Source organism: Schistocerca americana, chromosome 6 (genome assembly GCF_021461395.2).
Source record: "Schistocerca americana isolate TAMUIC-IGC-003095 chromosome 6, iqSchAmer2.1, whole genome shotgun sequence".
In the NCBI taxonomy this organism is placed as follows: domain Eukaryota; kingdom Metazoa; phylum Arthropoda; class Insecta; order Orthoptera; family Acrididae; genus Schistocerca; species Schistocerca americana.
Genome location: NC_060124.1, coordinates 545,101,336 through 545,245,514, shown reverse-complemented (window position 1 = coordinate 545,245,514; position 144,179 = coordinate 545,101,336).

The following is a 144,179-nucleotide window of genomic DNA, read 5'->3' as shown; positions in this document are numbered from 1 at the left end:
CAAATCATAGAAAGTTAGAGTGTCAGTCCTCTTGTACTTAAGTCGGCATTGTTCCTTTTGTATTAAATTCGGAAGCAATATCTGTGTTTCATCGTCAATAAGAAGGTCCAAGGGATACAGTAAACCTGAAGTGAAGCGTCGGAATCTAAAACTGGACTCACAGGGGAGGTTCAAATCATAGAGAGTTAGAGTGTCAGTTATCTTGTACTTCAGCCGGCATTGTGTCTTTTGTATTAAAATCGGATGCAATTTCTGTGTTTCATCGTCAATAAGAAGGTCCAAGGGATACAGTAAACCTGAAGTGAAGAATCGAAATCTAAAACTGGACTCACAGGAGAGGTTCAAATCATTAAGAGTTAGAGTGTCAGTCCTCTTGTACTTATGTCGGTATTGTGCTTTTTGTATTGAATTCGGATGCAATTGCTGTGTTCCATCATCAATGAGAAGGTCCAAGGGATACAGTAAACCTGATGTGGAGCATCGGAATCTAAAACTGGACTCACAGGAGAGGTTTAAATCATAGTAAATTAGGGTGTCAGTCCTCTTGTACTTAAGTCGGCATTGTTCCTTTTTTATTAAATTCGGATGCAATTTCTGTGTTTCATCGTCAATAAGAAGGTCCAAGGGATACAGTAAACCTGAAGTGAAGCATCGGAATCTAAAACTGGAATCACAGGAGAGGTTCAAATCATAGAGAGTTAGAGTGCCAGACCTCTTGTACTTATGTCGGCATTGTGCCTTTTGTATTAAATTTGGATGCAATTTCTGTGTTTCATCTTCAAAAAGAAGGTCCAAGGGATACAGTAAACCTGAAGTGAAGCATCGGAATCTAAAACTGGACCCACAGGAGAAGTTCAAATCATATAAAGTTGGAGTTTGAGTCCTCTTGTTTTGAAGTCGGCATTGTTCCTTTTGTATTAAATTCGGAAGCAATTTCTGTGTTTCATCGTCAATAAGAAGGTCCAAGGGATACAGTAAACCTGAAGTGAAGCGTCGGAATCTAAAACTGGACTCACAGGAGAGGTTAAAATCATAGAAAATTAGAGTGTCAGTCCTCTTGTACTTCAGTCGGCATTGTGCCTTTTGTATTAATTTCGGATGCAATTTCTGTGTTTCATCGTCAATAAGAAGGTCCAAGGGATACAGTAAACCTGAAGTGACGCATCGGAATCTAAAACTGAACCCACAGGATAGGTTCAAATCATCTAAAGTTAGAGTGTCAGTCCACTTATACTTAAGTCGGCATTCTGCCTTTTGTATTAAATTCGGGTGCAATTTCTGTGTTTCATCGTCAATAAGAAGGTCAAGGGATACAGTAAACCTGAAGTGAAGCATCTGAATCTAAAGCTGGACTCACAGGAGAGGTTCAATTCATAGAAAGTTAGAGTGTCAGTCCTCTTGTACATAAGTCGGCATTGTGCCTTTTGTATTAAATTTGGATGCAATTTCTGTGTTAATCGTGAATAAGAAGGTCTAAGTGATACAGTAAACCTGAAGTGAAGCTTCGGAATCTAAAGCTGGACTCACCGGAGAGGTTCAAATCATAGAGAGTTAGAGTGTCCGTCCGCTTATACTTAAGTCGGCATTGTGCCTTTTGTATTAAATTCGGATGCAATTTCTGTGTTTCATCGTCAATTAGAAGGTCCAAGCGATACTGTAAACCTGAAGTGAAGCATCGGAATCTAAAACTGGATCACAGGAGAGGTTCAAATCATAGAAAGTTAGAGTGTCAGTCCTCTTGTACTTAAGTCGGCATTGTGCCTTTTGTATTAAATTCGGATGCAATTTCTGTTTTTTATCGTCAATAAGAAGGCCAAGGTATACAGTAAACCTGAAGTGAAGCATCGGAAACTAAAACTGGACTCACAGGAGAGTTTCAAATCATAGAAAGTTGGAGTTTGAGTCCTCTTGTACTTAAGTCGGCATTGTTCCTTTTGTATTGAATTCGGATGCAATATCTGTGTTTCATCGTCAATAAGAAGGTCCAAGGGATAAAGTAAACCTGATGTGAAGCATCGAAATCTAAAACTGGACTCACACTAGAGGTTTAAATCATAGAAAATTAGAGTGTCAGTCCTCTTGTACGTAAGTCGGCATTGTGCCTTCTGTATTAAATTTGGATGCAATTTCTGTGTTTCATCTTCAAAAAGAAGGTCCAAGGGATATAGTAAACCTGAAGTTACGCATCGGAATCTAAAACTGGACTCACAGGAGAGGTCCAAGTCATAGAAATTTAGAGTGTCAGTCGTCTTGTACTTAAGTCGGCATTGTGCCTTTTGTATTAAATTTGGATGCAATTTCTGTGTTTCATCGTCAATAAGAAGGTCTAAGGGATACAGTAAATCTGAAGTGAAGCATCGGAATCTAAAGCTGGACTCACAGGAGAGGTTCAAATCATAGAGAGTTGAAGTGTCAGTCTTCTTGTAGTTAAGTAGGCATTGTGCATTTGTATTAAATTCGGATGCAATTTCTGTGTTTCATCACCAATAAGAAGGTCCAAGGGATGCAGTAAACCTGAAGTGAATCATCGGAATTTAAAACTGGACTAACAGGAGAGGTTCAAATCATAGAAAGTTAGAGTTTGAGTCCTCTTGTACTTAAGTCGTCATTGTTCCTTTTGTATTATATTCGAATGCAATTTCTGTGTTTCATCGTAAATAAGAAGGTCCAAGGGATACAGTAAACCTGAAGTGAAGCGTCGGAATCTAAAACTGGACTCACAGGAGAGGTTCAAACCGTAGAGATTTAGAGTGTCAGTCCGCTTGTACTTAAGTCTGTATTGTGCCTTTTGTATCAAATTCGGATGCAATTTCTGTGTTTCATCGTCAATAAGAAGGTCCAAGGGATACAGTAAACCTGAAGTGAAGCATCGGAATCTAAAACTGGACTCACAGGAGAGGTTAAAATCATCGAAATTTACAGTGTCAGTCCACTTGTATTTAAGTCGGCATTGTGCCTTTTGTATTAAATTCGGATGCAATTTCTGTGTTTCATCGTCTACAAGAAGGTCCAAGGGAGACAGTATACCTGATGTGAAGCATCGGAATCTAAGACTGGACTCACAGGAGAGGTTAAAATCATCGAAACTTACAGTGTCAGTCCACTTGTATTTAAGTCGGCATTGTGCCTTTTGTATTAAATTCGGATGCAATTTCTGTGTTTCATCGTCTATAAGAAGGTCCAAGGGAGACAGTATACCTGAAGTGAAGCATCGGAATCTAAAAATGGGCTCACAGGAGAGTTTCAAATCATAGAAAGTTAGAGTGTCAGTCCACTTATACTTAGGTCGGCATTGTGCCTTTTGTATTATATTCGGATGCAATTTCTGTGTTTCATCGTCAATAAGAAGGTCCAAGGGATACTGTAAATCTGAAGTGAAGCGTCGGAATCTAAAACTGGACTCACAGGAGAGGTTCAAATCGTAGAGACTTAGAGTGTCAGTCCTCTTGTACTTAAGTCGGTATTGTGCCTTTTGTATTTAATGCGGATGTAATATCTGTGTTTCATCGTCAATAAGAAGGTCTAAGGGATACAGTAAACCTGAAGTGAAGCATCGGAATCTAAAGCTGGACTCACAGGAGAGTTTCAAATCATAGAAAGTTAGAGTTTGAGTCCTCTTGTTTTCAAGTCGGCATTGTTCCTTTTGTATTAAATTGGGAAGCAATTTCTGTGTTTCATCGTCAATAAGAAGGTCCAATGGATACAGTAAACCTAAAGTGAAGCGTCGGAATCTAAAACTGGACTCACAGGAGAGGTTAAAATCATAGAAAGTTAGAGTGTCAGTCCACTTGTACTTAAGTAGACATTGTGCGTTTTGTATTAAATTCGGATGCAATTTCTGTGTTTCATCGTCAATAAGAAGGTCCAAGGGAGACAGTAAACCTGAAGTGAAGCATCGGAATCTAAAACTGGACTCACAGGAGAAGTTCAAATCATAGAAAGTTAGAGTGTCTGTCCTCTTGTACTTAAGTCGGCATTGTGCCTTTTGTATTAAATTCGGATGCAATTTCTGTGTTTCATCGTCAATAAGAAGGTCCAAGGGATACAGTAAACCTGAAGTGAAGCATCAGAATCTAAAACTGGACTCACAGGTGAGGTTCAAATCATAGAAAGTTAGAGTTTGAGTCCTCTTGTACTTAAGTCGTCATTGTTCCTTTTGTATTAAATTCGGATGCAATTTCTGTGTTTCATCGTCAATAAGAAGGTCCAAGGGATACAGTAAACCTGAAGTTACGCATCGGAATCTAAAACTGGACTCACAGGAGAGGTCCAAATCATAGAAATTTAGAGTGTCAGTCGTCTTGTACTTAAGTCGGCATTGTGCCTTTTGTATTAAATTTGGATGCAATTTCTGTGTTTCATCTTCAAAAAGAAGGTCCAAGGGATGTAGTAAACCTGAAGTTACGCATCGGAATCTAAAACTGGACTCACAGCAGAGGTCCAAATCATAGAAATTTAGAGTGTCAGTCGTCTTGTACTTAAGTCGGCATTGTGCCTTTTGTATTAAAATTGGATGCAATTTCTGTGTTTCATCGTCAATAAGAAGAACTAAGGGATACAGTAAATCTGAAGTGAAGCATCGGAATCTAAAGCTGGACTCACAGGAGAGGTTCAAATCATAGAGAGTTGAAGTGTCAGTCTTCTTGTAGTTAAGTCGGCATTGTGCATTTGTATTAAATTCGGATGCAATTTCTGTGTTTCATCACCAATAAGAAGGTCCAAGGGATGCATTAAACCTGAAGTAAACCATCGGAATTTAAAACTGGACTAACAGGAGAGGTTCAAATCATAGAAAGTTAGAGTTTGAGTCCTCTTGTACTTAAGTCGTCATTGTTCCTTTTGTATTAAATTCGGATGCAATTTCTGTGTTTCATCGTCGATAAGAAGGTCCAAGGGATACAGTAAACCTGAAGTGAAGCGTCGGAATCTAAAACTGGACTCACAGGGGAGGTTCAAACCGTAGAGATTTAGAGTGTCAGTCCGCTTGTACTTAAGTCTGTATTGTGCCTTTTGTATTAAATTCGGATGCAATTTCTGTGTTTCATCGTCAATAAGAAGGTCCAAGGGATACAGTAAACCTGAAGTGAAGCATCGGAATCTAAAACTGGACTCACAGGAGAGGTTAAAATCATCGAAACTTACAGTGTCAGTCCACTTGTATTTAAGTCGGCATTGTGCCTTTTGTATTAAATTCGGATGCAATTTCTGTGTTTCATCGTCTACAAGAAGGTCCAAGGGAGACAGTATACCTGATGTGAAGAATCGGAATCTAAGACTGGACTCACAGGAGAGCTTAAAATCATCGAAACTTACAGTGTCAGTCCACTTGTATTTAAGTCGGCATTGTGCCTTTAGTATTAAATTTGGATGCAATTTCTGTGTTTCATCGTCTACAAGAAGGTCCAAGGGATACTGTAAACCTGAAGTGAAGCGTCGGAATCTAAAACTGACTCACAGGAGAGGTTCAAATCGTAGAGACTTAGAGTGTCAGTCCTCTTGCACTTCAGTCGGCTTTGTGCCTTTTGTATTAAATTCGGATGCAGTTTCTGTGTTTCATCGTCAATAAGAAGGTCCAAGGGATACAGTAAACCTGAAGTGAAGCATCGGAATCTAAAACTGGACTCACAGGAGAGGTTCAAATCATAAAGAGTTAGAGAGTCAGTCCTCTTCTACTTATGTCGGTATTGTGCTTTTTGTATTGAATTTGGATGTAATTGCTGTGTTGCATCATCAATGAGAAGGTCCAAGGGATACAGTAAACCTGATGTGAAGCATTGGAATCTAAAACTGGACTCACAGGAGAGGTTTAAATCATAGGAAGTTAGAGTGTCAGTCCTCTTGTACTTCAGTCGGCATTGTGCCTTTTGTTTTAAATTCGGATGCAATTTCTGTGTTCCATCGTCAATAAGAAGGTCCGAGGGATTCAGTAAACCTGAAGTGAAGCATCGGAATCTAAAACTGGACTCACAGGAGAGGATCAAATCATAGAGAGTTAGAGTGCCAGACCTCTTGTACTTAAGTCGGCATTGTGCCTTATGTATTAAATTTGGATGCAATTTCTGTGTTTCATCTTCCAAAAAGAAGGTCCAAGGGATACAGTAAACCTGAAGTGAAGCATCGGAATCTAAAACTGGACTCACAGGAGAAGTACAAATCATAGAAAGTTAGAGTGTCAGTCCTCTTGTACTTAAGTCGGCATTGTGACTCCTGTATAACATTTGGATGCAATTTCTGTGTTTCATCGTCAATAAGAAAGTCTAAGGGATACAGTAAACCTGAGGTGAAGCATTGGAATCTAAAGCTGGACTCACAGGAGAGGTTCATATCATTGAGAGTTAGAGTGCCAGACCTCTTGTACTTAAGTCGGCATTGTGCCTTTTGTATTAAATTTGGATGCAATTTCTGTGTTTCATCTTCAAAAAAAGGGTCCAAGGGATACAGTAAACCTGAAGTGAAGCGTCGGAATCTAAAACTGGACTCACAGGAGTGGTTCAAATCATAGAGAGTTGGAGTGTCAGTCCTCTTGTACTTAAGTCGGCATTGTTCCTTTAGTATTAAATTCCGATGCAATTTCTGTGTTTCGTCGTCAATAAGAAGGTCCAAAGGATAGAGTAAACCTGAAGTGAAGCATCGGAATCTAAAACTGGACTCACAGGAGAGGTTCAAATCATAGAAAGTTAGAGTGTCAGTCCTCTTGTACTTAAGTCGGCATTGTGCCTTTTGTATTAAATTTGGATGCAATTTCTGTGTTTCATCGTCAATAAGAAGGTCTAAGGGATACAGTAAACCTGAAGTGAAGCATCGAAATCTAAAACTGGACTCACAGGAGAGGTTCGAATCATAGAGAGTTAGAGTGTCAGTCTTCTTGTAGTTAAGTCGGCAATGTGCTTATTGTATTAAATTCGGATGCAATATCTGTGTTTCATCGTCAATAGGAAGGTCCAAGGGATACAGTAAACCTGAAGTGAAGCATCGGAATCTAAAACTGGACACACAGGAGAGGTTCAAATCGTAGAGAGTCAGAGTGTCAGTCTACTTGTACTTAAGTCGGCATTGTGACTTTTGTACTAAATTCGGAAGCAATTTCTGTGATTAATCGTCAATAAGAAGGTCCAAGGGATACAGTAAACCTGAAGTGAAGCATCGGAATCTAAAACTGGACTCACAGGAGAGGTTCAAATCATCAAAAGTCAGAGTGTCAGTCCACTTATACTTAAGTCGGCATTGTGCCTTTTGTATTAAATTCGGATGCAATTTCTGTGTTTCATCGTCAATAAGAAGGTTCAAGGGATACAGTAAACCTGAAGTGAAGCATCGGAATCAAAAACTGGACTCACAGGAGAGGTTCAAATCATCAAAAGTCAGAGTGTCAGTCCACTTATACTTAAGTCGGCATTGTTCCTTTTGTACTAAATTCGGATGCAATATCTGTGTTTCATCGTCAATAAGAAGGTCCAAGGGATACTGTAAACCTGAAGTGAAGCGTCGGAATCTAAAACTGGACTCACAGGGGAGGTTCAAATCGTAGAGACTTAGAGTGTCAGTCCTTTTGTACTTATGTCGGTATTGTGCCTTTTGTATTGAATTCGGATGTAATTTCTGTGTTTCATCATCAATAAGAAGGTCCAAGAGATACAGTAAGCCTGAAGTGAAGCATCGGAAACTATAACTGGACTCACAGAACTGGTTAAAATCACAAAAATTTAGAGTGTCAGTCCTCTTGTACTTCAGTCGGCATTGTGCCTTTTGTATTAAATTCGGATGCAATGTCTGTGTTTCATCGTCAATAAGAAGGTCCAAGGGATACAGTAAACCTGAAGTGAAGCATCGGAATCTAAAACTGGACTCACGGGAGAGGTTCAAATCATAAAGAATTAGAGTGTCAGTCCTCTTCTACTTATGTCGGTATTGTGCTTTTTGTATTGAATTCGGATGTAATTGCTGTGTTGCATCATCAATGAGAAGGTCCAAGGGATACAGTAAACCTGATATGAAGCATCGGAATCAAAAACTAGACTCACAGGAGAGGTTTAAATCATAGAAAGTTAGAGTGTCAGTCCTCTTGTACTTAAGTCGGCATTGTGCCTTTTGTATTAAATTCGGATGCAATTTCTGTGTTTCATCGTCAATAAGAAGGTACGAGGGATACAGTAAACCTGAAGTGAAGCATCGGAATCTAAAACTGGACTCACAGGAGAGGATAAAATCATAGAGAGTTAGAGTGCCAGACCTCTTGTACTTAAGTTGGCATTGTGCCTTTTGTATTAAATTTGGATGCAATTTCAGTGTTTCATCGCCAATAAGAATGTCCAAGGGATACAGTAAACCTGAAGTTAAGCATCGGAATCTAAAACTGGACTCACAGGAGAGGTTCAAATCATAGAAATTTAGAGTTTGAGTCCTCTTGTACTTAAGTCGGCATTGTTCTTTTTGTATTAAATTCGGATGCAATTTCTGTGTTTTATCGTCAATAAGAATGTCCAAGGGATACAGTAAACCTGACGTGAAGCGTCGGAATCTAAAACTGGACTCACAGGAGAGGTTAAAATCGTAGAGACTTAAAGTGTCAGTCCTCTTGTACTTAAGTCGGTACTGTGCCTTTTGTATTGAATTCGAATGTAATTTCTGTGTTTCATCATCAATAAGAGGGTCCAAGAGATACAGGAAGCCTGAAGTGAAGCATCGGAATCTAAAACTGGACTCACAGGAGCGGTTAAAATCATAGAAAGTTAAAGTGTCAGTCCTCTTGTACTTCAGCCGGCATTGTGCCTTTTGTATTAAATTCGGATGAAATTTCTATGTTTCATCGTCAATAAGAAGGCCCAAGGGATACAGTAAACCTGAAGTGAAGAATCGGATTCTATAACTGGACTCACAGGAGAGGTTCAAATCATATAGAGTTAGAGTGTCAGTCCTCTTGTACTTATGTCGGTATTGTCCTTTTTGTATTGAATTCGGATGCAATTGCTGTGTTGCATCATCAATGAGAAGGTCCAAGGGATACAGTAAACCTGATGTGGAGCATTGGAATCTAAAACTGGACTCACAGGAGAGGTTTAAATCATAGAAAATTAGATAGTCAGTCCTCTTGTACTTAAGTCGGCATTGTTCCTTTTGCATTAAAATCGGATGCAATTTCTGTGTTTCATCGTCAATAAGAAGGTCCAAGGGATACAGTAAACCTGAAGAGAAGCGTGGAATCTAAAACTGGACTCACAGGAGAGGTTAAAATCATAGAAAGTTAAAGTGTCAGTCCTCTTGTACTTCAGTCGGCATTGTGCCTTTTGTATTAAATTCGGATGCAATTTCTGTGTTTCATCGTCAAAAAGAAGGTCCAAGGGATACAGTAAACCTGAAGTTAAGCATCGGAATCTAAAACTGGACTCACAGGAGAGGTTCAAATCATAGAAAGCTAGAGTTTGAGTCCTCTTGTTTTTAAGTCCGCATTGTTCCTTTCGTATTAAATTCGGAAGCAATTTCTGTGTTTCATCGTCAATAAGATGGTCCAAGGGATACAGTAAACCTGAAGACAAGCGTCGGAATCTAAAACTGGACTCACAGGAGAGGTTAAAATCATAGAAAGTTAGAGTGTCAGTCCTCTTGTACTTCAGTCGGCATTGTGCCTTTTGTATTAAATTCGGAAGCAATTTCTGTGTTTCATCGTCAAAAAGAAGGTCCAAGGGATACACTAAACCTGCAGTGAAGCATCGGAATCTAAAACTGAACTCACAGGAGAGGTTCAAATCATAAAGAGTTAGAGTGTCAACCCACTCGTACTTATGTCGGTATTGTGCTTTTTGTATTGAATTCGGATGTAGTTGCTGTGTTGCATCATCAATGAGAAGGTCCTAGGGATACAGTAAACCTGATGTGAAGTATCGGAATCTAAAACTGGACTCACAGGAGAGGTTCAAATCATTGAAAGTTAGAGTGTCAGTCCTCTTGTACTTCAGTCGGCATTGTGCCATTTGTATTAAATTCGGATGCAATTTCTGTGTTTCATCGTCAAAAAGAAGGTCCAAGGGATACAGTAAACCTGAAGTGACGCATCGGAATCTAAAACTGGACTCACAGGAGAGGTTCAAATCATCGAAAGTTAGAGTGTTAGTCCACTTATACTTAAGTCGGCATTCTGCCTTTTGTATCAAATTCGGGTGCAAATTCTGTGTTTCATCGTCAATAAGAAGGTCCAAGGGAGACAGTAAACGTGAAGTGAAGCATTGGAATCTAAAACTGGATCACAGGAGAGGTTCAAATCATAGAAAGTTAGAGTGTCAGTCCTCTTGTACTTAAGTCGGCATTGTGCCTTTTGTATTAAATTTGGATGCAATTTCTGTGTTTCATCGTCAATAAGAAGGTCCAAGGGATACCGTTAACCTGAAGTGAAGCATCGGAATCTAAAACTGGACTCACAGGAGAGTTTCAAATCATAGAAAGTTAGAGTTTGAGTCCTGTTGTACTTAAGTCGGCATTGTTCCTTTTGTATTAAATTCTGATGCAATATCTGTGTTCCATCGTCAATAAGAAGGTCCAAGGGATACTGTAAACCTGAAGTGAAGCGTCGGAATCTAAAACTGGACTCACAGGAGAGGTTAAAATCGTAGAGACTTAGAGTGTCAGTCCTCTTGTACTTCAGTCGGCTTTGTGCCTTTTGTATTAAATTCGGATGCAAATTCTGTGTTTCATCGTCAATAAGAAGGTCCAAGGGATACAGTAAACCTGAAGTGAAGCATCGGAATCTAAAACTGGACTCACAGGAGAGGTTCAAATTATAAAGAGTTAGAGTGTCAGTCCTCTTCTACTTATGTCGGTATTGTGGTTTTTGTATTGAACTCGGATGTAATTGCTGTGTTGCATTATCAATGAGAAGGTCCAAGGGATACAGTAAACCTGATGTGAAGCATCGGAATCTAAAACTGGACTCACAGGAGAGGTTTAAACCATAGAAAGTTAGAGTGTCAGTCCTCTTATACTTAAGTTGGCATTGTGCCTTTTGTATTAAATTCGGATGCAATTTCTGTGTTTCATCGTCAATAAGAGGGTCCGAGGGATACAGTAAACCTGAAGTGAAGCATCGGAATCTAAAACTGGACTCACAGGAGAGGATCAAATCATAGAGAGTTAGAGTGCCAGACCTCTTGTACTTAAGTCGGCAGTGTGCCTTTTGTATTAAATTTGGATGCAATTTCTGTGTTTCATCTTCCAAAAAGAAGGTCCAAGGGATAGAGTAAACCTGAAGTAAAGCATCGGAATCTAAAACTGGACTCACAGGAGAGGGTCAAATCATAGAAAGTTAGATTGTCAGTCCTCTTGTACTTAAGTCGGCATTGTGCCTTTTGTATTAAATTTGGATGCAATTTCTGTGTTTCATCGTCAATACGAAAGTCTAAGGGATACAGTAAACCTGAAGTGAAGCATCGGAATCTGAAGCTGGACTCACAGTAGAGGTTCAAATCATAGAGAGTTAGAGTGCAAGACCTCTTGTACTTAAGTCGGCATTGTGCTTTTTGTATTGAATTTGGATACAATTTCTGTGTTTCATCTTCAAAAAAAAGGTCCAAGGGATACAGTAAACCTGAAGTGAAGCGTCGGAATCTAAAACTGGACTCACAGGAGAGTTTCGAATCATAGAGAGTTAGAGTGTCAGTCCTCTTGTACTTAAGTCAGCATTGTTCCTTTTGTATTAAATTCCGATGCAATTTCTGTGTTTCATCGTCAATAAGAAGCTCCAAAGGATAGAGTAAACCTGAAGTGAAGCATCGGAATCGAAAACTGGACTCACAGGAGAGGTTCAAATCATAGAGAGTTAGAGTGTCAGTCTTCTTGTAGTTATGTCGGCAATGTGCTTGTTGTATTAAATTCGGATGCAATATCTGTGTTTCATCGTCAATAAGAAGGTCCAAGGGATACAGTAAACCTGAAGTGAAGCATCGGAATCTAAAACTGGACTCACAGGAGAGGTTCAAATCGTAGAGAGTCAGAGTGTCAGTCTTCTTGTTCTTAAGACGGCATTGTGACTTTTGTATTAAATTCGGAAGCAATTTCTGTGATTCATCGTCAATAAGAAGGTCCAAGGGATACAGTAAACCTGAAGTGAAGCAACGAAATCTATAACTTGACTCACAGGAGAGGTTCAAATCATCAAAAGTTAGAGTGTCAGTCCACTTATACTTAAGTCGGCGTTGTGCCTTTAGTATTAAATTCGGATGCAATTTCTGTGTTTCATCGTCAATAAGAAGGACCAAGGGAGACAGTAAACCTGAAGTGAAGCATCGGAATCTAAAACTGGATCACAGGAGGGGTTCAAATCATAGAGAGTTAGAGTGTCAGTCCTCTGGTACTTTAGTCGGCATTGTGCCTTTTGTATTAAATTCGGATCCAATTTCTGTGTTTCATCGTCAATAAGAAGGTCCAAGGGATACAGTAAACCTGAAGTAAAGCATCGGAATCTAAAACTGGAATCACAGGAGAGTTTCACATCATAGAAAGTTTGAGTTTGAGTCCTCTTGTACTTAAGTCGGCATAGTTCCTTTTGTATTAAATGCGGATGCTATATCTGTGTTTCATCGTCAATAAGAAGGTCCAAGGGATACTGTGAACCTGAAGTGAAGCGTCGGAATCTAAAACTGGACTCACAGGGGAGGTTCAAATCGTAGAGACTTAGAGTGTCAGTCCTCATGCACTTAAGTCGGTAATGTACCTTTTGTATTGAATTCGGATGTAATTTCTGTGTTTCATCATCAATAGGAAGGTTCAGGAGATTCAGTAAGCCTGAAGTGAAGCATCGGAACCTAAAATAGGACTCACAGGACAGGTTAAAATCACAAAAAGTTGGAGTGTCAGTCCTCTTGTACTTCAGTCGGCATTGTGCCTTTTGTATTAAATTCGGATGCAATTTCTGTGTTTCATCGTCAATAAGAAGATCCAAGCGATACAGTAAACCTGAAGTGAAGCATCGGAATCTAAAACTGGACTCACAGGAGAGGATCAGATCATAAAGAGTTAGAGTGTCAGTCCTCTTCTACTTATGTCGGTATTGTGCTTTTTGTATTGAATTCGGATGTAATTGCTGTGTTGCATCATCAATGAGAAGGTCCAAGGGATACAGTAAACCTGATGTGAAGCATCGGAATCTAAAACTGGACTCACAGGAGAGGTTTAAATCATAGAAAGTTAGAGTGTCAGTCCTCTTGTACTTAAGTCGGCATTGTGCCTATTGTATTTAATTCGGATGCAATTTCTGTGTTTCATCGTCAATAAGAAGGTACGAGGGATACAGTAAACCGGAAGTGAAGCATCGGAATCTAAAACTGGACTCACAGGAGAGGATAAAATCATAGAGAGTTAGAGTGCCAGACCTCTTGTACTTAAGTCGGCATTGTGCCTTTTGTATTAAATTTGGATGCAATTTCTGTGTTTCATCTTCAAAAAGAAGGTCCAAGGGATACAGTAAACCTGAAGTGAAGCATCGGAATCTAAAACTGGACTCACAGGAGAGGGGCAAATCATAGAAAGTTAGAGTGTTAGTCCTCTTGTACTTAAGTCGGCATTGTGCATATTTTATAAAATTTGGACGCAATTTCTGTGTTTCATCGTCAATAAGAAGATCTAAGGGATACAGTAAACCTGAAGTGAAGCATCGGAATCTAAAGCTGGACTCACAGGAGAGGTTCAAATCATTGAGAGTTAGAGTGGCAGTCTTCTTGTAGTTAAGTCGGCATTTGTATTAAATTCGGATGCAATTTCAGTATTTCATCGCCAATAAGAAGGTCCCAGGGATACAGTAAACCTGAAGTGAAGCATCGGAATCTAAAACTGGACTCACAGGGAGGTTCAAATCATAGAAATTTAGAGTTTGAGTCCTCTTGTACTTAAGTCGGCATTGTTCCTTTTGTATTAAATTCGGATGCAATTTCTGTGTTTCATCGTCATTAAGAAAGTCCAAGGGAAACAGTAAACCTGACGTGAAGCGTCGGAATCTAAAACTGGACTCACAGGAGAGGTTAAAATCGTAGAGACTTAGAGTGTCAGTCCTCTTGTACTTAAGTCGGTATTGTGCTTTTTGTATTGAGTTCGGATGCAATTGCTGTGTTGCATCATCAATGAGAAGGTCCAAGGGATACAGTAAACCTGATGTGGAGCATCGAAATCTAAAACTGGACTCACAGGAGAGGTTTAAATCATAGAAAATTAGAGTGTCAGTCCTCTTGTACTTAAGTCGGCATTGTTCCTTTAGTATTAAATTCGGATGCAATTTCTGTGTTTCATCGTCAATAAGAAGGTCCAAGGGATACAGTAAACCTGAAGTGAAGCATCGGAATCTAAAACTGGACTCACAGGAGAGGTTCAAATCATAGAGAGTTAGAGTTCCAGTAATCTTGTACTTAAGTCGGCATTGTTCCTTTTGTATTAAATTCGGATGCAATTTCTGTGTTTCATCGTCAATAAGAAGTTTCAAGGGATAAAGTAAACCTGAAGTGAAGCTTCAGAATCTAAAACTGGACTCACAGGAGAGGTTCAAATCATAGAGAGTTAGAGAGTCAGTCCCCTTGTACTTGAGTCGGCATTGAACCTTTTGTATTAAATTTGGATGCAATTTCTGTGTTTCATCTTCAAGAAGAAGGTCCAAGGGATACAGTAAACCTGAAGTGAAGCATCGGAATCTAAAACTGGAATCACAGGAGAGGTTAAAATCATAGAGAGTTAGAGTGTCAGTCCTCTTGTACTGAAGTCGGCATTGTTCCTTTTGTATTACATTCGGATGCAATTTCTGTGTTTCATCGTCAATAAGAAGGTCCAGGGGATACAGTAAACCTGAAGTGAAGCATCGGAATCTAAAGCTGGACTCACAGGAAAGGTTCAAATCATAGAGAGTTACAGTGTCAGTCCTCTTGTACTTAAGTCGGCATTGTGCCTTTTGTATTAAATTCGGATGCAATATCTGTGTTTCATCGTCAATAAGAAGGTCCAAGGGATAGAGTAAACCTGAAGTGAAGCATCGGAATCTAAAACTGGACTCACATGAGAGGTTCAAATCATAGAAAGTTAGAGTGACAGTCCTCTTGTACTTAAGTCGGCATTGTGCCTTTTGTATTAAATTCGGATGCAATTTCTGTGTTTCATCGTCAATACGAAGGTCCAAGGGATACAGTAAACCTGAAGTGAATCATCGGAATCTAAAACTGGACTCATAGGAGAGGATCAAATCATAGAAAGTTAGAGTGTCAGTCCTCTTGTACTTAAGTCGGCATTGTGCCTTTTGTATTAAATTCGGATGCAATTTCTGTGTTTCATCGTCAATAAGAAGGTATAAGGGATACAGGAAACCTGAAGTGAAGCATCAGAATCGAAAACTGGACTTACAGGAGAGGTTCAAATCATAGAGAGTTAGAGTGTCAGTCTTTTTGTAGTTAAGTCGGCATTGTGCTTTTTGTATTAAATTCGGATGCAATATCTGTATTTCATCGTCAATAAGAAGGTCCAAGGTATACAGTAAACCTGAAGTGAAGCATCGGAATCTAAAACTGGACCCACAGGAGAGATTCAAATCGTAGAGAGTGAAAGTGTCAGTCTTCTTGTACTTAAGTCGGCATTGTGCCTTTTGTATTAAATCCGGACGCAATTTCTGTGATTCATCGTCAATAAGAAGGTCCAACGGATACAGTAAACCTGAAGTGAAGCATCGGAATCTAAAACTGGACTCACAGGAGAGGTTCAAATCATCGAAAGTTAGAGTGTCAGTCCACTTGTACTTAAGTCGGCATTGTGCCTTTTGTATTATATTCGGATGCAATTTCTGTGTTTCATCGTCAATAAGAAGGCCTAAGGGATACAGTAAACCTGAAGTGAAGCATCGGTTTCTAAAACTGGACTCACAGGAGCGGTTCAAATCATAGAAAATTAGAGTTTGAGTCCTCTTGTACTTAAGTCGGCATTGTTCCTTTTGTATTAAATTCAGATGCAATATCTGAGTTTCATCGTCAATAAGAAGGTACAAGGGATACAGTAAACCTGAAGTGAAGCATCGGAATCTAAAACTGGACTATCAGGAGAGGTTCAAATCGTAGAGACTTAGAGTGTCAGTCCTCTTGTACTTAAGTCGGTATTGTGCCTTTTGTATTGAATTAGGATGTAATTTCTGTGTTTCATCATCGATAAGAATGTCCAAGAGATACAGTAAGCCTGAAGTGAAGCATCGGAATCTAAAACTGGACTCACAGGAGAGGTTAAAATCTTAGAAAGTTAGAGTGTCAGTCCTCTTGTACTTAAGTCGGCATTGTGCCTTTTGTATTAAATCCGGATGCAATTTCTGTGTTTCATCGTCAATAAGAAGGCGCAAGGGATACAGTAAACCTGAAGTGAAGCATCGGAATCTATAACTGGACTCACAGGAGAGATTCAAATCATAGAAAGTTAGAGTGTCAGACCTCATGTACTTAAGTCGGTATCGTGCCTTTTGTATTGAATTAGGATGTGATTTCTGTGTGTCTTTGTCAATTAGAAGGTACAAGAGATACAGTGAACCTGAAGTGAAGCATCGGAATCTAAAACTGGACTCACAGGAGAGGTTAAAATCATAGGGAGTTAGAGTGTCAGTCCTCTTGTACTTATGTCGGCATTGTTCCTTTTGTATTACATTCGGATGCAATTTCTGTGTTTCATCGTCAATAAGAAGGTCCAAGGGATAGAGTAAACCTGAAGTGAAGCATCGGAATCTAAAACTGGACTCACAGGAGAGATTCAAATCGTAGAGAGTCAAAGTGTCAGTCTTCTTGTAGTTAAGTCGGCATTGTGCTTTTGTATTAAATTCGGACGCAATTTCTGTGATTCATCGTCAATAAGAAGGTCCAACGGATACAGTAAACCTGAAGTCAAGCATCGGAATCTAAAACTGGACTCACAGGAGAGGTTAAAATCATCGAAACTTACAGTGTCAGTCCACTTGTATTTAAGTCGGCATTGTGCCTTTTGTATTATATTCGGATGCAATTTCTGAGTTTCATCGTCAATAAGAAGGTCCAAGGGATACAGTAAACCTGAAGTGAAGCATCGGTTTCTAAAACTGGACTCACAGGAGCGGTTCAAATCATAGAAAATTAGAGTTTGAGTCCTCTTGTACTTAAGTCGGCATTGTGCCTTTTGTATTAAATTCAGATGCAATATCTGAGTTTCATCGTCAATAAGAAGGTCCAAGGGATAAAGTAAACCTGAAGTGAAGCATCGGAATCTAAAACTGGACTATCAGGAGAGGTTCAAATCGTAGAGACTTAGAGTGTCAGTCCTCTTGTACTTAAGTCGGCATTGTGCCTTTTGTATTAAATTCGGATGCAATTTCTGTGTTTCATCGTCAATAAGAAGGTCCAAGGGATACAGAAAACCTGAAGTGAAGCATCGAAATCTAAAACTGGACTCACAGGAGAGGTTCAAATCATAGAGAGTTAGAGTTCCAGACCTCTTGTACTTAAGTCGGCATTGTGCCTTTTGTATTAAATTTGGATGCAATTTCTGTGTTTCATCTTCAAAAAGAAGGTCCAAGGGATACAGTAAACCTGAAGTGAAGCATCGGAATCTAAAACTGGACTCACAGGAGAGGTTCAAATCATATAGAGTTAGAGTGTCAGTCCTCTTGTACTTAAGTCGGCATTGTTCCTTTTGTATTAAATTCGGATGCAATTTCTGTGTTTCATCGTAAATAAGAAGGTCAAAGGGATACAGTAAACCTGAAGTGAAGCATCGTAATCTAAAACTGGACTCACAGGAGAGGTTCAAATCATAGAAAGTTAGAGTGTCACACCTCTTGTACTTAAGTCGGCATTGTGCCTTTAGTATTAAATTCGGTTTCAATTTCTGTGTTTCATCGTCAAAAAGAAGGTATAAGGGATACAGGAAACCTGAAGTGAAGCATCAGAATCGAAAACTGGACTTACAAGAGAGGTTCAAATCATAGAGAGTTAGAGTGTCAGTCATCTTGTAGTTAAGTCGGCATTGTACCTTTTGTATTAAATTTGGATGCAATTTCTGTGTTTCATCTTCAAGAAGAAGGTCCAAGGGATACAGGAAACCTGAAGTGAAGCATCGGAATCCATAACTGGACTCACAGGAGAGGTTCAAATCATAGAAAGTTAGAGTGTCAGTCCTCTTGTACTTAAGTCGGTATTGTGCCTTTTGTATTGAATTCGGATGTAATTTCTGTGTTTCATCATCAATAAGAAGTCCAAGAGATACAGTAAACCTGAAGTGAAGCATCGGAATCTAAAACTGGACTCAAAGCAGTGGTTTAAATCATAGAAAATTAGAGTGTCAGAGCTCTTGTACTTCAGTCGGCGTTGTGCCTTTTGTATTAAATTCGGATGCAATTTCTGTGTTTCATCGTCAATAAGAAGGTCCAACGGATACAGTAAACCTGAAGTGAAGCATCGGAATCTAAAACTGGACTCAAAGCAGAGGTTTAAATCATAGAAAATTAGTGTGTCAGAGCTCTTGTACTTAAGTCGGCATTGTGCCTTTTGTATTAAATTCGGATGCAATATCTGTGTTTCATCCCCAATAAGAAGGTCCAAGGGATACAGTGAACCTGAAGTGAAGCATCGGAATCTAAAACTGGACTCACAGGAGAGGTTAAAATCATAGAGAGTTAGAGTGTCAGTCCTCTTGTACTTAAGTCGGCATTGTTCCTTTTGTATCACATTCGGATGCAATTTCTGTGTTTCATCGTCAATAAGAAGGTCCAGGGGATAGAGTAAACCTGAAGTGAAGCATCGGAATCTAAAACTGGACACACAGGAGAGGTTCAAATCATAGAAACTTAGAGTGTCAGTCCTCTTGTACGTAAGTCGGCATTGTGCCTTTTGTATTAAATTCGGATGCAATTTCTGTGTTTCATCGTCAATACGAAGGTCCAAGGGATACAGTAAACCTGAAGTGAAGCATCGGAATCTAAAACTGGACTCATAGAAGAGGTTCAAATCATAGAAAGTTAGAGTGTCAGTCCTCTTGTACTTAAGTCGGCATTGTGCCTTTTGTATTAAATTCGGATGCAATTTCTGTGTTTCATCGTCAATAAGAAGGTCCAAGGGATAGAGTAAACCTGAAGTGAAGCATCGGAATCTAAAACTGAACTCACAGGACAGGTTCAAATCATAGAAAGTTAGAGTGTAAGTCCTCTTGTACTTAAGTCGGCATTGTGCCTTTGTATTAAATTCGGATGCAATTTCTGTGTTTCATCGTCAATACGAAGGTCCAAGGGATACAGTAAACCTGAAGTGAAGCATCGGAATCTAAAACTGGACTCATAGGAGAGGTTAAAATCATAGAAAGTTAGAGTGTCAGTCCTCTTGTACTTAAGTCGGCATTGTGCCTTTTGTATTAAATTCGAATGCAATTTCTGTGTTTCATCGTCAATAAGAAGGTATAAGGGATACAGGAAACCTGAAGTGAAGCATCAGAATCGAAAACTGGACTTACAAGAGAGGTTCAAATCATAGAGAGTTAGAGTGTCAGTCTTCTTGTAGTTAAGTCGGCATTGTGCTTTTTGTATTAAATTCGGATGCAATATCTGTGTTTCATCGTCAATAGGAAGGTCCAAGGGATACAGTAAACCTGAAGTGAAGCATCGGAATCTAAAACTGGACCCACAGGAGAGATTCAAATCGTAGAGAGTCAAAGTGTCAGTCTTCTTGTACTTAAGTCGGCATTGTGCCTTTTGTATTAAATTCGGACGCAATTTCTGTGTTTCATCGTCAATAAGAAGGTCCAACGGATACAGTAAACCTGAAGTGAAGCATCGGAATCTAAAACTGGACTCACAGGAGAGGTCAAATCATCGAAAGTTAGAGTGTCAGTCCACTTGTACTTAAGTCGGCATTGTGCCTTTTGTATTATATTCGGATGCAATTTCTGTGTTTCATCGTCAATAAGAAGGTCCAAGGGATACAGTAAACCTGAAGTGAAGCATCGGTTTCTAAAACTGGACTCACAGGAGCGGTTCAAATCATAGAAAATTAGAGTTTGAGTCCTCTTGTACTTAAGTCGGCATTGTTCCTTTTGTATTAAATTCGGATGCAATATCTGAGTTTCATCGTCAATAAGAAGGTCCAAGGGATACAGTAAACCTGAAGTGAAGCATCGGAATCTATAACTGAACTATCAGCAGAGGTTCAAATCGTAGAGACTTAGAGTGTCAGTCCTCTTGTACTTAAATCGGTATTGTGCCTTTTGTATTGAATTCGGATGTAATTTCTGTGTTTCATCATCAATAAGAAGGTCCAAGAGATACAGTAAGACTGAAGTGAAGCATCTGAATCTAAAACTGGACTGACAGGAGAAGTTAAAATCTTAGAAAGCTAGGGTGTCAGTCCTCTTGTACTTAAGTCGGCATTGTGCCTTTTGTATTAAATTCGGACGCAATTTCTGTGTTTCATCGTCAATAAGAAGGTCCAACGGATACAGTAAACCTGAAGTGAAGCATCGGAATCTAAAACTGGACTCACAGGAGAGGTTCAAATCATCGAAAGTTAGAGTGTCAGTCCACTTGTACTTAAGTCGGCATTGTGCCTTTTGTATTATATTCGGATGCAATTTCAGTGTTTCATCGTCAATAAGAAGGTCCAAGGGATACAGTAAACCTGAAGTGAAGCATCGGTTTCTAAAACTGGACTCACAGGAGCGGTTCAAATCATAGAAAATTAGAGTTTGAGTCCTCTTGTACTTAAGTCGGCATTGTTCCTTTTGTATTAAATTCGGATGCAATATCTGAGTTTCATCGTCAATAAGAAGGTCCAAGGGATACAGTAAACCTGAAGTGAAGCATCGGAATCTATAACTGAACTATCAGCAGAGGTTCAAATCGTAGAGACTTAGAGTGTCAGTCCTCTTGTACTTAAATCGGTATTGTGCCTTTTCTATTGAATTCGGATGTAATTGCTGTGTTGGATCATCAGTGAGAAGGTCCAAGGGATACAGTACACCTGTTGTGAAGCATCAGAATCTAAAACTGGACTCACAGGAGAGGTTTAAATCATAGAAAGTTGAGTGTCAGTCCTCTTGTACTTAAGTCGGCATTGTGCCTTTTGTATTAAATCCGGATGCAATTTCTGTGTTTCATCGTCAATAAGAAGGCCCAAGGGATACAGTAAACCTGAAGTGAAGCATCGGAATCTATAACTGGACTCTCAGGAGAGATTCAAATCATAGAAAGTTAGAGTGTCAGTCCTCTTGTACTTAAGTCGGTATTGTACCTTTTGTATTGAATTCGGATTTGATTTCTGTGTTTCTTTGTCAATAAGAAGGTCCAAGGGATACAGTGAACCTGAAGTGAAGCATCGGAATCTAAAACTGGACTCACAGGAGAGGTTAAAATCATAGGGAGTTACAGTGTCAGTCCTCTTGTACTTAAGTCGGCATTGTGTCTTTTGTATTAAATTCGGATGCAATTTCTGTGTTTCATCGTCAATACGAAGGTCCAAGGGATACAGTAAACCTGAAGTGATGCACCGGAATCTAAAACTGGACTCATAGGAGAGGTTCAAACCATAGAAAGTTAGAGTGTCAGTCCTCTTGTACTTAAGTCGGCATTGTGCCTCTTGTATTAAATTCGGATGCAATTTCTGTGTTTCATCGTCAATAAGAAGGTATAAGGGATACAGGAAACCTGAAGTGAAGCATCAGAATCGAAAACTGGAGTTACAGGAGAGGTTCAAATCATAGAGAGTTAGAGTGTCAGTCTTCGTGTAGTTAAGTCGGCATTGTGCTTTTTGTATTAAATTCGGATGCAATATCTGTGTTTCATCGTCAATAAGAAGGTCCAAGGGATACAGTAAACCTGAAGTGAAGCATCGGAATCTAAAACTGGACCCACAGGAGAGATTCAAATCGTAGAGAGTCAAAGTGTCAGTCTTCTTGTACTTAAGTCGGCATTGTGCCTTTTGTATTAAATTCGGACGCAATTTCTGTGATTCATCGTCAATAAGAAGGTCCAACGGATACAGTAAACCTGAAGTGAAGCATCGGAATCTAAAACTGGACTCACAGGAGAGGTTCAAATGATCGAAAGTTTGAGTGTCAGTCCACTTGTACTTATGTCGGCATTGTGCCTTTTGTATTATATTCGGATGCAATTTCTGTGTTTCATCGTCAATAAGAAGGTCCAAGGGATACAGTAAACCTGAAGTGAAGCATCGGTTTCTAAAACTGGACTCACAGGAGCGGTTCAAATCATAGAAAATTAGAGTTTGAGTCCTCTTGTACTTAAGTCGGCATTGTTCCTTTTGTATTAAATTCAGATGCAATATCCGAGTTTCATCGTCAATAAGAAGGTCCAAGGGATACAGTAAACCTGAAGTGAAGCATCGGAACCTAAAACTGGACTATCAGGAGAGGTTCAAATCGTAGGGACTTAGAGTGTCAGTCCTCTTGTACTTAAGTCGGTATTGTGCCTTTTGTAATGAATTCGGATGTAATTTCTGTGTTTCATCATCAATAAGAAGGTCCAAGAGATACAGTAAGCCTGAAGTGAAGCATCGGATTCTAAAACTGGACTGACAGGAGAAGTTAAAATCTTAGAAAGCTAGGGTGTCAGTCCTCTTGTACTTCAGTCGGCATTGTGCCTTTTGTAGTAAATTCGGATGCAATTTCAGTGTTTCATCGTCAATAAGAAGGTCCAAGGGATACAGTAAACCTGAAGTGAAGCATCGGAATCTAAAACTAGACTCACAGGAGAGGTTCAAATCATTGAGAGTTAGAGTGTCAGTCTTCTTGTGGTTAAGTCGGCATTGTGCCTTTTGTATTAAATTCGGATGCAAAATCTGTGTTTCAACGTCAATAAGAAGGTCCAAGGGATACAGTAAAACTGAAGTGAAGCTTCGGCATCTAAAACTCGACTCACAGTAGAGGTTCAATTCATAGAGAGTTAGATGTCAGTCCTCTTGTACTTAAGTCGGCATTGTTCCTTTTGTATTAAATACGGATGCAATTTCTGTGTTTCATCGTCAATAAGAAGGTCCAATGGATAGAGTTATCCTGAAGTGAAGCATCGGAATCTAAAACTGGACTCACAGGAGATATTCAAATCATAGAAAGTTAGAGTGTCAGTCCTCTTGTACTTAAGTCGGCATTGTGCCTTTTGTATTAAATTCGGATGGAATTTCTGTGTTTCATCGGTAATAAGAAGGTCCAAGGGTTACAGTAAACCTGAAGTGAAGCATCGGAATCTAAAACTGGACTCATAGGAGAGGTTCAAATCATAGAAAGTTAGAGTGTCAGTCCTCTTGTACTTAAGTCGGCATTGTGCCTTTTGTATTAAATTCGGATTCAATTTCTGTGTTTCATCGACAATAAGAAGGTCCAAGAGATACGGTAAACCTGAAGTGAAGCATCGGAATTTAAAACTGGACTCACAGGAGAGGTTCAAATCATAGAAAGTTAGAGTCTCAGTCCTCTTGTACTTAAGTCGCGATTGTGCTTTTGTATTAAATTCGGATGCAATTTCTGTGTTTCATCGACAATAAGAAGGTCCAAGGGATACAGTAAACCTGAAGTGAAGCATCGGAAACTAAAACTGGACTCACAGGAGAGGTTCAAATCGTTATGAGTCAGAGTGTCAGTCTTCTTGTACTTAAGTCGGCATTGTGCCTTTTGTATTAAATTCGGAAGCAATTTCTGTGATTCATCGTCAATAAGAAGGGCCAACGGATACAGTAAACCTGAAGTGAAGCATCGGAATCTAAAACTAAACTCACAGGAGAGGTTCAAATCATCGAAAGTTAGAGTGTCGGTCCACTTCTACTTAAGTCGGCATTGTAACTTTTGTATTAAATTCGGATGCAATTTCTGTGTTTCATCGTCAATAGGAATATCCAAGGGAGACAGTACATCTGAAGTGAAGCATCGGAATCTAAAACTGGATCACAGGTGAGGTTCAAATCATAGAAAGTTAGAGTGTCAGTCCTCTTGTACTTAAGTCGGCATTGTGCCTTCGGTATTAAATTCAGATGCAATTTCTGTGTTTCATCGTCAATATGAAGGTCCAAGGGATACAGTAAACCTGAAGTGAAGCATCGGAATCTAAAACTGGATCACAGGAGGGGTTCAAATCATAGAAAGTTAGAGTGTCAGTCCTCTTGTACTTAAGTCGGCATTGTGCCTTTTGTATTAAATTCGGATTCAATTTCTGTGTTTCATCGACAATAAGAAGGTCCAAGGGATACGGTAAACCTGAAGTGAAGCATCGGAATTTAAAACTGGACTCACAGGAGAGGTTCAAATCATAGAAAGTTAGAGTCTCAGTCCTCTTGTACTTAAGTCGCGATTGTGCTTTTGTATTAAATTCGGATGCAATTTCTGTGTTTCATCGACAATAAGAAGGTCCAAGGGATACAGTAAACCTGAAGTGAAGCATCGGAAACTAAAACTGGACTCACAGGAGAGGTTCAAATCGTTATGAGTCAGAGTGTCAGTCTTCTTGTACTTAAGTCGGCATTGTGCCTTTTGTATTAAATTCGGAAGCAATTTCTGTGATTCATCGTCAATAAGAAGGGCCAACGGATACAGTAAACCTGAAGTGAAGCATCGGAACCTAAAACTGGACTATCAGGAGAGGTTCAAATCGTAGGGACTTAGAGTGTCAGTCCTCTTGTACTTAAGTCGGTATTGTGCCTTTTGTAATGAATTCGGATGTAATTTCTGTGTTTCATCATCAATAAGAAGGTCCAAGAGATACAGTAAGCCTGAAGTGAAGCATCGGATTCTAAAACTGGACTGACAGGAGAAGTTAAAATCTTAGAAAGCTAGGGTGTCATTCCTCTTGTACTTCAGTCGGCATTGGGCCTTTTGTATTAAATTCGGATGCAATTTCTGTGTTTCATCGTCAATAAGAAGGTATAAGGGATACAGTAAACCTGATGTGAAGCATCGTAATCTAAAACTGGACTCACAGGAGAGGTTTAAATCATAGAAAGTTATAGTGTCAGTCCTCTTGTACTTAAGACGGCATTGTGCCTTTTGTATTAAATTCGGATGAAATTTCTATGTTTCATCGTCAATAAGAAGGTCCAAGGGATACAGTAAACCTGAAGTGAAGCATCGGAATCTAAAACTGGACCCACAGGAGAGGTTCAAATCGTAGAGAGTCAGAGTGTCAGTCTTTTTGTACTTAAGTCGGCATTGTGCCTTTTGTATTAAATTCGGACGCCATTTCTGTGATTCATCGTCAATAAGAAGGCCCAACGGATACAGTAAACCTGAAGTGAAGCACCGGAATCTAAAACTGGACTCACAGGAGAGGTTCAAATCATCGAAAAGTAGAGTTACAGTCCACTTGTACTAATGTCGGCATTGTGCCTTTTGTATTATATTCGGATGCAATTTCAGTGTTTCTTCGTCAATAAGAAGGTCCAAGGGATACAGTAAACCTGAAGTGAAGCATCGGAATCTAAAACTGGACTCACAGGAGAGGTTTATATCATAAAGAGTTAGAGTGTCAGTTCTCTTTTACTTATGTCGATGTTGTGCTTTTTGTATTGAATTCGGATGTAAATGCTGTGTTGCATCATCAATGAGAAGGTCCAAGGGATACAGTAAACCTGATGTGAAGCATCGGAATCTAAAACTGGACTCACAGGAGAGGTTTAAATCATAGAAAGTTAGAGTGTCAGTCCTCTTGTACTTAAGTCGGCATTGTGCCATTTGTATAAAATTCGGATGCAATTTCTGTGTTTCATCGTCAATAAGAAGGTCCATGGTACAGTAAACTTCAAGTGAAGCATCGGAATCTAAAACTGAACTCCCAGGAGAGGTTCAAATCATAGAAGGTTAGAGTGTCAGTTCTCTTGTACTTAAGTCGGCATTGTGCCTTTTGTATTAAATTTGGATGCAATTTCTGTGTTTCATCGTCAATAAGAAGGTCTAATGGATACATTAAACCTGAAGTGAAGCATCGGAATCTAAAATTGGACTCACAGGAGAGGTTCAAATCATTGAGAGTTAGAGTGTCAGTCTTCTTGTAGTTAAGTCGGCATTGTGCCTTTTGTATTAAATTCGGATGCAATATCTGCGGTTCATCGTCAATAAGAAGGTCCAAGGGATACAGTAAAACTGAAGTGAAGCATCGGAAACTAAAACTGGACTCACAGTAGAGGTTCAAATCATAGAGAGTTAGATGTCAGGCCTCTTGTACTTAAGTCGGCATTGTTCCTTTTGTATTAAATTCGGATGCAATTTCTGTGTTTCATCGTCAATAAGAAGGTCCAATAGATATAGTTAACCTGAAGTGAAGCATCGGAATCTAAAACTGGACTCACAGGAGAGGTTCAAATCATAGAAAGTTAGAGTGTCAGTCCTCTTGTACTTAAGTCGGCATTGTGCCTTTTGTATTAAATTTGGATGCAAGTTCTGTGTTACATCGGTAATAAGAAAGTGCAAGGGATACAGTAAACCTGAAGTGAAGCATCGGAATCTAAAACTGGACTCATAGGAGAGGTTCAAATCAATGAAAGTTAGAGTGTCAGTCCTCTTGTACTTAAGTCGGCATTGAGCCTTTTGTATTAAATTCGGATAGAATTTCTGTGTTTCATCGACAATAAGAAGGTCCAAGGGATACGGTAAACCTGAAGTGAATCATCGGAATCTAAAACTGGACTCACAGGAGAGGTTCAAATCATAGAAAGTTAGAGTCTCAGTCCTCATGTACTTAAGTCGGCATTGTGCTGTTGTATTAAATTAGGATGCAATTTCTGTGTTTCATCGACAATAAGAAGGTCCAAGGGATACAGTAAACCTGAAGTGAAGCATCGGAATCTAAAACTGGACTCACAGGAGAGGTTCAAATCGTAATGAGTCAGAGTGTCAGTCTTCTTGTACTTAAGTCGGCATTGTGCCTTTTGTATTAAATTCGGAAGCAATTTCCGTGATTCATCGTCAATAAGAAGGTCCAACGGATACAGTAAACCTGAAGTGAAGCATCGGAATCTAAAACTGGACTCACAGGAGAGGTTCAAATCATCGAAAGTTAGAGTGTCGGTCCACTTCTACTTAAATCGGCATTGTGGCTTTTGTATTAAATTCGGATGCAATTTCTGTGTTTCATCGTCAAAAAGAATATCCAAGGGAGACAGTACATCTGAAGTGAAGCATCGGAATCTAAAACTGGATCACAGGAGAGGTTCAAATCATAGAAAGTTAGAGTCTCAGTCCTCTTGTACTTAAGTCGGCATTGTGCTTTTGTATTAAATTAGGATGCAATTTCTGTGTTTCATCGACAATAGGAAGGTCCAAGGGATACAGTAAACCTGAAGTGAAGCATCGGAATCTAAAACTGGACTCACAGGAGAGGTTCAAATCGTAATGAGTCAGGGTGTCAGTCCTCTTGTACTTAAGTCGGCATTGTGCCTTTTGTATTAAATTCGGATGAAATTTCTGTGTTTCATCGTCAATAAGAAGGTCCAAGGGATACAGTAAACCTGAAGTGAAGCATCGGAATCTAAAACTGGACCCACAGGAGAGGTTCAAATCGTAGAGAGTCAGAGTGTCAGTGTTCTTGTACTTATGTCGGCATTGTGCCTTTTGTATTAAATTCGGACGCAATTTCTGTGATTCATCGTCAATAAGAAGGTCCAACGGATACAGTAAACCAAAAGTGAAGCATCGGAATCTAAAACTGGACTCACAGGAAAGGTTCAAATCATCGAAAAATTAGAGTTACAGTCCACTTGTACTTAAGTCGGCATTGTGCCTTTTGTATTATATTCGGAAGCAATTTCTGTGTTTCATCGTCAATAAGAAGGTCCAAGGGATACAGTAAACCTGAAGTGACGCATCGGAATCTAAAACTAGACTCACAGGAGAGGTTAAAATCATAGAAAGTTAGAGTGTCAGTCCTCTTGTACTTCAGTCGGCATTGTGCTTTTTGTGTTACATTCGGATGCAAATTCAGTGTTTCATCGTCAATAAGAAGGTCCAAGGGATACAGTAAACCTGAAGTGAAGCATCGTAATATAAAACTAGACTCACAGGAGAGGTTCAAATTATAGAAGGTAAGAGTGTCAGTCCTCTTGTACTTAAGTCGGCATTGTGCCTTATGTATTAAATTTGGATGCAATTTCTGTGTTTCATCGTCAATAAGAAGGTCTAAGGGATACATTAAACCTGAAGTGAAGCATCGGAATCTAAAACTGGACTCACAGGAGAGGTTCAAATCATTGAGAGTTAGAGTGTCAGTCTTCTTGTAGTTAAGTCGGCATTGTGCCTTTTGGATTAAATTCGGATGCATTATCTGTGTTTCATCGTCAATAAGAAGGTCCAAGGGATACAGTAAAACTGAAGTGAAGCATCGGAATCTAAAACTGGACTCGCAGGAGAGGTTCAAATCATAGAGAGTTAGATGTCAGTCCTCCTGTACTTAAGTCGGCATTGTTCCTTTTGTATTAAATTCGGATGCAATTTCTGTGTTTCATCGTCAATTACATGGTCCAATGGATAGGGTTAACCTGAAGTGAAGCATCGGAATCTAAAACTGGACTCACAGGAGAGGTTCAAATCATAGAAAGTTAGAGTGTCAGTCCTCTTGTACTTAAGTCGGCATTGTGCCTTTTGTATTAAATTCGGATACTATTTCTGTGTTTCATCGTCAATACGAAGGTCCAAGGGATACAGTAAACCCGAAGTGAAGCATCGGAATCTAAAACTGGACTCATAGGAGAGGTTCAAATCATAGAAAGTTAGAGTGTCAGTCCTCTTGTACTTAAGTCGGCATTGTGCCTTTTGTATTAAATTCGGATGCAATTTCTGTGTTTCATCGACAGTAAGAAGGTCCAAGGGATACGTTAAACCTGAAGTGAAGCATCGGAATCTAAAACTGGACTCACAGGAGAGGTTCAAATCATAGATAGTTAGAGTGTCAGTCCTCTTGTACTTAAGTCGGCATTGTGCTTTTGTATTAAATTCGGATGCAATTTCTGTGTTTAATCGACAATAAGAAGGTCCAAGGGATACAGTAAACCAGAAGTGAAGCATCGGAATCTAAAACTGGACTCACAGGAGAGGTTCAAGTCGTAGAGAGTCAGAGTGTCAGTCTTCTTGTACTTAAGTCGGCATTGTGCTTTTTGTATTAAATTCGGAAGCAATTTCTGTGATTCATCGTCAATAAGAAGGTCCAACGGATACAGTAAACCTGAAGTGAAGCATCGGAATCTAAAACTGGACTCACAGGAGAGGTTCAAATCATCGAAAGTTAGAGCGTCGGTCCACTTGTACTTATGTCGGCATTGTGACTTTGGTATTAAATTCGGATGCAATTTCTGTGTTTCATCGTCAATAAGAATATCCAAGGGAGACGGTACATCTGAAGTGAAGCATCGGAATCTAAAACTGGATCACAGGAGAGGTTCAAATCATCGAAAGTTAGAGTGTCAGTCCACTTGTACATAAGTCGTCATTGTGCCTTTTGTATTATATTCGGATGCAATTTCTGTGTTTCATCGTCAATAAGAAGGTCCAAGGGATACAGTAAACCTGAATTGAAGCATCGGAATCTAAAACTGGACTCACAGGAGAGGTTCAAATCATAGAGAGTTACAGTGTCAGTCTTCTTGTAGTTAAGTCGGCATTGTTCTTTTTGTATCAAATTCGGATGCAATATCTGTGTTTCATCGTCAATAAGAAGGTCCAAGGGATACAGTAAACCTGAAGTGAGGCATCGGAATCTGAAACTGCACTCACAGGAGAGGTTCAAATCATAGAAGGTTAGAGTGTCAGTCCTCTTGTACTTAAGTCGGCATTGTGCCTTTTGTATTAAATTTGGATGCAATTTCTGTGTTTCATCGTCAATAAGAAGGTCTAAGGGATACATTAAACCTGAAGTGAAGCATCAGAACCTAAAACTGGACTCACAGGGGAGGTTCAAATCATTGAGAGTTAGAGTGTCAGTCTTCTTGTAGTTAAGTCGGCATTGTGCCTTTTGTATTAAATTCGGATGCATAATCTGTGTTTCATCGTCAATAAGAAGGTCCAAGGGATACAGTAAAACTTAAGTGAAGCATCGGAATCTAAAACTGGACTCACAGGAGAGATTCAAATCATAGGGAGTTAGATGTCAGTCCTCTTGTACTTAAGTCGGCATTGTTCCTTTCGTATTAAATTCGGATGCAATTTCTGTGTTTCATCGTCAATAAGAAGGTCCAATGGATAGAGTTAACCTGAAGTGAAGCATCGGAATCTAAAACTGGACTCACAGGAGAGGTTCAATTCATAGAAAGTTAGAGTGTCAGTTATCTTGTACTTAAGTCGGCATTGTGCCTTTTATATTAAATTCGGATGCAATTTCTGTGTTTCATCGTCAATAAGAAGGTCCTAGGGATACAGTAAACCTGAAGTGAAGCATCGGAATCAAAAACTGGACTCATAGGAGTGGTTCAAATCATAGAAAGTTAGTGTGTCAGTCCTCTTGTACTTAAGTCGGCATTGTGCCTTTGGTAGTAAATTCGGATGCAATTTCTGTGTTTCATCGTCAATAAGAAGGTCCAAGGGATACAGTAAACCTGAAGTGAAGCATCGGAATCTAAAACTGGACTCACAGGAGAGGTTCAAATCATAGAGAGTTAGAGTTTGAGTCCTCTTGTACTTAAGTCGGCATTGTGACTTTTGTATTAAATTTGGATGCAATTTCTGTGTTTCATCGTCAATAAGAAGGTCCAAGGGATACAGTAAACCTGAAGTGAAGCATCGGAATCTAAAACTTGACTCACAGGAGAGGTTCAAATCGTTTAGAGTTAGAGTGTCATTCCTGTTGTACTTAAGTCGGCATAGTGCATTTGGATTAAATTCGGATGCAATTTCTGTGTTTCATCGTCAATAAGAAGGTCCAAGAGATACAGTAAACCTAAAGTGAAGCATCGGAATCTAAAACCGGCCTCACAGGAGAGGTTCAAATCATAGAGAGTTAGAGTGTCAGTCCTCTTGTACTTAAGTCGGCGTTGTGTCTTTTGTATTGAATTCGGATGTAATATCTGTGTTTCATCATCAATGAGAAGGTCCCAGGGATACAGTAAACCTTATGTGAAGCATTGGAATTCCTAAACTGGAATCACAGGAGAGGTTCAAATCATAGAAACTTAGAGTGTCAGACCTCTTGTACTTAAGTCGGCATTGTGCCTTTGGTATTAAATTCGGATGCAACTTCTGTGTTTCATCGTCAATAAGAAGGCCCAAGGGATACAGTAAACCTGAAGTGAAGCATCGGAATCTAAAACTGGACTCACAGGAGAGGTTCAAATCATAGAGAGTTAGAGTTTGAGTCCTCTTGTACTTAAGTCGGCATTCTGCCTTTTGTATTAAATTTGGATGCAATTTCTGTGTTTCATCGTCAATAAAAAGGTCCAAGGGATACAGTAAACCTGAAGTGAAGCATCGGAATGTAAAACTGGACTCACAGGAGAGGTTCAAATCATCGAAAGTTAGAGTGTCAGACCTCTTGTACTTAAGTCGGCATTGTGCCTTGTGTATTGAATTCGGATGTAATTACTGTGTTTCATCGTCAATAAGAAGGTCCAAGGGCTACAGTTAACCTGAAGTAAAGCATCGGAATCTAAAACAGGACTCACAGGGGAGGTTCAAATCGTTTAGAGTTAGAGTGTCATTCCTGTTGTACTTAAGTCGGCATTGTGCATTTGGATTAAACTCGGATGCAATTTCTGTGTTTCATCGTCAATAAGAAGGTCCAAGAGATACAGTAAACCTGAAGTGAAGCATCGGAATCTAAAACCGGCCTCACAGGAGAGGTTCAAATCATAGAGAGTTAGAGTGTCAGTCCTCTTGTACTTAAGTCGGTATTGTGCCTTTTGTATTGAATTCGGATGTAATATCTGTGTTTCATCATCAATGAGAAGGTCCAAGGGATACCGTAAACCTTATGTGAAGCATCGGAATTCCTAAACTGGAATCAATGGAGAGGTTCAAATCATAGAAACTTAGAGTGTCAGACCTCTTGTACTTAAGTCGGAATTGGGACTTTTGTATTAAATTCGGATGCAATTTCTGTGTTTTATCGTCAATAAGAACCTCCAAGGGATACAGTAAACCTGAAGTGAAGCATCGGTATCTAAAACTGGACTCACAGGAGAGGTTCAAATCATAGAGAGTTAGAGTGTCAGTCCCCTTGTACTTCAGTCGGCATTGTGCTTTTTGTATTAAATTTGGATGCAATATCTGTGTTTCATCTTCAAAAAGAAGGTCCAAGGGATACAGTAAACCTATAGTGAAGCATCGGAATCTAAAACTGGACTCACAGGAGAGGTTCAAATCATAGAAAGTTAGAGTGTCAGTCCTCTTGTACTTAAGTCGGCATTGTGCCTTTTGTATTAAATTCGGATGCAACTTCTGTGATTCATCGTCAATACGAAGGTCTAGCGGATACAGTAAACCTGAAGTGAAGCATCGGAATCTAAAACTGGACTCACAGGAGAGGTTCAAGTTATAGAAAATTAGAGTTTCAGTCCTCTTGTACTTAAGTCGACATTGTGACTTTTGTATTAAATTTGAATGCAATTTCTGTGTTTCATCGTCAATAAGAAGGTCCAAGGAATCCAGTAAACCTGAAGTAAAGCATCGGAATCTAAAACTGGACTCACAGGAGAGGTTCAAATCGTAGAGAGTTAGAGTGTCAGTCCTCTTGTACTTAAGTCGGTATTGTGCCTTTTGTATTGAATTCGGATGTAATTATTGTGTTTCATCATCAATAAGGAGGTCCAAGAGATACAGTAAACCTGAAGTGAAGCATCGGAATCTAAAACTGGACTCACAGGAGAGGTTCAAATCATAGAAAGTTAGAGTGTCAGCCCTCTTGTACTTCAGTCGGCATTATGCCTTTGGTAGTAAATTCGGATGCAATTTCTGTGTTTCATCGTCAATAAGAAGGTCCAAGGGATACAGTAAACCTGAAGTGAAGCATCGGAATCTAAAACTGGACTCACAGGAGAGGTTCAAATCATAGAGAGTTAGAGTTTGAGTCCTCTTGTACTTAAGTCGGTATTGTGCCTTTTGTATTAAATTTGGATGCAATTTCTGTGTTTCATCGTCAATAAGAAGGTCCAAGGGATACAGTAAACCTGAAGTGAAGCATCGGAATCTAAAACTGGACTCACAGGAGAGGTTCAAATCATCGAAATTTAGAGTGTCAGACCTCTTGTACTTAAGTCGGCATTGTGCCTTGTGTATTGAATTCGGATGTAATTACTGTGTTTCATCGTCAATAAGAAGGTCCAAGGGCTACAGTAAACCTGATGTAAAGCATCGGAATCTAAAACAGGACTCACAGGGGAGGTTCAAATCGTTTAGAGTTAGAGTGTCATTCCTGTTGTACTTAAGTCGGCATTGTGCATTTGGATTAAATTCGGATGCAATTTCTGTGTTTCATCGTCAATATGAAGGTCCAAGAGATACAGTAAACCTAAAGTGAAGCATCGGCATGTAAAACCGGCCACACAGGAGAGGTTCAAATCATAGAGAGTTAGAGTTTTAGTCCTCTTGTACTTAAGTCGGTATTGTGCCTTTTGTATTGAATTCGGATTTAATATCTGTGTTTCATCATCAATGAGAAGGTCCCAGGGATACAGTAAACCTTATGTGAAGCATTGGAATTCCTAAACTGGAATCACAGGAGAGGTTCAAATCATAGAAACTTAGAGTGTCAGACCTCTTGTACTTAAGTCGGCATTGGGCCTTTTGTATTAAATTCGGATGCAATTTCTGTGTTTCATCGTCAATAAGAATTAACAAGGGAGACGATACATCTGAAGTGAAGCAACGGAATCTAAAAGTGGATCACAGGAGAGGTTAAAATCATAGAAAGTTAGAGTGTCAGTCCTCTTGTACTTAAGTCGGCATTGTGCCTTCGGTATTAAATTCAGATGCAATTTCTGTGTTTCATCGTCAATATGAAGGTCCAAGGGATACAGTAAACCTGAAGTGAAGCATCGGAATCTAAAACTGGATCACAGGAGAGGTTCAAATCATAGAAAGCTAGAGTGTCAGTCCTCTTGTACTTAAGTCGGCATTGTGCCTTCGGTATTAAATTCGGATGCAATTTCTGTGTTTCATCGTCAATAAGAAGGTCCAAGGGATACAGCAAACCTGATGTGAAGCATCGGAATCTAAAACTGGACTCACAGGAGAGGTTTAAATCATAGAAAGTTATAGTGTCAGTCCTCTTGTACTTAAGTCGGCATTGTGCCTTTTGTATTAAATTCGGATAAAATTTCTATGTTTCATCGTCAATAAGAAGGTCCAAGGGATACAGTAAACCTGAAGTGAAGCATCGGAATCTAAAACTGGACCCACAGGAGAGGTTCAAATCGTAGAGAGTCAGAGTGTCAGTCTTCTTGTACTTAAGTCGGCATTGTGCCTTTTGTATTAAATTCGGACGCCATTTCTGTGATTCATCGTCAATAAGAAGGTCCAACGCATACAGTAAACCTGAAGTGAAGCATCGGAATCTAAAACTGGACTCACAGGAGAGGTTCAAATCATCGAAAAATTAGAGTTACAGTCCACTTGTACTTAAGTCGGCATTGTGCCTTTTGTATTATATTCGAATGCAATTTCTGTGCTTCATCGTCAATAAGAAGATCCAAGGAATACAGTAAACCTGAAGTGAAACATCGGAATCTAAAACTGGACTCACAGGAGCGGTTCAAATCATAGAAAAATAGAGCTTTAGTCCTCTTGTACTTAAGTCGGCATTGTTCCTTTTGAATTAAATTCAGATGCAATTTCTATGTTTCATAGTCAATAAGAAGGTCCAAGGGATACAGTGAACCTGAAGTGAAGCATCGGAATCTAAAACTGGACCCACAGGAGAGGTTCAAATCGTAGAGTCTTAGAGTGTCAGTCCTCTTGTACTTCAGTCGGCATTGTGCCTTTTGTATTAAATTCGGATGCAATTTCAGTGTTTCTTCGTCAATAAGAAGGTCCCAGGGATACAGTAAACCTGAAGTGAAGCATCGGAATCTAAAACTGGACTCACAGGAGAGGTTTAAATCATAAAGAGTTAGAGTGTCAGTTCTCTTGTACTTATGTCGGTGTTGTGCTTTTTGTATTGAATTCGGATGTAATTTCTGTGTTGCATCATCAATGAGAAGGTCCAAGGGATACAGTAAACCTGATGTGAAGCATCGGAATGTAAAACTGGACTCACAGGAGAGGTTTAAATCACAGAAAGTCAGAGTGTCAGTCCTCTTGTACTTAAGTCGGCATTGTGCCATTTGTATTAAATTCGGATGCATTTTCTGTGTTTCATCGTCAATAAGAAGGTCCATGGAATACAGTAAACTTCAAGTGAAGCATCGGAATCTAAAACTGGACTCACAGGAGAGGTTCAAATCATAGAAGGTTAGAGTGTCAGTTCTCTTGTACTTAAGTCGGCATTGTGCCTTTTGTATTAAATTCGGATGCAATTTCTGTGTTACATCGGTAATAAGAAAGTGCAAGGGATACAGTAAACCTGAAGTGAAGCATCGGAATCTAAAACTGGACTCACAGGAGAGGTTCAAATCATAGAAAGTTAGAGTGTCAGTCCTCTTGTACTTAAGTCGGCATTGTGCCTTTTGTATTAAATTCGGATGCAACTTCTGTGATTCATCGTCAATACGAAGGTCTAGCGGATACAGTAAACCTGAAGTGAAGCATCGGAATCTAAAACTGGACTCACAGGAGAGGTTCAAGTTATAGAAAATTAGAGTTTCAGTCCTCTTGTACTTAAGTCGACATTGTGACTTTTGTATTAAATTTGAATGCAATTTCTGTGTTTCATCGTCAATAAGAAGGTCCAAGGAATCCAGTAAACCTGAAGTAAAGCATCGGAATCTAAAACTGGACTCACAGGAGAGGTTCAAATCGTAGAGAGTTAGAGTGTCAGTCCTCTTGTACTTAAGTCGGTATTGTGCCTTTTGTATTGAATTCGGATGTAATTATTGTGTTTCATCATCAATAAGGAGGTCCAAGAGATACAGTAAACCTGAAGTGAAGCATCGGAATCTAAAACTGGACTCACAGGAGAGGTTCAAATCATAGAAAGTTAGAGTGTCAGCCCTCTTGTACTTCAGTCGGCATTGTGCCTTTGGTAGTAAATTCGGATGCAATTTCTGTGTTTCATCGTCAATAAGAAGGTCCAAGGGATACAGTAAACCTGAAGTGAAGCATCGGAATCTAAAACTGGACTCACAGGAGAGGTTCAAATCATAGAGAGTTAGAGTTTGAGTCCTCTTGTACTTAAGTCGGTATTGTGCCTTTTGTATTAAATTTGGATGCAATTTCTGTGTTTCATCGTCAATAAGAAGGTCCAAGGGATACAGTAAACCTGAAGTGAAGCATCGGAATCTAAAACTGGACTCACAGGAGAGGTTCAAATCATCGAAATTTAGAGTGTCAGACCTCTTGTACTTAAGTCGGCATTGTGCCTTGTGTATTGAATTCGGATGTAGTTACTGTGTTTCATCGTCAATAAGAAGGTCCAAGGGCTACAGTAAACCTGATGTAAAGCATCGGAATCTAAAACAGGACTCACAGGGGAGGTTCAAATCGTTTAGAGTTAGAGTGTCATTCCTGTTGTACTTAAGTCGGCATTGTGCATTTGGATTAAATTCGGATGCAATTTCTGTGTTTCATCGTCAATATGAAGGTCCAAGAGATACAGTAAACCTAAAGTGAAGCATCGGCATGTAAAACCGGCCACACAGGAGAGGTTCAAATCATAGAGAGTTAGAGTTTTAGTCCTCTTGTACTTAAGTCGGTATTGTGCCTTTTGTATTGAATTCGGATTTAATATCTGTGTTTCATCATCAATGAGAAGGTCCCAGGGATACAGTAAACCTTATGTGAAGCATTGGAATTCCTAAACTGGAATCACAGGAGAGGTTCAAATCATAGAAACTTAGAGTGTCAGACCTCTTGTACTTAAGTCGGCATTGGGCCTTTTGTATTAAATTCGGATGCAATTTCTGTGTTTCATCGTCAATAAGAATTAACAAGGGAGACGATACATCTGAAGTGAAGCAACGGAATCTAAAAGTGGATCACAGGAGAGGTTAAAATCATAGAAAGTTAGAGTGTCAGTCCTCTTGTACTTAAGTCGGCATTGTGCCTTCGGTATTAAATTCAGATGCAATTTCTGTGTTTCATCGTCAATATGAAGGTCCAAGGGATACAGTAAACCTGAAGTGAAGCATCGGAATCTAAAACTGGATCACAGGAGAGGTTCAAATCATAGAAAGCTAGAGTGTCAGTCCTCTTGTACTTAAGTCGGCATTGTGCCTTCGGTATTAAATTCGGATGCAATTTCTGTGTTTCATCGTCAATAAGAAGGTCCAAGGGATACAGTAAACCTGATGTGAAGCATCGGAATCTAAAACTGGACTCACAGGAGAGGTTTAAATCATAGAAAGTTATAGTGTCAGTCCTCTTGTACTTAAGTCGGCATTGTGCCTTTTGTATTAAATTCGGATAAAATTTCTATGTTTCATCGTCAATAAGAAGGTCCAAGGGATACAGTAAACCTGAAGTGAAGCATCGGAATCTAAAACTGGACCCACAGGAGAGGTTCAAATCGTAGAGAGTCAGAGTGTCAGTCTTCTTGTACTTAAGTCGGCATTGTGCCTTTTGTATTAAATTCGGACGCCATTTCTGTGATTCATCGTCAATAAGAAGGTCCAACGCATACAGTAAACCTGAAGTGAAGCATCGGAATCTAAAACTGGACTCACAGGAGAGGTTCAAATCATCGAAAAATTAGAGTTACAGTCCACTTGTACTTAAGTCGGCATTGTGCCTTTTGTATTATATTCGAATGCAATTTCTGTGCTTCATCGTCAATAAGAAGATCCAAGGAATACAGTAAACCTGAAGTGAAACATCGGAATCTAAAACTGGACTCACAGGAGCGGTTCAAATCATAGAAAAATAGAGCTTTAGTCCTCTTGTACTTAAGTCGGCATTGTTCCTTTTGAATTAAATTCAGATGCAATTTCTATGTTTCATAGTCAATAAGAAGGTCCAAGGGATACAGTGAACCTGAAGTGAAGCATCGGAATCTAAAACTGGACCCACAGGAGAGGTTCAAATCGTAGAGTCTTAGAGTGTCAGTCCTCTTGTACTTCAGTCGGCATTGTGCCTTTTGTATTAAATTCGGATGCAATTTCAGTGTTTCTTCGTCAATAAGAAGGTCCCAGGGATACAGTAAACCTGAAGTGAAGCATCGGAATCTAAAACTGGACTCACAGGAGAGGTTTAAATCATAAAGAGTTAGAGTGTCAGTTCTCTTGTACTTATGTCGGTGTTGTGCTTTTTGTATTGAATTCGGATGTAATTTCTGTGTTGCATCATCAATGAGAAGGTCCAAGGGATACAGTAAACCTGATGTGAAGCATCGGAATGTAAAACTGGACTCACAGGAGAGGTTTAAATCACAGAAAGTCAGAGTGTCAGTCCTCTTGTACTTAAGTCGGCATTGTGCCATTTGTATTAAATTCGGATGCATTTTCTGTGTTTCATCGTCAATAAGAAGGTCCATGGAATACAGTAAACTTCAAGTGAAGCATCGGAATCTAAAACTGGACTCACAGGAGAGGTTCAAATCATAGAAGGTTAGAGTGTCAGTTCTCTTGTACTTAAGTCGGCATTGTGCCTTTTGTATTAAATTCGGATGCAATTTCTGTGTTACATCGGTAATAAGAAAGTGCAAGGGATACAGTAAACCTGAAGTGAAGCATCGGAATCTAAAACTGGACTCATAGGAGAGGTTCAAATCAATGAAAGTTAGAGTGTCAGTCCTCTTGTACTTAAGTTGGCATTGTGCCTTTTGCATTAAATTCGGATAGAATTTCTGTGTTTCATCGACAATAAGAAGGTCCAAGGGATACGGTAACCCTGAAGTGAATCATCGGAATCTAAAACTGGACTCACAGGAGAGGTTCAAATCATAGAAAGTTAGAGTCTCAGTCCTCATGTACTTAAGTCGGCATTGTGCTGTTGTATTAAATTAGGATGCAATTTCTGTGTTTCATCGACAATAAGAAGGTCCAAGGGATACAGTAAACCTGAAGTGAAGCATCGGAATCTAAAACTGGACTCACAGGAGAGGTTCAAATCGTAATGAGTCAGAGTGTCAGTCTTCTTGTACTTAAGTCGGCATTGTGCCTTTTGTATTAAATTCGGAAGCAATTTCCGTGATTCATCGTCAATAAGAAGGTCCAACGGATACAGTAAACCTGAAGTGAAGCATCGGAATCTAAAACTGGACTCACAGGAGAGGTTCAAATCATCGAAAGTTAGAGTGTCGGTCCACTTCTACTTAAGTCGGCATTGTGACTTTTGTATTAAATTCGGATGCAATTTCTGTGTTTCATCGTCAATAAGAATATCCAAGGGGGACGGTACATCTGAAGTGAAGCATCGGAATCTAAAACTGGATCACAGGAGAGGTTCGAATCATAGAAAGTTAGAGTCTCAGTCCTCTTGTACCTAAGTCGGCATTGTGCTTTTGTATTAAATTAGGATGCAATTTCTGTGTTTCATCGACAGTAAGAAGGTCCAAGGGATACAGTAAACCTGAAGTGAAGCATCGGAATCTAAAACTGGACTCACAGGAGAGGTTCAAATCGTAATGAGTCAGAGTGTCAGTCCTCTTGTACTTAAGTCGGCATTGTGCCTTTTGTATTAAATTCGGATGAAATTTCTGTGTTTCATCGACAATAAGAAGGTCCAAGGGATACAGTAAACCTTAAGTGAAGCATCGGAATCTAAAACTGGACCCACAGGAGAGGTTCAAATCGTAGAGAGTCAGAGTGTCAGTCTTCTTGTACTTATGTCGGCATTGTGCCTTTTGTATTAAATTCGGACGCAATTTCTGTGATTCATCGTCAATAAGAAGGTCCAACGGATACAGTAAACCTGAAGTGAAGCATCGGAATCTAAAACTGGACTCACAGGAAAGGTTCAAATCATCGAAAAATTAGAGTTACAGTCCACTTGTACTTAAGTCGGCATTGTCCCTTTTGTATTATATTCGGAAGCAATTTCTGTGTTTCATCGTCAATAAGAAGGTCCAAGGGATACAGTAAACCTGAAGTGAAGCATCGGAATATAAAACTAGACTCACAGGAGAGGTTCAAATTATAGAGGGTAAGAGTCTCAGTCCTCTTGTACTTAAGACGGCATTGTGCCTTTGTATTAAATTAGGATGCAATTTCTGTGTTTCATCGACAATAAGAAGGTCCAAGGGATACAGTAAACCTGAAGTGAAGCATCGGAATCTAAATCTGGACTCACAGGAGAGGTTCAAATCGTAATGAGTCAGAGTATCAGTCCTCTTGTACTTAAGTCGGCATTGTGCCTTTTGTATTAAATTCGGATGAAATTTCTGTGTTTCATCGTCAATAAGAAGGTCCAACGGATACAGTAAACCTGAAGTGACGCATCGGAATCTAAAACTGGACTCACAGGAGAGGTTCAAATCATCGAAAGTTAGAGTGTCGGTCCACTTCTACTTAAGTCGGCATTGTGACTTTTGTATTAAATTCGGATGCAATTTCTGTGTTTCATCGTCAATAAGAATATCCAAGGGAGACAGTACATCTGAAGTGAAGCATCGGAATCTAAAACTGGATCACAGGAGAGGTTCAAATCATAGAAAGTTAGAGTGTCAGTCCTCTTGTACTTAAGTCGGCATTGTGCATTCGGTATTAAATTCAGATGCAATTTCTGTGTTTCATCGTCAATATGAAGGTCCAAGGGATACAGTAAACCTGAAGTGAAGCATCGGAATCTAAAACTGGATCACAGGAGAGGCTCAAATCATAGAAAGTTAGAGTGTCAGTCCTCTTGTACTTAAGTCGGCATTGTGGCTTCGGCATTAGATTCGGATGCAATTTCTGTGTTTCATCGTCAATAAGAACGTCTAAGGGATACAGTAAACCTGATGTGAAGCATCGGAATCTAAAACTGGACTCACAGGAGAGGTTTAAATCATAGAAAGTTATAGTGTCAGTCCTCTTGTACTTAAGTCGGCATTGTGCCTTTTGTATTAAATTCGGATGAAATTTCTATGTTTCATCGTCAATAAGAAGGTCCAAGGGATACAGTAAACCTGAAGTGAAGCATCGGAATCTAAAACTGGACCCACAGGAGAGGTTCAATTCGTAGAGAGTCAGAGTGTCAGTCTTCTTGTACTTAAGTCGGCATTGTGCCTTTTGTATTAAATTCGGACGCCATTTCTGTGATTCATCGTCAATAAGAAGGTCCAACGGATACAGTAAACCTGAAGTGAAGCATCGGAATCTAAAACTGGACTCACAGGAGAGGTTCAAATCATCGAAAAATTAGAGTTACAGTCCACTTGTACTTAAGTCGGCATTGTGCCTTTTGTATTATATTCGGATGCAATTTCTGTGTTTCATCGTCAATAAGAAGATCCAAGGGATACAGTAAACCTGAAGTGAAGCATCGGTATCTAAAACTGGACTCACAGGAGCGGTTCAAATCATAGAAAATTAGAGTTTGAGCCCTCTTGTACTTAAGTCGGCATTGTTCCTTTTGAATTAAATTCAGATGCAATTTCTGTGTTTCATCGTCAATAAGAAGGTCCAAGGGATACAGTGAACCTGAAGTGAAGCATCGGAATCTAAAACTGGACTCACAGGAGAGGTTCAAATCATAGAAGGTTAGAGTGTCAGTTCTCTTGTACTTTAGTCGGCATTGTGCCTTTTGTATTAAATTTGGATGCAATTTCTGTGTAACATCGTCAATAAGAAGGTCTAATGGATACATTAAACCTGAAGTGAAGCATCGGAATCTAAAACTGGACTCACAGGAGAGGTTCAAATCATTGAGAGTTAGAGTGTCAGTCTTCTTGTAGTTAAGTCGGCATTGTGCCTTTGGTATTAAATTCGGATGCAATATCTGTGTTTCATCGTCAATAAGAAGGTCCAAGGGATACGGTAAACCTGAAGTGAATCATCGGAATCTAAAACTGGACTCACAGGAGAGGTTCAAATCATAGAGAGTTAGATGTCAGGCCTCTTGTACTTGAGTCGGCATTGTTCCTTTTGAATTAAATTCGGATGCAATTTCTGTGTTTCATCGTCAATAAGAAGGTCCAATGGATATAGTTAACCTGAAGTGAAGCATCGGAATCTAAAACTGGACTCACAGGAGAGGTTCAAATCATAGAAAGTTAGAGTGTCAGTCCTCTTGTACTTAAGTCGGCATTGTGCCTTTTGTAGTAAATTCGGATGCAATTTCTGTGTTACATCGGTAATAAGAAAGTGCAAGGGATACAGTAAACCTGAAGTGAAGCATCGGAATCTAAAACTGGACTCATAGGAGAGGTTCAAATCAATGAAAGTTAGAGTGTCAGTCCTCTTGTACTTAAGTCGGCATTGTGCCTTTTGTATTAAATTCGGATAGAATTTCTGTGTTTCATCGACAATAAGAAGGTCCAAGGGATACGGTAAACCTGAAGTGAATCATCGGAATCTAAAACTGGACTCACAGGAGAGGTTCAAATCATAGAAAGTTAGAGTCTCAGTCCTCATGTACTTAAGTCGGCATTGTGCTGTTGTATTAAATTAGGATGCAATTTCTGTGTTTCATCGACAATAGGAAGGTCCAAGGGATACAGTAAACCTGAAGTGAAGCATCGGAATCTAAAACTGGACTCACAGGAGAGGTTCAAATCGTAATGAGTCAGAGTGTCAGTCTTCTTGTACTTAAGTCGGCATTGTGCCTTTTGTATTAAATTCGGAAGCAATTTCTGTGATTCATCGTCAATAAGAAGGTCCAACGGATACAGTAAACCTGAAGTGAAGCATCGGAATCTAAAACTGGACTCACAGGAGAGGTTCAAATCATCGAATGTTAGAGTGTCGGTCCACTTCTACTTAAGTCGGCAATGTGACTTTTGTATTAAATTCGGATGCAATTTCTGTGTTTCATCGTCAATAAGAATATCCAAGGGAGACGGTACATCTGAAGTGAAGCATCGGAATCTAAAACTGGATCACAGGAGAGGTTCAAATCATAGAAAGTTAGAGTGTCAGTCCTCTTGTACTTAAGTCGGCATTGTGCTTTTGTATTAAATTAGGATGCAATTTCTGTGTTTCATCGACAATCAGAAGGTCCAAGGGATACAGTAAACCTGAAGTGAAGCATCGGAATCTAAAACTGGACTCACAGGAAAGGTTCAAATCATCGAAACATTAGAGTTACAGTCCACTTGTACTTAAGTCGGCATTGTGCCTTTTGTATTATATTCGGAAGCAATTTCTGTGTTTCATCGTCAATAAGAAGGTCCAAGGGATACAGTAAACCTGAAGTGAAGCATCGGAATCTAAAACTGGACTCACAGGAGCGCTTCAAATCATAGAAAATTAGGGTTTGAGTCCTCTTGTACTTAAGTCGGCATTGTTCCTTTTGTATTAAATTCAGATGCAATTTCTGTGTTTCATCGTCAATAAGAAGGTCCAAGGGATACAGTAAACCTGAAGTGACGCATCGGAATCTAAAACTGGACTCACAGGAGAGGTTAAAATCATAGAAAGTTAGAGTGTCAGTCCTCTTGTACTTCAGTCGGCATTGTGCCTTTTGTATTAAATTCGGATGCAATTTCTGTGTTTCATCGTCAATTACATGGTCTAATGGATAGGGTTAACCTGAAGTGAAGCATCGGAATCTAAAACTGGACTCACAGGAGAGGTTCAAATCATAGAAAGTTAGAATGTCAGTCCTCTTGTACTTAAGTCGGCATTGTGTCTTTTGTATTAAATTCGGATACAATTTCTGTGTTTCATCGTCAATAAGAGGGTCGAAGGGATACAGTAAACCTGAAGTGAAGCATCGGAATCTAAAACTGGACTCATAGGAGAGGTTCAAATCATAGAAAGTTAGAGTGTCAGTCCTCTTGTACTTAAGTCGGCATTGTGCCTTTTGTATTAAATTCGGATGCAATTTCTGTGTTTCATCGACAGTAAGAGGGTCCAAGGGATACGTTAAACCTGAAGTGATGCATCGGAATCTAAAACTGGACTCACAGGAGAGGTTCAAATCATTGAGAGTTAGAGTGTCAGTCTTCTTGTAGTTAAGTCGGCATTGTGCCTTTTGTATTAAATTCGGATGCAATATCTGTGTTTCATCGTCAATAAGAAGGTCCAAGGGATACGGTAAACCTGAAGTGAATCATCGGAATCTAAAACTGGACTCACAGGAGAGGTTCAAATCATAGAGAGTTAGATGTCAGGCCTCTTGTACTTAAGTCGGCATTGTTCCTTTTGTATTAAATTCGGATGCAATTTCTGTGTTTCATCGTCAATAAGAAGGTCCAATGGATATAGTTAACCTGAAGTGAAGCATCGGAATCTAAAACTGGACTCACAGGAGAGGTTCAAATCATAGAAAGTTAGAGTGTCAGTCCTCTTGTACTTAAGTCGGCACTGTGCCTTTTGTAATAAATTCGGATGCAATTTCTGTGTTACATCGGTAATAAGAAAGTGCAAGGGATACAATAAACCTGAAGTGAAGCATCGGAATCTAAAACTGGACTCATAGGAGAGGTTCAAATCAATGAAAGTTAGAGTGTCAGTCCTCTTGTACTTAAGTCGGCATTGTGCCTTTTGTATTAAATTCGGATAGAATTTCTGTGTTTCATCGACAATAAGAAGGTCCAAGGGACACGGTAAACCTGAAGTGAATCATCGGAATCAAAAACTGGACTCACAGGAGAGGTTCAAATCATAGGAAGTTAGAGTCTCAGTCCTCATGTACTTAAGTCGGCATTGTGCTGTTGTATTAAATTAGGATGCAATTTCTGTGTTTCATCGACAATAAGAAGGTCCAAGGGATACAGTAAACCTGAAGTGAAGCATCGGAATCTAAAACTGGACTCACAGGAGAGGTTCAAATCGTAATGAGTCAGAGTGTCAGTCTTCTTGTACTTAAGTCGGCATTGTGCCTTTTGTATTAAATTCGGAAGCAGTTTCCGTGATTCATCGTCAATAAGAAGGTCCAACGGATACAGTAAACCTGAAGTGAAGCATCGGAATCTAAAACTGGACTCACAGGAGAGGTTTAAATCATCGAATGTTAGAGTGTCGGTCCACTTCTACTTAAGTCGGCATTGTGACTTTTGTATTAAATTAGGATGCAATTTCTGTGTTTCATCGTCAATAAGAATATCCAAGGGACACGGTACATCTGAAGTGTAGCATCGGAATCTAAAACTGGATCACAGGAGAGGTTCAAATCATAGAAAGTTAGAGTCTCAGTCCTCTTGTACTTAAGTCGGCATTGTGCTTTTGTATTAAATTAGGATGCAATTTCTGTGTTTCATCGACAATCAGAAGGTCCAAGGGATACAGTAAACCTGAAGTGAAGCATCGGAATCTAAAACTGGACTCACAGAAAGGTTCAAATCATCGAAACATTAGAGTTACAGTCCACTTGTACTTAAGTCGGCATTGCGCCTTTTGTATTATATCCGGAAGCAATTTCCGTGATTCATCGTCAATAAGAAGGTCCAAGGGATACAGTAAACCTGAAGTGAAGCATCGGAATCTAAAACTGGACTCACAGGAGCGGTTCAAATCATAGAAAATTAGGGTTTGAGTCCTCTTGTACTTAAGTCGGCATTGTTCCTTTTGTATTAAATTTGGATGCTATTTCTGTGTTTCATCGTCAATAAGAAGGTCTAAGGGATACATTAAACCTGAAGTGAAACATCGGAATCTAAAACTGGACTCACAGGAGAGGTTCAAATCATTGAGAGTTAGAGTGTCAGTCTTCTTGTAGTTAAGTCGGCATTGTGCCTTTTGGAATAAATTCGGATGCAATATCTGTGTTTCATCGTCAATAAGAAGGTCCAAGGGATACAGTAAAACTGAAGTGAAGCATCGGAATCTAAAACTGGACTCGCAGGAGAGGTTCAAATCATAGAGAGTTAGATGTCAGTCCTCTTGTACTTAAGTCGGCATTGTTCCTTTTGTATTAAATTCGGATGCAATTGCTGTGTTTCATCGTCAATTACATGGTCCAATGGATAGGGTTAACCTGAAGTGAAGCATCGGAATCTAAAACTGGACTCACAGGAGAGGTTCAAATCATAGAAAGTTAGAGTGTCAGTCCTCTTGTACTTAAGTCGGCATTGTGTCTTTTGTATTAAATTCGGATACAACTTCTGTGTTTCATCGTCAATAAGAAGGTCCAAGGGATACAGTAAACCTGAAGTGAAGCATCGGAATCTAAAACTGGACTCATAGGAGAGGTTCAAATCATAGAAAGTTAGAGTGTCAGTCCTCTTGTACTTAAGTAGGCATTGTGCCTTTTGTATTAAATTCGGATGCAATTTCTGTGTTTCATCGACAGTAAGAGGGTCCAAGGGATACGTTAAACCTGAAGTGAAGCATCGGAATCTAAAACTGGACTCACAGGAGAGGATCAAATCATAGATAGTTAGAGTGTCAGTCCTCTTGTACTTAAGTCGGCATTGTGCTTTTGTATTAAATTCTGATGCAATTTCTGTGTTTAATCGACAATAAGAAGGTCCAAGGGATACAGTAAACCAGAAGTGAAGCATCGGAATGTAAAACTGGACTTACAGGTGAGGTTCAAATCGTAGAGAGTCAGAGTGTCAGTCTTCTTGTACTTAAGTCGGCATTGTGCCTTTTGTATTAAATTCGGAAGCAATTTCTGTGATTCATCGTCAATAAGAAGGTCCAACGGATACAGTAAACCTCAAGTGAAGCATCGAAATCTAAAACTGGACTCACAGGAGAGGTTCAAATCATCGAAAGTTAGAGTGTCGGTCCACTTGTACTAATGTCGGCATTGTGACTTTGGTATTAAATTCGGATGCAATTTCTGTGTTTCATCGTCAATAAGAATATCCAAGGGAGACGGTACATCTGAAGTGAAGCATCGGAATCTGAAACTGGACTCCCAGGAGAGGTTCAAATCATAGAGAGTTACAGTGTCAGTCTTCTTGTAGATAAGTCAGCATTGTTCTTTTTGTATTAAATTCGGATGCAATATCTGTGTTTCATCGTCAATAAGAAGGTCCAAGGAATACAGTAAACGTGAAGTGAAGCATCGGAATCTAAAACTGGACTCACAGGAGCGGTTCAAATCATAGAAAATTAGAGTTTGAGTCCTCTTGTACTTAAGTCGGCATTGTTCCTTTTGTATTAAATTCAGATGCAATTTCTGTGTTTCATCGTCAATAAGAAGGTCCAAGGGATACAGTAAACTTGATGTGAAGCATCGGAATATAAAACTGGACTCACAGGAGAGGTTTAAATCATAGAAAGTTAGAGTGTCAGTCCTCTTGTACTTAAGTCGGCATTGTGCCTTTTGTATTAAATTCGGATGCAATTTCTGTGTTTCATCGTCAATAAGAAGGTCCAAGGGATACAGTAAACCTGAAGTGAAGCATCGGAATCTGAAACTGCATTCACAGGAGAGGTTCAAATCATAGAAGGTTAGAGTGTCAGTCCTCTTGTACTTAAGTCGGCATTGTGCCTTTTGTATTAAATTTGGATGCAATTTCTGTGTTTCATCGTCAATAAGAAGGTCTAAGGGATACATTAAACCTGAAGTGAAACATCAGAACCTAAAACTGGACTCACAGGAGCGGTTCAAATCATTGAGAGTTAGAGTGTCAGTCTTCTTGTAGTTAAGTCGGCATTGTGCCTTTTGTATTAAATTCGGATGCAATATCTGTGTTTCATCGTCAATAAGAAGGTCCAACGGATACAGTAAAACTGAAGTGAAGCATCGGAATCTAAAACTGGACTCACAGGAGAGATTCAAATCATAGGGAGTTAGATGTCAGTCCTCTTGTACTTAAGTCGGCATTGTTCCTTTTGTATTAAATTCGGATGCAATTTCTGTGTTTCATCGTCAATAAGAAGGTCCAATGGATAGAGTTAACCTGAAGTGAAGCATTGGAATCTAAAACTGGACCTACAGGAGAGGTTCAATTCATAGAAAGTTAGAGTGTCAGTTATCTTGTACTTAAGTCGGCATTGTGCCTTTGGTAGTAAATTCGGATGCAATTTCTGTGTTTCATCGTCAATAAGAAGGTCCAAGGGATACAGTAAACCTGAAGTGCAGCATCGGAATCTAAAACTGGACTCACAGGAGAGGTTCAAATCATAGAGAGTTAGAGTTTGAGTCCTCTTGTACTTAAGTCGGCATTGTGCCTTTTGTATTAAATTTGGATGCAATTTCTGTGTTTCATCGTCAATAAGAAGGTCCAAGGGAAACAGTAAACCTGAAGTGAAGCATCGGAATCGAAAACCGGCCTCACAGGAGAGGTTCAAATCATAGAGAGTTAGAGTGTCAGTCCTCTTGTACTTAAGTCGGTATTGTGTCTTTTGTATTGAATTCGGATGTAATATCTGTGTTTCATCATCAATGAGAAGGTCCCAGGGATACAGTAAACCTTATGTGAAGCATTGGAATTCCTAAACTGGAATCACAGGAGAGGTTCAATTCATAGATACTTAGAGTGTCAGACCTCTTGTACTTAAGTCGGCATTGGGACTTTTGTATTAAATTCGGATGCAATTTCTGTGTTTCATCGTCAATAAGAATATCCAAGGGAGACGGTACATCTGAAGTGAAGCAACGGAATCTAAAAGTGGATCACAGGAGAGGTTCAAATCATAGAAAGTTAGAGTGTCAGTCCTCTTGTACTTAAGTCGGCATTGTGCCTTTGGTATTAAATTCGGATGCAACATTTGTGTTTCATCGTCAATAAGAAGGCCCAAGGGATACAGTAAACCTGAAGTGAAGCATCGGAATCTAAAACTGGACTCACAGGAGAGGTTCAAATCATAGAGAGTTAGAGTTTGAGTCCTCTTGTACTTAAGTCGGCATTGTGCCTTTTGTATTAAATTTGGATGCAATTTCTGTGTTTCATCGTCAATAAAAAGGTCCAAGGAATACAGTAAACCGGAACTGAAGCATCAGAATCTAAAACTGGACTCACAGGAGAGGTTCAAATCATCGAAAGTTAGAGCGTCAGACCTCTTGTACTTAAGTCGGCATTGTGCCTTGTGTATTGAATTCGGATGTAATTACTGTGTTTCATCGTCAATAAGAAGGTCCAAGGGCTACAGTAAACCTGAAGTAAAGCATCGGAATCTAAAACAGGTCTCAAAGGGGAGCTACAAATCGTTTAGAGTTAGAGTGTCATTCCTGTTGTACTTAAGTCGGCATTGTGCATTTGGATTAAATTCGGATGCAATTTCTGTGTTTCATCGTCAATAAGAAGGTCCAAGAGATACAGTAAACCTGAAGTGAAGCATCGGAATGAAAACCGGCCCCACAGGAGAGGTTCAAATCATAGAGAGTTAGAGTTTTAGTCCTCTTCGACTTAAGTCGGTATTGTGCCTTTTGTATTGAATTCGGATGTAATATCTGTGTTTCATCATCAATGAGAAGGTCCCAGGGATACAGTAAACCTTATGTGAAGCATTGGAATTCCTAAACTGGAATCACAGGAGAGGTTCAAATCATAGAAACTTAGAGTGTCAGACCTCTTGTACTTAAGTCGGCATTGTGCCTTGTGTATTGAATTTGGATGTAATTACTGTGTTTCATCGTCAATAAGAAGGTCCAAGGCTTACAGTAAACCTGAAGTAAAGCATCGGAATCTAAAACAGGACTCAAAGGGGAGCTACAAATGGTTTAGAGTTAGAGTGTCATTCCTGTTGTACTTAAGTCGGCATTGTGCATTTGGATTAAATTCGGATGCAATTTCTGTGTTTCATCGTCAATAAGAAGGCCAAGAGATACAGTAAACCTGAAGTGAAGCATCGGAATCTAAAACCGGCCTCACAGGAGAGGTTCAAATCATAGAGAGTAAGAGTGTCAGTCCTCTTGTACTTAAGTCGGTATTGTGCCTTTTGTATTGAATTCGGATGTAATATCTGTGTTTCATCATCAATGAGAAGGTCCAAGGGATACCGTAAACCTTATGTGAAGCATCGGAATTCCTAAACTGGAATCAATGGAGAGGTTCAAATCATAGAAACTTAGAGTGTCAGACCTCTTGTACTTAAGTCGGCATTGGGACTTTTGTATTAAATTCGGATGCAATTTCTGTGTTTTATCGTCAATAAGAACCTCCAAGGGATACAGTAAACCTGAAGTGAAGCATCGGAATCTAAAACTAGACTCACAGGAGAGGTTCAAATCATAGAGAGTTAGAGTGTCAGTCCCCTTGTAATTCAGTCGGCATTGTGCTTTTGGTATTAAATTTGGATGCAATTTCTGTGTTTCATCTTCAAAAAGAAGGTCCAAGGGATACAGTAAACCTATAGTGAAGCATCGGAATATAAAACTGGACTCACAGGAGAGGTTCAAATCATAGAAAGTTAGAGTGTCAGTCCTCTTGTACTTAAGTCGGCATTGTGCCTTTTGTATTAAATTCGGATGCAACTTCTGTGATTCATCGTCAATACGAAGGTCTAGCGGATACAGTAAACCTGAAGTGAAGCATCGGAATCTAAAACTGGACTCACAGGAGAGGTTCAAATCATAGAGAGTTAGAGTTTGAGTCCTCCTGTACTTATGTCGGCATTGTGCCTTTTGTATTAAATTTGGATGCAATTTCTGTGTTTCATCGTCAATAAGAAGGTCCAAGAGATACAGTAAACCTAAAGTGAAGCATCGGAATGTAAAACCGGCCTCACAGGAGAGGTTCAAATCATAGAGAGTTAGAGTTTTAGTCCTCTTCGACCTAAGTCGGTATTGTGCCTTTTGTATTGAATTCGGATGTAATATCTGTGTTTCATCATCAATGAGAAGGTCCCAGGGATACAGTAAACCTTATGTGAAGCATTGGAATTCCTAAACTGGAATCACAGGAGAGGTTCAAATCATAGAAACTTAGAGTGTCAGACCTCTTGTACTTAAGTCGGCATTGGGCCTTTTGTATTAAATTCGGATGCAATTTCTGTGTTTCATCGTCAATAAGAATATACAAGGGAGACGATACATCTGAAGTGAAGCAACGGAATCTAAAAGTGGATCACAGGAGAGGTTAAAATCATAGAAAGTTAGAGTGTCAGTCCTCTTGTACTTAAGTCGGCATTGTGCCTTTGGTATTAAATTCGGATGCAACTTCTGTGTTTCATCGTCAATAAGAAGGTCCAAGGGATACAGTAAACCTGAAGTGAAACATCGGAATCTAAAACTGGACTCACAGGAGAGGTTCAAATCATAGAGAGTTAGAGTTTGAGTCCTCTTGTACTTAAGTCGGCATTGTGCCTTTTGTATTAAGTTTGGATGCAATTTCTGGGTTTCATCGTCAATAAAAAGGTCCAAGAGATACAGTAAACCGGAAGTGAAGAATCGGAATCTAAAACTGGACTCACAGGAGAGGTTCAAATCATCGAAAGTTAGAGTGTCAGACCTCTTGTACTTAAGTCGGCATTGTGCCTTGTGTATTGAATTCGGATGTAATTACTGTGTTTCATCGTCAATAAGAAGGTCCAAGGCTTACAGTAAACCTGAAGTAAAGCATCGGAATCTAAAACCGGCCTCACAGGAGAGGTTCAAATCATAGAGAGTTAGAGTGTCAGTCCTCTTGTACTTAAGTCGGTATTGTGCCTTTTGTATTGAATTCGGATGTAATATCTGCGTTTCATCATCAATGAGAAGGTCCAAGGGATACCGTAAACCTTATGTGAAGCATCGGAATTCCTAAACTGGAATCAATGGAGAGGTTCAAGTCATAGAAACTTAGAGTGTCAGACCTCTTGTACTTAAGTCGGCATAGGGCGTTTTGTATTAAATTCGGATGCAATTTCTATGTTTTATCGTCAACAAGAACCTCCAAGGGATACAGTATACCTGAAGTGAAGCATCGGAATCTAAAACTGGACTCACAGGAGAGGTTCAAATCATAGAGAGTTAGAATGTCAGTCCCTTGTACTTCAGTCGGCATTGTGCTTTTTGTATTAAATTTGGATGCAATTTCTGTGTTTCATCTTCAAAAAGAAGGTCCAGCGGATACAGTAAAACTGAAGTGAAGCATCGGAATCTAAAACTGGACTCACAGGAGAGATTCAAATCATAGGGAGTTAGATGTCAGTCCTCTTGTACTGAAGTCGGCATTGTTCCTTTTGTATTAAATTCGGATGCAATTTCTGTGTTTCATCGTCAATAAGAAGGTCCAATGGATAGAGTTAACCAGAAGTGAAGCATCGGAATCAAAAACTGGACTCACAGTAGAGGTTCAAAAAATAGAGAGTTAGAGTGTCAGTCCCTTGTACTTCATTCGGCATTGTGCTTTTTGTATTAAATTTGGATGCAATTTCTGTGTTTCATCTTCAAAAAGAAGGTCCAAGGGATACAGTAAAACTGAAGTGAAGCATCGGAATCTAAAACTGGACTCACAGGAGAGATTCAAATCATAGGGAGTTAGATGTCAGTCCTCTTGTACTTAAGTCGGCATTGTTCCTTTTGTATTAAATTCGGATGCAATTTCTGTGTTTCATCATCAATAAGAAGGTCCAATGGATAGAGTTAACCTGAAGTGAAGCATCGGAATCTAAAACTGGACTCACAGGAGAGGTTCAATTCATAGAAAGTTAGTGTGTCAGTTATCTTGTACTTAAGTCGGCATTGTGCCTTTTGTATTAAATTCGGATGCAATTTCTGTGTTTCATCGTCAATAAGAAGGTCCTAGGGATACAGTAAACCTGAAGTGAAGCATCGGAATCTAAAACTGGACTCATAGGAGTGGCTCAAATCATAGAAAGTTAGTGTGTCAGTCCTCTTGTACTTAAGTCGGCATTGTGCCTTTGGTAGTAAATTCGGATGCAATTTCTGTCATTCATCGTCAATAAAAAGGTCCAAGGGATACAGTAAACCTGAAGTGAAGCATCGGAATCTAAAACTGGACTCACAGGAGAGGTTCAAATCATAGAGAGTTAGAGTTTGAGTCCTCTTGTACTTAAGTCGGCATTTTGCCTTTTGTATTAAATTTGGATGCAATTTCTGTGTTTCATCGTCAATTAGAAGGTCCAAGGGATAGAGTAAAAATGAAGTGAAGCATCGGAATCTAAAACTGGACTCACAGGAGAGGTTCAAATCATCGAAAGTTACAGTGTCAGACCTCTTGTAGTTAAGTCGGCATTGTGCCTTGTGTATTGAATTCGGATGTAATTACTGTGTTTCATCGTCAATAAGAAGGTCCAAGGAATACTGTAAACCTGAAGTGAAGCATCGGAATCTAAAACTGGACTCACAGGAGAGATTCAAATCATAGGGAGTTAGATGTCAATCCTCTTGTACTGAAGTTGGCATTGTTCCTTTTGTATTAAATTCGGATGCAATTTCTGAGTTACATCGTCAATAAGAAGGTCCAAGGGATACAGTAAACCTGAAGTGAAGCATCGGAATCTAAAACTGGACTCACAGGAGAGGTTTAAATCATCGAAAGTTAGAGTGTCACCCCTCTTGTACTTAAGTCGGCATTGTGCCTTGTGTATTGAATTCGGATGTAATTACTGTGTTTCATCGTCAATAAGAAGGTCCAAGGGCTACAGTAAACCTGAAGTAAAGCATCGGAATCTAAAACCGGCCTCACAGGAGAGGTTCAAATCATAGAGAGTTAGAGTTTTAGTCCTCTTGTACTTAAGTCGGTATTGTGCCTTTTGTATTGAATTCGGATGTAATATCTGTGTTTTATTATCAATGAGAAAGTCCCAGGGATACAGTAAACCTTATGTGAAGCACTGGAATTCCTAAACTGGAATCACAGGAGAGGTTCAAATCATAGAAACTTAGAGTGTCAGACCTCTTGTACTTAAGTCGGCATTGGGCCTTTTGTATTAAATTCAGATGCAATTTCTGTGTTTCATCGTCAATAAGAATATCCAAGGGAGACGGTACATCTGAAGTGAAGCAACGGAATCTAAAAGTGGATCACAGGAGAGGTTCAAATCATAGAAAGTTAGAGTGTCAGTCCTCTTGTACTTAAGTCGGCATTGTGCCTTTGGTATTAAATTCGGATGCAACTTCTGTGTTTCATCGTCAATACGAAGGTCCAAGGGATACAGTAAACCTGAAGTGAAGCATCGGAATCTAAAACTGGACTCACAGGAGAGGTTCAAATCATAGAGAGTTGGAGATTGAGTCCTCTTGTACTTAAGTCGGCATTGTGCCGTTTGTATTAAATTTGGATGCAATTTCTGTGTTTCATCGTCAATAAAAAGGTCCAAGGGATACAGTAAACCGGAAGTGAAGCATCGGAATCTAAAACTGGACTCACAGGAGAGGTTCAAATCATCGAAAGTTAGAGTGTCAGACCTCTTGTACTTAAGTCGGCATTGTGACTTGTGTATTGAATTCGGATGTAATTACTGTGTTTCATCGTCAATAAGAAGGTCCAAGGGCTACAGTAAACCTGAAGTAAAGCATCGGAATCTAAAACAGGACTCAAAGGGCAGCTACAAATCGTTTAGAGTGAGAGTGTCATTCCTGTTGTACTTAAGTCAGCATTGTGCATTTGGATTAAATTCGGATTCAATTTCTGTGTTTCATCGTCAATAAGAAGGTCCAAGAGATACAGTAAACCTGAAGTGAAGCATCGGAATCTAAAACCGGCCTCACAGGAGAGTTTCAAATCATAGAGAGTTAGAGTGTCAGTCCTCTTGTACTTAAGTCGGTATTGTGCCTTTTGTATTGAATTCGGATGTAATATCTGTGTTTCATCATCAATGAGAAGGTCCAAGGGATACCGTAAACCTTATGTGAAGCTTCGGAATTTCTAAACTGGAATCAATGGAGAGGTTCAAATCATAGAAACCTAGAGTGTCAAACCTCTTGTACTTAAGTCGGCATTGGGCGATTTGTATTAAATTCGGATGCAATTTCTATGTTTTATCGTCAATAAGAACCTCCAAGGGATACAGTAAACCTGATGTGAAGCATCGGAATCTAAAACTGGACTCACAGGAGAGGTTCAAATCATAGAAAGTTAGAGTGTCAGTCCTCTTGTACTTAAGTCGGCATTGTGCCTTTAGTATTAAATTCGGATGCAACTTCTGTGATTCATCGTCAATAAGAAGGTCCAGCGGACACAGTAAACCTGAAGTGAAGCATCGGAATCTAAAACTGGACTCACCGCAGAGGTTCAAATCATCGAAAGTTAGAGTGTCAGACCTCTTGTACTGAAGTCGGCATTGTGCCTTTTGTATTAAATTCGGATGCAATATCTGTGTTTCATCGTCAATAAGAAGGTCCAATGGATAGAGTTAACCTGAAGTGAAGCATCGGAATCTAAAACTGGACTCACAGGAGAGGTTCAAATCATAGAAAGTTAGAGTGTCAGTTATCTTGTACTTAAGTCGGCATTGTGCCTTTTGTATTAAATTCGGATGCAATTTCTGTGTTTCATCGTCAATAAGAAGGTCCAAGGGGTACAGTAAACCTGAAGTGAAGCATCAGAATCTAAAACTGGACTCATAGGAGTGGTTCAAATCATAGAAATTTAGTGTGTCAGTCCTCTTGTACTTAAGTCGGCATTGTGCCTTTTGTATTAAATTCGGATGCAATTTCTGTGTTTCATCGACAATAAGAAGGTCCAAGGGATACGGTAAACCTGAAGTGAAGCATCGGAATCTAAAACTGGACTCACAGGAGAGGTTCAAAACATAGAAAGTTAGAGTGTCAGTCCTCTTGTACTTAAGTCGGCATTGTGCTTTTGTATTAAATTCGGATGCAATTTCTGTGTTTCATCGACAATAAGAAGGTCCAAGGGATACAGTAAACCTGAAGTGAAGCATCGGAATCTAAAACTGGACTCACAGGAGAGGTTCAAATCGTAGAGAGTCAGAGTGTCAGTCTTCTTGTACTTAAATCGACATTGTGCCTTTTGTATTAAATTCGGAAACAATTTCTGTGATTCATTGTAAATAAGAAGGTCCAACGGATACAGTAAACCTCAAGTGAAGCATCGGAATCTAAAACTGGACTCATAGGAGAGGTTCAAATCATCGAAAATTAGAGTGTCGGTCCACTTGTACTTAAGTCGGCATTGTGACTTTTCTATTAAATTCGGATGCAATTTCTGTGTTTCATCGTCAATAAGAATATCCAAGGGAGACGGTACATCTGAAGTGAAGCAACGGAATCTAAAAGTGGATCACAGGAGAGGTTCAAATCATAGAAAGTTAGAGTGTCAGTCCTCTTGTACTTAAGTCGGCATTGTGCCTTTGGTATTAAATTCGGATGCAATTTCTGTGTTTCATCGTCAATCAGAAGGTCCAAGGGATACAGTAAATCTGAAGTGAAGCATCGGAATCTAAAACTGGACTCACAGGAGAGGTTCAAATCATAGAGAGTTAGAGTTTGAGTCCTCTTGTACTTAAGTCGGCATTGTGCCTTTTGTATTAAATTTGGATGCAATTTCTGTGTTTCATCGTCAATAAGAAGGTCCAAGGGCTACAGTAAACCTGAAGTAAAGCATCGGAATCTAAAACAGAACTCAAAGGGGAGCTACAAATCGTTTAGAGTTAGAGTGTCATTCCTGTTGTACTTAAGTCGGCATTGTGCATTTGGATTAAATTCGGATGCAATTTCTGTGTTCATCGTCAATAAGAAGGTCCAAGAGATACAGTAAACCTGACGTGAACCATCGGAATCTAAAACGGGCCTCACAGGAGAGGTTCAAATCCTAGGGAGTTAGAGTGTCAGTCCTCTTGTACTTAAGTCGGTATTGTGCCTTTTGTATTGAATTCGGATGTAATATCTGTGTTTCATCATCAATGAGAAGGTCCAAGGGATACCGTAAACCTTATGTGAAGCATCGGAATTCCTAAACTGGAATCAATGGAGAGGTTCAAATCATAGAGACTTAGAGTGTCAGACCTCTTGTACTTAAGTCGGCATTGGGCCTTTTGTATTAAATTCGGATGCAATTTCTGTGTTTTATCGTCAATAAGAACCTCCAAGGGATACAGTAAACCTGAAGTGAAGCATCGGAATCTAAAACTGGACTCACAGGAGAGGTTCAAATCATAGAGAGTTAGAGTGTCAGTCCCCTTGTACTTCAGTCGGCATTGTGTTTTTTGTATTAAATTTGGATGCAGTTTCTGTGTTTCATCTTCAAAAAGAAAGTCCAAGGGATACAGTAAACCTATAGTGAAGCATCGGAATCTAAAACTGGACTCACAGGAGAGGTTCAAATCATAGAAAGTTAGAGTGTCAGTCCTCTTGTACTTAAGTCGGCATTGTGCCTTTTGTATTCAATTCGGATGCAACTTCTGTGATTCATCGTCAATAAGAAGGTCCAGCGGATACAGTAAACCTGAAGTGAAGCATCGGAATCTAAAACTGGACTCACAGCAGAGGTTCAAATCATCGAAAGTTAGAGTGTCAGACCTCTTGTACTGAAGTCGGCATTGTGCCTTTTGTATTAAATTCGGATGAAATTTCTGTGTTTCATCGTCAATAAGAAGGTCCAAGGGATACAGTAAACCTGAAGTGAAGCATCGGAAGCTAAAACTGGACTCACAGGAGAGGTTCAACTCATAGAAAATTAGAGTTTCAGTCCTCTTGTACTTAAGTCGACATTGTGACTTTTGTATTAAATTTGGATGCAATTTCTGTGTTTCATCGTCAATAAGAAGGTCCAAGGGATACAGTAAACCTGAAGTGAAGCATCGGAATCTAAAACTGGACTCACAGGAGAGGTTCAAATCATAGAGAGTTAGAGTGTCAGTCCTCTTGCACTTAAGTCGGTATTGTGCCTTTTGTATTAAATTCGGATGCAATTTCTGTGTTTCATCGTCAATAAGAAGGTCCAAGGGATACAGTAAACCTGAAGTGAAGCATCAGAATCTAAAACTGGACTCACAGGAGAGGTTCAAATCATAAAGTGTTAGAATCCCAGTCCTCTTGTACTTAAGTCGGTATTGTGCTTTTTGTATTGAATTCGGATGCAATTTCTGTGTTTCATCGACAATAAGAAGGTCCAAGGGATACGGTAAACCTGAAGTGAAGCATCGGAATCTAAAACTGGACTCACAGGAGAGGTTCAAAACATAGAAAGTTAGAGTGTCAGTCCTCTTGTACTTAAGTCGGCATTGTGCTTTTGTATTAAATTCGGATGCAATTTCTGTGTTTCATCGACAATAAGAAGGTCCAAGGGATACAGTAAACCTGAAGTGAAGCATCGGAATCTAAAACTGGACTCACAGGAGAGGTTCAAATCGTAGAGAGTCAGAGTGTCAGTCTTCTTGTACTTAAATCGACATTGTGCCTTTTGTATTAAATTCGGAAACAATTTCTGTGATTCATTGTAAATAAGAAGGTCCAACGGATACAGTAAACCTCAAGTGAAGCATCGGAATCTAAAACTGGACTCATAGGAGAGGTTCAAATCATCGAAAATTAGAGTGTCGGTCCACTTGTACTTAAGTCGGCATTGTGACTTTTCTATTAAATTCGGATGCAATTTCTGTGTTTCATCGTCAATAAGAATATCCAAGGGAGACGGTACATCTGAAGTGAAGCAACGGAATCTAAAAGTGGATCACAGGAGAGGTTCAAATCATAGAAAGTTAGAGTGTCAGTCCTCTTGTACTTAAGTCGGCATTGTGCCTTTGGTATTAAATTCGGATGCAATTTCTGTGTTTCATCGTCAATCAGAAGGTCCAAGGGATACAGTAAATCTGAAGTGAAGCATCGGAATCTAAAACTGGACTCACAGGAGAGGTTCAAATCATAGAGAGTTAGAGTTTGAGTCCTCTTGTACTTAAGTCGGCATTGTGCCTTTTGTATTAAATTTGGATGCAATTTCTGTGTTTCATCGTCAATAAGAAGGTCCAAGGGCTACAGTAAACCTGAAGTAAAGCATCGGAATCTAAAACAGAACTCAAAGGGGAGCTACAAATCGTTTAGAGTTAGAGTGTCATTCCTGTTGTACTTAAGTCGGCATTGTGCATTTGGATTAAATTCGGATGCAATTTCTGTGTTCATCGTCAATAAGAAGGTCCAAGAGATACAGTAAACCTGACGTGAACCATCGGAATCTAAAACGGGCCTCACAGGAGAGGTTCAAATCCTAGGGAGTTAGAGTGTCAGTCCTCTTGTACTTAAGTCGGTATTGTGCCTTTTGTATTGAATTCGGATGTAATATCTGTGTTTCATCATCAATGAGAAGGTCCAAGGGATACCGTAAACCTTATGTGAAGCATCGGAATTCCTAAACTGGAATCAATGGAGAGGTTCAAATCATAGAGACTTAGAGTGTCAGACCTCTTGTACTTAAGTCGGCATTGGGCCTTTTGTATTAAATTCGGATGCAATTTCTGTGTTTTATCGTCAATAAGAACCTCCAAGGGATACAGTAAACCTGAAGTGAAGCATCGGAATCTAAAACTGGACTCACAGGAGAGGTTCAAATCATAGAGAGTTAGAGTGTCAGTCCCCTTGTACTTCAGTCGGCATTGTGTTTTTTGTATTAAATTTGGATGCAGTTTCTGTGTTTCATCTTCAAAAAGAAAGTCCAAGGGATACAGTAAACCTATAGTGAAGCATCGGAATCTAAAACTGGACTCACAGGAGAGGTTCAAATCATAGAAAGTTAGAGTGTCAGTCCTCTTGTACTTAAGTCGGCATTGTGCCTTTTGTATTCAATTCGGATGCAACTTCTGTGATTCATCGTCAATAAGAAGGTCCAGCGGATACAGTAAACCTGAAGTGAAGCATCGGAATCTAAAACTGGACTCACAGCAGAGGTTCAAATCATCGAAAGTTAGAGTGTCAGACCTCTTGTACTGAAGTCGGCATTGTGCCTTTTGTATTAAATTCGGATGAAATTTCTGTGTTTCATCGTCAATAAGAAGGTCCAAGGGATACAGTAAACCTGAAGTGAAGCATCGGAAGCTAAAACTGGACTCACAGGAGAGGTTCAACTCATAGAAAATTAGAGTTTCAGTCCTCTTGTACTTAAGTCGACATTGTGACTTTTGTATTAAATTTGGATGCAATTTCTGTGTTTCATCGTCAATAAGAAGGTCCAAGGGATACAGTAAACCTGAAGTGAAGCATCGGAATCTAAAACTGGACTCACAGGAGAGGTTCAAATCATAGAGAGTTAGAGTGTCAGTCCTCTTGCACTTAAGTCGGTATTGTGCCTTTTGTATTAAATTCGGATGCAATTTCTGTGTTTCATCGTCAATAAGAAGGTCCAAGGGATACAGTAAACCTGAAGTGAAGCATCAGAATCTAAAACTGGACTCACAGGAGAGGTTCAAATCATAAAGTGTTAGAATCCCAGTCCTCTTGTACTTAAGTCGGTATTGTGCTTTTTGTATTGAATTCGGATGTAATTGCTGTGTTGCATCATCAATGAGAAGCTCCAAGGAACACAGTAAACCTGAAGTGAAGCATCGGAATCTAAAACTGGACTCATAGGAGAGGTTCAAATCATAGAAAGTTAGAGTGTCAGTCCTCTTGTACTTAAGTCGGCATTGTGCCTTTTGTATTAAATTCGGATGCAATTTCTGTGTTTCATCGACAGTAAGAAGGTCCAAGGGATACGGTAAACCTGTAGTGAAGCATCGAAATCTAAAACTGGACACGCAGGAGAGGTTCAAATCATAGAGAGTTAGATGTCAGTCCTCTTGTACTTAAGTCGGCATTGTTCCATTTGTATTAAATTCGGATGCAATTTCTGTGTTTCATCGTCAATTAGAAGGTCCAATGGATAGAGTTAACCTGAAGTGAAGCATCGGAATCTAAAACTGGACTCACAGAAGAGGTTCAAATTATAGAAAGTTAGAGTGTCAGTCCTCTTGTACTTAAGTCGGCATTGTGCCTTTTGTATTAAATTCGGATGCAATTTCTGTGTTTCATCGTCAATAAGAAGGTCCAAGGGATACAGTAAACCTGAAGTGAAGCATCTGAATCTAAAACTGGACTCATAGGAGAGGTTCAAATCATAGAAAGTTAGAGTGTCAGTCCTGTTGTACTTAAGTCGGCATTGTGCCTTTTGTATTAAATTCGGATACAATTCCTGTGTTTCATCGACAGTAAGAAGGTCCAAGGGATACGGTAAACCTGAAGTGAAGCATCGGAATCTAAAACTGGACTCACAGGAGAGGTTCAAATCATAGATAGTTAGAGTGTCAGTCCTCATGTACTTAAGTCGGCATTGTGCTTTTGTATTAAATTCGGATGCAATTTCTGTGTTTCATCGACAATAAGAAGGTCCAAGGGATACAGTAAACCAGAAGTGAAGCATCGGAATCTAAAACTTGGCCCACAGGAGAGGTTCAAATCGTAGAGAGACAGAGTGTCAGTCTTCTTGTACTTAAGTCGGCATTGTGCCTTTTGTATTATATTCGGAAGCAATATCTGTGATTCATCGTCAATAAGAAGGTCCAACGGATACAGTAAACCTGAAGTGAAGCATCGGAATCTAAAACTGGACTCACAGGAGAGGTTCAAATCTTCGAAAGTTAGAGTGTCGGTCCACTTGTACTTATGTCGGCATTGTGACTTTTGTATTAAATACGGACGCAATTTCTGTGTTTCATCGTCAATAAGAGTATCCAAGGGAGACGGTACATCTGAAGTGAAGCATCGGAATCTAAAACTGGATCACAGGAGAGGTTCAAATCATTGAAAGTTAGAGTGTCAGTCCTCTTGTACTTAAGTCGGCATTGTGACTTTGGTATTAATTTCGGATGCAATTTCTGTGTTTCATCGTCAATAAGAAGGTCCAAGGGATACAGTAAACCTGAAGTGAAGCATCGGAATCTAAAACTGGACTCACAGGAGAGGTTAAAATCATAGAGAGTTAGAGTGTCAGTCCTCTTGTACTTAAGTCGTCATTGTTCCTTTTGTATTACATTCGGATGCAATTTCTGTGTTTCATTGTCAATAAGAAGGTCCAAGGGATAGAGTAAACCTGAAGTGAAGCATCGGAATCTAAAACTGGACTCACAGGAGATGTTCAAATCATAGAATGTTAGAGTGTCACTCCTCTTGCACTTAAGTCGGCATTGTGCCTTTTGTATTAAATTCGGATGCAATTTCTGTGTTTCATCGTCAATACGAAGGTCCAAGGGATACAGTAAACCTGAAGTGAAGCATCGGAATCTAAAACTGGACTCATAGGAGAGGTTCAAATCATAGAAAGTTAGAGTGTCAGTCCTCTTGTACTTAAGTCGGCATTGTGGATTTTGTATTAAATTCGGATGCAATTTCTGTGTTTCATCGATAATATGAAGGTATAAGGGATACAGTAAACCTGAAGTGAAGCATCGGAATCGATATCTGGACTCACAGGAGAGGTTCAAATCATAGAGAGTTAGAGTGTCAGTCTTCTTGTAGTTAAGTCGGCATTATTCTTTTTGTATTGAATTCGGATGCAATATCTGTGTTTCATCGTCAATAAGAAGGTCCAAGGGATACAGTAAACCTGACGTGAAGCATCGGAATCTAAAACTGGACCCACAGGAGAGTTTCAAATCGTAGAGAGTCAGAGTGTCAGTCTTCTTGTACTTAAGTCGGCATTGTGCCTTTTGTATTAAATTCGGACGCAATTTCTGTGATTCATCGTCAATAAGAAGGTCCAACGGATACAGTAAACCTGTAGTGAAGCATCGGATTCTAAAACTGGACCCACAGGAGAGGTTCAAATCATCGAAAGTTAGAGTGTAAGTCCACTTGTACTTAAGTCGTCATTGTGCCTTTTGTATTATATTCGGATGCAATTTCTGTGTTTCATCGTCAATAAGAAGGTCCAAGGGATACAGTAAACCTGAGAGAAGCATCGGAATCTAAAACTGGACTCACAGGAGAGGTTCAAATCATAGAGAGTTAGAGTTTGAGTCCTCTTGTACTTAAGTCGGCATTGTGCCTTTTGTATTAAATTTGGATGCAATTTCTGTGTTTCATCGTCAATAAGAAGGTCCAAGGGATACAGTAAACCTGAAGTGAAGCATCGGAATCTAAAACTGGACTCACAGGAGAGGTTCAAATCATCGACAGTTAGAGTGTCAGACCTCTTGTACTTAAGTCGGCATTGTGCCTTGTGTATTGAATTCGGATGTAATTACTGTGTTTCATCGTCAATAAGAAGGTCCAAGGGCTACAGTAAACCTGAAGTAAAGCATCGGAATCTAAAACAGGACTCAAAGGGGGGCTACAAATCGTTTAGAGTTAGAGTGTCATTCCTGTTGTACTTAAGTCGGCATTGTGCATTTGGATTAAATTCAGATGCAATTTCTGTATTTCATCGTCAATAAGAAGGTCCAAGAGATACAGTAAACCTGAAGTGAAGCATCGGAATCTAAAACCGGCCTCACAGGAGAGGTTCAAATCATAGAGAGTTAGAGTGTCAGTCCTCTTGTACTTAAGTCGGTATTGTGCCTTTTGTATTGAATTCGGATGTAATATCTGTGTTTCATCATCAATGAGAAGGTCCAAGGGATACCATAAACCTTATGTGAGGCATCGGAATTCCTAAACTGGAATCAATGGAGAGGTTCAAATCATATAGACTTAGAGTGTCAGACCTCTTGTACTTAAGTCGGCATTGGGACTTTTGTATTAAATTCGGATGCAATTTCTGTGTTTTATCGTCAATAAGAACCTCCAAGGGATACAGTAAACCTGAAGTGAAGCATCGGAATCTAAAACTGGACGCACAGGAGAGGTTCAAATCATAGAGAGTTAGAGTGTCAGTCCCCTTATACTTCAGTCGGCATTGTGTTTTTTCTATTAAATTTGGATGCAATTTCTGTGTTTCATCTTCAAAAAGAAGGTCCAAGGGATACAGTAAACCTATAGTGAAGCATCGGAATCTAAAACTGGACTCACAGGAGAGGTTCAAATCATAGAAAGTTAGAGTGTCAGTCCTCTTGTACTTAAGTCGGCATTGTGCCTTTTGTATTAAATTCGGATGCAACTTCTGTGATTCATCGTCAATAAGAAGGTCCAGCGGATACAGTAAACCTGAAGTGAAGCATCGGAATCTAAAACTGGACTCACAGCAGAGGTTCAAATCATCGAAAGTTAGAGTGTCAGACCTCTTGTACTGAAGTCGGCATTGTGCCTTTTGTATTAAATTCGGATGCAATTTCTGTGTTTCATCGTCAATAAGGATGTCCTAGGGATACAGTGAACCTGAAGTGAAGCATCGGAAGCTAAAACTGGACTCACAGGAGAGGTTCAAAACATAGAAAATTAGAGTTTCAGTCCTCTTGTACTTAAGTCGACATTGTGACTTTTGTATTAGATTTGGATGCAATTTCTGTGTTTCATCGTCAATAAGATGGTCCAAGGGATACAGTAAACCTGAAGTGAAGCATCGGAATCTAAAACTGGACTCACAGGACAGGTTCAAATCATAGAGAGTTAGAGAGTCAGTCCTCTTGTACTTAAGTCGGTATTGTGCCTTTTGTATTGAATTCGGATGTAATTATTGTGATTCATCATCAATAAGGAGGTCCAAGAGATACAGTAAACCTGAAGTGAAGCATCGGAATCTAAAACTGGACTCACAGGAGAGATTCAAATCATAGTAAGTTAGAGTGTCATTCCTCTTTTACTTCAGTCGGCATTGTGTCTTTTGTATTAAATTCGGATGCAATTTCTGTGTTTCATCGTCAATAAGAAGGTCCAAGGGATACAGTAAACCTGAAGTGCAGCATCAGAATCTAAAACTGGACTCACAGGAGAGGTTAAAATCATAAAGTGTTAGAATGCCAGTCCTCTAGTACTTGAGTCGGTATTGTGCTTTTTGTATTGAATTCGGATGTAATTGCCGTGTTGCATCATAAATGAGAAGCTCCAAGGGATACAGTAAACCTGAAGTGAAGCATCGAAATCTAAAACTGGACACGCAGGAGAGGTTCAAATCATAGAAAGTTAGAGTGTCAGTCCTCTTGTACTTAAGTCGGCATTGTGCCTTTTGTATTAAATTCGGATGCAATTTCTGTGTTTCATCGTCAATAAGAAGGTCCAAGGGATACAGTAAACCTGAAGTGAAGCATCAGAATCTAAAACTGGACTCATAGGAGAGGCTCAAATCATAGAAAGTTAGAGTGTCAGTCCTCTTGTACTTAAGTCGGCATTGTGCCCTTTGTATTAAATTCGGATGCAATTTCTGTGTTTCATCGACAGTAAGAAGGTCCAAGGGATACGGTAAACCTGAAGTGAAGCATCGGAATCTAAAACTGGACTCACAGGAGAGGTTCAAATCAAAGATAGTTAGAGTGTCAGTCCTCTTGTACTTAAGTCGGCATTGTGCTTTTGTATTAAATTCGGATGCAATTTCTGTGTTTCATCGTCAATAAGAAGGTCCAAGGGATACAGTAAACCAGAAGTGAAGCATCAGAATCTAAAACTTGGCCCACAGGAGAGGTTCAAATCGTAGAGAGACAGAGTGTCAGTCTTCTTGTACTTAAGTCGGCATTGTGCCTTTTGTATTATATTCGGAAGCAATTTCTGTGATTCATCGTCAATAAGAAGGTCCAACGGATACAGTAAACCTGAAGTGAAGCATCGGAATCTAAAACTGGACTCACAGGAGAGGTTCAAATCTTCGAAAGTTAGAGTGTCGGTCCACTTGTACTTATGTCGGCATTGTGACTTTTGTATTAAATACGGATGCAATTTCTGTGTTTCATCGTCAATAAGAATATCCAAGGGAGACGGTACATCTGAAGTGAAGCATCGGAATCTAAAACTGGATCACAGGAGAGGTTCAAATCATTGAAAGTTAGAGTGTCAGTCCTCTTGTACTTAAGTCGGCATTGTGACTTTTGTATTAAATTCGGATGCAATTTCTGTGTTTAATCGTCAATATGAAGGTATAAGGGATACAGTAAACCTGAAGTGAAACATCGGAATCGATAACTGGACTCATAGGAGAGGTTCAAATCATAGAAAGTTAGAGTGTCAGTCCTCTTGTACTTAAGTCGGCATTGTGCCTTTTGTATTAAATTCGGATGCAATTTCTGTGTTTCATCGTCAATAAGAAGGTCCAAGGGATAGAGTAAACCTGAAGTGAAGCATCGGAATTTAAAACTGGACTCACAGGAGATGTTCAAATTATAGAAAGTTAGAGTGTCAGTCCTCTTGTACTTAAGTCGGCATTGTGCCTTTTGTATTAAATTCGGATGCAATTTCTGTGTTTCATCGTCAATACGAAGGTCCAAGGGATACAGTAAACCTGAAGTGAAGAATCGGAATCTAAAACTGGACTCATAGGAGAGGTTCAAATCATAGAAAGTTAGAGTGTCAGTCCTCTTGTACTTAAGTCGGCATTGTGCCTTTTGTATTAAATTCGGATGCAATTTCTGTGTTTAATCGTCAATATGAAGGTATAAGGGATACAGTAAACCTGAAGTGAAACATCGGAATCGATAACTGGACTCACAGGAGAGGTTCAAATCATACAGAGTTAGAGTGTCAGTCTTCTTGTAGTTAAGTCGGCATTGTTCTTTTTGTATTGAATTCGGATGCAATATCTGTGTTTCATCGTCAATAAGAAGGTCCCAGGGATACAGTAAACCTGAAGTGAAGCATCGGAATCTAAAACTGGACCCACAGGAGAGGTTCAAATCGTAGAGAGTCAGAGTGTCAGTCTTCTTGTACTTAAGTCGGCATTGTGCCTTTTGTATTAAATTCGGACGCAATTTCTGTGATTCATCGTCAAAAAGAAGGTCCAACGTATACAGTAAACCTGAAGTGAAGCATAGGAATCTAAAACCGGACCCACAGGAGAGGTTCAAATCTTCGAAAGTTAGAGTGTCAGTCCACTTGTACTTAAGTCGTCATTGTGCCTTTTGTATTATATTCGGATGCAATTTTTGTGTTTCATCGTCAATGACAAGGTCCAAGGGATACAGTAAACCGGAAGTGAAGCATCGGAATCTAAAACTGGACTCACAGGAGCGGTTCAAATCATAGAAAATTAGAGTTTGAGTCCTCTTGTACTTAAGTCGGCATTGTTCCTTTTGTATTAAATTCAGATGCAATTTCTGTGTTTCATCGTCAATAAGAAGGTCCAAGGGATACAGTAAGCGTGATGTGAAGCATCGGAATCTAAAACTGGACTCACAGGAGAGGTTTAAATCATAGGAAGTTAGAGTGTCAGTCCTCTTGTACTTAAGTCGGCATTGTGCCTTTTGTATTAAATTCGGATGCAATTTCAGTGTTCCATCGTCAATAAGAAGGGCCAAGGGATACAGTAAACCTGAAGTGAAGCATCGGAATCTGAAACTGGACTCACAGGAGAGGTTCAAATCATAGATGGTTAGAGAGTCAGTCCTCTTGTACTTATTTTGGCTTTGTTCCTTTTGTATTAAATTCGGATGCAATTTCTGTGTTTCATCGTCAATAAGAAGGTCCAATGGATAGAGTTAACCTGAAGTGAAGCATCGGAATCTAAAACTAGACTCACAGGAGAGGTTCAAATCATCGAAAGTTAGTGTGTCAGTCCTCTTGTACTTAAGTCGGCATTATGCCTTTGGTAGTAAATTCGGATGCAATTTCTGTGTTTCATCGTCAATAAGAAGGTCTAAGGGATACAGTAAACCTGAAGTGAAGCATCGGAATCTAAAACTGGACTCACAGGAGAGGTTCAAATCATAGAGAGTTAGAGTTTGAGTCCTCTTGTACTTAAGTCGGCATTGTGCCTTTTGTTTTAAATTTGGATGCAATTTCTGTGTTTCATCGTCAATAAGAAGGTCCAAGGGATACAGTAAACCTGAAGTGAAGCATCGGAATCTAAAACTGGACTTACAGGAGAGGTTCATATCATCGAAAGTTAGAGTGTCAGACCTCTTGTACTTAAGTCGGCATTGTGCCTTGTGTATTGAATTCGGATGTAATTACTGTGTTTCATCGTCAATAAGAAGGTCCAAGGGCTACAGTAAACCTGAAGTAAAGCATCGGAATCTAAAACAGGACTCACAGGGGAGGTTCAAATCGTTTAGAGTTAGAGTGTCATTCCTGTTGTACTTAAGTCGGCATTGTGCATTTGGATTAAATTCGGATGCAATATCTGTGTTTCATCGTCAATAAGAAGGTCCAAGAGATACAGTAAACCTGAAGTGAAGCATCGGAATCTAAAACCGGACTCACAGGAGAGGTTTAAATCATAGAGAGTTAGAGTGTCAGTCCTCTTGTACCTAAGTCGGTATTGTGCCTTTTGTATTGAATTCGGATGTAATATTTGTGTTTCATCATCAATGAGAAAGTCGCAGGGATACAGTAAAACTTATGTGAAGCATTGGAATTCCTAAACTGGAATCACAGGAGAGGTTCAAATCATAGAAACTTAGAGTGTCAGACCTCTTGTACTTAAGTCGGCATTGGGCCTTTTGTATTAAATTCGGATCCAATTTCTGTGTTTTATCGTCAATAGGAACCTCCAAGGGATACAGTAAACCTGAAGTGAAGCATCGGAATCTAAAACTGGACTCACAGGAGAGGTTCAAATCATAGAGAGTTGGAGTGTCAGTCCCCTTGTACTTCAGTCGGCATTGTGCTTTTTGTATTAAATTTTGATGCAATTTCTGTGTTTCATCTGCAAAAAGAAGGTCCAAGGGATACAGTAAACCTATAGTGAAGCATCTTAATCTAAAAGTGGACTCACAGGAGAGGTTCTAATCATAGAAAGTTAGAGTGTCAGTCCTCTTGTTCTTAAATCGGCATTGTGCCTTTTGTATTAAATCCGGATGCAACTTCTGTGATTCATCGTCAATAAGAAGGTCCAGCGGATACAGTATACCTGAAGTGAAGAATCGGAATCTAAAACTGGACACACCGCAGACGTTCAATTCATCGAAAGTTAGAGTGTCAGACCTCTTGTACTGAAGTCGGCATTGTGCCTTTTGTATTAAATTCGGATGCAATTTCTGTGTTTCATCGTCAATAACAAGGTCCAATGGATAGAGTTAACCTGAAGTGAAGCATCGGAATCTAAAATTGGACTCACAGGAGAGGTTCAAATCATAGGAAGTTAGAGCGTCAGTCCTCTTGTACTTAAGTCGGCATCGTGCCTTTTGTATTAAATTTGGATGCAATTTCTGTGTTTCATCGTCAATAAGAAGGTCCAATGGATAGAGTTAACCTGAAGTGACGCATCGGAATCTAAAACTGGACTCACAGGAGAGGTTCAAATCATCGAAAGTTAGAGTGTCGGTCCACTTGTACTTAAGTCGGCATTGTGACTTTTGTATTAAATTTGGATGCAATTTCTGTGTTTCATCATCAATAAGAAGGTCCAAGAGATACAGTAAACCTGAAGTGAAGCATCGGAATCTAAAACTGGACTCACAGGAGAGGTTCAAATCATAGAAAGTTAGAGTGTCAGTCCTCTTGTACTTCAGTCGGCATTGTGGCTTTTGTATTAATTTCGGATGCAATTTCTGTGTTTCATCGTCAATAAGATTGTCCAAGGGATACAGTAAACCTTAAGCGAAGCATCAGAATCTAAAACTGGACTCACAGGAGAGGTTCAAATCAAAAAGTGTTAGAATGCCAGTCCTCTTGTACTTAAGTCGGTATTGCGCTTTTTGTATTGAATTCGGATGTAATTGCTGTGTTGCATCATCAATGAGAAGGTCCAAGGGATAGAGTAAACCTGAAGTGAAGCATCAGAAACTAAAACTGGACTCACAGGAGAGGTTCAAATCATAGAAAGTTAGAGTGTCAGTCCTCTTGTACTTAAGTCGGCATTGTGCCTTTTGTATTAAATTCGGATGCAATTTCTGTGTTTCATCGTCAATAAGAAGGTCCAAGGGATACAGTAAACCTGAAGTGAAGCATAGGAATCTAAAACTGGACTCACTGGAGAGGTTCAAATCATAGAAAGTTAGATTGCCAGTCCTCTTGTACTTAAGTCGACATTGTGCCTTTTGTATTAAATTTGGATGCAATTTCTGTGTTTCATCGTCAAAAAGAAGGTCCAAGGGATACAGTAAACCCGAAGTGAAGCATCGGAATCTAAAACTGGACTCACAGGAGAGGTTCAAATCATAGAGAGTTAGAGTGTCAGTCCTCTTGTACTTAAGTCGGTATTGTGCCTTTTGTATTGAATTCGGATGTAATTATTGTGTTTCATCATCAATAAGAAGGTCCAAGAGATACAGTAAACCTGAAGTGAAGCATCGGAATCTAAAACTGGACTCACAGGAGAGGTTCAAATAATAGAAAGTTAGAGTGTCAGTCCTCTTGTACTTCAGTCGGCATTGTGCCTTTTGTATTAAATTCGGATGCAATTTCTGTGTTTCATCGTCAATAAGAAGGTCCAATTGATACAGTAAACCTGAAGTGAAGCATCGGAATCTAAAACTGGACTCACTGGAGAGGTTCAAATCATAAAGTGTTAGAGTGTCAGTCCTCTTGTACTTTAGTCGGTATTGTGCTTTTTGTATTGAATTGGGATGTAATTGCTGTGTTGCATCATCAATGAGAAGGTCCAAGGGATAGAGTAAACCTGAAGTGAAGCATCGGAATCCAAAACTGGACTCACAGGAGAGGTTCAAATCATAGAAAGTTAGAGTGTCAGTCCTCTTGTACTTAAGTCGGTATTGTGCCTTTTGTATTGAATTCGGATGTAATTATTGTGTTTCATCATCAATAAGAAGATCCAAGAGATACAGTAAACCTGAAGTGAAGCATCGGAATCTAAAACTGGACTCACAGGAGGGGTTCAAATCATAGAAAGTTAGAGTGTCAGTCCTCTTGTACTTCAGTCGGCATTGTGATTTTTGTATTAATTTCGGATGCAATTTCTGTGTTTCATCGCCAATAAGAAGGTCCAAGGGATACAGTAAACCTGAAGTGAAGCATCAGAATCTAAAACTGGACACACAGGAGAGGTTCAAATCAAAAAGTGTTAGAATGCCAGTCCTCTTGTACTTAAGTCGGTATTGCGCTTTTTGTATTGAATTCGGATGTAATTGCTGTGTTGCATCATCAATGAGAAGGTCCAAGGGATAGAGTAAACCTGAAGTGAAGCATCGGAATCTAAAACTGGACTCACAGGAGAGGTTCAAATCATAGAAAGTTAGAGTGTCAGTCCTCTTGTACTTAAGTCGGCATTGTGCCTTTTGTATTAAATTGGGATGCAATTTCTGTGTTTCATCGTCAATACGAAGGTCCAAGGGATACGGTAAACCAGAAGTGAAGCATAGGAATCTAAAACTGGACTCACTGGAGAGGTTCAAATCATAGAAAGTTAGATTGCCAGTCCTCTTGTACTTAAGTCGACATTGTGCCTTTTGTATTAAATTTGGATGCAATGTCTGTGTTTCATCGTCAAAAAGAAGGTCCAAGGGATACAGTAAACCCGAAGTGAAGCATCGGAATCTAAAACTGGACTCACAGGAAAGGTTCAAATCATAGAGAGTTAGAGTGTCAGTCCTCTTGTACTTAAGTCGGTATTGTGCCTTTTGTATTGAATTCGGATGTAATTATTGTGTTTCATCATCAATTAGAAGGTCCAAGAGATACAGTAAACCTGAAGTGAAGCATCGGAATCTAAAACTGGACTCACAGGAGAGGTTCAAATAATAGAAAGTTAGAGTGTCAGTCCTCTTGTACTTCAGTCGGCATTGTGCCTTTTGTATTAAATTCGGATGCAATTTCTGTGTTTCATCGTCAATAAGAAGGTCCAATTGATACAGTAAACCTGAAGTGAAGCATCGGAATCTAAAACTGGACTCACTGGAGAGGTTCAAATCATAAAGTGTTAGAGTGTCAGTCCTCTTGTACTTAAGTCGGTATTGTGCTTTTTGTATTGAATTCGGATGTAATTGCTGTGTTGCATCATCAATGAGAAGGTCCAAATGATAGAGTAAACCTGAAGTGAAGCATCGGAATCCAAAACTGGACTCACAGGAGAGGTTCAAATCATAGAAAGTTAGAATGTCAGTCCTCTAGTACTTAAGTCGGCATTGTGCCTTTTGTATTAAATTCGGATGCAAATTCTGTGTTTCATCGACAATAAGAAGGTCCAAGGGATACAGTAAACCTGAAGTGAGGCATCGGAATCTAAAACTGGACTCACAGCAGAGGTTCAATTCATCGAAAGTTAGAGTGTCAGACCTCTTTTACTGAAGTCGGCATTGTGCCTTTTGTATTAAATTCGGATGCAATTTCTGTGTTTCATCGTCAATAAGAAGGTCCAAGGGATACAGTGAACCTGAAGTGAAGCATCGGAATATAAAACTGGCCTCACAGGAGAGGTTCAAGTCATAGAAAATTAGAGTTTCAGTCCTCTTGTACTTAAGTCGACATTGTGACTTTTGTATTAAATTTGGATGCAATTTCTGTGTTTCATCGTCAATAAGAAGGTCCAAGGTATACAGTAAACCTGAAGTGAAGCATCGGAATCTAAAACTGGACTCACAGGAGAGGTTCAAATGATAGACAGTTAGAGTGTCAGTCCTCTTGTACTTAAGTCGGTATTGTGCCTTTTGTATTGAATTCGGATGTAATTATTGTGTTTCATCATCAATAAGAAAGTCCAAGAGATACAGTAAACCTGAAGTGAAGCATCGGAATCTAAAACTGGACTCACAGGAGAGGCTCAAATCATAGAAAGTTAGAGTGTCAGTCCTCTTGTACTTCAGTCGGCATTGTGCCTTTTGTATTAATTTCGGATGCAATTTCTGTGTTTCATCGTCAATAAGAAGGTCCAAGGGATACAGTAAACCTGAAGTGAAGCATCAGAATCTAAAACTGGACTCACAGGAGAGGTTCAAATCAAAAAGTGTTAGAATGCCAGTCCTCTTGTACTTAAGTCGGTATTGCGCTTTTTGTATTGAATTCGGATGTAATTGCTGTGTTGCATCATCAACGAGAAGGTCCAAGGGATAGAGTAAACCTGAAGTGAAGCATCGGAATCTAGAACTGGACTCACAGGAGAGGTTCAAATCATAGAAAGTTAGAGTGTCAGTCCTCTTGTACTTAAGTCGGCATTGTGCCTTTTGTATTAAATTCGGATGCAATTTCTGTGTTTCATCGTCAATAAGAAGGTCCAAGGGATACGGTAAACCTGAAGTGAAGCATAGGAATCTAAAACTGGACTCACTGGAGAGGTTCAAATCATAGAAAGTTAGATTGCCAGTCCTCTTGTACTTAAGTCGACATTGTGCCTTTTGTATTAAATTTGGATGCAATTTCTGTGTTTCATCGTCAAAAAGAAGGTCCAAGGGATACAGTAAACCCGAAGTGAAGCATCGGAATCTATAACTGGACTCACAGGAGAGGTTCAAATCATAGAGAGTTAGAGTGTCAGTCCTCTTGTACTTAAGTCGGTATTCTGCCTTTTGTATTGAATTCGGATGTAATTATTGTGTTTCATCATCAATAAGAAGGTCCAAGAGATACAGTAAACCTGAAGTGAAGCATCGGAATCTAAAACTGGACTCACAGGAGAGGTTCAAATAATAGAAAGTTAGAGTGTCAGTCCTCTTGTACTTCAGTCGGCATTGTGCCTTTTGTATTAAATTCGTATGCAATTTCTGTGTTTCATCGTCAATAGGAAGGTCCAATTGATACAGTAAACCTGAAGTGAAGCATCAGAATCTAAAACTGCACTCACTGATGAGGTTCAAATCATAAAGTGTTAGAGTGTCAGTCCTCTTGTACTTAAGTCGGTATTGTGCTTTTTGTATTGAATTCGGATGTAATTGCTCTGTTGCATCATCAATGAGAAGGTCCAAGGGATAGAGTAAACCTGAAGTGAAGCATCGGAATCCAAAACTGGACTCACAGGAGAGGTTCAAATCATAGAAAGTTAGAGTGTCAGTCCTCTTGTACTTAAGTCGGCATTGTGCCTTTTGTATTAAATTCGGATGCAATTTCTGTGTTTCATCGTCAATAAGAGGGTCCAAAGCATACAGTAAACCTGAAGTGAAGCATAGGAATCTAAAACTGGACTCACAGGAGAGGTTCAAATCATAGAAAGTTAGATTGTCAGTCCTCTTGTACTTAAGTCGGCATTGTGCCTTTTGTATTAAATTCGGATGCTATTTCTGTGTTTCATCGACAATAAGAAGGTCCTAGCGATACAGTAAACCTGAAGTGAAGAATCGGAATCTAAAACTGGACTCACAGGAGAGGTTCAAATCGCAGAGAGTCGGAGTGTCAGCCTTCTTGTACTTAGGTCATCATTGTGCTTTTTGTATTAAATTCGGAAGCAATTTCTGTGATTCATCGTCAATAGGAAGGTACAACGGATACAGTAAACCTGAGGTGAAGCATCCGAATTAGTAAACTGGACTCACAGGGGAGGGGTCAAATCATGGAAACTTAGAGTGTCAGACCTCTTGTACTTAAGTCGGCATTGGGCCTTTTGTATTGAATTCGGAAGCAATTTCTGTGTTTTATCGTCAATAAGAACGTCCAAGGCATACAGTAAACCTGTAGTGAAGCATCGGCATCTAAAACTGGACTCACAGGAGAGGTTCAAATCATAGAGAGTTAGAGTGTCAGTCCCATTGTACTTAAGTCGGCATTGTGCTTTCTGTTTAAATTTGGTTGCAATTTCTGTGTTTCATCTTCAAAAAGAAGGTCCAAGGGGTACAGTAAACCAGAAGTGAAGCATGGGAATCTAAAACTGGACTCACAGGAGAGGTTAAAATCATAGAAAGTTAGAGTGTCAGTCCTCTAGTACTTAAGTCGGCATTGTGATTTTTGCATTAAATTCGGATGCAATTTCTGTGATTCATCGTCAATAAGAAGGTCCAGCGGATACAGTAAACCTGATGTGAAGCATCGGAATCTAAAACGGGACTCACAGGAGAGGTTCAAATCATCGAAAGTTAGAGTGTCAGACCTCTTGTACTTTAGTCGGCATTGTGCCTTTTGTCTTAAATTCTGATGCAATTTCTGTGTTTCATCGTCAATAAGAAGGTCCAAGGGATACAGTGAACCCGAAGTGAAGCTTCGGAATCTAAAACTGGACTCACAGGAGAGGTTCAAATCATAGAAAGTTAGAGTGTCAGTCCTCTTGTACTTCAGTCGGCAATGCGCCTTTAGTATTAAATTTGGATGCAATTTCTGTGTTTCATCGTCAATAAGAAGGTCCAAGGGATACAGTAAACCTGAAGTGAAGCATCGGAAACTAAAACTGGACTCACAGGACAGGTTCAAATCATAGAGAGTTAGAGTGTCTGTCCTCTTGTACTTAAGTCGGCATTGTGATTTTTGTATTAAATTCGGATGAAATTTCTGTGATTCATCGTCAATAAGAAGGTCCAGCGGATACAGTAAACCTGATGTGAAGCATCGGAATCTAAAACGGGACTCACAGGAGAGGTTCAAATCATCGAAAGTTAGAGTGTCAGACCTCTTGTACTTTAGTCGGCATTGTGCCTTTTGTCTTAAATTCGGATGCAATTTCTGTGTTTCATCGTCAATAAGAAGGTCCAAGGGATACAGTGAACCTGAAGTGAAGCATCGGAATCTAAAACTGGACCCACAGGAGAGGTTCAAATCGTAGAAATTTAGAGTGTCAGTCCTCTTGTACTTCAGTCCTCATTGCCCCTTTAGTATTAAATTTGGATGCAATTTCTGTGTTTCATCGTCAATAAGAAGGTCGAAGGGATACAGTAAACGTGAAGTGAAGCATCGGAATCTAAAACTGGACTCACAGGAGAGGTTCAAATCATAGAGAGTTAGAGTGTCAGTCCTCTTGTACTTAAGTCGGTATTGTGCCTTTTGTATTGAATTCGGATGTAATTATTGTGTTTCATCATCAATAAGAAGGTCCAAGAGATACAGTAAACCTGAAGAGAAGTAACGGAATCTAGAACTGTACTCACAGGAGAGGTTCAAATCATAGAAAGTTAGAGTCTCAGTCCTCTTGTACTTCAGTCAGCATTGTGCCTGTTGTATTAAATTCGGATGCAATTTCTGTGTTTCATCGTCAATAAGAAGGTCCAAGGGATACAGTAAACCTGAGGTGAAGCATCGGAAACTAAAACTGGACTCACAAGAGAGGTTTAAATCATAGAGAGTTAGAGTGTCAGTCCCCTTGTACTTAAGTCGGTATTGTGCTTTTTGTATTGAATTCGGATGTAATTGCTGGGTTGCATCATCAATGAGAAGGTCCAAGGGATACAGAAACCTGATGTGAAGCATCGGAATCCAAAACTGGACTCACAGGAGGGGTTCAACTCGCAGAGAGTCAGAGTGTCAGCCTTCTTGTACTTAAGTCGGCATTGTGCCTTTTGTATTAAATTCGGAAGCAATTTATGTGATTCATCGTCAATAAGAATGTCCAAGGTAGTCGGTACACCTGAAATGAAGCATCGGAATCTAAAACTGGATCACAGGAGAGGTTCAAATCATAGAAAGTTAGAGTGTCAGTCCTCTTGTACTTAAGTCGGCATAGTGCCTTTGGTATTAAATTCGGATGCAATTTCTGTGTTTCATCGTCAATAAGAAGGTCAGAGGGATACCGTAAACCTGAAGTGAAGCATCGGAATATAAAAGTGGACTCACAGGAGAGGTTCAAATCATAGAGAGTTAGGGTGTCAGTCCTCTTGTACTTAAGTCGGTATTATGCCTTTTGTATTGAATTCGGATGTAATATCTGTGTTTCATCATCAATGAGAAGGTGCAAGGGATAGAATAAACCTGAAGTGAAGCATCGGAATCTAAAACTGGACTCACAGGAGAGGTTCAAATCATAGAAAGTTAGAGTGTCAGTCCTCTTGTACTTAAGTCGGCATTGTGCCTTTTGTATTAAATTCGGATGCAATTTCTGTGTTTCATCGTCAATAAGAAGGTCCAAAGCATTCAGTAAACCTGAAGTGAAGCATAGGAATCTAAAACTGGACTCACAGGAGAGGTTCAAATCATAAAAAGTTAGATTGTCAGTCCTCTTGTACTTAAGTCGGCATTGTGCCTTTTGTATTAATTCGGATGCTATTTCTGTGTTTCATCGACAATAAGAAGGTCCTAGGGATACAGTAAACCTGAAGTGAAGCATCGGAAACTAAAACTGGACTCTCAGGAGAAGTTCAAATCATAGAAAGTTAGAGTGTCAGTCCTCTTGTACTTCAGTCGGCAATGCGCCTTTAGTATTAAATTTGGATGCAATTTCTGTGTTTCATCGTCAATAAGAAGGTCCAAGGGATACAGTAAACCTGAAGTGAAGCATCGGAATCTAAAACTGGACTCACAGGACAGGTTGAAATCATAGAGAGTTAGAGTGTCAGTCCTCTTGTAGTTAAGTCGGCATTGTGATTTTTGTATTAAATTCGGATGCAATTTCTTTGATTCATCGTCAATAAGAAGGTCCAGCGGATACAGTAAACCTGATGTGAAGCATCGGAATCTAAAACGGGACTCACAGGAGAGGTTCAAATCATCGAAAGTTAGAGTGTCAGACCTCTTGTACTTTAGTCGGCATTGTGCCTTTTGTCTTAAATTCGGATGCAATTTCTGTGTTTCATCGTCAATAAGAAGGTCCAAGGGATACAGTGAACCTGAAGTGAAGCATCGAAATCTAAAACTGGACCCACAGGAGAGGTTCAAATCATAGAAAGTTAGAGTGTCAGTCCTCTTGTACTTCAGTCGGCATTGCCCCTTTAGTATTAAATTTGGATGCAATTTCTGTGTTTCATCGTCAATAAGAAGGTCGAAGGGATACAGTAAACGTGAAGTGAAGCATCGGAATCTAAAACTGGACTCACAGGAGAGGTTCAAATCATAGAGAGTTAGAGTGTCAGTCCTCTTGTACTTAAGTCGGTATTGCGCCTTTTGTATTGAATTCGGATGTAATTATTGTGTTTCATCATCAATAAGAAGGTCCAAGAGATACAGTAAACCTGAAGTGAATTAACGGAATCTAAAACTGGACTCACAGGAGAGGTTCAAATCATAGAAAGTTAGAGTGTCAGTCCTCCTGTACTTCAGTCAGCATTGTGCCTGTTGTATTACATTCGGATGCAATTTCTGTGTTTCATCGTCAATAAGAAGGTCCAAGGGATACAGTAAACCTGAAGTGAAGCATCGGAAACTAAAACTGGACTCACAAGAGAGGTTTAAATCATAAAGAGTTAGAGTGTCAGTCCCCTTGTACTTAAGTCGGTATTGTGCTTTTTGTATTGAATTCGGATGTAATTGCTGGGTTGCATCATCAATGAGAAGGTCCAAGGGATACAGAAACCTGATGTGAAGCATCGGAATCTAAAACTGGACTCACAGGAGAGGTTCAAATCGCAGAGAGTCAGAGTGTCAGCCTTCTTGTACTTAAGTCGGCATTGTGCCTTTTGTATTAAATTCGGAAGCAATTTCTGTGATTCATCGTCAATAAAAATGTCCAAGGGAGACCGTACACCTGAAATGAAGCATCGGAATCTAAAACTGGTTCACAGGAGAGGTTCAAATCATAGAAAGTTAGAGTGTCAGTCCTCTTGTACTTAAGTCGGCATTGTGCCTTTGGTATTAAATTCGGATGCAATTTCTGTGTTTCATCGTCAATAAGAAGGTCAGAGGGATACAGTAAACCTGAAGTGAAGCATCGGAATATAAAAGTGGACTCACAGGAGAGGTTCAAATCGTAGAGAGTTAGAGTGTCAGTCCTCTTGTACTTAAGTCGGTATTATGCCTTTTGTATTGAATTCGGATGTAATATCAGTGTTTCATCATCAGTGAGAAGGTCCAAGGGATACAGTGAACCTTATGTGAAGCATCGGAATTAGTAAACTGGACTCACAGGAGAGGGGTCAAATCATGGAAACTTAGAGTGACAGACCTATTGTACTTAAGTCGGCATTGGGCCTTTTGTATTGAATTCGGATGCAATTTCTGTGTTTTATCGTCAATAAGAACGTCCAAGGCATACAGTAAACCTGAAGTGAGGCATCGGCATCTGAAACTGGACACACAGGAGAGGTTCATCTCATAGAGGGTTAGAGTGTCAGTCCCCTTGTACTTAAGTCGGCATTGTGCTTTTTGTTTAAATTTTGTTGCAATTTCTGTGTTTCATCTTCAAAAAGAAGGTCCAAGGGATACAGTAAACCTGAAGTGAAGCATCAGAATCTAAAACTGGACTCACAGGAGAGGTTCAAATCATAGAAAGTTAGAGTGTCAGTCCTCATGTACTTAAGTCGGCATTGTGAATTTTGTATGAAATTCGGATGCAATTTCTGTGATTCATCGTCAATAAGAAGGTCCAGCGGATACAGTAAACCTGAAGTGAAGCATCGGAATCTAAACGGGACTCACAGGAGAGGTTCAAATCATCGAAAGTTAGAGTGTCAGACCTCTTGTACTTTAGTCGGCATTGTGCCTTTTGTATTAAATTCGGATGCAATTTCTGTGTTTCATCGACGATAAGAAGGTCCAAGGGATACAGTAAACCTGAAGTGAAGCATCGGAATCTAAAACTGGACTCACAGGAGAGGCTCAATTCATAAAGTGTTAGAGTGTCAGTCCTCTTGTACTTAAGTCGGAATTGTGCTTTTTGAATTGAATTCGGATGTAATTGCTGTGTTGCATCATCATTGAGAAGGTCCAAGGGATAGAGTAAACCTGAAGTGAAGCATCGGAATCTAAAACTGGACTCACAGGAGAGGTTCAAATCATAGAAAGTTAGAGTGTCAGTCCTCTTGTACTTAAGTCGGCATTGTGCCTTTTGTATTAAATTCGGATGCAATTTCTGTGTTTCATCGTCAATAAGAAGGTCCAAGGGATACAGTAAACCTGAAGTGAAGCATAGGAATCTAAAACTGGACTCACAGGAGAGGTTCAAATCATAGAAAGTTAGATTGTCAGTCCTCTTGTACTTAAGTCGGCACTGTGCCTTTTGTATTAAATTCGGATGCAATTTCTGTGATTCATCGTCAATAAGAAGGTCCAGCGGATACAGCAAACGTGAAGTGAAGCATCGGAATCTAAAACTGGACTCACAGGAGAGGTTCAAATCATAGAAAGTTAGAGTGTCAGTCCTCATGTACTTAAGTCGGCATTGTGAATTTTGTATGAAATTCGGATGCAATTTCTGTGATTCATCGTCAATAAGAAGGTCCAGCGGATACAGTAAACCTGAAGTGAAGCATCGGAATCTAAACGGGACTCACAGGAGAGGTTCAAATCATCGAAAGTTAGAGTGTCAGACCTCTTGTACTTTAGTCGGCATTGTGCCTTTTGTATTAAATTCGGATGCAATTTCTGTGATTCATCGTCAATAAGAAGGTCCAGCGGATACAGCAAACGTGAAGTGAAGGATCAGAATCTAAAACTGAACTCACAGGAGAGGTTCAAATCATAAAGAATTAGAGTTTCAGTCCTCTTGTACTTAAGTCGACATTGTGCCTTTTGTATTAAATTTGGATGCAATTTCTGTTTTTCATCGTCAATAAGAAGGTCCAAGGAATACATTAAAGCTGAAGTGAAGCATCGGAATCTAAAACTGGACTCGCAGGAGAGGTTCAAATCATAGAGAGTTAGAGTGTCAGTCCTCTTGTACTTAAGTCGGTATTGTGCCTTTTGTATTGAATTCAAATGTAATTATTGTGTTTCATCATCAATAAGAAGGTCCAAGAGATACAGTAAACCTGAAGTGAATCATCGGAATCTAAAACTGGACTCACAGGAGAGGTTCAAATAATAGAAAGTTAGAGTGTCAGTCCTCTTGTACTTCAGTCGGCATTGTGCCTTTTGTATTAAGTTCGGAAGCAATTTCTGTGTTTCATCGTCAATAAGAAGGTCCAATGGATACAGTAAACCTGAAGTGAAGCATCGGAATCTAAAACTGGACTCACTGGAGAGGTTCAAATCATAAAGTGTTAGAGTGTCAGTCCTCTTGTACTTAAGTCGGTATTGTGCTTTTTGTATTGAATTCGGATGTAATTGCTCTGATGCATCATCAATGAGAAGGTCCAAGGGATAGAGTAAACCTGAAGTGAAGCATCGGAATCTAAAACTGGACTCACAGGAGAGGTTCAAATCATAGAAAGTAAGAGTGTCAGTCCTCTAGTACTTAAGTCGGCATTGTGCCTTTTGTATTAAATTCGGATGGAAATTCTGTGTTTCATCGACAATAAGAAGGTCCAAGGGATACAGTAAACCTGAAGTGAAGCATCGGAATCTAAAACTGGACTCACAGGAGAGGTTCAAATCATAAAAAGTTAGAGTGTCAGTCCTCTAGTACTTAAGTCGGCATTGTGCCTTTTGTATTAAATTCGGATGCAATTTATGTGTTACATCATCAATAAGAAGGTCCAAGGGATACAGTAAACCTGAAGTGAAGCATCGGAAACTAAAACTGGACTCACAGGAGAGGTTCAAATCATAGAGAGTTAGAGTGTCAGTCCTCTTGTACTTAAGTCGTTATTGTGCCTTTTGTATTGAATTCAGATCTAATTATTGTGTTTCATCATCAATAAGAAGGTTTAAGAGAAACAGTAAACATGAAGTGAAGCATCGGAATCTAAAACTGGACTCAGGAGAGGTTTAAATCATAGAAAGTTAGAGTGTCAGTCCTCTTGCACTTAAGTCGGCATTGTGCCTTTTGTATTAAATTCGGATGCAATTTCTGTGTTTCATCGTCAATAAGAAGGTTCAAGGGATACAGTAAACCTGAAGTAAAGCATCGGAATATAAAACAGGACTCACAGGAGAGGTTCAAATCGATTAGAGTTAGAGTGTCATTCCCGCTGCACTTAAGTCGGCATTGTGCATTTGGATCAAATTCTAATGCAATTTCTGTGTATCATCGTCAATAAGAAGGTCCAAGGGATACAGTAAACCTGAAGTGAAGCATCGGAATCTAAAACTGGACTCACAGGAGAGGTTCAAATCATGAAGTGTTAGAGTTTCAGTCCTCTTGTACTTAAGTCGGTATTGTGCTTTTTGTATTCAATTCGGATGTAATTGCTGTGTTGCATCATCAATCAGACGGTCCAAGGGATAGAGTAAACCTGAAGTGAAGCATCGGAATCTAAAACTGGACTCACAGGAGAGGTTCAAATCATAGAAAGTTAGAGTGTCAGTCCTCTAGTACTTAAGTCTGCATTGTGCCTTTTGTATTAAATTCGGATGCAATTTCTGTGTTTCATCGACAATAAGAAGGTCCAAGGGATACAGTAAACCTGAAGTGAAGCATCGGAACCTAAAACTGGACTCAAAGGAGAGGCTCAATTCATAAAGTGTTAGAGTGTCAGTCCTCTTGTACTTAAGTCGGAATTGTGCATTTTGAATTGAATTCGGATGTAATTGCTGTGTTGCGACATCAATGAGAAGGTCCAAGGGATAGAGTAAACCTGAAGTGAAGCATCGGAATCTAAAACTGGACTCACAGGAGAGGTTCAAATCATAGAAAGTTAGAGTGTCAGTCCTCTTGTATTTAAGCCGGCATTGTGCCTTTTGTATTAAATTCGGATGCAATTTCTGTGTTTCACCGTCAATAAGAAGGTCCAAGAGATACAGTAAACCTAAAGTGAAGCATAGGAATCTAAAACTGGACTCACAGGAGAGGTTCAAATCATAGAAAGTTAGATTGTCAGTCCTCTTGTACTTAAGTCGGCACTGTGCCTTTTGTATTAAATTCGAATGCAATTTCTGTGATTCATCGTCAATAAGAAGGTCCAGCGGATACAGTAAACCTGAAGTGAAGCATCGGAATCTAAAACTGGACTCACAGGAGAGGTTCAAATCATCGAAAGTTAGAGTGTCAGACCTCTTGTACTTAAGTCGGCATTGTGCCTTTTTTATTAAATTCGGATGCAAATTCTGTGTTTCATCGACAATAAGAAGGTCCAAGGGATACAGTAAACCTGAAGTGAAGGATCGGAATCTAAAACTGGACTCACAGGAGAGGCTCAATTCATAATGTGTTAGAGTGTCAGTCCTCTTGTACTTAAGTCGGTATTGTGCTTTTTGTATTGAATTCGGATGTAATTGCTGTGTTGCATCATCAATGAGAAGGTCCAAGGGATAGAGTAAACCTGAAGTGAAGCATCGGAATCTAAAACTGGACTCACAGGAGAGGTTCAAATCATAGAAAGTTAGATTGTCAGTCCTCTTGTACTTAAGTCGGCATTGTGCCTTTTGTATTAAATTCGGATGCAAATTCTGTGTTTCATCGACAATAAGAAGGTCCAAGGGATACAGTAAACCTGAAGTGAAGGATCGGAATCTAAAACTGGACTCACAGGAGAGGCTCAATTCATAATGTGTTAGAGAGTCAGTCCTCTTGTACTTAAGTCGTTATTCTGCCTTTTGTATTGAATTCAGATCTAATTATTGTGTTTCATCATCAATAAGAAGGTTTAAGAGAAACAGTAAACATGAAGTGAAGCATCGGAACCTAAAACTGGACTCACAGGAGAGGTTCAAATCATAGAAAGTTAGAGTGTCAGTCCTCTAGTACTTAAGTCTGCATTGTGCCTTTTGTATTAAATTCGGATGCAATTTCTGTGATTCATCGTCAATAAGAAGGTCCAGCGGATACAGTAAACCTGAAGTGAAGCATCGGAATCTAAAACTGTGCTCACAGGAGAGGTTCAAATCATCGAAAGTTAGAGTGTCAGACCTCTTGTACTTAAGTCGGCTTTGTGACATTTGTATTAAATTCGGATGCAATTTCTGTGTTTCATCGTCAATTAGAAGGTCCAAGGGATACAGTGAACCTGAAGTGATGCATCGGAATCTAAAACTGGACTCACAGGAGAGGTTCAAATCATAAAAAAATAGAGTTTCAGTCCTCTTGTACTTAAGTCGACATTGTGCCTTTTGTATTGAATTCGAATGTAATTCTTGTGTTTCATCATCAATAAGAAGGTCCAAGAGATACAGTAAACCTGAAGTGAAGCATCTGAATCTAAAACTGGACTCACAGGAGAGGTTCAAATAATAGAAAGTTAGAGTGTCAGTCCTCTTGTACTTCAGTCGGCATTGGGCCTTTTGTATTAAATTCGGAAGAAATTTCTGTGTTTCATCGTCAATAAGAAGGTCCAATGGATACAGTAAACCTGAAGTGAAGCATCGGAAACTAAAACTGGACTCACTGGAGAGGTACAAATCATAAAGTGTTAGAGTGTCAGTCCTCTTGTACTTAAGTCGGTATTGTGCTTTTTGTATTGAATTCGGATGTAATTGCTCTGATGCATCATCAATGAGAAGGTCCAAGGGATAGAGTAAACCTGAAGTGAAGCATCGGAATCCAAAACTGGACTCACAGGAGAGGTTCAAATCATAGAAAGTAAGAGTGTCAGTCCTCTAGTACTTAAGTCGGCATTGTGCCTTTTGTATTAAATTCGGATGCAAATTCTGTGTTTCATCGACAATAAGAAGGTCCAAGGGATACAGTAACCTGAAGTGAAGGATCGGAATCTAAAACTGGACTCACAGGAGAGGCTCAATTCATAATGTGTTAGAGTGTCAGTCCTCTTGTACTTAAGTCGGTATTGTGCTTTTTGTATTGAATTCGGATGTAATTGCTGTGTTGCATCATCAATGAGAAGGTCCAAGGGATAGAGTAAACCTGAGTGAAGCATCGGAATCTAAAACTGGACTCACAGGAGAGGTTCAAATCATAGAAAGTTAGAGTGTCAGTCCTCTTGTACTTAAGTAGGCATTGTGCCTTTTGTAATAAATTCGGATGCAATTTCTGTGTTTCATCGTCAATAAGAAGGTCCAAAGGATACAGTAAACCTGAAGTGAAGCATAGGAATCTAAAACTGGACTCACAGGAGAGGTTCAAATCATAGAAAGTTAGATTGTCAGTCCTCTTGTACTTAAGTCGGCATTGTGCCTTTTGTATTAAATTCGGATGCAATTTCTGTGTTTCATCGACAATAAGAAGGTCCTAGGGATACAGTAAACCTGAAGTGAAGAATCGGAATCTAAAACTGGACTCACAGGAGAGGTTCAAATCGCAGAGAGTCAGAGTGTCAGTCCTCTTGTACTTAAGTGTGCATTGTGCCTCTGGTATTAAATTCGGATGCAAATTCTGTGTTTCATCGTCAATAAGAAGGTCCAAGGGATACAGTAAACCTGAAGTGGAGCATCGGAATATAAAAGTGGACTCACAGGAGAGGTTCAAATCATAGAGAGTTAGGGTGTCAGTCCTCTTGTACCTAAGTCGGTATTGTGCCTTTTGTATTGAATTCGGATGTAATATCTGTGTTTCATCATCAATGAGAAGGTCCAAGGGATACAGTAAAACTTATGTGAAGCATCGGAATTAGTAAACTGGACTCACAGGAGAGGGGTCAAATCATGGAAACTTAGAGTGTCAGACCTCTTGTACTTCAGTCGGCATTGGGCCGTTTGTATTGAATTCGGATGCAATTTCTGTGTTTTATCGTCAATAAGAACGTCCAAGGCATACAGTAAACCTGAAGTGTAGCATCGCCATCTAAAACTGGACTCACAGGAGAGGTTCAAATCATAGAGAGTTAGAGTGTCAGTCCCCTTGTACCTAAGTCGGCATTGTGCTTTTTGTTTAAATTTGGATGCAATTTCTGTGTTTCATCTTCAAAAAGAAGGTCCAAGGGATACAGTAAACCTGAGGTGAAGCATCGGAATCTAAAACTGGACTCACAGGAGAGGTTCAAATCATAGAAAGTTAGAGTGTCAGTCCTCTTGTACTTAAGTCGGCATTGTGATTTTTGTATTAAATTCGGATGCAATTTCCGTGATTCATCGTCAAAAAGAAGGTCCAGCGGATACAGTAAACCTGAAGTGAAGCATCGGAATCTAAAACGGGACTCACAGGAGAGGTTCAAATCATCGAAAGTTAGAGTGTCAGACCTCTTGTACTTTAGTCGGCATTGTGCCTTTTGTCTTAAATTCGGATGCAATTTCTGTGTTTCATCGTCAATAAGAAGGTCCAAGGGACACAGTGAACCTGAAGTGAAGCACCGGAATTAGTAAACTGGACTCACAGGAGAGGGCTCAAGTCATGGAAACTTAGAGTGTCAGACCATTTGTACTTAAGTCGGCATTGGGCCTTTTGTAATGAATTCGGATGTAATTTCTGTGTTTTATCGTCAATAAGAACGTCGAAGGCATACAGTAAACCTGAAGTGAGGCATCGGCATCTAAAACTGTACTCACAGGAAAGGTTCAAATCATAGAAAGTTAGAGTGTCAGTCCTCTTGTATATAAGTCGGCATTGTGATTTTTGTATTAAATTCGGATGCAATTTCAGTGATTCATCGTCAATACGAAGGTCCAGCGGATACAGGAAACCTGAAGTGAAGCATCGGAATCTAAAACTGGACTCACAGGAGACGTTCAAATCATAGAAAGTTAGAGTGTCAGTCCTCTTGTACTTCAGTCAGCATTGTGCCTGTTGTATTAAATTCGGATGCAATTTCTGTGTTTCATCGTCAATAAGAAGGTCCAAGGGATACAGTAAACCTGAAGTGAAGCATCGGAAAATAAAGCTGGACTCACAGGAGAGGTTTAAATCATAATGAGTTAGAGTGTCAGTCCTCTTGTACTTAAGTCGGTATTGTTCCTTTTGTATTGAATTCGGATGTAAGTATTGTGTTTCATCATCAATAAGAAGGTCCAAGAGTTACAGTAAACCTGATGTGAAGCATCGGAATCTAAAACTGGACTCACAGGAGAGGTTTAAATCATAATGAGTTAGAGTGTCAGTCCTCTTGTACTTAAGTCGGTATTGTGCCTTTTGTATTGAATTCGGATGTAATATCTGTGTTTCATCATCAATGCGAAGGTCCAAGGGATACAGTGAACCTTATGTGAAGCATCGGAATTAGTAAACTGGACTCACAGGAGAGGGCTCAAATCATGGAAACTTAGAGTGTCAGACCTCTTGTACTTAAGTCGGAATTGGGCCTTTTGTATTGAATTCGGATGTAATTTCTGTGTTTTATCGTCAATAAGAACGTCGAAGGCATACAGTAAACCTGAAGTGAGGCATCGGCATCTAAAACTGTACTCACAGGAAAGGTTCAAATCATAGAAAGTTAGAGTGTCAGTCCTCTTGTACTTAAGTCGGCATTGTGATTTTTGTATTAAATTCGGATGCAATTTCAGTGATTCATCGTCAATAAGAAGGTCCAGCGGATACAGGAAACCTGAAGTGAAGCATCGGAATCTAAAACGGGACTCACAGGAGAGGTCAAATCATCGAAAGTTAGAGTGTCAGACTTCTTGTACTTTAGTCGGCATTGTGATTTTTGACATAACTTCGGATGCAATTTCTGTGTTTCATCGTCAATAAGAAGGTCCAAGGGATACAGTGAACCTGAAGTGAAGCATCGGAATCTAAAACTGGACTCACAGGAGAGGTTCAAATCATAGAAAATTGGAGAGTCAGTCCTGTTGTACTTCAGTCGGCATTGCGCCATTAGTATTAAATTTGGATGCAATTTCTGTGTTTCATCGTCAATAAGAAGGTCCAAGAGATACAGTAAACCTGAAGTGAAGCATCGGAATCTAAAACTGGACTCACAGGAGAGGTTCAAATCATAGAGAGTTAGAGTGTCAGTCCTCTTGTACTTAGGTCGGTATTGTGTGTTTTGTATTGAATTCAGATGTAATTATTGTGTTTCATCATCAATAAGAAGGTCCAAGAGATACAGTAAACCTGAAGTGAAGCATCGGAATCTAAAACTGGACTCACAGGAGAGGTTCAAATCATAGAAAGTTAGAGTGTCAGTCCTCTTGTACTTCAGTCAGCATTGTGCCTGTTGTATTAAATTCGGATGCAATTTCTGTGTTTCATCGTCAATAAGATGGTCCAAGGGATACAGTAAACCTGAAGTAAAGCATCGGAATATAAAACAGGACTCACAGGAGAGGTTCAAATCGTTTAGAGTTAGAGTGTCATTCCTGTTGTACTTAAGTCGGCATTGTGCATTTGGATTAAATTCGGATGCAATTTCTGTGTTTCATCGTCAATAAGAAGGTCCAAGAGATACAGTAAATCTGAAGTGAAGCATCGGAATCTAAAACTGGACTCACAGGAGAGGTTCAAATCATAGAGAGTTAGAGTGTCAGTCCTCTTGTACTTATGTCGGTATTGTGCCTTTTGTATTGAATTCGGATGTAATTATTGTGTTTCATCATCAATAAGAAGGTTTAAGAGAAACAGTAAACATGAAGTGAAGCATCGGAATCTAAAACTGGACTCAGGAGAAGTTCAAATCATAGAAAGTTAGAGTGTCAGTCCTCTTGTATTTCAGTCGGCATTGTGCCTTTTATATTAAATTCGGATGCAATTTCTGTGTTTCATCGTCAATAAGAAGGTCCAAGGGATACAGTAAACCTGAAGTGAAGCATCGGAATCTAAAACTGGACTCACAGGAGAGGTTCAAATCATAAAGTGTTAGAGTTTCAGTCCTCTTGTACTTAAGTCGGTATTGTGCTTTTTGTATTGAATTCGGATGTGATTGCTGTGTTGCATCATCAATGAGAAGGTCCAATTGATAGAGTAAACCTGAAGTGAAGCATCGGAATCTAAAACTGGACTCACAGGAGAGGTTCAAATCATAGAAAGTTAGAGTGTCAGTCCTCTAGTACTTAAGTCGGCATTGTGCCTTTTGTATTAAATTCGGATGCAATTTCTGTGTTTCATCGACAATAAGAAGGTCCAAGGGATACAGTAAACCTGAAGTGATGCATCGGAATCTAAAACTGGACTCACAGGAGAGGCTCAATTCATAAAGTGTTAGAGTGTCAGTCCTCTTGTACTTAAGTCGGAATTGTGCTTTTTGAATTGAATTCGGATGTAATTGCTGTGTTGCATCATCGATGAGAAGGTCCAAGGGATAGAGTAAACCTGAAGAGAAGCATCGGAATCTAAAACTGGACTCACAGGAGGGTTCAAATCATAGAAAGTTAGATTGTCAGTCCTCTTGTACTTAAGTCGGCATTGTGCCTTTTGTATTAAATTCGGATGCAATTTCTGTGATTCATCGACAATAAGAAGGTCCTAGGGATACAGTAAACCTGAAGTGAAGAATCGGAATCTAAAACTGGACTCACAGGAGAGGTTCAAATCGCAGAAAGACTGAGTGTCAGCCTTCTTGTACTTATATCGCCAGTGTGCCTTTTGTACTAAATTGGGAAGCAATTTCTGTGATTCATCGTCAATAAGAAGGTCCAAGGGAGACGGTACACCTGAAGTGAAGCATCGGAATCTAAAACTGGATCACAGGAGAGGTTCAAATCATAGAAAGGTAGTGTGTCAGTCCTCTTGTATTTAAGTCGGCATTGTGCCTTTTGTATTAAATTTGGGTGCAATTTCTGTGTGTTTCATCGTCAATAAGAAGGTCCAAGGGATACAGTAAACCTGAAGTGAAGCATAGGAATCTAAAACTGGACTCATAGGAGAGGTTCAAATCATAGGAAGTTAGATTGTCAGTCCTCTTGTACTTAAGTCGGCATTGTGCCTTTTCTATTAAATTCGGGTGCAATTTCTGTGTTTCATCGACAATAAGAAGGTCCTAGGGATACAGTAAACCTGAAGTGAAGAATCGGAATCTAAAACTGGACTCACAGGAGAGGTTCAAATCGCAGAGAGTCTGAGTGTCAGCCTTCTTGTACTTAAGTCGGCATTGTGCCTTTTGTATTAAATTCGGAAGATATTTCTGTGATTCATCGTCAATAAGAGGGTCCAAGGGAGACGGTACACCTGAAGTGATGCATCGGAATCCAAAACTGGATCACAGGAGAGTTTCAAATCATAGAAAGTTAGAGTGTCAGTCCTCTTGTATTTAAGTTCGCAATGCGCCTTTTGTATTAAATTTGGATGCAATTTCTGTGTTTCATCGTCTATAAGATGGTCCAAGGGATACAGTAAACCTGAAGTGAGGCATCGCAATCTAAAACTGGACTCACAGGAGTGGTTCAAATCATAGAGAGTTAGAGTGTCAGTCCTCTTGTACATAAGTCGGTATTGTGCCTTTTGTATTAAATTCGGATGCAATTTCTGTGATTCATCGTCAATACGAAGGTCCAACGGATACAGTAAACCTGAAGTGCAGCATCGGAATCTAAAACTGGACTCACAGGAGAGGTTCAAATCATCGAAAGTTAGAGTGTCATACCTCTTGTACTTAAGTTGGCATTGTGCCTTTTGTATTGAATTCGGATGTAATTACTGTGTTTCATCGTCAATAAGAAGGTCCAAGGGATACAGTGAACCTGAAGTAAAGCATCGGAATCTAAAACAGGACTCACAGGAGAGGTTCAAATCGTTTAGAGTTAGAGTGTCATTCCTGTTGTACTTAAGTCGGCATTGTGCATTTGGATTGAATTCGGATGCAATTTCTGTGTTTCATCGTCAATAAGAAGGTCCAAGAGATACAGTAAACCTGAAGTGAAGCATCGGAATCTAAAACTGGACTCACAGGAGAGGTTCAAATCATAGAGAGTTAGTGTGTCAGTCCTCTTGTACTTAAGTCGGTATTGTGCCTTTTGTATTGAATTCGGATGTAATATCTATGTTTCATCATCAATGAGAAGGTCCAAGTTATACAGTAAACCTTATGTGAAGCATCAGAATTAGTAAACTGGACTCACAGGAGAGGGGTCAAATCATGGAAATTTAGAGTGTCAGACCTCTTGTACTTAAGTCGGCATTGGGCCTTTTGTATTAAATTCGGATGTAATTTCTGTGTTTTATCGTCAATAAGAACGTCCAAGGCATACAGTAAACCTGATGTGAAAAATCGGAATCTAAAACTGGACTCACAGGAGAGGTTCAAATCATAGAGAGTTAGAGTGTCAGTCTCCTCGTACTTCAGTCGGCATTGTGCTTTTTGTATTAAATTTGGATGCAATTTCTGTGTTTCATCTTCAAAAAGAAGGTCCAAGGGATACAGTAAACCTATAGTGAAGCATCGGAATCTAAAACTGGACTCACAGGTGAGGTTCAAATCATAGGAAGTTAGAGTTTCAGTCCTCTTGTACTTAAGTCGGCATTGTGCCTTTAGTATTAAATTTGGATGCAATTTCTGTGTTTCATCGTCAATAAGAAGGTCCAAGGGATACAGTAAACCTGAAGTGAAGCATCGAAATCTAAAACTGGACTCACAGGAGAGGTTCAAATCATAGAGAGTTAGAGTGTCAGTCCTCTTGTACTTAAGTCGTTATTGTGCCTTTTGATTTGAATTCGGGTGTAATTATTGTGTTTCATCATCAATAACAAGGTCCAAGAGATACAGTAAACCTGAAGTGAAGCATCGGAATCTAAAACTGGACTCACAGGAGAGGTTCTAATCATAGAAAGTTAGAGTGTCCGTCCTCTTGTACTTTAGTCGGCATTGTGCCTTTTGTATTAAATTCGGATGCAATTTCTGTGTCTCATCGTCAATAAGAGGGTCCAAGGGATACAGTAAACCTGAAGTGAAGCATCGGAATCTAAAACTGGACTCACAGTAGAGGTTCAAATCATAAAGAGTTAGAGTGTCAGTCCTCTTGTACTTAAGTCGGTATTGTGCTTTTTGTATTGAATTCGGATGTAATTGCTGTGTTGCATCATCAATGAGAAGGTCCAAGGGATACAGTACACCTGATGTGAAACATCGGAATCTAAAACTGGACTCTATAGCGTCCCCAGTGCCATATTACGAAACGACCATATTTATAAAGAAGACATTCATAATTTGTAAGAGATTTTTTTTCTCATGTAGCCTTAAAATAATAATTTCTCTGTGTAGGTTTAGATTGCAAAGAAATAATTTATGACAGAATGATCTAAAGAGACTCCCAGTTACACTCTTTTGTTAATTTTTTAGTCGACCTTTCTTCTTCGCTTGTCTTGAATGTGTCTAGAGGGACATCTTGCGTGTGCTGACGAATGTAAGCATATTTGTATGAGTCAAGCATATAATATACTGATTTAAATTTATTGTGCACTTTTAATTTGTAAGAGGTGATCCCGATTTCATGTCCGCCTTCCTTGAATTAACCTGCATTCAAGTAATTTACAGCTCAACAATCGCAGCGGCCGATGCAGCCAACGACGCCATTACGTGGCGATATTAACTTATGAAAATTTAACGGAAGCTGAAAACTCGCCCGCTATTAGCATAATATCAATTTTTCTCCACAGCCGCACGAAGTTGCAGAAATACTTAGCTTTAAGATTCTTATTTTCAGTACCATAGCCGAGACCCAGAGCCAGGACTCTGACTACAATACAATGGTTAACGGAGGTAAGAAAATACTCTCGCGCGTGTGTGGGCCGCAATTGTAATTAATAACTAAAGATCTTTTGCTTTAACGTCAACTGACTAGCCGAGGAAATTTATATGAAAAGTTTATTACATTGTTCAACTTAAATATCATTTTTATTAAGGCCCACCACGTAAGTCGGCAACAATCAAAAAATAATAATAACAATAATAATATATACATTAAATTACGACGGCCGACGGACGCGAGATTGGCGCCGCAACTTTGGGGCCCGATTAATATGATTTTATTGTAATGAATGTAGTTATGTATATGTCTAATTGTTGTAAAATATTAATGCTTGTATGAATTCTTTTACATGTACAACAACAAAACCACACCCTGAGGAGATCTGGAGAGGAAAAAGTGTAGAAAAGAAAAAGGATTGCGAGAAAGAAAAATAAGTAAGGTAAGGCCTATTGTGCAAGTATCCTGTGTAGCTCGGTGCGGAATATCGAACCCATGTGCACATGAGATACCTTCGGTGTTTCGTGTATTTATGTGTTTATTTTTTGGAGGGGATAATTATTCGTTTTGTGTATTTATATGTTTATTTTTGGAGGGGATAATTAATCGTGTGTGTATCAGTGTTAAAGATTTGTCAGTGGCTTAAAGTGAATTTAGTATGGGTAAGATAGGACAACCTAAAGCGTCCGTACCAGAAGAACAAAATTCTGTTAATATGGAAAGTGAGGATCATTTGCAATACGTAAACGAATCCCAAGCCACCGCCTCGGATAACATAATTTCCGGAGCGGGGGGCGAGGATCTGTGGACGGTGAATGACGCTCCACAGCAGAATGGGAATAGAGTAACAACTCCACTGCCTGGGCAGGGGGGCCAATCGAGTGCTAGATTAAGCGGGGCACCAGTATGCTCACCGATTGCAGACCCATTTGCAGAATTTCTGCGCAGGTTAGAAGAAAGAGATAGGGAAAGAGACGAAAAACTGGCTCAGATGCTACGTGAGCAAGAGCAGCGCAATGAAGCAAAACTAGATAGGATCCAAAGCGAACTAGCCGAGATGCGGGACGCGTGCAAAGAAATACCCGATCTTGTGCAAAGCTTAGCCGGCGAAATGCAAAAATTACAGATATCGCAGGCTAGGCTTGAAGATAATGTCCAGACTTTAACCAACCGCGTAGATAATGTGGAGATAGATGCACGGAAAAGTATTGACGCATATTTGGAAGTGCAAGCTCAAAAAGTAGAAAAAGAATTAAATGAATGGCTAGAAGTAAAGGATCGCGAGATATCTGCAAAGATTGAAAGCGACGTAAAAACAGCTGTAGAACAAGCGACTGCGGCCGCGTGTGTAAATATTGACGCCAGCGCTGCCGCACTACATGCCGAATTAACACAGATTAAGTCCCGTGTGACTGCGGAGTTGCCAAATTGGCAACAGGAGGTCGCGCGGAGACTGTCTGCGTTGGAAAGCAATGTAAACAGTGGCGGACAGATCATGAATCCGACTCCGCGTACTGATTACTATAATAACGCTGACGGTAGCCAGGGTGCGAGTGGGCAACCGCAACCTAATGCGAATTATGAGCACGAACAACATGCGATACCGTGCAGCGTACATCACGAAGTGATGAATGTCCCAGAATGTAGCAATCAGATATGCAAAAAAGAGGACAATGTAATAAAACACAGGACATTCCAACCCTTCAATAGCGAAAAACGAAATGTCCACCCTGTTGTATTTATTAAGAGCTTTAGGAATGTGTTTCCCAGGACATGGACGGAAAGACAAAGAATACAGTTCGTGGTCTCCTTTATTCAAGGTGACGCGGCACTGTGGGCCACCGACGTGTCCGAAAAATGTCTAACGATGCAACAGTTTGAAGGTGCATTCTTGCAAAAATTCTGGTCCGATAGCGTCCAAGAAAGACTACGAAAGGAGTTGTACAGTCCAGAAATGTACAATCCTAAGATGGGAACGTTACGCAAATATTTCGAAAAGTATATAAACAAAACCAGGTACTGGGACGAGCCAATGTCCGATCGTGACATAATCAGATTAATAAAAATGAAGTTGCCCAGTGAAATTAAAAGATATTTCATCAATGTGCCGGAATACGATATAGAACAATTCATGGAAATAGTGGATTCTGTTGATCTATTGATCGAAGATATGAAAACCGAAAATAAGTGGAACCATGCAGGCTATAATCAACACAAAGCCGATTACAATAGCAGCCACAGTAACGGTAGTAACTTAGTACCAAATGGTAACGGGAATAGGCAAGAGCACCGGCAACAGAATCGAGGCACAAACAATGGCAATGGTTATAACGGCAACGGTTATAATCGTCAAAATCGAAAAAGACATCATGATGGACGCATGAGTAATGGATATAATGGTAACGGCAATCCGCAATGGCGGAACAACCGAAACCAGTGGCGTGGTCGTAACGAACCGACACCACAGTGGCAACAAAACACAGCGCCACAATGGAACGCCAACCCAGGTCCGTCACAGAACATGTCAGGAAGTTACAACCGACCACCACAAAACCAGAGCCATACACAATATCAAAATACACCATCGGGGAGGCAGGGTGGCCAACCCAACAGTAGCAACAACAACAACCAGAATCACAATTTGAGGTTAGTGGAAGTGACAGGCAACTGTCAACCCACTAATGCTCATCCGTTAAACTAAAGACAGCCACAATACGCTCTCCGTTGTTGGCTGCAGGATGGTGTAGTGAGGGCACATTCACGGATGACAGCCATAAACTTTGTATGCTGAGATACAATGAAGGAACAAAAATAGAAAAGGAACTTGTAGACATACCGCAGACATGTAACCGAACCGACAAAAGTGTTGTGCAGGCTATATTGCAAGCAGATATGTATGGAGCACCAATACACATAATAGTCGATACCGGTGCGTCAACCAATGTCATGAGCGCAAATTTTTACAAGTACTTGAGTCAAAATAATAGAATACCAGTATTGCCAGTGAAGAATTGTCGTGTTACAGGTGCAATAGGTGCACAATCTCATATCATAAGGCACCAGGTGCAAGTCGAGTTTACGGTAGGAAATGAAGCAATGAAAAGCTCGTTCCTAGTAGTTAAGGGATTAGGTGTTGCTTGCATCCTGGGGATGGAATTTTTACGCCAGAGGGACGCAAAAATCGACCTCTTGTGCGGGGAAGTAAGCCTTATGAATGAGGATAGACGTGTAATTTTGCCGTTGTTGAGGACACGGGAAGTGCACGGTAAATATTGCCGGAGCTTTCAAACGAGATTCGAAGGAATACAGGTAATGAATTTATATTCTGACTTAAGTACAAGACAAGCATGGTATAAGGAGTTTATTACTGAAGACAGAGAGGAAAAAAGGAAACTGATAGCCATGAAAGTTAGGGAGTCAGAACATTTGACGGAAGCACAACAAAACGAATTGACTCAGCTACTTACAGATTATGAGAATGTGTTTTCGGAAAAACCCGGTGTTATCGAGAGCTACACCTATAACATCGAAGTGGTACCTCATGATACTTTCTGTCACGCAAACTACACCATCCCGTGGTCAAAGAAGGAGGCAGTTACGAAGGAAATAAGAAAAATGCTTGATTGGGGGATAATTGAACCATCTCTATCCCCGTACAGCAGTCCGCTCGTGGCCGTAGCGAAAGCGGACGGCAGTATACGTCTCGTGCTTGATGCGCGCGACATTAACAAAATAATTGTACCTGTCAGAACGCGACCAGAAAACCTGGATGAACAGATACAGAAGTTTTATGGAGTTAAATATCTGACCTCTGTCGATATGCGTTCGTCGTATTGGCAAATCCCACTAACTGAATCATCAAGAAAGTACACTGCCTTTGTGTTTGCCGGCAGAAGTTACCAATTTAAAGTTTTACCATTTGGATTAAATGTTAGTGCAGGTGTCTTCATTGCAGCGCTCGATAAAGTATTAGGACCAGATTTGTTGGACCGAGTAACGTTGTATGTCGATGACTTATTAATAGCTACTCCCGATTGGGAAAGCCACATGGACACGCTGAGATGCGTACTAAAAAGATTTTCTGAGGTCGGCGTAACAGCAAACCTCGCAAAATCCAAATTTGGCAGGGAGAGAATAAAATTTCTTGGTCATGTAATATCACCTACAGGTATTGTGCCCGATCCGAAGAAAATGGCAGCAATTGAGAACTTCCCTCCTCCTAGAACCAAGAAACAGTTAAAGGCATTTCTGGGTCTAGTGTCATTTTTCAGACGATTCATACCAGACCAGCTTTTAAATGATACTACCCTGTTAAACTTGTTGAGAAAGAATACACCCTGGATATGGAATGAACTGTGCCAGCAGTCATTTGAGCAAATACGACAAGCCCTTCTAAATGCTAATCTACTGTCACATCCTGACATGTCAAAGGAATTTTGCCTTGCTACAGACGCCTCCACTGTCGGACTAGGCGCGTGTTTATTTCAAATCGATGAGGATGGTGGAAACAAGAGCGTAAGAATAATCGGTTTCGCAAGCCGAGTGTTGTCAAGTTGTGAACGATCATATACAGTCACCGAACTCGAAACACTAGCAGTAGTATGGGCCATGAAGAAGTTCAGATACTATGTGTACGGAAAAAATGTAAAAATTTTCTGTGATCATCAGGCCTTAAGTTTTTTGCTGACATGCAAGTTAATGCACGACAGGTTGACTAAGTGGGTGCTTGCTCTGCAGGAATATCAATTTCAAATAATGTATATAAAAGGTTGTGACAACGTAGTGCCTGATGCTTTGTCACGGTTGCCGCAAGGTCTGCCTGAGTTAACAACAATACTAGAACAGGCAACAGAGTACAAAATTTTAGTTATGAAAGACCCTACTTGTCGAAAAAAGTTCCTGCAGACGTGCAAGCAACTGCCTAGTTTACAGGACGAAGATGCAGCTTGGGGAAAAGTCAAACAAGAACTCCTATCTTCGGGTGGAAATCAGATAGGTAGCCATTATTCTGTGCAAAATGGGGTATTATATTACCGGAAGGAGGTTAACAAGGACTTGTGGTGTATCTGTGTACCGGAAGTATGTATTAGTGATTTAATCTGGCACGTGCACCTTTCGTGGGGACACGTGGGTATTGAAAAATGTAGAGCACTTCTCGCAAGACAATGTCATTTTAAGAATATGAAAAGAATAATTCAGAACGTTGTAAGGACATGTGTAGTTTGTCAAAGGACGAAACCTACAAATCTGCCCACTGTAAGTGAATTGCATCCTGTTGTTCCTAACAAACCATTACGACTAGTTTCTGTTGACATTCTAGGGCCACTACCCACTGGCAGAGGTGGTGTGAAATATGTATTTGCTGTATATGATGCCTTTTCCAAATTTCTAAAATTGTATCCTGTAAAAGCTTCAACGGCCACACCCCTCATTCAGAAATTACGAACAGATTATTTTGTTAATGTTGGCAAACCACAGATCATATTATCCGATAATGCCACCTATTTTACTGGTCTCAAATGGAAAACGTTTCTACAAGACCAAGGTGTTAAACACATTTTTGTAGCTCGATTTCACCCGGAGAGCAGTCTTGTAGAGCGTACCTTTAAAGAGTTGAACAGGTTCATGAGAACTTACATTCCGAATCGCCACACCAAGTGGGCAGAATACGTTTCGACTTTTGAGGAACTCCATAATAGATTGCCACATTCAGCCACCGGTTATACTCCACTAGAAGTCATGTTTGGAAAGAATGAAACCGACAGCTGGCTGTCACCATTACCAACTGTACCACGACAAGTTGTACCTCACGAACAAATTATAGCTGAGACTCTAAATAACTTAACGAGGTGCGCGGAGCGCCGAAAGGAAAAGCATGACAAGAAAATAAAGAAGGTAACAGTGTATCAACCAGGTGACTTGGTTCTAATAAGGACTCATCCCAAGTCATCTCTGTTAGCGAAAAAGAATAAAAAATGGCAACTGGTGTATGCCGGGCCCTACAAAATCATAGACATACCACATGGATGTAGCTATTTGTTGGGTGACGTAGAATCTGGAGAGATTAAAGGACTCTATCCATACAAAGACTTAAAGAAGTTCGCTCAGTAGAGCAACGTTTACCTTTATGTGTAGTAGGTTAAGTTTAGAGTGTATTTTTTTCTGTGTGTAAATGTTAAGATTTTAGTGTAACATTTAAAGACAATGAGGCACACAAGATTAGTGCGATTTAATTTTGTAGACGTTAAGGAATAATAGTATTTTTAAGCAATTGCATTTTGAAAAAAAAATGAACGTAGGTTTAAGAATATTTTACAAATGTCATGCTTAAAAATGCTTTAAAAAAATGTTTAAAAAAAAAAGTCAACAGCATGTAACGATGAAAGAATTTTTCATTAGTGTGTCATGAATATTTTTGAACTGTAGTAGTAATGCAACTTATGAAATTCGAAATTATAGTGTATAAGTCGTTTCATGTATTTATGTCTATACCGATCTTGAAATATGCTCAATCATAATTTACTAAACAACATGAGTGCAGGGTGTACATCACCCAAGGTACCTCATGTGTTGTGGACAAGGTACAAAGCAAATCAATAAACGCGACTACCGCTAAGCACTGTTAAAATATATTGCCATCTGCTAAGGCAGAGATTTGCACGAATTTTTAGTGTAAACTAAAGTCACAAATCTAACATTAATCTAGGAACTTGCACGCTAGGCCTAGATTATAAAATGTCTACAATAATGCGAGAGGCAAAGTTTTGTAAAGTCGAGCCTGGCTCTGGAGAGCAAGTACGCAATGAGTGGGCAGACATGACATGGGGACTTACCTCAGATGAGACGGAAAAACAATTGTATAGTCAAAAAAATCTGAAGGCAAGTACGACTCTAAGTGGAAAATGAAAAGAGACAATTAGTGCGAGAGACTGGTAAAATCCAGCACTAGCCAAAATCCAGTTCAGACTGAACGAAATACATTAGTGTTTGTGAACTAATCGAAACAGTTACTTTAAGCAGTGTGAAAAACTGTGAAGGTGAAACTGTGATATGGACAGTGAAGTGCTAGTATTGAACGTTCAACAGCGGTGAAGACGCCAAACGCCAATATTACGCACGAAAAACTGTGAATTTACTATAAATGTGAACTGTTAACGTGAAGTGAACCCACAGTCAATATTTTTGGGACAGACTGTAGTTTCAGTGAGCACAATAATGCGAGATTGGAATGCGATGCGTGGACTGTTGCAAAACAGCGACCTCAGAAACGGCGAATGTTTGTGCTAAGCTCGTATTGGGACACTCACCAGTGCCTGCGAGTGCGGCGAAAACATAAATAATTTTATCAAGACAAAAACTGACGTGTAATGGAAACAGTATTGCATCAAAACTGCATTCACAGGAGAAGGTCCATGTCATGTTTTCTGCAAGACAGTGCTAGCTTGACACTCGGAAACTGGCGAAAACTTAACAACAACTGCCGCACTAATAAATGCTCCTTTCCCACTAGCGTAACCATCTGCAGCGGGAAACAAATATTACGTTGGTTGTGTGTGTGTTTCATGTACTACGTCGGAGATGCGTAGCAGATCTGACTCCTGCCAACAAGAGCGGGGGGCGGATATCATCCCACTCCGCCACGCCCGGCCGAGACAGAAGCGCATCGCCAACGGTGCAGCCGATCAGCTGATTCTGACGTTTCGCGACGGCGAGACACACGCTGGCGTCGAGCGGGCGTTGACCTCTCCGCAGTCGCCGCGAACGCCGAGCACCGAACACACCAACCGACGCCGTCGCGAGCCAAACGTCGCGGCGTAGATCATCAACGACACCGCAATCAATTGTTATAATGACCTCATTTTTTGCATAGTGCAACAAAAATATTTGTATGCACATCCTGTACTCCAATGACATTCCAGAAACAATTAAGTGAAAGTGACCAAAGCAGTTAGTCTGTCGCTCCGCCGAGGTTTTCCCCAGGTTACCCTACGGCCGCGCCAAATGGGGAGCGAACAGTTGACACCCCTGGGACTTCAAGTTTATGGACTAACTCGTGATTGTATACCTTTGAACACTGCAAAAGTTGCAACCCTAAGAAGAAGCAACCAAAATAAAACTAGTTGTATTCTATGTCCTTTTGTACATGACTGCATACGTAACCAATTGTATATTATATTGTTATGTAGATAACTTCATCTGTATTACACTTTGTGTGCAACACACCTCAGTAATTACAACATACGATGTGACATATATAGACTATGAAAGAAAACTCTGCGTGTGGACACTGTGGACATGAAAGTGGAAATATTTATGTCAAAAAACACGAACATTTTTTATGACATAAACATTTCGGGGGGCAATATAGCGTCCCCAGTGCCATATTACGAAACGACCATATTTATAAAGAAGACATTCATAATTTGTAAGAGATTTTTTTTCTCATGTAGCCTTAAAATAATAATTTCTCTGTGTAGGTTTAGATTGCAAAGAAATAATTTATGACAGAATGATCTAAAGAGACTCCCAGTTACACTCTTTTGTTAATTTTTTAGTCGACCTTTCTTCTTCGCTTGTCTTGAATGTGTCTAGAGGGACATCTTGCGTGTGCTGACGAATGTAAGCATATTTGTATGAGTTAAGCATATAATATACTGATTTAAATTTATTGTGCACTTTTAATTTGTAAGAGGTGATCCCGATTTCATGTCCGCCTTCCTTGAATTAACCTGCATTCAAGTAATTTACAGCTCAACAATCGCAGCGGCCGATGCAGCCAACGACGCCATTACGTGGCGATATTAACTTATGAAAATTTAACGGAAGCTGAAAACTCGCCCGCTATTAGCATAATATCAATTTTTCTCCACAGCCGCACGAAGTTGCAGAAATACTTAGCTTTAAGATTCTTATTTTCAGTACCATAGCCGAGACCCAGAGCCAGGACTCTGACTACAATACAATGGTTAACGGAGGTAAGAAAATACTCTCGCGCGTGTGTGGGCCGCAATTGTAATTAATAACTAAAGATCTTTTGCTTTAACGTCAACTGACTAGCCGAGGAAATTTATATGAAAAGTTTATTACATTGTTCAACTTAAATATCATTTTTATTAAGGCCCACCACGTAAGTCGGCAACAATCAAAAAATAATAATAACAATAATAATATATTAAATTACGACGGCCGACGGACGCGAGAACTCACAGGTGAGGTTTAAATCATAGAAAGTTAGAGTGTCAGTCCTCTTGTACTTAAAACGGCATTGTGCCTTTTGTATTAAATACGGATGCAATTTCTGTGTTTCATCGTCAATAACAAGGTCCAAGGGATACAGTAAACCTGAAGTAAAGCATCGGAATCTACAACAGGACTCACAGGAGAGGTTCAAATCGTTTAGAGTTAGAGTGTCATTCCTGTTGTACTTAAGTCGGCATTGTGCATTTGGATTAAATTCGGATGCAATTTCTGTGTTTCATCGTGAATAAGAAGGTCCAAGAGATACAGTTAACCTGAAGTGAAGCATCGGAATCTAAAACTGGACTCACAGGAGAGGTTCAAATCATAGAGAGATAGAGTGTCAGTCCTCTTGTACTTAAGTCGGTGTTGTGCCTTTTGTATTGAATTCGGATGTAATATCTGTGTTTCATCATCAATGAGAAGGTCCAATGGATACAGAAAAACCTTATGTGAAGCATCGGAATTCCTGAACTGGACTCACAGGAGAGGTTAAAATCATAGAAACTTAGAGTGTCAGACCTCTTGTACTTAAGTCGGCATTGGGCCTTTTGTATTAAATTCGGATGCAATTTCTGTGTTTTATCGTCAATAAGAACGTCCAAGGGATACAGTAAACCTGAAGTGAAGCATCGGAATCTAAAACTGGACTCACAGGAGAGGTTCAAATCACAGAGAGTTAGAGTGTCAGTCCCCTTGTACTTCAGTTGGCATTGTGCTTTTTGTATTAAATTTGGATGCAATTTCTGTGTTTCATCTTCAAAAAGAATGTCCAAGGGATACAGTAAACCTATAGTGAAGCATCGGAATCTAAAACTGGACTCACAGGAGAGGTTCAAATCATAGAAAGTTAGAGTTTCAGTCCTCTTGTACTTAAGTCGGCATTGTGCCTTTAGTATTAAATTTGGATGCAATTTCTGTGTCTCATCGTCAATAAGAAGTTCCAAGGGATACAGTAAACCTGAATTGAAACATCGGAATCTAAAACTGGACTCACAGGAGAGGTTCAAATCATTGAGAGTTAGAGTGTCAGTCCTCTTGTACTTAATTCGGTATTGTGCCTTTTGTATTGAATTCGGATGTAATTATTGTGTTTCATCACCAATAAGAAGGTCCAAGAGATACAGTTAACCTGAAGTGAAGCATCGGAATCTAAAACTGGACTCACAGGAGAGGTTCAAATCATAGAAAGTTAGAGCGTCATTCCTCTTGTACTTCAGTCGGCATTGTGCCTGTTGTATTAAATTCCGATGCAATTTCTGTGTTTCATCGTCAATAGGAAGGTCCAAGGGATACAGTAAACATGAAGTGAAGCATCGGAATCTAAAACTGGACTCGCAGGAGAGGTTCAAATCACAAAGAGTTAGAGGGTCATTCCTGTTGTACATAAGACGGCATTGTGCATTTGGATTAAATTCGGATGCAATTTCTGTGTTTCATCGTCAATATGAAGGTCCAAGGGATACAGTAAAAATGAAGTGAAGCATCGGAATCTAAAACTGGACTCACAGGAGAGGTTCAAATCATAGAGAGTTAGAGTGTCAGTCCCCTTGTACTTCAGTCGGCATTGTGCTTTTTGTATTAAATTTGGATGCAATTTCTGTGTTTCATCTTCAAAAAGAAGGTCCAAGGGATACAGAAAACCTATAGTGAAGCATCGGAATCTAAAACTGGACTCACAGCAGAGGTTCAAATCATAGAAAGTTAGAGTGTCAGTCCTCTTGTACTTAAGTCGGCATTGTGCCTTTTGTATTAAATTCGATTGCAATTTCTGTGATTCATCGTCAATAAGAAGGTCCAGCGGATACAGTAAACCTGAAGTGAAGCATCGGAATCTAAAACTGGACTCACAGGAGAGGTTCAAATCATCGAAAGTTAGAGTGTCACACCTCTTGTACTTAAGTCGGCATTGTGCCTTTTGTATTAAATTTGGATGCAATTTCTGTGTTTCATCGTCAATAAGAAGGTCCAAGGGATACAGTAAACCTGAAGTGAAGCATCGGAATCTAAAACTGGACTCACAGGAGACGTTCAAATCATAGATAATTAGAAATTCAGTCCTCTTGTACTTAAGTCGACATTGTGCCTTTTGTATTAAATTTGGATGCAATTTCTGTGTTTCATCGTCAATAAGAAGGTCCAAGGGATACAGTAAACCTGAAGTGAAGCATCGGAATCTAAAACCGGACTCACAGGAGAGGTTCAAATCATAGAGAGTTAGAGTGTCAGTCCTCTTGTACTTAAGTCGGTATTGTGCCTTTTGTATTGAATTCGGATGTAATTATTGTGTTCCATCATCAATAAGAAGGTCCAAGAGATACAGTAAACATGAAGTGAAGCATCGGAATCTAAAACTGGACTCACAGGAGAGGTTAAAATCATAGAAAGTTAGGGTGTCAGTCCTCTTGTACTACAGTCGGCATTGTGCCTTTTGTATTAAATTTGGATGCAATTTCAGTGTTTCATCGTCAATAAGAAGGTCCAAGGGATACAGTAAACCTGAAGTGAAGCATCGGAATCTAAAACTGGACTCACAGGAGAGGTTCAAATCAAAAAGTGTTAGAGTGTCAGTCCTCTTGTACTTAAGTCGGTATTGTGCGTTTTGTATTGAATTCGGATGTAATTGCTGTGTTGCATCATCAATGAGAAGGTCCAAGGGATACAGTTAACCTGAAGTGAAGCATCGGAATCTAAAACTGGACTCACAGGAGAGGTTAAAATCATAGAAAGTTAGAGCGTCATTCCTCTTGTACTTCAGTCGGCATTGTGCCTGTTGTATTAAATTCCGATGCAATTTCTGTGTTTCATCGTCAATAGGAAGGTCCAAGGGATACAGTAAACATGAAGTGAAGCATCGGAATCTAAAACTGGACTCGCAGGAGAGGTTCAAATCACAAAGAGTTAGAGGGTCATTCCTGTTGTACATAAGACGGCATTGTGCATTTGGATTAAATTCGGATGCAATTTCTGTGTTTCATCGTCAATATGAAGGTCCAAGGGATACAGTAAAAATGAAGTGAAGCATCGGAATCTAAAACTGGACTCACAGGAGTGGTTCAAATCATAGAGAGTTAGAGTGTCAGTCCCCTTGTACTTCAGTCGGCATTGTGCTTTTTGTATTAAATTTGGATGCAATTTCTGTGTTTCATCTTCAAAAAGAAGGTCCAAGGGATACAGAAAACCTATAGTGAAGCATCGGAATCTAAAACTGGACTCACAGCAGAGGTTAAAATCATAGAAAGTTAGAGTGTCAGTCCTCTTGTACTTAAGTCGGCATTGTGCCTTTTGTATTAAATTCGATTGCAATTTCTGTGATTCATCGTCAATAAGAAGGTCCAGCGGATACAGTAAACCTGAAGTGAAGCATCGGAATCTAAAACTGGACTCACAGGAGAGGTTCAAATCATCGAAAGTTAGAGTGTCACACCTCTTGTACTTAAGTCGGCATTGTGCCTTTTGTATTAAATTTGGATGCAATTTCTGTGTTTCATCGTCAATAAGAAGGTCCAAGGGATACAGTAAACCTGAAGTGAAGCATCGGAATCTAAAACTGGACTCACAGGAGAGGTTCAAATCATAGATAATTAGAAATTCAGTCCTCTTGTACTTAAGTCGACATTGTGCCTTTTGTATTAAATTTGGATGCAATTTCTGTGTTTCATCGTCAATAAGAAGGTCCAAGGGATACAGTAAACCTGAAGTGAAGCATCGGAATCTAAAACCGGACTCACAGGAGAGGTTCAAATCATAGAGAGTTAGAGTGTCAGTCCTCTTGTACTTAAGTCGGTATTGTGCCTTTTGTATTGAATTCGGATGTAATTATTGTGTTCCATCATCAATAAGAAGGTCCAAGAGATACAGTAAACATGAAGTGAAGCATCGGAATCTAAAACTGGACTCACAGGAGAGGTTAAAATCATAGAAAGTTAGAGTGTCAGTCCTCTTGTACTACAGTCGGCATTGTGCCTTTTGTATTAAATTCGGATGCAATTTCAGTGTTTCATCGTCAATAAGAAGGTCCAAGGGATACAGTAAACCTGAAGTGAAGCATCGGAATCTAAAACTGGACTCACAGGAGAGGTTCAAATCAAAAAGTGTTAGAGTGTCAGTCCTCTTGTACTTAAGTCGGTATTGTGCGTTTTGTATTGAATTCGGATGTAATTGCTGTGTTGCATCATCAATGAGAAGGTCCAAGGGATAGAGTAAACCTGAAGTGAAGCATCGGAAGCCAAACCTGGACTCACAAGAGAGGCTCAAATCATAGAAAGTTAGAGTGTCAGTCCTCTAGTACTTAAGTCGGCATTGTGCCTTTTGTATTAAATTCGGATGCAATTTCTGTTTTTCATCGACAGTAAGAAGGTCCAAGGGATACAGTAAACCTGAAGTGAAGCATCGGAATCTAAAACTGGACTCACAGGAGCGGCTCAATTCATAAAGTGTTAGAGTGTCAGTCCTCTTGTACTTAAGTCGGAATTGTGCTTTTTGTATTGAATTCGGAAGCAATTTCTGTGATTCATCGTCAATAAGAAGGTACAACGGATACAGTAAACCTGAAGTGAAGCATCGGAATCTAAAACTGGTCTCACAGGAGAGGTTCAAATCATCGAAAGTTAGAGTGTCAGTCCACTTGTACTTAAGTCGGCATTGTGGCTTTTGTATTGAATTCGGATGCAATTGCTGTGTTTCATCGTCCATAAGAAGGTCCAAGGGAGACGGTACACCTGAAGTGAAGCATCGGAATCTAAAACTGGATCACAGGAGAGGTTCAAATCATAGAAAGTTAGAGTGTCAGTCCTCTTGTACTTAAGTCCGCATTGTGCCTTTGGTATTAAATTCGGATGCAATTTCTGTGTTTCATCGTGAATAAGAAGGTCCAAGGGATACAGTAAACCTGAAGTGAAGCATCGGAATATAATACTGGACTCACAGGAGAGGTTCAAATCATAGAGAGTTAGAGTTTGAGTCCTCTTGTATTTAAGTCGGCATATTGCCTTTTGTATTAAATTTGGATGCAATTTCTGTGTTTCATCGTCAATAAGAAGGTCCAAGGGATACAGTAAACCTGAAGTGAAGCATCGGAATCTAAAACTGGACTCACAGGAGAGGTTCAAATCATAAAGAGTTAGAGTGTCAGTCCTCTTGTACTTAAGTCGGTATTGTGCCTTTTGTATTGAATTCGGATGTAATATCTGTGTTTCATCATCAATGAGAAGGTCCAAGGGATACAGTAAACCTTATGTGAAGCATCGGAATTCCTAAACTGGACTCGCAGGGGAGGTTCAAATCATAGAAACTTTGAGTGTCAGACCTTTTGTACTTAAGTCGGCATAGGGCCTTTTGTATTAAATTCGAATGCAATTTCTGGGTTTTATCGTCAATAAGAACGTCCAAGGGATACAGTAAACCTGAAGTGAAGCATCGGAATCTAAACCTGGACTCACAGGAGAGGTTCAAATCATAGAATATTAGAGTTTCAGTCCTGTTGTACTTAAGTCGGCATTGTGCCTTTAGTATTAAATTTGGATGCATTTTCTGTGCTTCATCGTCAATAAGAGGGCCAAGGGATACAGTAAACCTAAAGTGAAGCATCGGAATCTAAAACAGGACTCACAGGAGAGGTTCAAATCATAGAGAGTTAGAGTGTCAGTCCTCTTGTACTTAAGTCGGTATTGTGCCTTTTGTATTGAATTCGGATGTAATTATTGTGTTTCATCACCAATAAGAAGGTCCAAGGGATACAGTAAACCTGAAGTGAAGCATCGGAATCTAAAACTGGACTCACAGGAGAGGTTCAAATCATAAAGAGTTAGAGTGTCAGTCCTCTTGTACTTAAGTCGGTATTGTGCCTTTTGTATTGAATTCGGATGTAATATCTGTGTTTCATCATCAATGAGAAGGTCCAAGGGATACAGTAAACCTTATGTGAAGCATCGGAATTCCTAAACTGGACTCGCAGGGGAGGTTCAAATCATAGAAACTTTGAGTGTCAGACCTTTTGTACTTAAGTCGGCATAGGGCCTTTTGTATTAAATTCGAATGCAATTTCTGGGTTTTATCGTCAATAAGAACGTCCAAGGGATACAGTAAACCTGAAGTGAAGCATCGGAATCTAAACCTGGACTCACAGGAGAGGTTCAAATCATAGAGAGTTAGAGTGTCAGTCCATTTGTACTTCAGTCGGCATTGTGCTTTTTGTATTAAATTTGGATGCAATTTCTGTGTTTCATCTTCAAAAAGAAGGTCCAAGGGATACAGTAAACCTATAGTGAAGCATCGGAATCTAAAACTGGACTCACAGGAGAGGTTCAAATCATAGAAAGTTAGAGTGTCAGTCCTCTTGTACTTAAGTCGGCATTGTGCATTTTGTATTAAATTCGGATGAAATATCTGTGATTCATCGTCAATAAGAAGTTCCAGCGGATACAGTAAACCTGAAGTGAAGCATCGGAATCTAAAACTGGACTCACAGGAGAGGTTCAAATCATCGTAAAGTAGAGTGTCAGACCTCTTGTACTTAAGTCGGCATTATGCCTTTTGTATTAAATTCGGATGCAATTTCTGTGTTTCATCGTCAATAAGAAGGTCCAAGGGATACAGTAAACCTGAAGTGAAGCATCGGAATGTAAAACTGGACTTACAGGAGAGGTTCATGTCATAAAATATTAGAGTGTCAGTCCTCTTGTACTTAAGTCGGTATTGTGCTTTTTGTATTCAATTCGTATGTAATTGCTGTGTTGCATCATCAATGAGAAGGTCCAAAGGATAGAGTAAACCTGAAGCGAAGCATCGGAATCTAAAACTGGACTCACAGGAGAGGTTCAAATCATAGAAAGTTAGACTGTCAGTCCTCTTGTACATAAGTCGGTATTGTGCCTTTTGTATTCAATTCGGATGTAATATCTGTGTTTCATCATCAATGAGAAGGTCCAAGGGATACAGTAGACCTTATGTGAAGCATCGGAATTAGTAAACTGGACTCACAGGAGAGGGGTCAAATCATGGAAATTTAGAGTGTCAGACCTCTTGTACTTTAGTCGGCATTGTGCCTTTTGTATTAAATTCGGATGCAATTTCTGTGTTTCATCGTCAATAAGAAGGTCCAAGGGATACAGTGAACCTGAAGTGAAGCATCGGAATCTAAAACTGGACTCACAGGTGAGGTTCAAATCATAGAAAGTTAGAGTTTCAGTCCTCTTGTACTTAAGTCGGCATTGTGCCTTTAGTATTAAATTTGGATGCAATTTCTGTGTTTCATCGTCAATAAGAAGGGCCAAGGGATACAGTAAACCTAAAGTGAAGCATCGGAATCTAAAACTGAACTCACAGGAGAGGTTCAAATCATAGAGAGTTAGAGTGTCAGTCCTCTTGTACTTAAATCGGTATTGTGCCTTTTGTATTGAATTCGGATGTAATTATTGTGTTTCATCACCAATAAGAAGGTCCAAGAGATACAGTAAACCTGAAGTGAAGCATTGGAAACTAAAACTGGACTCACAGGAGAGGTTCAAATCATAGAAAGTTAGAGTTTTAGTCCTCTTGTACTTAAGTCGGCATTGTGCCTTTAGTATTAAATTTGGATGCAATTTCTGTGTTTCATCGTCAATAAGAGGGGCCAAGGGATACAGTAAACCTTAAGTGAAGCATCGGAATCTAAAACTGAACTCACAGGAGAGGTTCAAATCATAGAGAGTTAGAGTGTCAGTCCTCTTGTACTTAAGTCGGAATTGTGCGTTTTGTATTGAATTCGGATGTAATTGCTGTGTTGCATCATCAATGAGAAGGTCCAAGGGATACAGTAAACCTGATGTGAAGCATCGGAATCTAAAACTGGACTCACAGGAGAGGTTTAAATCATAGAAAGTTAGAGTGTCAGACCTCTTGTACTTAAGTCGGCATTGTGCCTTTTGTATTAAATTCGGATGCAATTTCTGTGTTTCATCGTCAATAAGAAGGTCCAAGGGATACAGTAAACCTGAAGTAAAGCATCGGAATCTAAAACTGGACTCACAGGAGAGGTTCAAATCGTTTAGAGTTAGAGTGTCATTCCTGTTGTACTTAAGTCGGCATTATGCATTTGGATTAAATTCGGATGCAATTTCTGTGTTTCATCATCAATGAGAAGGTCCAAGGGATACAGTAAACCTGATGTGAAGCAGCGGAATCTAAAACTGGACTCACAGGAGAGGTTTAAATCATAGAAAGTTAGAGTTTCAGTCCTCTTGTACTTAAGTCGGCATTGTGCCTTTACTATTAAATTTGGATGCAATTTCTGTGTTTCATCGTCAATAAGAAGGGCCAAGGGATACAGTAAACCTAAAGTGAAGCATCGGAATCTAAAACTGAACTCACAGGAGAGGTTCAAATCATAGAGAGTTAGAGTGTCAGTCCTCTTGTACTTAAGTCGGTATTGTGCCTTTTGTATTGAATTCGGATGTAATATCTGTGTTTCATCATCAATGAGAAGGTCCAAGGGATACAGTAAACATTATGTGAAGCATCGGAATTCCTGAACTGGACTCACTGGAGAGGTTCAAATCATAGAAACATAGAGTGTCAGACATCTTCTACTTAAGTCGGCATTGGGCCTTTTGTATTAAATTCGGATGCAATTTCTGCGTTTTATCGTCAATAAGAACGTCCAAGGCATACAATAAACCTGAAGTGAAGCATCGGTATCTAAAACTGGACTCACAGGAGAGGTTCAAATCATAGAAAGTTAGAGTGTCAGTCCTCTTGTACTTCAGTCGGCATTGTGCATTTTGTATTAAATTCGGATGCAATTTCAGTGTTTCATCGTCAATAAGAAGGTCCAAGGGATACAGTAAACCTGAAGTGAAGCATCGGAATCTAAAACTGGACTCACAGGAGAGGTTCAAATCAAAAAGTGTTAGAGTGTCAGTCCTCTTGTACTTAAGTCGGTATTGTGCGTTTTGTATTGAATTCGGATGTAATTGCTGTGTTGCATCATCAATGAGAAGGTCCAAGGGATAGAGTAAACCTGAAGTGAAGCATCGGAAGCCAAACCTGGACTCACAAGAGAGGCTCAAATCATAGAAAGTTAGAGTGTCAGTCCTCTAGTACTTAAGTCGGCATTGTGCCTTTTGTATTAAATTCGGATGCAATTTCTGTTTTTCATCGACAATAAGAAGGTCCAAGGGATACAGTAAACCTGAAGTGAAGCATCGGAATCTAAAACTGGACTCACAGGAGCGGCTCAATTCATAAAGTGTTAGAGTGTCAGTCCTCTTGTACTTAAGTCGGAATTGTGCTTTTTGTATTGAATTCGGAAGCAATTTCTGTGATTCATCGTCAATAAGAAGGTACAACGGATACAGTAAACCTGAAGTGAAGCATCGGAATCTAAAACTGGTCTCACAGGAGACGTTCAAATCATCGAAAGTTAGAGTGTCAGTCCACTTGTACTTAAGTCGGCATTGTGGCTTTTGTATTGAATTCGGATGCAATTGCTGTGTTTCATCGTCCATAAGAAGGTCCAAGGGAGACGGTACACCTGAAGTGAAGCATCGGAATCTAAAACTGGATCACAGGAGAGGTTCAAATCATAGAAAGTTAGAGTGTCAGTCCTCTTGTACTTAAGTCCGCATTGTGCCTTTGGTATTAAATTCGGATGCAATTTCTGTGTTTCATCGTGAATAAGAAGGTCCAAGGGATACAGTAAACCTGAAGTGAAGCATCGGAATATAATACTGGACTCACAGGAGAGGTTCAAATCATAGAGAGTCAGAGTTTGAGTCCTCTTGTATTTAAGTCGGCATATTGCCTTTTGTATTAAATTTGGATGCAATTTCTGTGTTTCATCGTCAATAAGAAGGTCCAAGGGATACAGTGAACCTGAAGTGAAGCATCTGAATCTAAAACTGGACTCACAGGTGAGGTTCAAATCATAGAAAGTTAGAGTTTCAGTCCTGTTGTACTTAAGTCGGCATTGTGCCTTTAGTATTAAATTTGGATGCAATTTCTGTGTTTCATCGTCAATAAGAGGGCCAAGGGATACAGTAAACCTAAAGTGAAGCATCGGAATCTAAAACAGGACTCACAGGAGAGGTTCAAATCATAGAGAGTTAGAGTGTCAGTCCTCTTGTACTTAAGTCGGTATTGTGCCTTTTGTATTGAATTCGGATGTAATTATTGTGTTTCATCACGAATACGAAGGTCCAAGGGCTACAGTAAACCTGAAGTGAAGCATCGGAATCTAAAACTGGACTCACAGGAGAGGTTCAAATCATAGAGAGTTAGAGTGTCAGTCCTCTTGTACTTAAGTCGGTATTGTGTCTTTTGTATTGAATTCGGATGTAATATCTGTGTTTCATCATCAATGAGAAGGTCCAAGGGATACAGTAAACTTTATGTGAAGCATCGGAATTCCTGAACTGGACTCACTGGAGAGGTTCAAATCATAGAAACATAGAGTGTCAGACATCTTCTACTTAAGTCGGCATTGGGCCTTTTGTATTAAATTCGGATGCAATTTCTGCGTTTTATCGTCAATAAGAACGTCCAAGGCATACAATAAACCTGAAGTGAAACATCGGAATCTAAAACTGGACTCACAGGAGAGGTTCAAATCATAGAGAGTTAGCGTGTCAGTCCCCTTGTACTTCAGTCGGCATTGTGTTTTGTTTTAAAATTTGGATGCAATATCTGTGTTTTATCTTCAAAAAGAACGTCCAAGGCATACAGTAAACATGAAGCGAAGCATCGGAATCTAAAACTGGACTCACAGGAGAGGTTAAAATCATAGAAAGTTAGAGTGTCAGTCCTCTTGTACTTCAGTCGGCATTGTGACTTTTGTATTAAATTCGGATGCAATTTCAGTGTTTCATCGTCAATAAGAAGGTCCAAGGGATACAGTAAACCTGAAGTGAAGCATCGGAATCTAAAACTGGACTCACAGGAGAGGTTCAAATCAAAAAGTGTTAGAGTGTCAGTCCTCTTGTACTTAAGTCGGTATTGTGCGTTTTGTATTGAATTCGGATGTAATTGCTGTGTTGCATCATCAATGAGAAGGTCCAAGGGATAGAGTAAACCTGAAGTGAAGCATCGGAAGCCAAACCTGGACTCACAAGAGAGGCTCAAATCATAGAAAGTTAGAGTGTCAGTCCTCTAGTACTTAAGTCGGCATTGTGCCTTTTGTATGAAATTCGGATGCAATTTCTGTTTTTCATCGACAATAAGAAGGTCCAAGGGATACAGTAAACCTGAAGTGAAGCATCGGAATCTAAAACTGGACTCACAGGAGCGGCTCAATTCATAAAGTGTTAGAGTGTCAGTCCTCTTGTACTTAAGTCGGAATTGTGCTTTTAGTATTGAATTCGGAAGCAATTTCTGTAATTCATCGTCAATAAGAAGGTACAACGGATACAGTAAACCTGAAGTGAAGCATCGGAATCTAAAACTGGTCTCACAGGAGAGGTTCAAATCATCGAAAGTTAGAGTGTCAGTCCACTTGTACTTAAGTCGGCATTGTGGCTTTTGTATTGAATTCGGATGCAATTGCTGTGTTTCATCGTCCATAAGAAGGTCCAAGGGAGACGGTACACCTGAAGTGAAGCATCGGAATCTAAAACTGGATCACAGGAGAGGTTCAAATCATAGAAAGTTAGAGTGTCAGTCCTCTTGTACTTAAGTCCGCATTGTGCCTTTGGTATTAAATTTGGATGCAATTTCTGTGTTTCATCGTCAATAAGAGGGCCAAGGGATACAGTAAACCTAAAGTGAAGCATCGGAATCTAAAACAGGACTCACAGGAGAGGTTCAAATCATAGAGAGTTAGAGTGTCAGTCCTCTTGTACTTAAGTCGGTATTGTGCCTTTTGTATTGAATTCGGATGTAATTATTGTGTTTCATCACGAATAAGAAGGTCCAAGGGATACAGTAAACCTGAAGTGAAGCATTGGAATCTAAAACTGGACTCACAGGAGAGGTTCAAATCATAAAGAGTTAGAGTGTCAGTCCTCTTGTACTTAAGTCGGTATTGTGCCTTTAGTATTGAATTCGGATGTAATATCTGTGTTTCATCATCAATGAGAAGGTCCAAGGGATACAGTAAACCTTATGTGAAGCATCGGAATTCCTAAACTGGACTCGCAGGGGAGGTTCAAATCATAGAAACTTTGAGTGTCAGACCTTTTGTACTTAAGTCGGCATAGGGCCTTTTGTATTAAATTCGAATGCAATTTCTGGGTTTTATCGTCAATAAGAACGTCCAAGGGATACAGTAAACCTGAAGTGAAGCATCGGAATCTAAAACTGGACTCACAGGAGAGGTTCAAATCATAGAAAGTTAGAGTGTCAGTCCTCTTGTACTTCAGTCGGCATTGTGCCTGTTGTATTGAATTCGGATGTAATATCTGTGTTTCATCATCAATGAGAAGGTCCAAGGTATACAGTAGACCTTATGTGAAGCATCGGAATTAGTAAACTGGACTCACAGGAGAGGGGTCAAATCATGGAAATTTAGAGTGTCAGACCTCTTGTACTTTAGTCGGCATTGTTCCTTTTGTATTAAATTCGGATGCAATTTCTGTGTTTCATCGTCAATAAGAAGTTCCAGCGGATACAGTAAACCTGAAGTGAAGCATCGGAATCTAAAACTGGACTCACAGGAGAGGTTCAAATCATCGTAAGGTAGAGTGTCAGACCTCTTGTACTTAAGTCGGCATTATGCCTTTTGTATTAAATTCGGATGCAATTTCTGTGTTTCATCGTCAATAAGAAGGTCCAAGGGATACAGTAAACCTGAAGTGAAGCATCGGAATGTAAAACTGGACTCACAGGAGAGGTTCAAATCATAAAATATTAGAGTGTCAGTCCTCTTGTACTTAAGTCGGTATTGTGCTTTTTGTATTAAATTCGGATGCAATTTCAGTGTTTCACCGACAATAAGAAGGTCCAAGGGATACAGTGAACCTGAAGTGAAGCATCGGAATCTAAAACTGGACTCACAGGTGAGGTTCAAATCATAGAAAGTTAGAGTTTCAGTCCTCTTGTACTTAAGTCGGCATTGTGCCTTTAGTATTAAATTTGGATGCAATTTCTGTGTTTCATCGTCAATAAGAAGGGCCAAGGGATACAGTAAACCTAAAGTGAAGCATCGGAATCTAAAACTGAACTCACAGGAGAGGTTCAAATCATAGAGAGATAGAGTGTCAGTCCTCTTGTACTTAAGTCGGTATTGTGCCTTTTGTATTGAATTCGGATGTAATTATTGTGTTTCATCACCAATAAGAAGGTCCAAGAGATACAGTAAACCTGAAGTGAAGCATTGGAATCTAAAACTGGACTCACAGGAGAGGTTCAAATCATAGAAAGTTAGAGTGTCAGTCCTCTTGTACTTCAGTCGGCATTGTGCCTGTTGTATTAAATTCGGATGCAATTTCTGTGTTTCATCGTCAATAAGAAGGTCCAAGGGATACAGTAAACCTGAAGTGAAGCATCGGAATCTAAAACTGGACTCACAGGGGAGGTTCAATCCATAAAGAGTTAGAGTGTCAGTCCTCTTGTACTTAAGTCGGTATTGTGCGTTTTGTATTGAATTCGGATGTAATTGCTGTGTTGCATCATCAATGAGAAGGTCCAAGGGATACAGTAAACCTGATGTGAAGCATCGGAATCTAAAACTGGACTCACAGGAGAGGTTTAAATCATAGAAACTTAGAGTGTCAGTCCTCTTGTACTTAAGTCGGCATTGTGCCGTTTGTATTAAATTCGGATGCAATTTCTGTGTTTCATCGTCAATAAGAAGGTCCAAGGGATACAGTAAACCTGAAGTAAAGCATCGGAATCTAAAACTGGACTCACAGGAGAGGTTCAAATCGTTTAGAGTTAGAGTGTCATTCCTGTTGTACTTAAGTCGGCATTATGCATTTGGATTAAATTCGGATGCAATTTCTGTGTTTCATCGTCAATAAGAAGGTCCAAGAGATACAGTAAACCTCAAGTGAAGCATCGGAATCTAAAACTGGACTCACAGGAGAGGTTCAAATCATAGAGAGTTAGAGTGTCAGTCCTCTTGTACTTAAGTCGGTATTGTGCCTTTTGTATTGAATTCGGATGTAATATCTGTGTTTCATCATCAATGAGAAGGTCCAAGGGATACAGTAAACTTTATGTGAAGCATCGGAATTCCTGAACTGGACTCACTGGAGAGGTTCAAATCATAGAAACTTAGAGTGTCAGACATCTTCTACTTATGTCGGCATTGGGCCTTTTGTATTAAATTCGGATGCAATTTCTGCGTTTTATCGTCAATAAGAACGTCCAAGGCATACAATAAACCTGAAGTGAAGCATCGGAATCTAAAACTGGACTCACAGGAGAGGTTCAAATCATAGAGAGTTAGCGTGTCAGTCCCCTTGTACTTCAGTCGGCATTGTGCTTTTTTTTAAAATTTGGATGCAATATCTGTGTTTTATGTTCAAAAAGAAGGTCCAAGGGATACAGTAAACCTATAGTGAAGCATCGGAATCTAAAACTGGACTCACAGGAGGGGTTCAAATCAAAGAAAGTTAGAGGTCCAGTCCTCTTGTACTTAAGTCGGCATTGTGCCTTTAGTATTAAATTTGCATGCAATTTCAGTGTTTCATCGTCAATAAGAAGGTCCAAGGGATACAGTAAACCTGAAGTGAAGCATCGGAATCTAAAACTGGACTCACAGGAGAGGTTCAAATCATAAAGAGTTAGAGTGTCAGTCCTCTTGTACTTAAGTCGGTATTGTGCCTTTTGTATTGAATTCGGATGTAATATCTGTGTTTCATCATCAATGAGAAGGTCCAAGGGATACAGTAAACCTTATGTGAAGCATCGGAATTCCTAATCTGGACTCGCAGGGGAGGTTCAAATCATAGAAACTTAGAGTGTCAGACATTTTGTACTTAAGTCGGCATTGGGACTTTTGTATTAAATTCGAATGCAATTTCTGGGTTTTATCGTCAATAAGAACGTCCAAGGGATACAGTAAACCTGAAGTGAAGCATCGGAATCTAAAACTGGACTCACAGGAGAGGTTCAAATCATAGAGAGTTAGAGTGTCAGTCCCCTTGTACTTCAGTCGGCATTGTGCTTTTTGTATTAAATTTGGATGCAATTTCTGTGTTTCATCTTCAAAAAGAAGGTCCAAGGGATACAGTAAACCCATAGTGAAGCATCGGAATCTAAAACTGGACTCACAGTAGAGGTTCAGATCATAGAAAGTTAGAGTGTCAGTCCTCTTGTACTTAAGTCGGCATTGTGCCTTTTTTATTAAATTCGGATGCAATTTCTGTGTTTCATCGTCAATAAGAAGGTCCAAGGGATGCAGTAAACCTCAAGTGAAGCATAGGAATCAAAAACGGGACTCACAGGAGAGGTTCAAATCATAGAAAGTTAGATTGTCAGTAATCTTGTACTTAATTCGGCATTGTGCCTTTTGTATTAAATTCGGATGCAATTTCTGTGTTTCATCGACAATAAGAAGGTCCTAGGGATACAGTAAACCTGAAGTGAAGAATCGGTATCTAAAACTGGACTCACAGAGAGGTTCAAATCGCAGAGAGTCAGAGTGTCAGCCTTCTTGTACATAAGTCAGCATTGTGCCTTTTGTATTAAATTCGAAAGCAATTTCTGTGTTGCATCATCAATGAGAAGGTCCAAGGGATACAGTAAACCTGATGTGAAGCATCGGAATCTAAAACTGGACTCACAGGAGAGGTTCAAATCATAGAGAGTTAGAGTGTCAGTCCCCTTGTACTTCAGTCGGCATTGTGCTTTTTGTATTAAATTTGGATGCAATTTCTGTGTTTCATCTTCAAAAAGAAGGTCCAAGGGATACAGTAAACCCATAGTGAAGCATCGGAATCTAAAACTGGACTCACAGTAGAGGTTCAGATCATAGAAAGTTAGAGTTTCAGTCCTCTTGTACTTAAGTCGGCATTGTGCCTTTAGTATTACATTTGGATGCAATTTCTGTGTTTCATCGTCAATAAGAAGGTCCAAGGGATACAGTAAACATGAAGTGAAGCATCGGAATCTAAAACTGGACTCACAGGAGAGGTTCAAATCATAGAGAGTTAGAGTGTCAGTCCTCTTGTACTTAAGTCGGCATTGTGCCTTTTGTATTGAATTCGGATGTATTTATTGTGTTTCATCATCAATAAGAAGGTCCAAGAGATACAGTAAACCTGTAGTGAAGCATCGGTATCTAAAACTGGACTCACAGGAGAGGTTTAAATCATAGAAAGTTAGAGTGTCAGTCCTCTTGTACTTAAGTTGGTATTGTGCCTTTTGTATTGAATTCGGATGTAAAATCTGTGTTTCATCACCAATGAGAAGGTCCAAGGGATACAGTAAACCTTATGTGAAGCATCGGAATTCCTGAACTGGACTCGGGGAGAGGTTCAAATCATAGAAACTTAGAGTGTCAGACCTCTTGTACTTAAGTCGGCATTGGGCCTTTTGTATTAAATTCGGATGCAATTTCTGTGTTCTATCGTCAATAAGAACGTCCAAGGGATACAATAAACCTGAAGTGAAGCATCGGAATCTAAAACTGGACTCACAGGAGAGGTTCAAATCATAGAGAGTTAGAGTGACAGTCCCCTTGTACTTTAGTCGGCATTGTGCTTTCTGTATTAAATTTGGATGCAATTTCTGTGTTTCACCTTCAAAAAGAAGGTCCAAGGGATACAGTAAACCTATGGTGAAGCTTCGGAATCTAAAACTGGACTCACAGGAGAGGTTCAAATCATAGAAAGTTAGAGTGTCAGTCCTCTTGTACTTAAGTCGGCATTGGGCCTTTGGTATTAAATTCGGATGCAATTTCTGTGTTTCATCGTCAATAAGAAGGTCCAAGGGATACAGTAAAACTGAAGTGAAGCATCGGAATCTAAAACTGGACCTACAGGAGAGGTTCAAATCATAGAGAGTTAGATTGTCAGCCCTCTTGTACATAAGTCGGTATTGTGCCTTTGTATTAAATTCGGATGCAATTTCTGTGATTCATCGTCAATACGAAGGTCCAAGGGATACAGTAAATTTGAAGTGAAGCATCGGAATCTAAAACTGGACTCACAGGAGAGGGTCAAATCATCGAAAGTTAGAGTGTCAGACCTCTTGTACTTAAGTCAGTATTGTGCCTTTTGTATTGAATTCGGATGTAATATCTGTGTTTCATCATGAATGAGAAGGTCCAAGGGATACAGTAAACCTTATGTGAAGCATCGGAATTCCTAATCTGGACTCGCAGGGGAGGTTCAAATCATAGAAACTTAGAGAGTCAGACCTTTTGTACTTAAGTCGGCATTGGGACTTTTGTATTAAATTCGAATGCAATTTCTGGGTTTTATCGTCAATAAGAACGTCCAAGGGATACAGTAAACCTGAAGTGAAGCATCGGAATCTAAAACTGGACTCACAGGAGAGGTTCAAATCATAGAGAGTTAGAGTGTCAGTCCCCTTGTACTTCAGTCGGCATTGTGCTTTTTGTATTAAATTTGGATGCAATTTCTGTGTTTCATCTTCAAAAAGAAGGTCCAAGGGATACAGTAAACCTATAGTGAAGCATCGGAATCTAAAACTGGACTCACAGGAGAGGTTCAAATCATAGAAAGTTAGAGTGTCAGTCCTCTTGTACTTCAGTCGGCATTGTGCCTTTTTTATTAAATTCGGATGCAATTTCTGTGTTTCATCGTCAATAAGAAGGTCCAAGGGATGCAGTAAACCTCAAGTGAAGCATAGGAATCAAAAACTGGACTCACAGGAGAGGTTGAAATCATAGAAAGTTAGATTGTCAGTAATCTTGTACTTAAGTCGGCATTGTGCCTTTTGTATTAAATTCGGATGCAATTTCTGTGTTTCATCGACAATAAGAAGGTCCTAGGGATACAGTAAACCTGAAGTGAAGAATCGGTATCTAAAACTGGACTCACAGGAGAGGTTCAAATCGCAGAGAGTCAGAGTGTCAGCCTTCTTGCACATAAGTCAGCATTGTGCCTTTTGTATTAAATTCGAAAGCAATTTCTGTGTTGCATCATCAATGAGAAGGTCCAAGGGATACAGTAAAACTGATGTGAAGCATCGGAATCTAAAACTGGACTCACAGGAGAGGTTCAAATCATAGAGAGTTAGAGTGTCAGTCCCCTTGTACTTCAGTCGGCATTGTGCTTTTTGTATTAAATTTGGATGCAATTTCTGTGTTTCATCTTCAAAAAGAAGGTCCAAGGGATACAGTAAACCTATAGTGAAGCATCGGAATCTAAAACTGGACTCACAGTAGAGGTTCAAATCATAGAGAGTTAGAGTGTCAGTCCCCTTGTACTTCAGTCGGCATTGTGCTTTCTGTATTAAATTTGGATGCAATTTCTGTGTTTCACCTTCAAAAAGAAGGTCCAAGGGATACAGTAAACCTATGGTGAAGCTTCGGAATCTAAAACTGGACTCACAGGAGAGGTTCAAATCATAGAAAGTTAGAGTGTCAGTCCTCTTGTACTTAAGTCGGCATTGGGCCTTTGGTATTAAATTCGGATGCAATTTCTGTGTTTCATCGTCAATAAGATGGTCCAAGGGATACAGTAAACCTGAAGTGAAGTATCGGAATATAAAACTGGACTCACAGGAGAGGTTCAAATCATAGAGAGTTAGAGTTTGAGTCCTCTTGTACTTAAGTCGGCATTGTGCCTTTTGTATCAAATTTGGATGCAATTTCTGTGTTTCATCGTCAATAAGAAGGTCCAAGGGATACAGTAAAACTGAAGTGAAGCATCGGAATCTAAAACTGGACCTACAGGAGAGGTTCAAATCATAGAGAGTTAGATTGTCAGCCCTCTTGTACATAAGTCGGTATTGTGCCTTTGTATTAAATTCGGATGCAATTTCTGTGATTCATCGTCAATACGAAGGTCCAAGGGATACAGTAAATTTGAAGTGAAGCATCGGAATCTAAAACTGGACTCACAGGAGAGGGTCAAATCATCGAAAGTTAGAGTGTCAGACCTCTTGTACTTAAGTCAGTATTGTGCCTTTTGTATTGAATTCGGATGTAATATCTGTGTTTCATCATGAATGAGAAGGTCCAAGGGATACAGTAAACCTTATGTGAAGCATCGGAATTCCTAATCTGGACTCGCAGGGGAGGTTCAAATCATAGAAACTTAGAGAGTCAGACCTTTTGTACTTAAGTCGGCATTGGGACTTTTGTATTAAATTCGAATGCAATTTCTGGGTTTTATCGTCAATAAGAACGTCCAAGGGATACAGTAAACCTGAAGTGAAGCATCGGAATCTAAAACTGGACTCACAGGAGAGGTTCAAATCATAGAGAGTTAGAGTGTCAGTCCCCTTGTACTTCAGTCGGCATTGTGCTTTTTGTATTAAATTTGGATGCAATTTCTGTGTTTCATCTTCAAAAAGAAGGTCCAAGGGATACAGTAAACCTATAGTGAAGCATCGGAATCTAAAACTGGACTCACAGGAGAGGTTCAAATCATAGAAAGTTAGAGTGTCAGTCCTCTTGTACTTCAGTCGGCATTGTGCCTTTTTTATTAAATTCGGATGCAATTTCTGTGTTTCATCGTCAATAAGAAGGTCCAAGGGATGCAGTAAACCTCAAGTGAAGCATAGGAATCAAAAACTGGACTCACAGGAGAGGTTGAAATCATAGAAAGTTAGATTGTCAGTAATCTTGTACTTAAGTCGGCATTGTGCCTTTTGTATTAAATTCGGATGCAATTTCTGTGTTTCATCGACAATAAGAAGGTCCTAGGGATACAGTAAACCTGAAGTGAAGAATCGGTATCTAAAACTGGACTCACAGGAGAGGTTCAAATCGCAGAGAGTCAGAGTGTCAGCCTTCTTGCACATAAGTCAGCATTGTGCCTTTTGTATTAAATTCGAAAGCAATTTCTGTGTTGCATCATCAATGAGAAGGTCCAAGGGATACAGTAAAACTGAAGTGAAGCATCGGAATCTAAAACTGGACCTACAGGAGAGGTTCAAATCATAGAGAGTTAGATTGTTAGCCCTCTTGTACATAAGTCGGTATTGTGCCTTTGTATTAAATTCGGATGCAATTTCTGTGATTCATCGTCAATACGAAGGTCCAAGGGATACAGTAAATTTGAAGTGAAGCATCGGAATCTAAAACTGGACTCACAGGAGAGGGTCAAATCATCGAAAGTTAGAGTGTCAGACCTCTTGTACTTAAGTCAGTATTGTGCCTTTTGTATTGAATTCGGATGTAATATCTGTGTTTCATCATGAATGAGAAGGTCCAAGGGATACAGTAAACCTTATGTGAAGCATCGGAATTCCTAATCTGGACTCGCAGGGGAGGTTCAAATCATAGAAACTTAGAGAGTCAGACCTTTTGTACTTAAGTCGGCATTGGGACTTTTGTATTAAATTCGAATGCAATTTCTGGGTTTTATCGTCAATAAGAACGTCCAAGGGATACAGTAAACCTGAAGTGAAGCATCGGAATCTAAAACTGGACTCACAGGAGAGGTTCAAATCATAGAGAGTTAGAGTGTCAGTCCCCTTGTACTTCAGTCGGCATTGTGCTTTTTGTATTAAATTTGGATGCAATTTCTGTGTTTCATCTTCAAAAAGAAGGTCCAAGGGATACAGTAAACCTATAGTGAAGCATCGGAATCTAAAACTGGACTCACAGGAGAGGTTCAAATCATAGAAAGTTAGAGTGTCAGTCCTCTTGTACTTCAGTCGGCATTGTGCCTTTTTTATTAAATTCGGATGCAATTTCTGTGTTTCATCGTCAATAAGAAGGTCCAAGGGATGCAGTAAACCTCAAGTGAAGCATAGGAATCAAAAACTGGACTCACAGGAGAGGTTGAAATCATAGAAAGTTAGATTGTCAGTAATCTTGTACTTAAGTCGGCATTGTGCCTTTTGTATTAAATTCGGATGCAATTTCTGTGTTTCATCGACAATAAGAAGGTCCTAGGGATACAGTAAACCTGAAGTGAAGAATCGGTATCTAAAACTGGACTCACAGGAGAGGTTCAAATCGCAGAGAGTCAGAGTGTCAGCCTTCTTGCACATAAGTCAGCATTGTGCCTTTTGTATTAAATTCGAAAGCAATTTCTGTGTTGCATCATCAATGAGAAGGTCCAAGGGATACAGTAAAACTGATGTGAAGCATCGGAATCTAAAACTGGACTCACAGGAGAGGTTCAAATCATAGAGAGTTAGAGTGTCAGTCCCCTTGTACTTCAGTCGGCATTGTGCTTTTTGTATTAAATTTGGATGCAATTTCTGTGTTTCATCTTCAAAAAGAAGGTCCAAGGGATACAGTAAACCTATAGTGAAGCATCGGAATCTAAAACTGGACTCACAGTAGAGGTTCAAATCATAGAGAGTTAGAGTGTCAGTCCCCTTGTACTTCAGTCGGCATTGTGCTTTCTGTATTAAATTTGGATGCAATTTCTGTGTTTCACCTTCAAAAAGAAGGTCCAAGGGATACAGTAAACCTATGGTGAAGCTTCGGAATCTAAAACTGGACTCACAGGAGAGGTTCAAATCATAGAAAGTTAGAGTGTCAGTCCTCTTGTACTTAAGTCGGCATTGGGCCTTTGGTATTAAATTCGGATGCAATTTCTGTGTTTCATCGTCAATAAGAAGGTCCAAGGGATACAGTAAACCTGAAGTGAAGTATCGGAATATAAAACTGGACTCACAGGAGAGGTTCAAATCATAGAGAGTTAGAGTTTGAGTCCTCTTGTACTTAAGTCGGCATTGTGCCTTTTGTATCAAATTTGGATGCAATTTCTGTGTTTCATCGTCAATAAGAAGGTCCAAGGGATACAGTAAAACTGAAGTGAAGCATCGGAATCTAAAACTGGACCTACAGGAGAGGTTCAAATCATAGAGAGTTAGATTGTCAGCCCTCTTGTACATAAGTCGGTATTGTGCCTTTGTATTAAATTCGGATGCAATTTCTGTGATTCATCGTCAATACGAAGGTCCAAGGGATACAGTAAATTTGAAGTGAAGCATCGGAATCTAAAACTGGACTCACAGGAGAGGGTCAAATCATCGAAAGTTAGAGTGTCAGACCTCTTGTACTTAAGTCAGTATTGTGCCTTTTGTATTGAATTCGGATGTAATATCTGTGTTTCATCATGAATGAGAAGGTCCAAGGGATACAGTAAACCTTATGTGAAGCATCGGAATTCCTAATCTGGACTCGCAGGGGAGGTTCAAATCATAGAAACTTAGAGAGTCAGACCTTTTGTACTTAAGTCGGCATTGGGACTTTTGTATTAAATTCGAATGCAATTTCTGGGTTTTATCGTCAATAAGAACGTCCAAGGGATACAGTAAACCTGAAGTGAAGCATCGGAATCTAAAACTGGACTCACAGGAGAGGTTCAAATCATAGAGAGTTAGAGTGTCAGTCCCCTTGTACTTCAGTCGGCATTGTGCTTTTTGTATTAAATTTGGATGCAATTTCTGTGTTTCATCTTCAAAAAGAAGGTCCAAGGGATACAGTAAACCTATAGTGAAGCATCGGAATCTAAAACTGGACTCACAGGAGAGGTTCAAATCATAGAAAGTTAGAGTGTCAGTCCTCTTGTACTTCAGTCGGCATTGTGCCTTTTTTATTAAATTCGGATGCAATTTCTGTGTTTCATCGTCAATAAGAAGGTCCAAGGGATGCAGTAAACCTCAAGTGAAGCATAGGAATCAAAAACTGGACTCACAGGAGAGGTTGAAATCATAGAAAGTTAGATTGTCAGTAATCTTGTACTTAAGTCGGCATTGTGCCTTTTGTATTAAATTCGGATGCAATTTCTGTGTTTCATCGACAATAAGAAGGTCCTAGGGATACAGTAAACCTGAAGTGAAGAATCGGTATCTAAAACTGGACTCACAGGAGAGGTTCAAATCGCAGAGAGTCAGAGTGTCAGCCTTCTTGCACATAAGTCAGCATTGTGCCTTTTGTATTAAATTCGAAAGCAATTTCTGTGTTGCATCATCAATGAGAAGGTCCAAGGGATACAGTAAAACTGAAGTGAAGCATCGGAATCTAAAACTGGACCTACAGGAGAGGTTCAAATCATAGAGAGTTAGATTGTCAGCCCTCTTGTACATAAGTCGGTATTGTGCCTTTGTATTAAATTCGGATGCAATTTCTGTGATTCATCGTCAATACGAAGGTCCAAGGGATACAGTAAATTTGAAGTGAAGCATCGGAATCTAAAACTGGACTCACAGGAGAGGGTCAAATCATCGAAAGTTAGAGTGTCAGACCTCTTGTACTTAAGTCAGTATTGTGCCTTTTGTATTGAATTCGGATGTAATATCTGTGTTTTATCATGAATGAGAAGGTCCAAGGGATACAGTAAACCTTATGTGAAGCATCGGAATTCCTAATCTGGACTCGCAGGGGAGGTTCAAATCATAGAAACTTAGAGAGTCAGACCTTTTGTACTTAAGTCGGCATTGGGACTTTTGTATTAAATTCGAATGCAATTTCTGGGTTTTATCGTCAATAAGAACGTCCAAGGGATACAGTAAACCTGAAGTGAAGCATCGGAATCTAAAACTGGACTCACAGGAGAGGTTCAAATCACAGAGAGTTAGAGTGTCAGTCCCCTTGTACTTCAGTCGGCATTGTGCTTTTTGTATTAAATTTGGATGCAATTTCTGTGTTTCATCTTCAAAAAGAAGGTCCAAGGGATACAGTAAACCTATAGTGAAGCATCGGAATCTAAAACTGGACTCACAGGAGAGGTTCAAATCATAGAAAGTTAGAGTGTCAGTCCTCTTGTACTTCAGTCGGCATTGTGCCTTTTTTATTAAATTCGGATGCAATTTCTGTGTTTCATCGTCAATAAGAAGGTCCAAGGGATGCAGTAAACCTCAAGTGAAGCATAGGAATCAAAAACTGGACTCACAGGAGAGGTTGAAATCATAGAAAGTTAGATTGTCAGTAATCTTGTACTTAAGTCGGCATTGTGCCTTTTGTATTAAATTCGGATGCAATTTCTGTGTTTCATCGACAATAAGAAGGTCCTAGGGATACAGTAAACCTGAAGTGAAGAATCGGTATCTAAAACTGGACTCACAGGAGAGGTTCAAATCGCAGAGAGTCAGAGTGTCAGCCTTCTTGCACATAAGTCAGCATTGTGCCTTTTGTATTAAATTCGAAAGCAATTTCTGTGTTGCATCATCAATGAGAAGGTCCAAGGGATACAGTAAAACTGATGTGAAGCATCGGAATCTAAAACTGGACTCACAGGAGAGGTTCAAATCATAGAGAGTTAGAGTGTCAGTCCCCTTGTACTTCAGTCGGCATTGTGCTTTTTGTATTAAATTTGGATGCAATTTCTGTGTTTCATCTTCAAAAAGAAGGTCCAAGGGATACAGTAAACCTATAGTGAAGCATCGGAATCTAAAACTGGACTCACAGTAGAGGTTCAAATCATAGAAAGTTAGAGTTTCAGTCCTCTTGTTCTTAAGTCGGCATTGTGCCTTTAGTATTACATTTGGATGCAATTTCTGTGTTTCATCGTCAATAAGAAGGTCCAAGGGATACAGTAAACATAAAGTGAAGCATCGGAATCTAAAACTGGACTCACAGGAGAGGTTCAAATCATAGAGTGTTAGAGTGTCAGTCCTCTTGTACTTAAGTCGGCATTGTGCCTTTTGTATTGAATTCGGATGTAATTATTGTGTTTCATCATCAATAAGAAGGTCCAAGAGATACAGTAAACCTGTAGTGAAGCATCGGTATCTAAAACTGGACTCACAGGAGAGGTTTAAATCATAGAAAGTTAGAGTGTCAGTCCTCTTCTACTTAAGTTGGTATTGTGCCTTTTGTATTGAATTCGGATGTAAAATCTGTGTTTCATCACCAATGAGAAGGTCCAAGGGATACAGTAAACCTTATGTGAAGCATCGGAATTCCTGAACTGGACTCGGGGAGAGGTTCAAATCATAGAAACTTAGAGTGTTAGACCTCTTGTACTTAAGTCAGCATTGGGCCTTTTGTATTAAATTCGGATGCAATTTCTGTGTTTTATCGTCAATAACAACGTCCAAGGGATACAATAAACCTGAAATGAAGCATCGGAATCTAAAACTGGACTCACAGGAGAGGTTCAAATCATAGAGAGTTAGAGTGTCAGTCCCCTTGTACTTTAGTCGGCATTGTGCTTTTTGTATTAAATTTGGATGCAATTTCTGTGTTTCATCTTCAAAAAGAAGGTCCAAGGGATACAGTAAACCTGTAGTGAAGCATCGGTATCTAAAACTGGACTCACAGGAGAGGTTTAAATCATAGAAAGTTAGAGTGTCAGTCCTCTTGTACTTAAGTTGGTATTGTGCCTTTTGTATTGAATTCGGATGTGAAATCTGTGTTTCATCACCAATGAGAAGGTCCAAGGGATACAGTAAACCTTATGTGAAGCATCGGAATTCCTGAACTGGACTCGGGGAGAGGTTCAAATCATAGAAACTTAGAGTGTCAGACCTCTTGTACTTAAGTCGGCATTGGGCCTTTTGTATTAAATTCGGATGCAATTTCTGTGTTTTATCGTCAATAAGAACGTCCAAGGGATACAATAAACCTGAAGTGAAGCATCGGAATCTAAAACTGGACTCACAGGAGAGGTTCAAATCATAGAGAGTTAGAGTGTCAGTCCCCTTGTACTTTAGTCGGCATTGTGCTTTTTGTATTAAATTTGGATGCAATTTCTGTGTTTCACCTTCAAAAAGAAGGTCCAAGGGATACAGTAAACCTATGGTGAAGCTTCGGAATCTAAAACTGGACTCACAGGAGAGGTTCAAATCATAGAAAGTTAGAGTGTCAGTCCTCTTGTACTTAAGTCACCATTGGGCCTTTGGTATTAAATTCGGATGCAATTTCTGTGTTTCATCGTCAATAAGAAGGTCCAAGGGATACAGTAAACCTGAAGTGAAGTATCGGAATATAAAACTGGACTCACAGGAGAGGTTCAAATCATAGAGAGTTAGAGTTTGAGTCCTCTTGTACTTAAGTCGGCATTGTGCCTTTTGTATTAAATTTGGATGCAATTTCTGTGTTTCATCGTCAATAAGAAGGTCCAAGGGATACAGTAAAACTGAAGTGAAGCATCGGAATCTAAAACTGGACCTACAGGAGAGGTTCAAATCATAGAGAGTTAGATTGTCAGCCCTCTTGTACATAAGTCGGTATTGTGCCTTTGTATTAAATTCGGATGCAATTTCTGTGATTCATCGTCAATACGAAGGTCCAAGGGATACAGTAAATTTGAAGTGAAGCATCGGAATCTAAAACTGGACTCACAGGAGAGGGTCAAATCATCGAAAGTTAGAGTGTCAGACCTCTTGTACGTAAGTCAGTATTGTGCCTTTTGTATTGAATTCGGATGTAATATCTGTGTTTCATCATGAATGAGAAGGTCCAAGGGATACAGTAAACCTTATGTGAAGCATCGGATTTCCTAATCTGGACTCGCAGGGGAGGTTCAAATCATAGAAACTTAGAGAGTCAGACCTTTTGTACTTAAGTCGGCATTGGGACTTTTGTATTAAATTCGAATGCAATTTCTGGGTTTTATCGTCAATAAGAACGTCCAAGGGATACAGTAAACCTGAAGTGAAGCATCGGAATCTAAAACTGGACTCACAGGAGAGGTTCAAATCATAGAGAGTTAGAGTGTCAGTCCCCTTGTACTTCAGTCGGCATTGTGCTTTTTGTATTAAATTTGGATGCAATTTCTGTGTTTCATCTTCAAAAAGAAGGTCCAAGGGATACAGTAAACCTATAGTGAAGCATCGGAATCTAAAACTGGACTCACAGGAGAGGTTCAAATCATAGAAAGTTAGAGTGTCAGTCCTCTTGTACTTCAGTCGGCATTGTGCCTTTTTTATTAAATTCGGATGCAATTTCTGTGTTTCATCGTCAATAAGAAGGTCCAAGGGATGCAGTAAACCTCAAGTGAAGCATAGGAATCAAAAACTGGACTCACAGGAGAGGTTCAAATCATAGAAAGTTAGATTGTCAGTAATCTTGTACTTAAGTCGGCATTGTGCCTTTTGTATTAAATTCGGATGCAATTTCTGTGTTTCATCGACAATAAGAAGGTCCTAGGGATACAGTAAACCTGAAGTGAAGAATCGGTATCTAAAACTGGACTCACAGGAGAGGTTCAAATCGCAGAGAGTCAGAGTGTCAGCCTTCTTGCACATAAGTCAGCATTGTGCCTTTTGTATTAAATTCGAAAGCAATTTCTGTGTTGCATCATCAATGAGAAGGTCCAAGGGATACAGTAAAACTGATGTGAAGCATCGGAATCTAAAACTGGACTCACAGGAGAGGTTCAAATCATAGAGAGTTAGAGTGTCAGTCCCCTTGTACTTCAGTCGGCATTGTGCTTTTTGTATTAAATTTGGATGCAATTTCTGTGTTTCATCTTCAAAAAGAAGGTCCAAGGGATACAGTAAACCTATAGTGAAGCATCGGAATCTAAAACTGGACTCACAGTAGAGGTTCAAATCATAGAAAGTTAGAGTTTCAGTCCTCTTGTTCTTAAGTCGGCATTGTGCCTTTAGTATTACATTTGGATGCAATTTCTGTGTTTCATCGTCAATAAGAAGGTCCAAGGGATACAGTAAACATAAAGTGAAGCATCGGAATCTAAAACTGGACTCACAGGAGAGGTTCAAATCATAGAGTGTTAGAGTGTCAGTCCTCTTGTACTTAAGTCGGCATTGTGCCTTTTGTATTGAATTCGGATGTAATTATTGTGTTTCATCATCAATAAGAAGGTCCAAGAGATACAGTAAACCTGTAGTGAAGCATCGGTATCTAAAACTGGACTCACAGGAGAGGTTTAAATCACAGAAAGTTAGAGTGTCAGTCCTCTTCTACTTAAGTTGGTATTGTGCCTTTTGTATTGAATTCGGATGTAAAATCTGTGTTTCATCACCAATGAGAAGGTCCAAGGGATACAGTAAACCTTATGTGAAGCATCGGAATTCCTGAACTGGACTCGGGGAGAGGTTCAAATCATAGAAACTTAGAGTGTTAGACCTCTTGTACTTAAGTCAGCATTGGGCCTTTTGTATTAAATTCGGATGCAATTTCTGTGTTTTATCGTCAATAACAACGTCCAAGGGATACAATAAACCTGAAATGAAGCATCGGAATCTAAAACTGGACTCACAGGAGAGGTTCAAATCATAGAGAGTTAGAGTGTCAGTCCCCTTGTACTTTAGTCGGCATTGTGCTTTTTGTATTAAATTTGGATGCAATTTCTGTGTTTCATCTTCAAAAAGAAGGTCCAAGGGATACAGTAAACCTGTAGTGAAGCATCGGTATCTAAAACTGGACTCACAGGAGAGGTTTAAATCATAGAAAGTTAGAGTGTCAGTCCTCTTGTACTTAAGTTGGTATTGTGCCTTTTGTATTGAATTCGGATGTGAAATCTGTGTTTCATCACCAATGAGAAGGTCCAAGGGATACAGTAAACCTTATGTGAAGCATCGGAATTCCTGAACTGGACTCGGGGAGAGGTTCAAATCATAGAAACTTAGAGTGTCAGACCTCTTGTACTTAAGTCGGCATTGGGCCTTTTGTATTAAATTCGGATGCAATTTCTGTGTTTTATCGTCAATAAGAACGTCCAAGGGATACAATAAACCTGAAGTGAAGCATCGGAATCTAAAACTGGACTCACAGGAGAGGTTCAAATCATAGAGAGTTAGAGTGTCAGTCCCCTTGTACTTTAGTCGGCATTGTGCTTTTTGTATTAAATTTGGATGCAATTTCTGTGTTTCACCTTCAAAAAGAAGGTCCAAGGGATACAGTAAACCTATGGTGAAGCTTCGGAATCTAAAACTGGACTCACAGGAGAGGTTCAAATCATAGAAAGTTAGAGTGTCAGTCCTCTTGTACTTAAGTCGGCATTGGGCCTTTGGTATTAAATTCGGATGCAATTTCTGTGTTTCATCGTCAATAAGAAGGTCCAAGGGATACAGTAAACCTGAAGTGAAGTATCGGAATATAAAACTGGACTCACAGGAGAGGTTCAAATCATAGAGAGTTAGAGTTTGAGTCCTCTTGTACTTAAGTCGGCATTGTGCCTTTTGTATTAAATTTGGATGCAATTTCTGTGTTTCATCGTCAATAAGAAGGTCCAAGGGATACAGTAAACCTGAAGTGAAGCATCGGAATCTAAAACTGGACTCACAGGAGAGGTTCAAATCATAGAGAGTTAGATTGTCAGCCCTCTTGTACATAAGTCGGTATTGTGCCTTTTGTATTAAATTCGGATGCAATTTCTGTGATTCATCGTCAATACGAAGGTCCAAGGGATACAGTAAATTTGAAGTGAAGCATCGGAATCTAAAACTGGACTCACAGGAGAGGGTCAAATCATCGAAAGTTAGAGTGTCAGACCTCTTGTACTTAAGTCGGTATTGTGCCTTTTGTATTGAATTCGGATGTAATATCTGTGTTTCATCATCAATGAGAAGGTCCAAGGGATACAGTAAACCTTATGTGAAGCATCGGAATTCCTAATCTGGATTCGCAGGGGAGGTTCAAATCATAGAAACTTAGAGAGTCAGACCTTTTGTACTTAAGTCGGCATTGGGACTTTTGTATTAAATTCGAATGCAATTTCTGGGTTTTATCGTCAATAAGAACGTCCAAGGGATACAGTAAACCTGAAGTGAAGCTTCGGAATCTAAAACTGGACTCACAGGAGAGGTTCAAATCATAGAGAGTTAGAGTGTCAGTCCCCTTGTACTTCAGTCGGCATTGTGCTTTTTGTATTAAGTTTGGATGCAATTTCTGTGTTTCATCTTCAAAAAGAAGGTCCAAGGGATACAGTAAACCTATAGTGAAGCATCGGAATCTAAAACTGGACTCACAGGAGAGGTTCAAATCATAGAAAGTTAGAGTGTCAGTCCTCTTGTACTTAAGTCGGCATTGTGCCTTTTTTATTAAATTCGGATGCAATTTCTGTGTTTCATCGTCAATAAGAAGGTCCAAGGGATGCAGTAAACCTCAAGTGAAGCATAGGAATCAAAAACTGGACTCACAGGAGAGGTTCAAATCATAGAAAGTTAGATTGTCAGTAATCTTGTACTTAAGTCGGCATTGTGCCTTTTGTATTAAATTCGGATGCAATTTCTGTGTTTCATCGACAATAAGAAATTCCTAGGGATACAGTAAACCTGAAGTGAAGAATCGGTATCTAAAACTGGACTCACAGGAGAGGTTCAAATCGCAGAGAGTCAGAGTGTCAGCCTTCTTGTACATAAGTCAGCATTGTGCCTTTTGTATTAAATTCGAAAGCAATTTCTGTGTTGCATCATCAATGAGAAGGTCCAAGGGATACAGTAAACCTGATGTGAAGCATCGGAATCTAAAACTATACTCACAGGAGAGGTTCAAATCATAGAGAGTTAGAGTGTCAGACCCCTTGTACTTCAGTCGGCATTGTGCTTTTTGTATTAAATTTGGATGCAATTTCTGTGTTTCATCTTCAAAAAGAAGGTCCAAGGGATACAGTAAACCTATAGTGAAGCATCGGAATCTAGAACTGGACTCACAGGAGAGGTTCAAATCATAGAGAGTTAGAGTGTCAGTCCTCTTGTACTTAAGTCGGCATTGTGCCTTTTGTATTGAATTCGGATGTAATTATTGTGTTTCATCATCAATAAGAAGGTCCAAGAGATACAGTAAACCTGTAGTGAAGCATCGGTATCTAAAACTGGACTCACAGGAGAGGTTTAAATCATAGAAAGTTAGAGTGTCAGTCCTCTTCTACTTAAGTTGGTATTGTGCCTTTTGTATTGAATTCGGATGTAAAATCTGTGTTTCATCACCAATGAGAAGGTCCAAGGGATACAGTAAACCTTATGTGAAGCATCGGAATTCCTGAACTGGACTCGGGGAGAGGTTCAAATCATAGAAACTTAGAGTGTTAGACCTCTTGTACTTAAGTCGGCATTGGGCCTTTTGTATTAAATTCGGATGCAATTTCTGTGTTTTATCGTCAATAAGAACGTCCAAGGGATACAATAAACCTGAAGTGAAGCATCGGAATCTAAAACTGGACTCACAGGAGAGGTTCAAATCATAGAGAGTTAGAGTGTCAGTCCCCTTGTACTTTAGTCGGCATTGTGCTTTTTGTATTAAATTTGGATGCAATTTCTGTGTTTCATCGTCAATAAGAAGGTCCAAGGGATACAGTAAACCTGAAGTGAAGTATCGGAATCTAAAACTGGACTCACAGGAGAGGTTCAAATCATAGAGAGTTAGAGTTTTGAGTCCTCTTGTACTTAAGTCGGCATTGTGCCTTTTGTATTAAATTTGGATGCAATTTCTGTGTTTCATCGTCAATAAGAAGGTCCAAGGGATACAGTAAACCTGAAGTGAAGCATCGGAATCTAAAACTGGACTCACAGGAGATGTTCAAATCATAGAGAGTTAGATTGTCAGCCCTCTTGTACATAAGTCGGTATTGTGCCTTTTGTATTAAATTCGGATGCAATTTCTGTGATTCATCGTCAATACGAAGGTCCAAGGGATACAGTAAATTTGAAGTGAAGCATCGGAATCTAAAACTGGACTCACAGGAGAGGGTCAAATCATCGAAAGTTAGAGTGTCAGACCTCTTGTACTTAAGTCGGCATTGTGCCTTTTGTATTGAATTCGGATGTAATTACTGTGTTTCATCATCAATGAGAAGGTCCAAGGGATACAGTAAACCTGAAGTAAAGCATCGGAATCTAAAACAGGACTCACAGAAGAGGTTCAAATCGTTTGGAGTTATAGTGTCATTCCTGTTGTACTTAAGTCGACATTGTGCATTTGAATTAAATTCGGATGCAATTTCTGTGTTTCATCGTCAATAAGAAGGTCCAAGATATACAGTAACCCTGAAGTGAAGCATCGGAATCTAAAACTGGACTCACAGGTGAGCTTCAAATCATAGAGAGTTAGAGTGTCAGTCCTCTTGTCCTTAAGTCGATATTGTGCCTTTTGTATTGAATTCGGATGTAATATCTGTGTTTGATCATCAATGAGAAGGTCCAAGGGATACAGTAAACCTTATGTGAAGCATCGGAATACCTAAACTGGACTCACAGGAGAGATTCAAATCATAGAAACTTAGAGTGTCAGACCTCTTGTACTTAAGTCGGCATTGGGCCTTTTGTATTCAATTCGGATGCAATTTCTGTGTTTTATCGTCAATAAGAACGTCCAAGGGATACAGTAAACCTGAAGTGAAGCATCGGAATCTAAAACTGGACTCACAGGAGAGGTTCAAATCATAGAGAGTTAGAGTGTCAGTCCCCTTGTACTTCAGTCGGCATTGTGCTTTTTGTATTAAATTTGGATGCAATTTCTGTGTTTCATCTTCAAAAAGAAGGTCAAGGGATACAGTAAACCTATAGTGAAGCATCGGAATCTAAAACTGGACTCACAGGAGAGGTTCAAATTATAGAAAGTTAGAGTGTCAGTCCTCTTGAACTTAAGTCGGCATTGTGCCTTTTGTATTAAATTCGGATGCAATTTCTGTGATTCATCGTCAATAAAAAGGTCCAGCGGATACAGTAAACCTGAAGTGAAGAATCGGAATCTAAAACTGGACTCACAGGAGAGGTTCAAATCATCGAAAGTTAGAGTGTCAGACCTCTTGTACTTAAGTCGGCATTGTGCCTTTTGAATTAAATTCGGATGCAATTTCTGTGTTTCATCGTCAATAAGAAGGTCCAAGGGGTACAGTGAACCTGAAGTGAAGCATCGTAATCTAAAACTGGACTCACAGGAGGGGTTCAAATCATAGAAAATTAGAGTTTCAGCCCTCTTGTACTTAAGTCGACATTGTTCCTTTTGTATTAAATTTGGATGCAATTTCTCTGTTTCATCGTCAATAAGAAGGTCCAAGGGATACAGTAAACCTGAAGTGAAGCATCGGAATCTAAAACTGGACTCACAGGAGAGGTTCAAATCATAAAGTGTTAGAGTGGCAGTCCTCTTGTACTTAAGTCGGTATTGTGCTTTTTGTATTGAATTCGGATGTAATTGCTGTGTTGCATCATCAATGAGAAGGTCCAAGGGATAGAGTAAACCTGAAGTGAAGCATCGGAATCTAAAACTGGACTCACAGGAGAGGTTCAAATCATAGAAAGTTAGAGTGTCAGTCCTCTAGTACTTATGTCGGCATTGTGCCTTTTGTATTAAATTCGGATGCAATTTCTGTGTTTCATCGACAATAAGAAGGTCCAAGGGATACAGTAAACCTGAAGTGAAGCATCGGAATCAAAAACTGGACTCACAGGAGAGGCTCAATTCATAAAGTGTTAGAGTGTCAGTCCTCTTGTACTTAAGTCGGTATTGTGCTTTTTGTATTGAATTCCGATGTAATTGCTGTGTTGCATCATCAATGAGAAGGTCCAAGGGATAGAGTAAACCTGAAGTGAAGCATCGGAATCTAAAACTGGACTCACAGGAGAGGTTCAAATCATAGAAAGTTAGAGTGTCAGTCCTCTTGTACTTAAGTCGGCATTGTGCCTTTTGTATTAAATTCGGATGCAATTTCTGTGTTTCATCGTCAATAAGAAGGTCCAAGGGATACAGTAAACCTGAAGTGAAGCATAGGAATCTAAAACTGGACTCACAGGAGTGGTTCAAATCATAGAAAGTTAGATTGTCAGTCCTCTTGTACTTAAGTCGGCATTGTGCCTTTTGTATTAAATTCGGATCCAATTTCTGTGTTTCATCGACAATAAGAAGGTCCTAGAGATACAGTACACCTGAAGTGAAGAATCGTAATCAAAACTGGACTCACAGGAGAGGTTCAAATCGCGGAGGGTCAGAGTGTCAGCCTTCTTGTACTTTAGTCGGCATTGTGCCTTTTGTATTGAATTCGGAAGCAATTTCTGTGATTCATCGTCAATAAGAAGGTACAACGGATACAGTAAACCTGAAGTGAAGAATCGGAATCCAAAACTGGACTCACAGGAGAGGTTGAAATCGCGGAGAGTCAGAGTGTCAGCCTTCTTGTACATTAGTCGGTATTGTGCCTTTTGTATTGAATTCGGAAGCAATTTCTGTGATTCATCGTCAATAAGAAGGTACAACGGATACAGTAAACCTGAAGTGAAGCATCGAAATCTAAAACTGGTCTCACAGGAGAGGTTCAAATCATCGAAAGTTAGAGTGTCAGTCCTCTTGTACTTAAGTCGGCATTGTGGCTTTTGTATTGAATTCGGATGCAATTGCTATAATTCATCATCAATAAGAAGGTCCAAGTGAGAAGGTACACCTGAAGTGCAGCATCGGAATCTAAAACTGAATCACAGGAGAGGTTCTAATCATAGAAAGTTAGAGAGTCAGTCCTCTTGTACTTAAGTTGGCATTGTGCATTTGGTATTAAATTCGGATGCAATTTCTGTGTTTCATCGTCAATAAGAAGGTCCAAGGAATACAGTAAACCTGAAGTGAAGCATCGGAATATAAAACTGGACTCACTGGAGAGGTTCAAATCATAGAGTGTTAGAGTTTGAGTCCTCCTGTATTTAAGTCGGCATTGTGCCTTTTGTATTAAATTTGGATGCAATTTCTGTGTATCATCGTCAATAAGAAGGTCCAAGGGATACAGTAAACCTGAAGTGAAGCATCGGAATATAAAACTGGACTCACAGGAGAGGTTCAAATCATAGAGTGTTAGAGTTTGAGTCCTCTTGTATTTAAGTCGGCATTGTGCATTTGGATTAAATTCGGATGCAATTTCTGTGTTTCATCGTCAATAAGACTGTCCAAGAGATACAGTAAACCTGAAGTGAAGCATCGGAATCTAAAACTGGACTCACAGGAGAGGTTCAAATCATAGAGAGTTAGAGTGTCAGTCCTCTTGTACTTAAGTCCGTATTGTGCCTTTTGTATTGAATTCGGATGTAATATCTGTGTTTCATCATCAATGAGAAAGTCCAAGGGATACAGTAAACCTTATGTGAAGCATCGGAATTAGTAAACTGGACTCACAGGAGAGGGGTCAAATCATGGAAACTTAGAGTGTCCGACCTCTTGTACTTAAGTCGGCATTGGGCCTTTTGTATTAAATTCGGATGCAATTTCTGTGTTTTATCGTCAATAAGGACGTCCAAGGCATACAGTAAACCTGAAGTGAAGCATCGGAATCTAAAACTGGACTCACAGGAGAGGATCAAATCATAGAGAGTTAGAGTGTCAGTCCCCTTGTACTTAAGTCAGCACTGTGCTATAGTTTAAATTTGGTTGCAATTTCTGTGTTACATCTTCAAAAAGAAGGTCCAAGGGATACTGTAAACCTGAAGTGAAGCATCGGAATCTAAAACTGGACTCAAAGGAGAGGTTCAAATCATAGAAAGGTAGAGTGTCAGTCCACTTGTACCTTAGTCGCCCTTGTGAATTTTGTATTAAATTTGGATGCAATTTCTGTGTTTCATCGTCAATAAGAAGGTCCAAGGGATACAGTAAACCTGAAGTGAAGCATCGGAATCTAAAACTGGACTCACAGGAGAGGTTCATATCATAAAGAGTTAGAGTGTCAGTCCTCTTGTACTTAAGTCGGTATTGTGCTTCTTGTATTGAATTCGGATGTAATTATTGTCTTTCATCATCGATAAGAAGGTCCAAGAGATACAGTAAACCTGAAGTGAAGCATCGGAATCTAAAACTGGACTCACAGGAGAGGTTCAAATCATAGAAAGTTAGAGTGTCAGTCCTTTTGTACTTCAGTCGGCATTCTGCCAGTTGTAATAAATTCGGATGCAATATCTGTGTTTCATCGTCAATAACAAGGTTCAAGGGATACAGCAAACCTGAAGTGAAGCATCGGAATCTAAAACTGCACTCACAGGAGAGGTTCAAATCATAAAGAGTTGGAGTTTCAGTCCTCTTGTACTTAAGTCGGTATTTTGCTTCTTGTATTGAATTCGGATGTAATTGCTGTGTTGCATCATCAATGAGCCGGTCCAAGGGATACAGTAAACCTTTTGTGAAGCATCGGAATCTCAAACTGGACTCACAGGAGAGGTTTAAATCATAGAAAGTGAGAGTGTCAGTCCTCTTGTACTTAAGTCGGCATTGTGCCTTTTGTATAAAATTCGGATGCAATTTCTGAGTTTCATCGTCAATAAGAACGTCCAAGGGATACAGTAAACTTGAAAAGAAGTATCGGAATCTAAAACTGGACTCACAGGAAAGGTTCAAATCATAGAGAGTTAGAGTGCCAGTCCTCTTGTACTAAAGTCGGCATTGTGCCTTTTGTATTAAATTTGGATGAAATTTCTGTGTTTCATCTTGAAAAAGAAGATCCAAGGGATACAGTAAACCTGAGGTGAAGCATCGGTATCTAAAACTGGACTCACAGGAGAGGTCCAAATCATTGAAAGGTAGAGTGTCAGTCCTCTTGTACTTAAGTCGGCATTGTGCTTTTTGTATTAAATTTGGATGCAATTTCTGTGTTTCATCGTCAATAAGAAGGTCTAAGGGATACAGTAAACCTGAAGTGAAGCGTCGGAATCTAAAACTGGACTCACAGGAGAGGTTCAAATCGTAGAAACTTAGAGTGTCAGACCTCTTGTACTTAAGTCGGCATTGGGCCCTTTGTATTAAATTCGTATGCAATTTCTGTGCTTCATCGTCAATAAGAAGGTCCAACGGATACAGTAAACCTGAAGTGAAGCATCGGAATCTAAAGCTGGACTCACAGGAGAGGTTCCAATCATCGAAAGTTAGAGTGTCAGACCTCTTGTACTTAAGTAGGCATTGTGCCTTTGGATTGAATTCGGATGTAATTACTGTGTTCCATCGTCAAGAAGAAGGTCCAAGGGATACAGTAAACCTGAAGTAAAGCATCGGAATCTAAAACTGGACTCACAGGAGAGGTTCAAATCATAAAGAGTTAGAGTGTCAGTCCTCTTGTACTTAAGTCGGTATTGTGCCTTTTGTATTGAATTCGGATGTAATATCTGTGTTTCATCATCAATGAGAAGGTCCAAGGGATACAGTAAACCTTATGTGAAGCATCGGAATTCCTACACTGGACTCACAGGAGAGGTTCAAATCAAAGAAACTTAGAGTGTCAGACCTCTTGTACTTAAGTCGGCATTGGGCCTTTTGTATTAAATTCGGATGCAATTTCTGTGTTTTATCGTCAATAAGAACGTCCAAGGGATACAGTAAACCAGAAGTGAAGCATCGGAATCTAAATCTGGACTCACAGGAGAGGTTCAAATCATAGAGAGTTAGACTGTCAGTCCCCTTGTACTTAAGTCGGCATTGTGCTTTTTGTATTAAATTTGGATGCAATTTCTGTGTTTCATATTAAAAAAGAAGGTCCAAGGGATACAGTAAACCTGAAGTGAAGCAACGGAATCTAAAACTGGACTCACAGGAGAGGTTCAAATCATAGAAAGTTAGATTGTCAGTCAACTTGTACTTAAGTCGGCATTGTGCCTTTTGTATTAAATTCGGATGCAATTTCTGTGTTTCATCGACAATAAGAAGGTCCTAGAGATACAGTACACCTGAAGTGAAGAATCGGAATCTAAAACTGGACTCACAGGAGAGGTTCAAATCGCAGAGAGTCAGAGTGTCAGCCTTCTTGTACTTTAGTCGGCATTGTGCCTTTTGTATTGAATTCGGAAGCAATTTCTGTGATTCATCTTCAATAAGAATTTACAACGGATACAGTAAACCTAAAGTGAAACATCGGAATCTAAAACTGGTCTCACAGGAGAGGTTCAAATCGTCGAAAGTTAGAGTGTCTGTCCACTTGTACTTAAGTCGGCATTGTGGCTTTTGTATTGAATTCGGATGCAATTGCTGTGTTTCATCATCAATAAGAAGGTCCAAGGGAGACGGTACACCTGAAGTGAAGCATCGGAATCTAAAACTGGATCACAGGAGAGGTTCAAAACATAGAAAGTTAGAGTTTCAGTCCTCTTGTACTTAAGTCGGCATTGTGCCTTTGGTATTAAATTCGGATGCAATTTCTGTGTCTCATCGTCAATAAGAAGGTCCAAGGGATACAGTAAACCTGAAGTGAAACATCGGAATATAAAACTGGACTCACAGGAGAGGTTCAAATCATAGAGAGTTAGAGTTTGAGTCCTCTTGTATTTAAGTCGGCACTGCGCCTTTTGTATTAAATTTGGATGCAATTTCTTTGTTTCGTCGTCAATAAGAAGGTCCAAGGGATACAGTAAACCTGAAGTGAAGAATCGGAATCTAAAACTGGACTCACAGGAGAGGTTCAAATCGCAGAGAGTCAGAGTGTCAGCCTTCTTGTACTTTAGTCGGCATTGTGCCTTTTGTATTGAATTCGGAAGCAATTTCTGTGATTCATCTTCAATAAGAATTTACAACGGATACAGTAAACCTAAAGTGAAACATCGGAATCTAAAACTGGTCTCACAGGAGAGGTTCAAATCGTCGAAAGTTAGAGTGTCTGTCCACTTGTACTTAAGTCGGCATTGTGGCTATTGTATTGAATTCGGATGCAATTGCTGTGTTTCATCATCAATAAGAAGGTCCAAGGGAGACGGTACACCTGAAGTGAAGCATCGGAATCTAAAACTGGATCACAGGAGAGGTTCAAAACATAGAAAGTTAGAGTGTCAGTCCTCTTGTACTTAAGTCGGCATTGTGCCTTTGGTATTAAATTCGGATGCAATTTCTGTGTTTCATCGTCAATAAGTAGGTCCAAGGAATACAGTAAACCTGAAGTGAGCATCGGAATCTAAATCTGGACTCACAGGAGAGGTTCAAATCATAGAAAGTTAGAGTGTCAGACCTCTTGTACTTAAGTCGGCATTGTGCCTTTTGTATTGAATTCGGATGTAATTACTGTGTTTCATCGTCAATAAGAAGGTCCTAGGGATACAGTAATAATGAAGTAAAGCATCGGAATCTAAAACAGGACTCACAGGAGATGTTCAAATCGTTTAGAGTTAGAGTGTCATTCCTGTTGTACTTAAGTCGGCATTGTGCATTTGGATTAAATTCGGATGCAATTTCTATGTTTCATCGTCAATAAGACTGTCCAAGAGATACAGTAAACCTGAAGTGAAGCATCGGAATCTAAAACTGGACTCAAAGGAGAGGTTCAAATCATACAGAGTTAGAGTGTCAGTCCTCTTGTACTTAAGTCGGCATTGTGCCTTTTGTATTGAATTCGGAAGCAATTTCAGTGATTCATCGTCAATAAGAAGGTACAACGGATACAGTAAACCTGAAGTGAAGCATCGAAATCTAAAACTGGTCTCACAGGAGAGGTTCAAATCATCGAAAGTTAGAATGTCAGTCCACTTGTACGTAAGTCTTCATTGTGGCTTCTGTATTGAATTCGGATGCAATTGCTGTGTTTCATCATCAATAAGAAGGTCCAAGGGAGAAGGTACACCTGAAGTGCAGCATCGGAATCTAAAACTGGATAACAGGAGAGGTTCAAATCATAGAAAGTTAGAGTGTCAGTCCTCTTGTACTTAAGTCGGCATTGTGCCTTTGGTATTAAATTCGGATGCAATTTCTGTGTTTCATCGTCAATAAGTAGGTCCAAGGAATACAGTAAACCTGAAGTGAAGCATCAGAATCTAAAACTGGACTCACAGGAGAGGTTCAAATCATAGAAAGGTAGAGTGTCAGTCCTCTTGTACTTAAGTCGGCATTGTGCTTTTTGTATTAAATTTGGATGCAATTTCTGGGTTTCATCGTCAATAAGAAGGTCTAAGGGATAGAGTAAACCTGAAGTCAAGCGTCGGAATCTAAAACTGGACTCACAGGAGTGGTTCAAATCATAGAAACTTAGAGTGTCAGACCTCTTGTACCTAAGTCGGCATTGGGCCCTTTGTATTAAATCTGTATGCAATTTCTGTGCTTCATCGCCAATAAGAAGGTCCAACGGATACAGTAAACCTTAAGTGAAGCATCGGAATCTAAAGCTGGACTCACAGGAGAGGTTAAAATCATCGAAAGTTAGAGTGTCAGACCTCTTGTACTTAAGTAGGCATTGTGCCTTTTGTATTGAATTCGGATATAATTACTGTGTTCCATCGTCAAGAAGAAGGTCCAAGGGATACAGTAAACCTGAAGTAAAGCATCGGAATCTAAAACTGGACTCACAGGAGAGGTTCAAATCATAAAGAATTAGAGTGTCAGTCCTCTTGTACTTAAGTCGGTATTGTGCCTTTTGTATTGAATTCGGATGTAATATCTGTGTTTCATCATCAATGAGAAGGTCCAAGGGATACAGTAAACCTTATGTGAAGCATCGGAATTAATACACTGGACTCACAGGAGACGTTCAAATCAAAGAAACTTAGAGAGTCAGACCTCTTGTACTTAAGTCGGCATTGGGCCTTTGTATTAAATTCGGATGCAATTTCTGTGTTTTATCGTCAATAAGAACGTCCAAGGGATACAGTAAACCAGAAGTGAAGCATCGGAATCTAAATCTGGACTCACAGGAGAGGTTCAAATCATAGAGAGTTAGACTGTCAGTCCCCTTGTACTTAAGTCGGCATTGTGCTTTTTGTATTAAATTTGTATGCAATTTCTGTGTTTCATATTCAAAAAGAAGGTCCAAGGGATACAGTTAACCTGAAGTGAAGCATAGGAATCTAAAACTGGACTCACAGGAGAGATTCAAATCATAGAAAGTTAGAGTGTCAGACCTCTTGTACTTAAGTCGGCATTGTGCCTTTTGTATTGAATTCGGATGTAATTACTGTGTTTCATCGTCAATAAGAAGGTCCAAGGGATACTGAGAACCTGAAGTGAAGCACCGGAATATAAACTGGCCTCACAGGAGAGGTTCAAATCATAGAAAGTTTGAGTTTCAGTCCTCTTGTACTAAAGTCGTCATTGTGCCTTTTGTATTAAATTTGGATGCAATTTCTGTGTTTCATCGTCAATAAGAAGGTCCAAGGGATACAGTAAACCTGAAGTGAAGCATCGGAAACTAAAACTGGACTCACAGGAGAGGTTCAAATCATAGGGAGTTAGAGTGTCAGTCCTCTTATACTTAAGTCGGTATTGTGCCTTTTGTATTGAATTCGGATGCCATTATTGTGTTTCATCATCAATAAGAAGGTCTAAGAGATACAGTAAACCTGAAGTGAAGCATCGGAATCTAAAACTGGACTCACAGGAGAGGTTCAAATCATAGAAAGTTTGAGTGTCAGTCCTCTTGTACTTCAGTCGGCATTGTGCTTTTTGTATTAAATTCGGATGCAATTTCTGTGTTTCATCGTCAATAAGAAGGTCCAAGGGATACAGTAAACCTGAAGTGAAGCATCGGAATCTAAAACTGGACTCTCATTAGAGGTTCAAATCAGAGAAACTTAGAGTGTCAGACCTCTTGTACTTAAGTCGGCATTGGGCCTTTTGTGTTAAATTCGGATGCAATTTCTGTGTTTCATCGTCAATAAGAAGGTCCAACGGATACAATAAACCTGAAGTGAAGCATCGGAATCTAAAGCTGGACTCACAGGAGAGGTTCAAATCATCGAAAGTTAGAGTGTCAGACCTCTTGTACTTAAGTAGGCATTGTGCCTTTTGTATTGAATTCGGATGTAATTACTGTGTTCCATCGTCAAGAAGAAGGTCCAAGGGATACAGTAAACCTGAAGTAAAGCATCGGAATCTAAAACTGGACTCACAGGAGAGGTTCAAATCATAAAGAGTTAGAGTGTCAGTCCTCTTGTACTTAAGTCGATATTGTGCCTTTTGTATTGAATTTGGATGTAATATCTGTGTTTCATCATCAATGAGAAGGTCCAAGGGATACAGTAAACCTTATGTGAAGCATCGGAATTCCTACACTGGAGTCACAGGAGAGGTTCAAACCAAAGAAACTTCGAGTGTCAGACCTCTTGTACTTAAGTCGGCATTGGGCCTTTTGTATTAAATTCGGATGCAATTTCTGTGTTTTATCGTCAATAAGAACGTCCAAGGGATACAGTAAACCAGAAGTGAAGCATCGGAATCTAAATCTGGACACACAGGAAAGGTTCAAATCATAGAGGGTTAGACTGTCACTCACCTTGTACTTAAGTCGGCATTGTGCTTTTTGTATCAAATTTGGATGCAATTTCTGTGTTTCATATTCAAAAAGAAGGTCCAAGGGATACAGTAAACCTGAAGTGAAGCATCGGAATCTAAAACTGGACTTACAGGAGAGATTCAAATCATAGAAAGTTAGAGTGTCAGTCCTCTTGTACTTAAGTCGGCATTGTGCCTTTTGTATTAAATTCGGATGCAATTTCTGTGATTCATCGTCCATAAGAAGGTCCAGCGGATGCAGTAACCCTGAAGTGAAGCATCGGAATCTAAAACTGGACTCACAGCAGAGGTTCAAATCATCGAAAGTTTGAGTGTCAGACCTCTTGTACTTAAGTCGGCATTGTGCCTTTTGTATTGAATTCGGATGTAATTACTGTGTTTCATCGTCAATAAGAACTTCCAAGGGATACAGTAAACCTGAAGTAAAGCATCGGAATCTAAAACAGGACTCACAGGAGAGGTTCAAATCATCGAAAGTTAGAGTGACAGACCTCTTGTACTTAAGTCGGCATTGTGCTTTTTGTATTAATTTCGGATGCAATTTCGTGTTTCATCGTCAATAAGAAGGTCCAAGGGATACAGAGAACCTGAAGTGAAGCACCGGAATATAAACTGGACTCACAGGAGAGGTTCAAATCATAGAAAGTTAGAGTTTCAGTCCTCTTGTACTTAAGTCGGCATTGTACCTTTT